The sequence below is a fragment of the Anastrepha ludens genome, chromosome 3 (genome assembly GCF_028408465.1).
Source record: "Anastrepha ludens isolate Willacy chromosome 3, idAnaLude1.1, whole genome shotgun sequence".
Classification (NCBI taxonomy): Eukaryota; Metazoa; Arthropoda; class Insecta; order Diptera; family Tephritidae; genus Anastrepha; species Anastrepha ludens.
In genome coordinates, this window is record NC_071499.1 from 54446399 (window position 1) to 54571483 (window position 125085).

At 38.0% G+C, this 125085-nt stretch overlaps 7 protein-coding genes across 8 annotated transcripts; 5 read left to right on the forward strand and 2 right to left on the reverse strand.

Annotated features, from left to right (window-relative positions):
• Positions 1-4715: 4715 nt before the first annotated feature.
• Positions 4716-89356, reverse strand: LOC128857960 (synaptic vesicle glycoprotein 2A). The gene is made up of 5 exons (XM_054093822.1): positions 88948-89356; positions 10849-11361; positions 10350-10773; positions 5460-5686; positions 4716-5346 (listed from the first exon to the last, which is right to left on the reverse strand). The coding sequence occupies exons 1-5, from the start codon at positions 88988-88990 to the stop codon at positions 4988-4990; spliced, it is 1566 nt and encodes a 521-aa protein (XP_053949797.1). The 5' UTR covers positions 88991-89356; the 3' UTR covers positions 4716-4987.
• LOC128856360 (uncharacterized) lies at positions 12122-12379 on the forward strand. The gene has a single exon (XM_054091659.1). It carries the CDS (start codon positions 12122-12124, stop codon positions 12377-12379), a length of 258 nt encoding a protein of 85 aa, XP_053947634.1.
• On the forward strand, positions 21507-22008 carry LOC128857962 (uncharacterized). The gene has a single exon (XM_054093825.1). It carries the CDS (start codon positions 21653-21655, stop codon positions 21878-21880), a length of 228 nt encoding a protein of 75 aa, XP_053949800.1. The 5' UTR covers positions 21507-21652; the 3' UTR covers positions 21881-22008.
• Positions 62758-85874, forward strand: LOC128857961 (uncharacterized protein DDB_G0286175). Of its 2 annotated transcripts, XM_054093823.1 has the most exons (3): positions 62758-63286; positions 70511-71404; positions 80668-85874. In XM_054093823.1, exons 2-3 carry the CDS (start codon positions 71179-71181, stop codon positions 81471-81473), a joined length of 1032 nt encoding a protein of 343 aa, XP_053949798.1. In that variant the 5' UTR covers positions 62758-63286; positions 70511-71178; the 3' UTR covers positions 81474-85874. The 2 variants fall into 2 exon arrangements, with proteins under 2 accessions (XP_053949798.1, XP_053949799.1); XM_054093824.1 differs by lacking the exon at positions 62758-63286 and having other exon boundaries at positions 70355-71404.
• Positions 89357-108662: 19306 nt separating the features above from the next.
• Positions 108663-113233, reverse strand: LOC128857963 (BTB/POZ domain-containing protein 17). Its single transcript, XM_054093826.1, has 6 exons — positions 112905-113233; positions 112518-112838; positions 111973-112450; positions 111693-111896; positions 109521-109678; positions 108663-109438 (listed from the first exon to the last, which is right to left on the reverse strand). The coding sequence occupies exons 1-6, from the start codon at positions 113025-113027 to the stop codon at positions 109181-109183; spliced, it is 1542 nt and encodes a 513-aa protein (XP_053949801.1). The 5' UTR covers positions 113028-113233; the 3' UTR covers positions 108663-109180.
• Positions 113234-114493: 1260 nt separating this feature from the next.
• Positions 114494-116747, forward strand: LOC128857964 (probable mitochondrial glutathione transporter SLC25A40). The gene is made up of 5 exons (XM_054093827.1): positions 114494-114886; positions 114963-115120; positions 115194-115697; positions 115954-116035; positions 116096-116747. The coding sequence occupies exons 1-5, from the start codon at positions 114766-114768 to the stop codon at positions 116332-116334; spliced, it is 1104 nt and encodes a 367-aa protein (XP_053949802.1). The 5' UTR covers positions 114494-114765; the 3' UTR covers positions 116335-116747.
• Positions 116748-117647: 900 nt separating this feature from the next.
• On the forward strand, positions 117648-118609 carry LOC128857965 (coiled-coil domain-containing protein 86). The gene is made up of 2 exons (XM_054093828.1): positions 117648-118018; positions 118095-118609. Exons 1-2 carry the CDS (start codon positions 117768-117770, stop codon positions 118384-118386), a joined length of 543 nt encoding a protein of 180 aa, XP_053949803.1. The 5' UTR covers positions 117648-117767; the 3' UTR covers positions 118387-118609.
• Positions 118610-125085: the final 6476 nt, after the last annotated feature.

The following is a 125085-nucleotide window of genomic DNA, read 5'->3' on the forward strand; positions in this document are numbered from 1 at the left end:
TAGATGCGGTGTGGTGCTGTGCTGTGCGCGACTAGCAGATGAGACGTATTTAGGATGCCGAAGTTGGCAGTTGCGTGCAATGACCGCTGCTCTACGCTATATTTGGTACGCCGCTGGTAGCTATGCACCTTACTGCTTGGCATGATTTGCAGTATACAAAAGTATATTGGCAGCCTCGGTGACAACTGTACAACTGTCGCTCAGACTTCCATCAAATGGTGATCGTGGTATTCGTCAAACGGTGAATGCTGTTACGTTTGACTTAGGCAGCTTAGGTGTATATATGTATACACATATGTGAGTGGGTGTGTGTGTGTGTTACTGAAGATAGATGGCGCCCTATTGATACTTTGTTATTTTTTCTATTACAGCTTTTACTTATAGTATTTCTTGTGTATTTATGACATCATATTACTGTTGTTATAAGCTCAATTACCAGAAATTATAAAATAATTAGTTGTCAAGCTTCCAAAGGATACGGTGGCTTAAACAAAAATTGTTTATATCACAACTATAAATTGTAATACAGGGTAGCCAGATAAAAATGATAGAAATTAATTAAATTGAAATGACATAACAACGATCTGAAATCGTGCAACTGATTATACCTTCATTTTTAATCCACATTCATGGCATTTCTCATATTTACGGCTTAGAACTTCATTCTACTTAGTAGAAACTTCATTCAACGTAGAATCTCTCTTGCCAACAAGTGCTACTTTGGACTAAGTTGACAACATCCGATGAAGCGACGCTGTGTTTGAGAGAAGGCATCTGCGCAAGATTTTTGTACCTTTGCAAGTTGGAAACGGCGAATATCGCAGGCGATGGAACGATGAGCTTTACGACAACATAGACATAGCGCAGCGAATAAAGATCCAACGACCACGCTGACTGGGTCATGTCGTTCGAATGAATATAAACGCTCCGGCTCTAAAAGTATCCGATGCGGTACCAGCTGGTGGTAGCAGAGGAATAGGAAGGCCTCCTCTGCGTTGGAAAGATCAGGTGAAGAAGGACTTGGCTTCACTTGGTGTGTCCAACTGGCGCCGGTTAGCACGAAAAATAAACGACTGGCACGCATTGTTTAACTCGGCCAAAATCGCTTAAGCGGTTATCGCGCCAATTAAGAAGAAGAAGAAGAACATCATTCAAATGGCCACCTTGGCCTTATTAATAGTGCTTCAAAAGGTCAGTGCAATTTTTAGCGACTCGGTCCAATATGTGCGGGCAATAGTATATCGAATGTGGTGGACTGAGTCAAATTATAATTTTTTTTTCAATCAAATCCGAGTTCTATTTTTATACCCACGCGCACTAATGCGTAAGAAGCTATGAAAATATAAAAAATAACAAAGAAACAAGAAATGTTATGAAAGGAAATTAAGCAACTTAGTTACAGTCTGTCTAATAGAAGTGTGACCGGCAAAATGCAAACTTAGAGTTCCGTTATTAAAGAATTTAAATGCTGCTAAATAGCCGTGTCGTTTTCGCAATACGTGTTGTGTAATTTTTTAGTTTTGTGAGAACTTTAGGAAACGTACGTTGTTTTTGTAAAACGAGTTCCGATGTACACACTCCAAAGTCCCAAAAATGTCACCTGCCGAAAACGTTCTCAAATAATTCGGTTCAATGCATACCCAACTTAAAAAAGTTGACGACTTCCCTGAACGATGTCCAAAACAAAAGTACCTCGCCAAAGCAGGATCAGAGAATCATTGATTTGTTTGTGGCAGAGCCGAACTTCGATCTGAAATTCCGGAACACATTGAAAACGAGCTTGCATGGGTTAAAGCAAATTCTTTTTGGGCGAATAATTGCATATGACGGTCCGGGTGTGCCGACAACTTCAACAAACTTGAATGCCTTTGCTTGGCCCTTTATTTGGCCCTACCATTTTAAAATCAGTTTTGATAAACAAAATGTACCAAAAAGCATTAGTACTGTGAGGTGCCGAGAACCAACAAGATTGGACTTTACAAGAAGACAACCAACCCATGCATCGAAGCCGAAGATGTGTAGAGTGGAAATCCCAAAATAGGATAAAAATTTTGCATTGGCTTTGACACTCGCCTGATCCCAACCAAATTGAAAATGTTTGGGTAATAACTAAGCAAAAACTCAAAGGAAAACAAATTGCCATTATTGGTCATTGGTCATTCAGCGTCAAAGCAAAGTGATATTTATATAAGTGTACTAATTATACGTTTTGACTATTTATTTATTTATTTTCTAATTTTAATTAATTTTACTACAAAAATATAGTTCATAGTACTACAGAAATCATATAATAAAAGTAACTGACTAAGTAATAATTCAATTATAATAATTTTTAGGAATTTCGCAACTTTTTCGTATTCTTCTATTGACGTGATAACGTCTTATAATTCGATGTAGCCGGCTGCACGCACCAAAAAATGTGGCGTTATCTTGCTCATGCGGCGTTACCTTGCTTGAACTGCAAGCGAGAACGACAAAGAGGCACAATCGGCTCCCGCGTTCGACAACGTTCGACATCTGTCTCTCTTCTACTTGAGTGAGCATATATACATATATGTATGAACCATTTCTCTATGAGGATTATTAATTTGATTTACTTGAAGAATTTAAAATAAAATCAGTTGTATCATCATCATCCTTACCGAATTTATAATTAGTGACGACTAGTTGTTAATAATAACTGTTTTTGAATGTTTCTATTATTCATTTATAGGATAGAATAGGACGATGATAGGAAAAATGGGAAATGAAGGGGAATGTTTCGAGTGTAATGTGTCTTGAAAAAGTCAAATCGATGATGGTGCCTCTTAGTGTTGTTGACTTATTAACGTCTGGTGCACAATCGAAATTGAAGATATCTTTCATGAATTTGATAAATGTTTCGTCATTTTTCACGTTTATGTAAATGTAACTTGACCTATTCCATTCCGATTCCATTTATCTCCTTCTCTATATCCATACAAAATATCTATCAAACAAATAAAATTAAAACTTTCTTTTGAAAAATGCAACCATTCCATCGGTATTTTCTGTTGTCACGTTAACTATCGTCAGTAAACCGACTTTACAGACAACCTCTTTTTTATTTTTAGTTCATATAATTTTCTGAAGTCCAAGCTATTTTTAACACACTTTTATTAGGTCGGGTTGTATGTATGTATGTATGTATGTATGTATGTATGTATGTATGTATGTATCTATGTATGTAACGGAATCTTTGAGCTTAATTTTCACTGGCTTCTAAAAATCTGATCGACTTGGAATTTTGCACACCTATCAAGGATCGATGACAATGCAATAATTTGATAAAACTTTTCCATTATCCTTATTAGGATTGCCAGGATTAATATTTTCTTTTTTTACCTGTGGGCAAAAAGTAAGGTGAATTTGGTTGTAAAATGAAAAATCTTTATTTATTCTTGTAAATCAATTTCTAAACAATCCCCTCTCGATGAAATACACTTATGCCAACGATTTTTCCAATCCCCGAAACATGCCAAATAGTCCATTTCCGGTATAGCCATCAGCACCTTCTTCGATTCAGCTTTTATCTCCTCAATCGACTCGAAACGCGTTCCCCGGAGTGGTCTCTTGAGTTTTGGGAATAGCCAGAAGTCACACGGAGCCAAATCAGGCGAATACGGTGGTTGCGGAACGATATACGTGGAATTTTTGGCGAAATGGTCACGAAGAACGAGTGCAGTGTGAGACGGTGCATTATCGTGATGCAAAAACCAAGAGTTGTTGGCCCATAATTCTGGTTTTTTGAGATGAATTGCTTCACGTAAACGACGCATAACGCTCAAATAATATTCCTTATTAACAGTTTGGTCAGGTGGAAGGAATTCATAGAGCACTTCTTTATCATGGCCGATAACTGCATAGCTTTAGACTCACAGTCGATAAGAAAGGAATTAAATATAACACGAATATATCGAATCATTAATTCACTGACTGCAATGATAACAACAATTTTCATTCATAATAAAAAATAGTTTAAAAAAAAAAACTAAAAAACACGCTTTTATTGCCAATCGAACTAAAAAGTAGAAAATAAAAAATAGTTTAAAAAAACTAAAAAACACGCTTTTATTGCCAATCGAACTAAAAAGTATAAAATAAATTTTAATGACAAAGATATCTATAATGAAGTAATAGCAAATCGAACGATCAGTCATAGTCAACTACCTCAGAACAGAATTATAACAAAAATTAAGATACAAATAGAGTAATTCAAATTAGAGTTAAAAGCGTGGGATGCTTGATATAGTAAATATTACGCTGTTATTCAATCAATTCTTGCTGTGAAAATCAAGAAAAATGTTGATCAAGCATTGAATTGTAATATGGAAATTAACTACCATTCGGCAGTGTACAGGAAATCCTGGGCACAAACCACCAATTGATAGAACAAGTTTTTTCAATGGCGGTCGGCGGTCGTCAGACAATGGCAAGCCTCCAAGTGTATTTTTGCCATGAAAAACTCTTCATAAAAAACGCAAAAATGGAAGAAGAGCTCGGCCAAGCACTCAAAAGCGAGTTTTCATATATATATATTTATATATACTTGTACTTAACTGCATAAGCTAACTTCATCTGCATCGCCAAAAGAAAATTTGAAAAACATGGCTCTTATTACCCAGTGAACCTTAAATGACCCCCATCCTTAAAGGACTGTATCAATTCTCTGTGGATAAGCGATTTACACTGAATCATTCACAATTTCCTGTTATTTATTTAGCCTTTGGTTACAGAAATTTTTGTCAAAATACATACATACATACATATACATATCATATTAAATTATCAATATTTCTATAATTCGATAAGTCTTTCGAAGTTTTTTTAAAGCTGAGTCATCTCTGTATTGTAATTATTTTCACAATTGGAAAGCAGATTAAAAAATCCCTACTTAGCACAACCTTTAACAATAGTTTCTTCTTTTTTTTTGTTCTTTTTGTTTATTTGTTAATTCTCCACTGCTCTCTCATTTCGCTGCACTATTATTTACTTTCTTCTCACGCTTTTGTTCTGGCAGTACGGTTGCTAGTGCGATTAGTGTTACAGTAATAGCCACGAAACCCCAAAATAAACCATCACAATGATTGAATATCGTCAAACCAACAATATTTCCACCTGCCACAGAACCTAAGCGACCAATCATCATGACGAAGCACATACCCATCGCATTAATTTGAGTTGGATAGAATTCTGTTGTGAGGGTTCCGATGATACCACCGCAATTTCCTATAGCCAAGAACAGTATCAAGGCAGTCACAGTGGCCGCGAAATTAGAAAGCCAATGCACGACAATAGCGCAGATGCAGCAGATCACGAACCAAATTACTAAAAAAAGAAAATAGTTTGATGAGTATTTTGCTTCAAAGCAATTTCAGAAATAGGGCACAAGAATAATTAGTTGTTAATTATATTTGTTTAATAATTGGTCCATATCTTACTTAACATATTAACTTTGCCAATTATATCGATGGTATAAGCATATATGATGAAAATGACAGTGAAAACGGCGCCCATCATCATCAGCACTTGCAACGTAAAATAATCCAGTTCACAGTTGGAGTTGGCATTGGCTTCCGTCACTGTAAGGTTCATGTTTCCAAGTATTTTACACATCCTGGCATCTTCACCTCTTTTAGCGATGAGTTCGTTAAGAATTGTCGGGAACCTGAATATTATAAGAGATAATTTATCTATAATAAGAGTTTCTTAGATTTGTTAATTCTTCTATCTATTTATATCTAAGTCGGGCAAAAATGGAGTTGATTTTGTGTTGGGATATGGATAGATTCTACAGGGTCCGGCACTCGAAGTGTCACCTACTTCAGTCCGCTCGCGCAGCTGACGCACGAGCATCAGCTGTATGTTAGTTGGCTAAATGACAGTACAGAGTATTTTTTACAAGCGCGCGGAATCAGTAATGTGGTTGCATTATATTTGGCTGGAAAATCACAACCAGCGATTGTTCGTGAGCTCGAGCACCTTACAGTAAATACTGGTAGCATCGCGAAACGTCATGGGGGTGGTTATCAAAGGACTGCAACGTGACGTGAAAAGGCGCATGATCTCACACCAAAGCAGCAACAAGTCAGACTTAAGAGAGCAAAGGAGTTGCTTCGCATGGCCGAAAGCGGTTAATTTCCGAACATTGTGTTATCTGAGGAGAACATTTTTCAAATTCGTAAGCAATTCGTAAACTCCCAAAACGCTAGGGTTTATTTGACCAACCGTTCATACGAAAGTTTGAGTCATCGAATGGCCACCAGGAGACAGCACCCGCCACAGATAATGGTTTGGGCCGATGTAATCGCAGATAGCCGCCCTTCAATCGTTCTCATCGAACCTGGCGTCAAGGTACTCGTAAATGCGAAATATTATCGGGAAAGTATTCTGGAGGTTGCTTTGAAGCCGTAGGCAGACAAACATTTCGGTGGCAGACCATGGACGCTTCAACAGGACTCGGCACCGTCTCCCGAGTCAACCAAGATTGGCTAACAAACTTTCCGAACTTCATGATGTCTATACAATGGCTCTCAAATTCACCAGACACGAATCCATGAATTATTCTCTTCGGGCCCTTTTGGGGGGCAAGATCCAAACTAAAAGATTCACCAGTCTCGAGGCGCTGAAAAAAGTCATTGTCTGCGAATGGGCCAAAATACCTACATTCGGGCAGCTTGCGATTCTTTCTGGACCGTCTCAAGGCCATAGTCAAGGCAAAAGGTGGTTATATCGAGCGAAAGTAAACTGATTTTTAATTTTCTACTATTTTTACACATTCCTTACTTTGAATTGAATTAAAGTAATTTTCCAAACTAAATTTACGGATTTTTAATTGGCTACATTTTGAGTGCCGGACCCTGTATGCTGTATAACAGAATAATTGAGCCAACGAGTAGGGATACTCTACCAAACTCGCCACGTGAGTAGATGCACTCCCCCAGTAGATCTCTTCTTCCCTGCATTATGGGTAATCGCCCCAAAATGGCAAACTGCTGGAATTCAGTAGAAGAGGCCTCGACTCGCATTTTATGCCTAAAAATTTTCAGTTACGAGTAGATGAAAGTAAGTCGTAAAAATTTGCTTGAGTTGATTTATTACGATTTTCAACGTGGGATTATCGAGACAAGAGCTCAATGATCAACTTTCTTTGACTTTTAGCGCCACTATGAAACGCAGGTACAACGGGAAGTCTGTCGTCACGTGACATATTGCGAGATAGAGGGACCATTCTTGGGGATTAGTGGGACCAAGCTAAATTCCCCGCAAAACGAATAGCAAAACGATTTGTTCCCATTGGAAACCGCAAAATTTGACAATTGCCCAAAAAACGATTTGTCTCGATTGATGTAAAAAACTGTTGGAGAGATTTAAACTTAAAGCAGTGGTACAGAAAGTTGCGGAGAATTAAGGAAAACCAACCAACGAAGATGAATCCTCCTTCTCTCAGCTCACACAAGAGAGTTTTTGAGGACTCAAAAAATCGAATTAATGGGTCATCTGTTTTACAGCTCTGATTTGGTACCTAACGGTCTCATTTAGCTCCCGAACATCAAAACTTCTTTTGGAAGTACACGTTTCTCAGTGCCAAAAGTACTTTGCAAATGGGACCAAGCTAATGCAGAAGTGTATTGAAGAATAACATAGAATATTTTCAAAATTCATAAAGTCATTCTCATTACTATTTTTTGTGTTTTCACTATTAGGCGAAAAATGTAAAGGCAATCCTCGTTGAAACCAAAAATCTAAGCACCAGCTTTTGCTTTTGATCGACGAAATAATTCACCCACCTGCAAACGCGAGGTGCTTAGTAGATACGCTGGACACCAAGATATGCTAGAGAATGATTATTGAGAAACTTAAGGTTATGGCTTATATAGCATATTATGGTTGTAACAGTCATAAATTGGGTATTGAAACCAAAATTTTTACTACTCCAACTCGGCTTCCGAGAGAAGCTTTAGTATGGAGCTTAAGTCTCAGAAATTTCATCAAACGAATCTCTATTAGACAATTATCTGGTATTTTTTACGCTTGGGTTCCTCGTAGGGCCCTACTCAAGTATGAGCCATGTCGTTCCGTTCTATACAGAAAAAAATCGACTAATAAATTCTTCTTTGAATAAAGTGGTAGTTAGGCCTACAATTTCCTGTCTAAGTTACTGTGCTAATTCTTAAGTTATTTGAGATAAATTCATACATTTCCGAAAGCGTTTTCGGTTGCAAGATCCCGAAAGTACTCTGAAGTACTCAAAAGCTGATAGATTATCCCAGCGGTCTTTCCAATGAGCTTCTTGCTCTTTTTTATGGTGGTTAGTATTCCTTTGTCTACTCACCGAAGGACTCTGGACTTCAAAACTTATTCGTAAACCCACTATAAATGTGAAGAAATGTAAGGTTTTGTGTTTCTGTGCTCCATTTCTCTCAATGCTAATATGGTCTGTTACCTATAAAATCCAAACTTGATTGATTATGCCAAGGAAATTTATCTTAGTAAGACATTCCTTTAACAGGTTTTAAGTTAGTTGTCCCGCTTACCTCTCCGACATCTTTTGCATTTATTTCTGCCTAAGAAGAGGGTATCTGCACCTTCATGATTTCAGAGTATCGAAGTCAATTCATTTAGCAATAAGTACGTCGGAATCTCTTTATAAAGCTAACTAGAATATTACCGGATATAGCCTCGCCAGGATATCAGTCTTCCTAAAACTCAGACAGCCATCCTCCTCAATATGGTACTAGTGATTGCCAAGATATCCCCCTTTGCTTAGGTCTAAATATCAATATGAATCCACCAATATCAGACCAATATTACCCCCGAAATTTCCGGTAAGTTTCTCATCAAAGAAGCAATAGATAATAGATTTGACTGCCGATAAAAAAGATTTTATGGACTATATATCGCAGCTTATGAAAGCGTAGGTATTTATTATGCAAAATTTGGTGGCGCTCAATTTCCGTACTTTGGAAACCAACTTCGCAACCGAAGATATTTGCAAAGCTCCTAAGTAACGTTTTAAGGAGAGAGGCAAAGCAGCCGGGTGGTATTGCAGTCAGCGCCTCATTCTCTTAAAAACGATGAATTAGCTAATTCAAAAACCTGCCTAGATGAATCTAAAACCTGACCCGCCTCCCCAATCTAATCCAAAGAATAATTCAATTGCACTTTCTTGGGCCGACGAGAAGGAAGAGGTCAGACACCCAAATATGTAAAATTTCAAGATAAATTTCAATTGACTACTGTACGAAAAAGACAACAAATTCGCTAAATAAGCCAAGATAACTATCGGCAAATGGCCGCCATAGCCAAATGGGTTGGTGCGTGACTACTATTCGGAAGTGTCCAGGTTCAAAACTCCGGGCATGAGACACGAAATGATATAAAAAGTTTTCTCTAATAGAGGTCAACCCTCGCATAGGCAAACCTCAAGGTATATTCCTACCATGAAAAAGCGTCTTATAAAAACTCATCTGCCGTTTGGAGTGTACTTAAAACTGTAGATTCCTCCATTTGTGAAACAACATTAAGAAGCACACCGCTAACTGAACAGGATTGGCAAAAATAGTACTATTTCCTCGTTCACCAAGTGGATCACTAGACACACCGGGATGTACTTCGGAGCTGCTTGATTCCGAGTCAGATTATGTTAGAAAATAATTTCCAGAATTACCTGGTAGATTTTGTCGTTTGAATAAGATTGATCCCTAGTACAATATACGGAGGTTTCAGAAAGTCCTATGGACTCCACGCCATTCAATTTCCAAACTCGTAGCTGTGTTTACCGGTCACTGGACGATCGGCACACTCTCGGAAAAGCTAGGTTTATCATTTAGCCCCCATTACGGAAGCTGAGGGAAAACTGAGAGGAACTGTTGAGCACTTCCTCTGTACATGTCCATTAAGGTCACTTGGAGCTCTTTTCTTCGTCAGCCTGTAGCAGTGCGCCAACCTAAATCGCATCAATCTTCTCCATTCCATCAACAGCTCTGACTGACTGCAGATATCTGCCTGTTAGAGGTCTCATAATGATATCAAAACGGCACTTAAGCGATACATGTGGAGTGCCAAAATGGTACTTCAACCATTTTACCGACCTACCTGAGATCGAATACGAAAAATTCTGAATAAGTTTCAAAAACTTGTGTTTTCCAACACTTGCTACATCTACAGCACTTTTTCCATTGCTTTTATCTTTAAAATCTTTTGCGAGTTTATGATTTAAAAACTTTAAGTTTTTGCATGTTTAACGCATCTTTTCTATTCCCTCCTTTGTTTTGCTGATTTAAATCTGCCTCCAATAATATGGAAAAATTACACCAATAGATACTTACCACATGAATAGTCCCTGAGAGAGTGCGTAGATCATAAATAAGCAGAAACTCAAATTTAGTGTTTGCAAAACACGTTCTCTATAAAACAATGGCGTTGTTTGTTTCCAAATCATTTTGAGAGCATCCTTGACGCCATGAATATTTGCCAAAGTTGCACCACCAGTCTGTAAGACAATGCTTTTGACAGGGTAATTCTCAGCCTTGTCACCCGTATTTGTTGAGTAAATGCGACGCAGAATATCTAAAGCTGCATCGTGATCGCCGTGTACCAGCACATATTTCGGTGTTTCAGGCAATGTGGATAACCCCAGCAGTCCCAGGAAGGATAAAAATGCGTTGAAAAGGAGGAAAATACGCCAGGGAGTAAAGGGCAAGCCAATAATTGTAAAATTAAAACGCAGTGGAAGTAAGACAAGAGCGACAGCTGGAAAGAATATTAAAATTGTAAACCTAAAATTGCACAGAATCTTTTTAACTATTTGAATCCTCATGCACTCACCTGACGATAGTATGAATGCTAATGGCAGAGAGATGGCTAGTAGTGTTATGTGGCGTACGCGCGTTCTATTACTGTGAAACTCGCCGATGTAGCTAAATACACACGCCTGCCCGCCACAAATGAAGAAACCATTAAGGAAACGGAATGTGATTAACATCCAGGTATTCACGGAGAAGGTCGATATAATTGTGACAATGGCAGCCAAGATGAGTGAGCAGCGTAATATTCGCAGACGTCCCCATGTGTCCGCCAAGAATCCCACCATGTGCGAACTGAAAACAACGCCGAAGAAACCCGCAGACGCAAGTATGCCCTGCTCAGCTTGTGTCGCTGCCAGATCACATTTTATCAATGGCATTATAATGCCAATGGCTGTCATTTCAGCCATCACTGTCAAAAAGCAGATGCCGCAGGTTAGCATTAGCGTATAATGAAAGCGACCGACCTGCACCAGATCCAAGGCTTCCTCCATGGTATGTGCGTACACCTGAGATTTGTCATGTTTGTGTGCACCTGCAATGACAAAAGTACTTATATTTACGTATATCCGGAAAGGTATTTGTCAATCAAATGTCATTAGTGACGTTTACTTATATAGGGTTATTCAATAGGTGCGCTTCAACTTTTTTCCGAAAGGGAGAGCGAACGACGCAATATTTTTTATTTCTCGCTTGTTATTTGTAAACTTCATTAGTATACATTTCATCATGGAACGCTACACACTTGAGCAACGATTGCAAATCGTGCAAATTTTTTATGAAAATAATCGTTCTGTTGCTGCTACTTTAAGAGCATTACGGCCATTTTACGGTCCATTTAACAAGCCGTCCCGTTTTGGGGTTATGTGAAGTCATTGGTCTACAGTAACAAGCCGGCGACGATTTGTGAGCTCAGAGCCAATATTGAACGAGAAATTGCTGGAATTTCGGCCGATTTATGCAAAAGAGTGGTCGAAAATTGGGTTCAACGATCGGACTTCGTAAAACGTGCACGCTGTGGTCATGCAAAAGAAATCGAATTTCATACTTAAATGTATATGTTCAAACTCGATAATAAAAAAAAAATTAGTTAAAAAAGTCAAACCGTTTGTGTTTTATTCAAAAAAGTTCAAAAGTTGAAGCGCTCTTACTGAAAAACCCTATATTTTATTGATATCTGCTAGGTATAATAATTCAAAAATATATTAACATATCTGTATTATATAGCATTTTTGGTTAAAACGATTTTGCAAAATGTATTCCAGAAGCAGTAATATTTGAAATTAGTCAGCGTAATGGCCAGCGCGCTTACGAATAGTGCCACCGACGACGAGAATGAATCAGAGGCGACTGTGGACGCTCCAAGTTTCTACGATACAAAAGCCTTTCGTTGGCTGTCCCTTCTACTTTATCTCGGTGGTATAAGTGGTCTTGGTTTTATTTTATCGCTGTACTATTTGTTCTTCTTCGACTCAACGATGCCCGATATACATCTGAAGTTCCCGATATCTATAGATGGAAAACCAGTGCAAAAGGTTCAAGCGTATCCTTGAGAGAGAGCATTCTGGCGTTAAATTAGTAATGAGGTAAGGGGTAAAGGACTCTCAGCAAGACGAACAATTACGAGCTCATAAAAGACACAACTCTTTTGTGAGCATTTCCAAGTCAAGTGGGACATTTTCCCAATTCTTCTAAACTCTTTCTTATTTGCAGGTTTGAGTAAAATAAAAAGTAAAGTGGAAAAAAATGTATACATTCTGAGATTTGTTCAATGTTGAAAACTTTTGTATAGATCTTTCTAAATGAAATTCCTTCGGTTTTTTTAATATTTTTATATGTATTTTTTGTTTTTTAAGTAAGGATAAAATGTACAATACTTTAAAAATATTTTTAATTACATTTTTGGAAAACAACTGAGAGGGGTGTTTTACAAAAATTATAAGAAAATGAAATTCTTTCACAATTTTTAGAGAAAATTTTTTTTTAATCAAAATCGTAAAACAGCTCTCTAAATAGTTTTTTTTTTTCTATTAATAGCTTAGACTACGCTTAGTAAACCCTCCTTCACAATTTAATTAGCATAACCTTTTGAGTTATATTCAAATGCGTAAAGCAAACATTTGAAAAATCACCTAAAATACTACTCTGAATACCCACTCGTATATTGAGTCCGTTTCCAAATCGATCGAAGCGTCCCTACGCACATTTGTAAGCAGATATACGGCATTTTGGGGTCATCCCTTGGCGACTGGTCAATGCACAGCCATGAGTAGGCCAAGGAACATTCTCCACTCACATTTCTTCAAGGGAAGAGTGGACGTGATGCAGCAGTGTTGCTGAACCTCTTCACGGATGGCTCAAAGTTGGATGGAGGAATTGGCGGAATAGCATTCTGCAAAGAATTTTCCATCAGACACAAGTTCAGTTTACCGGACCACTGTTGTGTATTCCAAGCAGAGGTAGTGACAATTAAAGAGGCAGCTGATTGGCTGTTCACTTTTGTAATAACTGTCACAGACATTAATACATACTCCAACAGTCAAGCGGCAATTAGGGCGCTGGGCTCGATGATGATGCACTCGAAACTGGTCGGCGAATGCCTGGCTTCACTTTCGATCGCATTCGTTTTCTTGAATATAAAGCTCATCTGGATGCCTGGCCTTACCGATATTGCAGGAAATTGCCAGGTGGATGAGCTAACCAGACAGCGGAACTGTGAGGATTGGGATTCTCTTGACTACTTGCGGCTGCGCCTGGAGAGCTGGGATTTGCGTCAATTCAGCGAGCGCTGGGCTAGTACTCAAACTTGTAAAGTCGCGAAATCTTTCGGCACACGTGTGGATCGGAGAAGCTCAAGGGATCTTCTCAGATTTACAAAGTCTCAGCTCTCGAATTTCGTGGATGCCCATATAGGACATTGACCGCGTGGTATGCTGCTGTGAGAATCGGCATTACTTCGAGTTCTGTTTAAGTCAGAAGTGGAATTATGTCAAGACCTTCTCCTACGCTACCCTGCTATCGCGGGGCTAAGATGTAAGTATCTCATCTCTTTGATACTCCTACGGATATATATTAGAAGAGTTTATATTAAAAACCTGTTGAACTTCATCAGGGTCGTTTTCAACAAATGCACGTCCACTCCCCTTCCCCCTCCTAATTTCTTTTTTTCTAGTCTTCTTATTTCCTCGATTTCCCAAATTTTTGGTTTTCGACCAAGTGCGTCCTCTCTCTGGGCAACCATGTCAACCTAATCTAAGGAATATGGCAAATTCACTGGTACGCTGTGCTGATATGACCGACTGTTTAGGGATCCCACTATAAGACTTTCAGAGATTACTGAGTCTCATCTAATAGTACAAAATATAAGAAAAAATGTGAGGGGTGTTTTTCCAAAATTCCAAAAAAAAATTCTCTATAAGTTTAAAAAATATGTAATTTTCCCCCCAAAACAAAAAATTAAATATACATTTTTGCTAAGAATCAATTATTTTAAAGGCCAAAATTTTATAATTTCAAAATACATTTAATGCTAAAAAGTAGGAAAATTATTAAGTACCTTTTATGCTTAAAAAGTAAATTTTTTTTCAATTTAAAGGTAAATTTTTTACTAAAAAAAATTAAAACAAATTTTTAAAAAACATTTTAGCAAAACACAATTTCAAATTTAAAATTTTTTTTTTTGGAATTTCAAAGTAAATTTTTTTTAATTGTTTTTTTTTTTGGAATTTTAAAGTACATTTTGTGCTAAGACAATCTAAGTTTTTTTAAGTTCATTTTATGCTAAGAACATTAAAAGAACATCTTTTGTAATTTTGAAGTAAAAGAAAACATCTTTTTTTAATTCTAAAGCACATTTTATGCTAAAAGAAATATTTTTTTTTTGTTTCAAAATACATAATATGTTAAAAAAATTAAATTTTTGCTTGTAAGTTGAAAGCACATTTTTTATTGTAATTTTAAAGTACATTTTTTTAGTTTTGTAGTATATATTTTTTTTTAATTTTAGAGTTCATTTACTGTTACAAAAATTAAAAACATATTTTCATTTTTAATGTTAAAGTATATGTTATGCTAAAAAATTCATTTTGTTTTGTTTTTTTTTGTAAAAACGTTTAAATAACCGAAGGTATTAAAATACTAAAATTATTTACTATTTTCAAAATTTGTTCAACCAAATTTTTATATCACTCAGCATAGAATCACCCTTGTTTATATACATATATATTACATATATGTAATATACATATATGTAAATTCGAGAAATGTAAATTTAGGTTTGCCAGTTTTTGTGTGTGTTTGCATTAAATCCAAGAACCAGCTTAAGTGATGAAAATTGTATAATTGCATATGCAAATGTATTTTAAGGAATTTTTTCTGAATTTAAGGCTTTATTTGAAAAAACTGTATTCAAAGTATTTTTCTTCAGAAGCTACAACTTTTCCCATTTATAAGCGAGCGTATAGAACCGGTTTTCTTTTGAGAGCAAGTACAATCGATCCAAATTTTTTTACCTATAGGTGAAGTGAGGCAGATTCTAGACAAGACATTGCATGTTGATGGAAACAGTCAGTTAGTCAAAAGCGGCAATGCATAAGGATTAATATGGCGTGTGGAGTAAGACTTTCCTAATTCCAATACCTCAGAAAATCAATACCTCATTTCCAGCCAACAAAGACGACCGTTTTCGGCTTAAGGGTCGCTTCAATTCGATGAGTTGTTGCCGGCAGCGTTCTCCATTAATAGTTTCACACCAGTCTTCATTCCAGTTCAGCATCTTAAAACACCGTCGCGACATACAGCATGTGTCAACATCACCAAATTTGAGACGACGAATCGAAAATTCACGAATTTCATATGCAATTCGGAGCACAATCTCAGTAAGAAAAACTTAAAGAGTAATTTTTAACGTCGATAAGAGAAATGCTGTGCGCCGATAAGAAATAATTTGTACAGGAGGCTAATATCGTCCACTCTTAAATCCTTGGATATCATTTACAAAATATGCTAAGATTTAACATGCGGAAGTAGTTAACTCCCAGCTGTTTAAATGCTGAGATGATTTCACCTGATTTCACCTTTTCTGACGCCAACTTCTTTGGCCCTGAGCCCGTTCTACCACTGCATTCTGCAGCCATCAAAGCCACGGTTAGCAAAAGGGTTACTTTGACCCACATGACACGTCGGACCATTTTCTGTGCGCCTGCCCAGCCTTCACTCGAAACACGCCTCAGGTCTTTGACACTGCTCTGTTAAGAAGCAACCACCTTGGCGCCTTGGCAGCACAAGATTTCTTCGGAGGTCGAGCAGAATTAAAGAAAATTAAAAATGGAACCCGAGTGGAGTACAATGGATTTAATGGTGTCTGAGTGCTGTACTTGCTAGTCTGTCCCGACACAAAATAGAAAAAAAACTAATTTCGATTCCTAAAGAACAATGCAGTAAAACGCAAGTTTGATGATGCTAAAAACTCTCTTTAATTTTCATAATTTCTTTCCTCGGCGATGTTGAGCATTTTCACCAAAATTTTGCAGAAATTTTATAATTTCTTTATATATAAAATTTTTTATAATATTTATATAACGTTTGAAACTGAAGGTTTTGAGTAGGCACTATATCTTTATAAAAAAAATTAATAATAAACATTAAAAAAAAAGAAATCTAGTCAAAAATGGTGAACATTTTCCTCTGCTATCGTTCATCGAGGTCCGTACATTTAAAAGAAACCGTCTAAGTGTGATTTTGCGAATATGTTTTTTTATGAATCTACTTATGACTTGCGCTTCAATTCGCCTCAATCGATGGTAATATCTAAGACGATATTTAAGTGACAGCTGCCAAACGACAGGGCTCAAACTAAGTGTGTCATATTGTAGCTCCTCACTTGTACTATTACAAGTCCACTTTCTATGTATTAATGTAATGAACATTTAGTTATACAAGTATGTGTATTTAAGCAAGCTTGTGAACCTCTTTGAATACCAAAAATAAAAATAGTATACCCTGCAGGAAAAATCTGAGCAAATTAAGGTAAATTTAAAAATTCGCAACTAGTGTAAATGTATTTATTTATTTATTTAGCTATATAGACACTGGTAAATGTCTACGGCTTATTAACCACCATTTACCACAAAAGTGTTTCTATGAGCAATTTTTTTTTTTTTAAATATCTCCCACTTTACCAATTACCTATGTATACCTTAATTTCCATAACCTGGTCCAAAAACACATTGGTTGAATTTTTTTAAAATTCGTATGAAATTAAAAGTATCTTGAAATATTTAATATTATAGTGTCCAAAATAAACAAGACTGACATCATAAAAATGTTTTTGATGGCACCATATTTTTAATGAGTTAATTGAAAAAAGCTTATGGCGATGATTGTCTATCTCCTCCCAGAGTTCATGAGTGGTTTACACGTTTCAGAGATGATTGTAAGGGCATAAATGACTATGAACATACGGACCGCCCAATATCTGTAATCACCGAAAACTCCATCGAAAATTGTTCGTAAATTTATTAAAACTTAACCGAAATCATCGTTGAAGTTCATGCGATCTGAGTTGAATATCTCCAAAACATCGATTTATCGCATTTGAACTGATCATTTGGACTTACGAAAGGTCTGCGCACGTTTCATTCCGCACAAGTTAACTGAGGACCAAAAATTGCTCAGAATTCAACATTCGAAAGACCTCATTAAAGAGGCGAGAAAAGACGAGAACTTCCTTTACAACATTGTAACTGGTGATGAAACGTGAACCTGAAACTAAGCGTCAAAGTGCCGAATGGAAGGCCCCAAACGAGCCACTATCCCAAAAATCGCGTTTGGAGAAGTCAAAAATCTAGTCGACGCTCATTTGTTTTTACGATTCCAAGGTAATTGCCGCAAAGAGTTTGTGCAAACGGGCCAAACCGTTAATGCAATTTTCTATCTTGGCGTTTTGAAGCATTTGTTGCATCGCATTCGTCGAATTCGCCCTGAACACGGCGACTGAGGAAGCCAGCGCTTATTGCATGATAATGCACCATCTCATCGATCCCCTCTTGTGGCTGATTTTTGGAAGAAATAGCATTTTAACCATCAATCACTCACCGTATTCACCTGATATGACTCTCTGTGACTTCTACCTATTCGGAAAATTATATTTCTCTCACAAATTGGTGGATACGGCCACACACTCAAAAAAGGATGTCGTGATACACGGGTGGGAAAATTCCGTTTCACAACCCCCAGAAGAAATGGGCTAAGAATTTAGCAAGTAGCAGTTTAATAATAAATATTATATAATAATATTGGGTTGGCAACAAGTAATTGCGGACTTCACTCATAGGTGGCTTGAATTTTTAGGTTTACAGACGTAGTACAAATGTAAAACACATTTTGTTATTTTATAGTTGACAATTCAGCTGTCAATCCAAAAAAAAGTTGTTTGATTAGTTGCGTAGTTTTCGTTTGGCGTTCGCTAAAAATGGAAAATCAAAAGGAACATTTTCGTCACATTTTATTTTTTTATATCCGCAAAGGGAAAACCGCATCTCAAGCTCAAATAAAAGTTATGTGCTGTTTATGGTGACGAAGCCTTAAAAGAACGGCAGTGTCAAAATTGGTTTGCGAAATTTTGTTCTAGTGATTTTTCACTCAAAGATGAAAAACGCTCTGGTCGTCCAGTTGAAGTTGTTGACGCCCTAATCAAAGCAGTTATCAATTCGGATCATCACAGTACAACACGTGAGATTGCAGAGAAGCTTCATGTATCACACACATGCATGCAAAATCACTTAAAACAACTTGGCTATGATCAAAAACTCAATACATAGGTTCCTCACGAACTGAAAGAAACGCATAAACAGCTGCGATTTGCTAAAGAAACGTAATGAAGATGATCCATTTTTAAAACGACTGATAACTGGCGATGAATAATGGGTTGTTTATGTACAACAATATCAATCGTAAATGATCGTGGAGCAGGCCAGGTGAACCAACTCAAACAACATCAAAAGCTGATATTCGTCAAAAGAAGGTTTTGTTATCAGTTTGGTGGGATTTCAAATGAATTGTCTACTTTGAACTCTTAACACCCAACCGAAGGATCAATTTTGATGTCTACATTGAACAACTAACGAAATTAAACAATGCAGTTGAACAAAAGCAGCCTGAATTGACAAATCGAAAAAGTAATGTATGGTATTCTGTCATGACAATGCAAGGCCACGCACATCTTCGGCCACTCGGCAAAAATTATTAGAGCTTCGTTGGGATGTTTTGCCACATGCACCATATAGTCCTGACCTTGCACCATCTGATTACTTTTTGTTTCGATCTTTACAACCCGCCTTGAATGGTACACATTTCATGATGATGATGTCAAATCGTACCTGATTCGGTTTTTTGCTAATAGAAACCAGAAGTTTTATGAAAGTGGGACTATGCTGCTGTTCGAAAGATGGCAAAAGGTCATTGATCAAAATGGGCAATACATTACAGAACACAGTTATTTAGTTCCATGAAAAGATTGTCTTTGATTTTCTAAAAAAAATCCGCAATTACTTAGTGGCCAACCCAAAATTAATTGATCGTAAAAAAATCCACGGAACTAAAAATTCCGGATGCATGTACAGAATGTAGGTATATCTGTAATCAACTCAGAAAATATTATTTAACTACCAAAGCGGTCAAAGAGACTGGGGTCTATTACTGTTTTAATATTACCTACATATATATTAACCTGCGCATGTCACAGAGAATGTGAAGATCCCGATACCCCACTCGTCGACGGAATTTTCGTTCCGCTACCCGACGATGAGGAGGTGAGAATAGCGATAACGTGGCTAAAGAACAACAAAGCCGCGGGCGCCGACGGACTGCCGACTGAGCGTGGCGGCGAGGAGCTGGTAAAGTGCATGCACCAGCTTCTATGCAAAATATGGTCAGATGAAAGCATGCCTGCCGATTGGAATTTAAGTGTGCTCTGCCCAATCCATAATAAGGGCGATCCTGCAATTTGTGCCAATTACCGCGGGATTAGTCTTCTAAATATCGCCTAGAAAGTTCTAGCGAGCGTATTGTGTGAAAGGCTGAAGCCCATCGTCAACCAACTGATTGGACCTTATCAGTGTGGCCTTAGACTTGGAAAGTCTACCATCGACCAAATATTCACAATACGCCAAATCTTGGAAAAGACCCATGAAAGGAGAATCGAGCCGTTTATTACCAAACGAGGTTTCAGACAGGGTGACTCGCTGTCGTGTGACTTCTTTAACCTGATGTTGGAGACCATCGTACGAGCCGCAGAACTTAATCGCTCAGGCACAATATTTTATACGAGCGTACAATTTTTGGCGTATGCCAAGCTTTTTGGACCTTTGCATGTTGGCAACGGCGAATATCGCAGGCGATGGAACGATGAGCTCTATGAGCTTTACGACGACATACACATAGCGCAGCACATAAAGATCCAGCAGCTACGTTGGCTGGGTCATGTCGTCCGAATGGATACAAACGCTCCGGCTTTGATATTCGATGCGGTAAGCTGGTGGTAGCAGAGGAAGAGGAAGGCCTCCTCTGCGTTGGAAAGATCAGGTGGAGTAGGACTTGGCTTCACTATGTGTGTCCAATTGACGCCGGTTAGCACGAGAAAGAAACGACTGGCGCGCTTTGTTAAACGCGGCCAAAATCGCGTATGCGGTTATCGCGCTAATTAAGAAGAAGAAGATATATTAACCTGGATAAAAATAAATCCATTATTTTCTCGACAGATGGCTGTAGTGATCGATGTCTCGTAAAGTATCCATCAAATAATTAAAAAAAAAATTTTATGCTCGTCGTCAAGGTGACATTTCACACTAAAAAATACCTTTGTTGTTTTTTGTTTATTCTATTCAATTGTGAGTTACAGGGTGTTAACGATGAAAGCAAACAAAGAAAAAATTCGGTGCATTTTACAGTTTTTCTTTAATAAAGGCGAAAGTGCAAGCCAGGCTGCTGAAATTGTGAATGGTGTTTCTGGTGCTGATACTACAACAGCTAATTACGTGCATTTTCGGTTTCGTCGAATCCGTTCAGATTTTGATGTTAAAGATGTCGATAAAATCATAAAATTAATCGAAGTTGACCGGCTTGTTAGAAGTCGTAGGAAAACTTATGTATTTTCTTTTCCACAAACTAATAATTTATATTTCAAGACCTTCGAGAGGCTTCAATGCAAAGCCCTGCAGGGTACGTATCTTCATGCATGTGTATATACTTATATGTATTTTGTGTGTGTGTTCACATATATGCACGCCTGCAACTAATTAGCGCCTCGAACAAGCCAAGTGTGCAAAAGAATAAGAAGCGAAATAAGAGAAATATGCGAAACCATTGTAGCATACCAAACTACTTGTAGACATACATACCGACATATATATGTATACATAAGTACAGAAATGTATGTATGCATGTATGTACCCCACCCATGAGTATATACGAAATATTTTTGCGCGCATACACCCACCAACTTAAAAAGAACAAAACCGCGGGCAAACACATCGTAAATAACAAGAATAAACAATTAGTAAGCCCAAAACCGCAAAGTTTTGCTGCTTATACGCGCGCCCATTCTTCTCGCCAGCTAGCGAGTTGTCGCAGACATTGAGGCAAAGAAGGAAAGCTTCGTGCATCACAATTTCTTGCGAGTCATTTTAGTTACACTTGAGACATAGTATTGCCGACGTGACTGTGATAAGACGGTGAAAAGAGACATACAAAGTCACGAAAATTTGAAGCAAAGTGTTAATTTTTATTGGTTTTTTGCTTGCTTTATTCCGAGTTAATTAATTACGAATATGTCTGAAACCGCACCTGCCGCCAATGGCGCTAGTAAAGATGAAGAAATCACTGTTCCAAAATCAGACAGTTTCTTTGAATCTAAAACATTCCGTCTGATCTCCTTGGTTATTTACATGGGGGGCATTAGCGGTTTGGGCATGACATTAGCCATGTATTACCTGTTTATATGGGATTCACGTATGCCGCCGTTGCCGGAGTATAAACATGCGCATCATGTGGGTTAGGAGACAGTGACGGAGGTAATGAAAGAGAGAGAGAGAGAGAGGGAGAGAGAAAGAGTGAGACAGAGGAGCAGAAGAAAGGGATTGGCGTGGGGAGCTTTAATTTTTAAGTGATATCCAAATAGAAATTGGTGAGTACGTGTGTGTGTGTGTGTTCTATTCGTACAAATAAATAGTATCAATGTATTTAGCAAATTTATATTTATTAATCAACAAACAGGATGCTTAAATGCTAAAGATACAAAGATACAAACAAAGACCTTATGGCAAGAGTCTTACAAGTAACTTTTTAAACCCAAACTTAGAGTAAGAAAAATCAAAGTCTAAGGGAGAAGAATAAGCATCAAATAGAGCTAGTGCCTTCCAAAAGAGCAGCATTTATTTCATAAATAATTTTATATTAGCAATACCCATAAAAAGCAATTCATTACAACGGAAAATGCGTGCGAGAACATTAAAATTAATTTAATCAGCAGATACGAACACTCAATTGAGCCCGCGCAAATATCAAAGATAAAACCCATCGAGAACAAAACACACCTAGACTCTAAGGACATGAGATTTATTAACAAGTAACGGGAGCGATAGGGCGGAATGGGATTCAAGAACCTCATCGAGCGCAAAGTAAAGCGCACAAAAGTTCTCTAAACAGACTTTAATCTATTAATATATACTGCGTATTCTAACCCGGACCGAACTAAGGATGCGTACAACAATTTGAGAGTATATGGATCAGAAACCGAAGAACTACTTCGGCGAATAAAGGTTAACATAGCGAACGATTTGGAAAGAAACAAATATTCAGCACAGTCATCGTTCATAATCCAGACACTCTAAGCACATTTTCTTAACCATCCCACCCCCTCTCCTCTCCGCCCGCTCCATCCTCTGCTTTCATCCCATCGGTTTACTCCTTCACCTCACTTCCTTCACAATGGTATCACAAAGGACGAATTCATTTTTTCTTCGTCCAAGTGTACCCACTCCTTGGGCACCTATTCTAACCTAACCTAGGAAGAAAAAAGTTTATGTAGATGGTGAAGTTGAGCTTGGAGTCGCTCTCTTTCGAGTATAGCGCGCCATTGCTTGTCTGTATCTATACTTTATCTGTCCAGTTCTCAAGTGTCAAATATAATTATCGTATGATGCCATTTGCGACAACTAGAACATCTTTCGATAGGGTGAAAAGGGGGCGGGAAATATTCGAAAATCATTCCGATATAAACTGAATTAAATATCTAAAGCACAGGAGCTTGTTTCCAACAATTTTTTTTTACTTAACTTTAATAAGTTTTTCATGAGAATATGATTCCTTCTGCATATTAGAAAAAAATTTCCTTTGTGCAAACTAAAAAAAAATTCAACAAATTTTCATCCACATTTCAAACTATGTAATCGGGATTATTAGAAAAATTTCGATTGAACAGTTGAGTATGCAATGGGTTACAAATTGAATTTCGGTCTAATAAAGTGCAAACTTCAAGTGGCTCAAAACTCGCATTGATTTCTAAAATTGTTTTCTTCTGGCGGTCTTATGCATTCTTTTCATTTAACGAATGCTCGACATTTGTTTTTTTGTGTAAGTAATCGGACCAATACGGATTATATGACTCCGAAATGCAATTGAGTGAACAGATTCCGAACAACAACAGAAGAAGAGGGGTAGAAAAGACGTATGAAACCTAGCCTCAATACGCTTAATATATTTACTGACGGCTCGAAAATAAAGAACGGAGTAGGTGCAGAGATTTATTGCGCACAGTCGGACATCAGGCGGCCAATTAAAGTCCCTGACCATTGCAGTAGGTGCTAAACCTATAAAACTGGGCGTGACAATCTGGTCTCCGGCCAGGTCATTCCACAACAAACTACGTGACTAAGCCAACAACAGCGTGACCAAATTAGTGCTGTATTGAGTGTAATTTCAAACAAAACAAAAAAACATTTACTCATTTTGCAGGCATCCAGTGACTATTTTGAGCTCTCAACCTACCACAAAAATGTCAAATCCTCAATCGAAGCTGGTTTAACCACAAAGCACTTAACCCTTACATACCCCACAAATAAAAGTTCAAAGGTGTGATATCTCCCGATCCCGGTGGTTAATCCACTGGTCCGAGACGAAAACGAGATATAAATTCCTCACCGAAACGATGGCACAATAAGTCCATTGCTTCACGGGTTGTATGGCAAGTAGCGCCGTCTATTAGAACCAAAAGTTATGGAGACCACGGGCTTCGATTTCCGTTCATCCGGCTCAAAAAGTCCTTTATCATGACGTGATAACGTTTGTGCTCTTCTGCACAAGTACGGTAATTTTGCTTATTGTCGTAGTCATTAAACCTAAAATGGGCCTCACCGCTGTACACCATCAGTTGGCCTAAGTGCTCGGTGAACACTTTCCATAGAACGAAAATTTTCGTAATAATATACAATTTTACGATTTGTTTGAGGCGTAAGCCTTTCCACGCTGAAATGTCAATTAGTAAGGGAGAAAGGGGAGTTGTGAGACGGGTTTTGTTTTTGGACCCGTATTACTCAAAATCTTAATATTCTGCATATGTCAACGATGGAATCTTTAGTCAATGAATACTGGAAGCTATTGGTATGGCCTATTTAACAAAACTACAATTTTCCTTAAAATTAAAATTGTATATAATAATATAAAATATAATACGAAATACAAAAATGTGGGGAGTTGTGAGACACCATGGTTTAAATCAATAAAAATGCCTTATTTTAGTTGTTAGTTCTTTATTAAGCTGAAAAATAAAAAAGAAAAGTCAATTCTTATAAAAAAGTGTTTAAAAAATGCAATGCCATCAATCTGATGATTCGCAGTGAGAACATGTATAATAACCAATTCGTAAATTGCCACACTTTAGGTGCACAGCTCGATCGCATTCATTGCAATGAATGGAGTTGTTTCTGCTTAATTTTTTCAGCATTGCACCTTTGCAGATGATGCAAAAATGATACATATACAAACAATGCATGAATATTGCGAGGTACTTATGAAAGATGCGTTAAAACGTCGAAAAAAACGGTGTCTCACAACTCCCCACATTTGTTGTCTTACAACTCCCCAAATGGTTTTTTTTTGTAAATGGCCGCGTAGTCATAAGCACATCGAACGTTCATGCCCAAGTGAATGTGTAAATTCAAAGCTAATAGGACAATTAATAACTTGTATATATTAACATTTGCAATTTGCTTCAACAACTGATCGAATGTATCGCAAAACAAATGATGAAAAAAACTTACCGAGAAATTCCAAAACACAGTAACTGGAGAGACGCATCGAAAGCGTGTAAATACGACCAATGCTAGCTGAAAAGTGAGATCGCATCGAGAACACTTGTTGACACTTAAAATCGAATGTAAACAAATGAATAATGCCGAAAGGTAACAATGTCTCACAACTCCCTGTGTCTCACAACTCCCCATTCTCCCCTACTGAAAAAGTTATGTATTTAGTTTGACAGTAGTTACGTGTGATCTGTCAAAAACCCCCTATAGCCTATTGGAAAAAGTACCACCAATGTGATCACCCTTTACTAATATAGATTATGACAAAAATCCATCTAGGATTTAGAGAGGAAAAATATGGGTCTTTTTAGTAAAACTATGACTGAAAATTTGAAACAAGAGCTAAAAAAGAGCTCCATCGAACCTGGGAAGGCAAACGAATTTACTGACCATAAAGTCAAATTTTATTTCTCTTTTTAAATCTCTTTTAAAAACTTTTTTTAAATTTTCTAATGGTCGAGTAAACAGAAGCGAAAATGCATTTTTGTTCGGATGTTTGCTTTTTTTTCCTTGAAATTACCTTCTATTGAATATGTAGCAAAAAACTGCGGCAAAACCATATAACGAAAAGTTTCAAACTTTAAACAAAATGTTCGAAAATTCCATCAACACTTTCAATCTTTTGACTGGGTATGCAGTTTTACAGCCCACTGAGTTCTAGTAGAACAAAGTGCACGCTTCAAGTGACTATAAACCCCTTCTGATTTTTAAAACATTTTTTTCGCTGAGGTGTTAGGATTTGCTAACTTCTGTCAGCATTTTTTATATAAAAGAAAAAGCCCAGCATCATCAGCAAAAAAAAAACGAAATGCAAAGTTTTATAGCTAGCCGAGAATTACATACTTGATTTCCACATATATTGCGTATACGCACTGTCATAGTTCTGCGCACGATCCGTGTTACTCATACGCCTTGTTGGTTTTTTTTATTTCCTTCCTTATTTAGTAAACTTAATTCAAATAAAATAATATATTAGTTTACTCCACTCGTTGCTAGGCTGGAGGGGGATACAGGAGAATCTGTTCCATTCATCTGTAATACCTCATTTTGGTGAGAAGCATAAACACCGCTCTTAACTTTAAAAAGTTTATGTGGTATATATATAGTCCCCACAGAAACAGAAAGAGCAACTCAATCAAATGAGGGCTCATAGTTCAAGAATAACTGCATATTGTGATCCCTTCGTGATTTCTTCAGTGACGACTACAACGGAGTGTTTATCGAGGAACTTCTTCTTCACTTCTTTAGCATATACCACAATTTGAAATATGCTCGTGGAGTATAAAATCCCTAATGAGTTTTTTTGAATTAAGGGGCGGTACACAAATAATCATTTGCAGAGACAGCCCTATTATCCGCGATGAGAACTGTGAGAATCCAAGTTAGTGTCTAAGGCGTAACCATTTTCATTTTGGCTCCTTCTAAAAGTGTAATATTTCACTGTCATTGCGGCATTCCGTAACGACGATTTTAGGTAAAATTTATTTACTCTATCACACACATCCTGTCTAATAGAACGACTACTTTGATCAGCTCAAAGCTGGTACCACCAATTTAGACTTTTGATAGTAATTTTTATTAATTTCAAAATTAATAAAACTTCGTTCAACTTATTCATTTTATAAGTGAAAATTATGGTTGGAATAAAATTTAATTCACCAACATCAACCCAACTGTAAAATTAAAGGGCATTTTCTTGCATATTTAAAGCGTCTTGAATAGCGCTGAAACTAAGCTAAGTTCATAAGGGTACTAAGAATGTATCTAATTCCGTTAGTGGTAGAAAGGTCAACATTAAAAAGAGTTTTGATTGGCACAAACAGACTTTGGGTTTTCAGACAAAGTCATTTGAAAATATATATTTACGGAAATCAATAAGTAATTTATTCCTGTTACTCCAAACAGTTCTTCTTCTTCTTGATTCGCACGATAGCTGCTTACATGACTTTGGCTGTGTTTAACCAAATGCTTCAGTCGATTCTTTTTCGTGCTAATCAGCGCCAGTTTGACACACCAAGTGAAACTAAGTCCTTCTGCACCAGATCTTTCCAACTCAGAGGAGGCCTTCCTCTTCCTCTACCGCACCGAATACTTTCAGAGCCAGATAGTTTGTATTGATTTGGACGACATTACCTGACTAACATGTCTATGTCGTGGTAAAGATCATATAGCCACCGTTCCATCGCTAATGTACAAAGTTCCATGAATCTTCCGCAGAATCTCTCTCTCATACTCTCCAAGGCACACCTCATGGGATGTTGTCATCGTCCCTGCTTCTGCACCATTTCTTCGGACTGGCTGGATGAGAGCCTTATAGAGTGTTAGTTTTGCTCAACGAGAGAGGATTTTACTAATCAATTGCCTACTTAATCCAAGGTAGTACTTGTTGCCACAGAGATTTTACGTTGGTTTTCAAAGCTGCCTTTATTATCGGTGTTAATGCTGGTTCCTTGATAAACGAAGTATCCCACAACCTCGAAATCCTGACGGGAGGTACTTCGTTTTGTCCGCGTTCACCACCAGGCCCAATGCTTTGCTTCTTTATCCAGTTTGTTAAGGACGATGATACCAATAACATCGACATACATCAACAAATTGTACGATCTTATAAGGGACTGTGTCTGATTAAGTTCTGCGGCTGGCACACTCTTTTCCAGCATCATGTTAAAGAAGTCACACGACAGGGAGTCGCCTTGTCTGAAATCTCGTTTGGTATCAAACGACTCGGAGAGGTTCTTCCCAATTCTGACGGTGGTGCTAATATTAAGCAGCGTCATTTTGTATAGCCGTATTAGTTTTGCGAGATGTTAAATTAAGATATTCCGGCATATAGGCAATTCCTTTTCTTACTGTCGAATGCAGCTTTAAATACGACAAAAAGCTGATGTGTGTCGATTCTCCTTTCATGAGTATTTCCCAACATGTGGCTTATTGTGAGTATCGGATCGATTGTAGATTTTTCACATTAGGTTAGGGTTAGGCTGCTGATGTAAAAGCCCATTTGGACAAAAAATTAAATTTGTCCATTATGATACAGAAGAAAAACAGAGAGAGAAGAACCGAACAAGTAGCGGGAAAAAAGAAGAAAGAGCTTTGGATTGGAGAAAGATAATGACCAAACGTTAGCTAATTAAATTCGTATTAACCTCTTCAAGCTACTGATGAATTTCTAGATATGTGATATTTAAACCCGCAATGGCGGGATGATTAGATGACTGAATCTTTGCCCAGAGCGAGAAGCTGAAATGATTCCACCTCATCGACCAGACAGCTTCTGCTGAAATGACTTTTAGGAAACCTACGTCTCGCCGCATGGGTACCTAACGGTAAATGCCCCGTAAGGAAGCCCACAAAACTCGAGCGCTTGCGATTTGATGGGCTTAAAAGTTGCTTCGAGCGCCATCATCTACCTGCGGCCAAAAGGATCTCCCGCCTTTGCATGTTTGCGTCTAACTCATTTCGCGATGAAAGCGTCTCCAGGGTACCCTGTTCAGCTCAGCAATTTCCCGCTATGCCATTGCGGCCGGGAGCCCAAATGACCCTAATATCGAAGTACTTCGATTGGCTTTCGGAGTATTTTGTTTACCTGCCTTTCAATAATTACAAAATTAAGCAACTAGTGCATAATTGATTGCGGCTGCCTCCACTTAGAAAACTCCATAGTGGTCCGGTAGCCTATATTTGAGCTTGTTGAGATTAAATAATAAATAAGATAAATTTGAAATTCCTGCCGAATTGGTTGGTTGGTTGGTTGAAGTGGTGATTCATCCTGAATTCAACTCGCGCTTACGCGCCATTTTGTTGCCACGTCCTCGTACCAACTTGTTTAACGGTTATTTACAACATGGCTATATTCAGTTTGTGCGGTTTAAAAACCTTATTAGGCTATTGATGTCTAAGCCAGACAGTTGTTCGAGACTCTCGAAGAATGGTTTGCTAAGGGTCGACATTCTCTCCTTTCATAAGGCAGGGTATTCACAGAGAAAAAGCAAAATCTTTTCCATTTTCTCTGGTTGTTTACAACTGTGACAGTGCGCGTTGTGAGGGATGTCCATTTTGGCTGCTTGTTCCCCAATAGACCAGAAGCCAGTAATCACCGCTGTGAGTCTTCAGCCATTTCTTCGTTTCATATGTGTCAGTATTGACATTTGCTGGTTGTTGTAGGTAGGCCATAATGTTCTGCTAACTTTGGATGTTATCTGGTCTCTCCATCTGCTTTCCGCGACTTGTAGATATTTTAAGGAAATAGCATTCTTGATTGCACCCAGTGGTGTGAATACCGATTTTGCAAGAATCATATACATGGCAGATCCCCCGCTTGCCAGTTCGTCTGCTTTTTCATTTCCTTCAATATTCCAATGTCTCAGGTCCCAGATTAAGGTAACTTTATGGTTTACCTTCAAGGTGGTAAGGTCATTTCTGCTTTGTTCCAGCAGTTTAGAGGTTGTTGTAACTGAGATCAGTAGCCTACAAGCTTCCCACATTGCCAGCACTTCCGCTTAGAACACACTGCAGGTATTGGGAAGAATACTCTCCCCACAAACTTTCCCTCAGCTTCGGAACATTTGCCTATCTCCCGATGTTGCATCCGACTTACTTCTCCCATGAGGGAATGTGAATGGAAAAAGCGCCCCATTGCTTGACTGCAGCTGTTTAGTTCACAAGTGTCAAATATGATTGATGTACAACGCCATTTGCAAAAATTTCAAATCTTCCGGGAGGGTTAATAATTTTGCAATATCTAATCCTTTTACGATCAGCTGGCCTTCACAACACCCTATAACTGCTCTGTTGTGGACATGAATATTCCAAAGAAGCACCCCCTACCAACCATACGTATGCACCTCTGCATGTCATTTGCCAATTTTATAAAAGAACTCATTCAACTCAATGACTGTCCAACCCACCTTTTATATGTATACTCGTGCCAACTGAGTGGCATCACTTACTCACTTACTCACTCACTACCGATAGTTGGGCAGGGGATTAATTTACGCCATAAAAGCGAAATTCAGCGCCATCAAAACTAAAAACAAAAAGTTGACAAGGCAATACAAACAAAGTTTAATCCTATTTTTCGTTTCACTAAATCCCAAGCAGCCGCACTAACATTCAGCGCTGCACGAGCCGTTTGGGACAAAGTAGCTCGGGTATATTTTTCAGTATTTTCAGCTAAGCAACTGTTATTGCCACTGACTTTTTGATAGCTCTGCTAAAAACGTGTCGCCGCATTTTGCGTCTGTCAATTAATTTACAGCTATGTGAATGGCAATTAAATGCGATTCTGATTTGATTTCTGTTACGACTCACATTTAAATTGCGCCGACAACAGCCAACGCAGCGCAGTTGATATTTCGAGTGGCAAGAACGCAACTACTTAGGTGAAAATGTCGGAAAATTTAGCCAAAATTGTCAATATAATTGAATCGAGTGTGATTAATAATAATGATAATGACGACGAGTCTGCTGCAGCGGCAGCGGCAACGGCGACAGCATCAGATGCAGATGCAAATGCAACGCCGACAGCAACATCACCCACACGCATAAGAGGCTCACGCCCAACAACTGTCAGGATATCCACCGGTCACTTGCCGTCCTATCGTTTGCATGAAAACGAGGAGATAATGGCGCATAAACCTACTTTTTCAGAGCGTTGCATACGCTACCTAATGGTGTTGATCTATTTGTGTGGCCTGTGCAGTTTGGGATTTGCCCTTTCGGTTTATCATATTTTCTTTTGGGACTCGCGCATGCCACCGGTGCATAAGAGCATGATTATGAAGAAGCCACCAGGATATGGTTAAAGTAGTGAGTGATGGGAATGAGTGTGCAAATGAAGGTGCATAGTTTCGAATGAAGAAATTTATAAAGCAAACTAATAATGCGAAAATAATGAAAATTTATAAAAATTAAGTCGAAATAATCTAAAGGAAAATAATTAATTTTAAAAAGCCTAAAAAACCTATTTAAAAAAAAACAAATGTGAGAGAAATCAGTGAGAAAAATCAACGAGAAAAGCAATAACGTAGGTGAGTTGCAAAAATTATAGAAATTCCTAGCCTAAGGTCATTCGGCCGCCGTAGCCGAATGAGTTGGTGTGTGACTACAATTCGGGAATTCGTACGTTCGAGTCTCCGTGTATTAATCACCAAAAAGTTTTTTCTAATAGCGATCGCCCTCCGACGAGTGTATTTCTGACAGGAAAAAGCTGCTCCTAAAAAATCATTTGCCGTTTGGAATCAGCTAAACTTAAGGTTCCTCCATTTGTTGAACAACGTAAAGACGCACGCCACAAATAGCAGGAACAACTCAGGCAAACATCTAACATAAGTGTATGCGCCAACTATTTATTCTTTTAAGTCATACTTATTGAATACTTAAGTCAATTAGCATCGAACACCTTCGAATACTTCGCTAAATCAGTGCTTTATTTCGCCACCTCACAAATCCTCTCCCTTTTCACCACATTAGTTATTGGCAATCGCAGATATTTGGCCATGTCAGCGATAATCGTTCGAAACAAATCACAGCCATGTGACATTATGTCACCTTTCATGCCATATCGCTAAGATGTGAAGCCAAGTTTCGTTCGTACGTTTCATCGGCACAGCTTGCGCGGCGCATTTCCGGCACTTCTACTTGTACTTACTTCTAAGCCACATAGGTGGGTTGGGGCAGCCGAGCTTTGCTTTAGTTAGGTGGCTTGATTTAGTTTGATTTGATTTAATTTGCTGCGCGCATAGCCTGCTAACACACTTTTCCAGCGCACACTTCGTTCATTCACGAGGAAACCTTGCAAAGCCAAATCGATATGGATTAAATACCTGCGCTAGTGTGTGGGCACATAAGTATGTGTGTAAGTGTGTTGGTGTGTTGCTCTCTAGCGCTCTTTTGTTTGTCTTTCTTAAATGCTGGCGATCGATAGCGCCAATGGCAGTGGCTAGTTAGTTAACTCACTGAAAACTTGTATTCTTAAATTTATTAAAAGGAAATTTAATTTAATTAAAAAAATTTGAAGAGCTTTACTGTTTTGTTTTTTGGTTTTTTATATATAATTATAATATTTAATCTACTGTGAAATATGTTCATATACGCATATAATTGACGCTTACACCCTTTATTGCGTGTTTGGCCGAGCGTCTCCTCGTATTAGTGGTGTCCATCTGCTGTTGCGCCACAAATGGAGCGACTCGAAATGGCAGATGGGTTTTTTATGAAGAGCTTATTCATGGCACAAATACACTCGGCGGAGGGCGACCGCTATTAGAAAAATCTCATTTTTATCAATTGATGTTTCGTGCTTGTGGTTTGGAGCCTGTGCACTTCCGAATGGCTGTTCGGCTACGGCGGCTGCCGGCTGTGAAATAGCAGAACAAGAATTCAAGAGCCAAAATTAAAGACCTCGAAATGGGTTTTTAAAGTTAAACGCTATTCTGATGGTGCAGTTGTAATGAGCAGCTCGCTGAAACAGAGCATTGATTATTCGGAAACCTTTTCGCCTGTGCTGAAATACAGTTCATTTTTGTTTGCAATGACTTATCAGTGCATCAATTTTATGGAAGTGTGAGTCACGCGGACCAGATGGCATATATCCTCTCGTGCTGAAGCAAGGCATAGAGTCCGTGAATGCAGCCTTAAAGAAAATCTTTACTGCATGTCTGGCACTGGCCTATATACCACGCTCTTGAGGGATGGGGAGGGTCACCTTCATCACCAATGTTGGAAGAGATGACTACACCAGCCCCAAAAGCTTTAGACCCCTCAGTATGACTTCTTTCATCCTAAAGAGTCTAGAACGGCTAGTGGAACTGCGCATACTTCAGAAGTCGCTGAAGATTCACCCTCTTTCTCCATTTCAGCATGCCTATCAAAGTGGAAAATCTTGCGAGTCGGCTTTGCAAAACCTTGTTGGTAGGGTAGAGCTAGCCACCGACAGGAGGAACTACGCTATGGGCATATTTTTGGACATAGAGCCGGCGTTTTATAATGTCACTTTTGATAGTATATGCAGCTCTGCTAGTAGTCACGGCATAGACCGGGTGCCACTGACTTAGACTCGTTCGATGCTGGCCCAAAGAATCGTCACGGTGCAAGCAGAGGAAAAGCTGCTGGTGTCATCCGAGGTTAATAGAGGTTGCCCCTAAGGCGGTGTGCTGCCTCCATTGCTCTGGTGCATGGTGATCGATCCTCTGCTCACCACCTTAAACGACTCGGGAGTCTACGCACAAGCATATGTGGACGACGTTGCCTGTTTGGTAACAGGCCCTTCGCTTATGAACATCTGTAGGAAGGTCCAGAAACCTCTGGATATGATTGACACTTGGCGCTGTGCGAATGGGCTATCGGCAAATTCCACTAAGACTAGCATTGACCTCTTCACAAGAAAGAGGAAGCTTAATGGACTCGTTACATTTGAAAAATACTAATCGATATTAAGTGCCACTGATTAGGTTCAGTAATACTATATTTACATTTCTTACACCTATTAAATTTATTTATTTAATGTTTATTTTGAGTCTTTATAAACCATATAAACCTAGGCTAGAAGTGGGAATCCTCTTTTTACTATTTTTTGAAATGTGTATGTGCTCTGGTAACTAAGCTCCGGGTACCTATCTCGTTATAATTCCACGACTCACCGCACTAAGCCATTTATAAACACATATTATATTAGAAAGAAATCAATGCATAGGTAAGAGGGAGACTACTGTGATTGGTGGTAAAATTCTTTTGCAACATAAAATCGAGGTCTACAGTGGCAACCACGCTGCTATAAAGGCAGAAACCTTAGTACAGGAATTTACATTGAGGCTGATCTTCGTTACGAGATGGAATGCACTTCAACTTGGACGTATGAACGGGGACACTGTGGTGTTAAAAGCAATAAACTGGCTGATGAATTTGTAAGCTGCGGTTCTTTGTAGCGGCCAAATAGATCACAGCGGATTTTTAAGCCAAGCGTAGCGAAAACTAAGGGTAATTAGTAAAGCTCATTTGAGCCGCTGATGCAGTACTGGCGCTTGCAAAGCAACCAAATGCTTCCTGAAAAGACCAGACTAAGTATTAGCAAAATTCTGCCTCAGACAGTAAATGAGTGTGTAACGAGCTTTGATAGAAGTAATCACGGGGCACAATTTGGGATGTGTATTCCACAGACCATCTACTCAACAACATATTTTTTAATAGCTGTGGCTTTTACAAGTAGGTAAAGGCGATATCACGGGACCGGGCGAACAGGAAATAACATTTATGAAATCTTCCACAGTATTTCTTTTTTTGTGTTTTCGGTATGCATTGTGCCTATGGAACACTTAATCACCAACTGGGGGGCATTAGGCCACAGGAGACACAGAATCCTGGGCTCCTACCTACTAGAGGAGGAATACCTACCTCGGTATACTAAATATAATAGTTTTAATTAAGTAATTAGGGGTGCACAATGGATCAATCTGATCGCAGTGCAAAAAGGTCTTAGCCTAACCCATACAACCATTTACTTAATTGAAGGCAAATTCAGCTTATGGCCCCCGCCTCATTTAAAATGGTGCTGTTTGGGTGTTTCTTTAAAAGCGTGTAAAACGGAAACGAAAAAAGATTTTTGTTTTTAGTACAATATTTTATTTTCTGATCCATTGCTAAAAAATAAAATTATTTTTGGCCATACGAAGTTCGTTCGAAAAGTTCCAAAAAAAGGTATGTCGCTGGCGCACGAACTCCGGGACTCAGAGATGTGTGAAATCAAAAGGTCAAAAATGTTCTTGTTCGGTATAAATGTTGTTATCGTGTGAACTACGGTCTTAAAAAAATTTGACAAAATAGCAGACGTTCAAAGCTGAAAAACCGTTTTCCCCCTTTTTTTGCCTTTAAACGACCGACAAAATACTAAAACATTATTTTCCGAATGACTTCCAGTTAAATTCAGACTGTTAACAGACTCAGACTAAAACTCCATATAACTAGCGAATTTAGTTACGATTTATACGTATTATTATATTAGGTGCGGAACTAAGTTCTAGCTTTTTTTTATGAAAATGCAACTTTATTCTGAAAAAATGGTTAAAAGAGAATCGTTGAAAGTATTGTCCATCGCTAGAAGCATGACCGGGCAGTCCCCATGACTTTCTTTTCTTTGGATTGCTGTGGTGAATCCATTTTTCATCACCCGTCACGATGCGATGAAGAAAACCCTTCATTTTTTGCCGCTTGGAGTTGTTCACAGGTGAAAAAACGACGTTCAACATCCCTTGGTTTTAACTCATAAGGAACCCAAGTCCCCTGTTTCTGAATCATTCATTCCATCAAAGCATGCAATCACTTGGAAATGAATTGGCGGATAACTCCTAATACTGAAGCAAGCTCTTCTTGCGTTTGACACAGATCCTCATTGAGCAATGCCTCCAATTCAGCGTCTTCGAAGGTTTTTGGCCTTCCTTCACGCGAGAAAAGACGAGAACTTCCTTTTCAATATTGTAACTGGTAATGAAACGTGAACCTGAAACTAAGCGTCAAAGTGCCGAATGGAAGGCCCCAGACGAGCTACCACGCTTTTGCAGAAGTTAAGAATCAAGTCGATGCCCACATGTTTTTACGATTCCAAGGGACTTGCCACAAGGAGTTCGCGCCAACGGGCCAAACCGTCAATGCAATTTTCTATCTTCGCGTTTTGAAGCGTTTGTTGCATCGCATTCGTCGGACTCGCCCTGAATACCGCGAAGGAGGAAGCTAGCGCTTATTGCATGATAATGCACCATCTCATCGATCCACTCTTGTGACTGATTTTTTGACCAGAAATCGCATTTTAACCATCAATCAATCACCGTATTTGCCTGATATGGCTCCCTGTGACTTCTACCTATTCGGAAAATTGCATTTGAACATGAAAGGAAAACGTTTTGCGTCCGTAGAGGCCATCTAAAAGGTTTGTACCGACATCTTGAAGAACATTCCGGTCAATGACCTGAAACACCCTTTCGAAAAGCTTTTAGGTCACTCAAAACTGTGTATCGAGGCCCAATGAGACTATTTTGAATAAATAAACTCGAAGTTATCAGAACAAAGCTCCTTTTTAGCTCAGTCTTGTTTAATTTGGACTTCACCTTGTAGACCTTTTAAGGCAATGTTAATGATAAACCTATTTTAACAGGAGATAATTAGATACTTGAGATCAACTTGAGGTTAAGTGAGAAAAACGTCAAAGAAAATTTGTTGTTTACAGAAAATTAGCAGGTTTTTCAAGGTTCTACAGCTCTTCCTCATTCAGAGTTGCTACACCGCATTCTTGCCTATGTTTAGTTAACATTTTTTTGCACTGTATTATTTGCTACATTCTTCATTATCACTTTTCACATACAACAACACATTACATCAACAACAAATGCAATACATTACAACAAATTATTTTCCAATAAGTGTCATAAAATATTCCTCCAACCCAAGCTATAAAATTGTTCTCAGAATATTTCTCTTATAACGATATAATTAATTGAATTGTCTTAGACAATAATTTAATGCATTTATTAGATCATTAACTCAACCTTACCTCAACATCCCCCAACCTCACACTGCCTGAGCGCATACGAACACACAATTCCCCTTTCCTTCTTCGTACAGTTTGCTGTACTTGTAGCTATAAATCAAAAAATTTGTTCCACATTCCTGAACACAGAGAACCAGTGGACACGCCCTAGCGATTGTCAAACGGTTACCAAAAACAAAATCGCCATTGAATACCCGCACACCATTGATATCGAGAATTCGACATCTACAGGCGAGTGCAACAAACTTATCTCTGACAGCTGAACATTTTATTGCTAGAAAAGGGATAAATAAGTGAGAAGCAATGAACATGACAAGAATGCGAGTAAAAGTAGAGAGAGGTAAAAGGGGTAAAAGAAAATCGTGTGTTAACCCATTTACTTACTATTGAAACTTCAAATACAGCGAAAAGTCATTTCTCATTTAAGCGGTGCAGCTCAATAAATCTTAAAGTGCAAGCAAGGCACGACATGGCGAGCGAGCTAGCAAGCGAGCGTACGTGGTGCGGATACACAATCACACATGCGATTGATATAAACTTATATGTATAAGTATGTATATGTGTGAGTATGTACCCAGTAAACAAATGAAGATGCCATCAGAGGGCAACTTTTTAAAAAGAATCTTGAACAAATTTCTGGGTATGCCGTTTTATAGCCCATGGAAATTGTAATATAATACGAATACAGTCTAAATTCCAAGGGGCCCAAAAATGGGACTGATTTTCGAACATTTTATTGCCTACATTTTTTTGAGAATTTGGTTTCATATAAAAAACCTGCATACCCAAAAATAGGTGGTTAAAGTACTATATAGACTGACACTTGTCAAGAAGTATTCTAAAAATTCTGTTTTAAAAGTTTAAAATTTTGATTAACATTTTCTTAAATTTTCTTTTGTTAGTTTCTCATAAATTTTGGCCCATCAGGTTTTTATAAAAAAAAGTGTCTTTTAAAAGACGCGCTAATGGATTTAGAGTCACAGCCACCGAAGTGTACGGCTCTTTGTGAAAGCTGCTGTGTTCTGTAGTTGCATCATCTAGTTCGCAAAAACCGCAGACGATTGTTTCTACTAATTCTAAGCAACTAGAGAGAGTTCGTAGGCACTCCCCTATCCAGGTTTAAGACCCCATCTGATGCTCTTCTGGAGCGAAGGATAAACTCTTTATTCTGCCTCCGTCCAGTATCGTATGAGTTCTGTGTTCCCCCAATCGTTGATGAAGTACTAAGCTGACGTAAGGTTCACCTCCCTTTGCAAATCACGTAGCTAACTAAAAGAACTGCTATCCTCCATATCCTGATCACCAGGATTGTGCCCTGCAGCTATAAAATTTGAGGTCATATCACTTTGAGTTGGTACTCAGAAAAGCCCTTAAGGTCTTAGATTTCAGCGTAAATGTTTATCGGTCACTTTAAAAGGAAGTACTCTATTCAAGAAAGTTAACGAATTAATAGTACGACGTATTTTAATTAGATTTATAGCTTCGAGAATAAAGTTCTTCACATACATAATTGGTACCAGAGTCAATGTCTTCAAAAAGAAACTTATTAAATTGAGACTTTTTTCTCTACAAATTATGGCTTTCAATTTCATTCAACTCATAAGATGTTTACGCATTCTTTATATTCTATTCACCGATTTACTGCAGGCATCCTGAACCCTTCTGATATGTGTGTATGTAAAAAAGTGTGTAAGTACTATATATGAACGAGGTGTGTTAAAAAAATAAGGTGAATTTTAATTTTTCTCAAAAATATTTATTTATTCTTCAATTTCTATTTTATCTCATTCAAAGTAGTCCATCTCAGATACAATACACTTGTGCCATCGTTTTTTCCAATCCTCGAAGCAGTTCTGATACGCCCTTTTCGGTATTTCCTTGAGCTCTCGGTTTTTATCTTCTGAATCGTCGCAAAACGCCGTCCTTTCATGGGTCTCTTCAATCTTGCGAACAAGAAAATTCGCAGGGGGCCAAATCTGGTGAATACGGTGGCTGAGGCATGATAACGGTGTTGTTTTGGCCAAATAATCTCTAACAAGCCAAGATGAGTGAGCATTATCATGATGCAAGCGCCATCCATTTTGTCCCACAATTCAGGTCGTTTTTTTCTGTATTGATTCACACAAACGTCGCATAACTTCAAGGTGATACTCCTTATTTACCATACGCCCTTGCCGTAAGAACTCCTGATGTACTAAGAAAATAGTGAGCAAAACCTTGACATTTGATCGAACTTGCCGTGTTTTTTTTTTTCTTGGTCTTGGCTCTCTTGGACTCTGCCATTGGGACGAACAGGCTTTGGTTTCCATGGTGGTTTCGGTGTCTTAACCATATATCCACGATTCGTCTCCAGTTATAAACCTTTTAAGCAAATCTGGATCATCGTTGCTGTCATTCAACAATTACTGAGCGATGCTCATGCGTCGTTGATTTTGATCTAAATTCAGCAATTTCGGAACGAACTTCGCTGCCACACGCTTCATGCCCAAAATGTCCGAAAAGATTGCAGGGCATGAGCTAACCGATATGCCGACATCCTCAGCAACTTCTCTAATTGAGATTCAACTTTTCTCCATAACAATTTTCTTCACTTTCTCAACATTTTCAACGGTTGTTGATGTGCTGGGGTGTCCAGAGCGAGCGTGGTCAATCACATCTTTTCAACCTTCTGTGAAAAGGTTGTACCACACGTGAGCACAAAAGAATGTACTGCTGAAATTTGCCCACGAATAATGAGAGGACTATGAACGATCAGGCCGCCGTAGCCGAATGGGTTGGTGCGTGATTACCATTCGGAATTCACAGAGAGGTCGTTGGTTCGAATCTCGGTGAAAGCAAAATTAATAAAAACATTTTTTCTAATAGCGGTCGCCCCTCGGCAGGCAATGGCAAACCTCCGAGTGTATTTCCGCCATGAAAAAGCTCCTCATAGAAATATCTGCCGTTCGGAGTCGGCTTGAAGCTGTAGGTCCGTCCATTTGTGGAACAACATCAAGATGCACACCACAAATAGGAGGAGGAGCTCGGCCAAACACCTAACAGAAGTGTACGCGCCAATTATTATTTTTTTTTTTTTTTTTATGAACGATCAGGAATCAGCAGCATTTGTGGGTTCCCGTGTATAAGAGTATAAAAGAATATAATAAATGAAAGGATTCATAAGTTTGCTTAAGAATGAGTTTACAACTAGATGAGGTACCAATCTCCTTGCATGATATCACATGGATGCGCTATTCACATGTGTCGCCAATGAGCTTTCAAGTGAGTTAATAAATTCATACAAATTAGTCATCCAATTGTTTTTGAATAAATTTTTTAATAAATAAATAAAAGATTTTGTGTAATGGAAATCTTTATGTGGACCTGTACGCGCTCCACTACCTATCTGTTTGCATATTGCTACATACTGAAACTAACTTATCTCATAGAGAATATAATTAGGAACCTACAGGACTTTATTTGATGCCTTTATTTGTTTCTTTAAATCTATAAATGGTGCAGAATATACAAATTCCAGGAGGCGATTGTGAAACGCATTGCCTGAAGGTTTTATAAATACATTTTGTTTTTTTGCAGACGGTTTTTTCCATCTAACGAATGCCCGCCATTATTTTTTATATGAACACTCAACACCAACAGTAAAAACCAATTATAAAAATTTAACGCTATTTTTGAGCCACTTAAACTTGCTCTTTCTTGTACCAAAATTCAATGAGCTATAAAACTGCATACCCAGATGTCTCCTGAAAATGCTGGTTACGCAATTTAAAATTTTAGTGAAAATTTGTTAAATTTTGTCATAATTTGCATAAAATTTGAAACTTAGACTTTGTGCAGTAGAATGAACTGCAATTTCATAAAAAACTTATTAGAATTAAGTAAGAAATTAAAATTAAATAAGAGCTAGCCAAACAAGGAACCTGTGAGGTAGTTTTCCTGCGAAAGATGAGTATTGGGATGCCCTTGACAGCCTGCGCTCTGCTCTTGGGCTTCGCGCCAACTCAGCGAGCCATGGGCAAGTACACAAGCTTCTAAGGTCTCGAAATCCTTCTGACCATTCTGGGCGTACGAGGTATCTTCTAAGGGTGACAAAATCTCAGCTCTAGAATTTCGTGGGTGTCCTCACAGGTCGCTATAAGCGAGATTTGTATGCCTTGAGACTTGTAATTACTTTGGCGCCTTTTTGCGTCAACTGTATGGAGGATGAGGTGGAATCATCTCAGTACCTTCACCTTAACGGCCTTGCTCTCGCGTGACTAAGATTTAGGCATCTTGATTCTTACTTCTTTCCTACGTCTGCTGATATAGCAGGCCTTAATATAAAAAATCTGATGAACTTCATCAGTAGCATAAAGAGAAATTAGTGCACAAGTATTTCAATACCTGGCAAATCTATCATCGTTGCAAGGAGGGTTCATAGAAGTTAATTGAGGTGAAGTGAGTTAAGACCAACTTAGGGGATTTCAGGTAAGTTAAGGTGAGGTGTAGCATTTTGAGTTTTTCGTTCTGCAAAAAGCAATAAAACTCAAACACTAATTTTTGTTTCTGAGAATAAAACAACATTCAAGAAATGGATTTTTTAGACGATCAAAAATTTAACTGAAAAATTTATAATTATTTTAGATAAAAAATGTAAAACTTAAAATATGGTGAATATTTGTGATAAAAATATACAACAACTCACAGAGAGTTTCAGAGTTTGTCATAAAAATATACAACAACTCTCATTTCGGAGTAAAAAAATAACACTCTATCAAAAAGAAATTCAATTTATTTTTTGTTTTTGCCATTGTTTAAGCAAATCGGTGAATTTGGTTTACTGGGTATTATGTAACTTGTTAGTCGATGGTATGGCAGCGCACCTCAAAGTATTGAACAACCAGCTACAATGCGCTCACGTATTCAAATGTTCAGAGTTTGTGTGTGTCAGTGTTTCACCGTGCTTGTGTATGCATGCCCGTTGGCATCTCAACCCTTTCTCAAGTTAGCCGAACACATGACAATCCTATATGTGGTATATACTCGCGTACATACATGCCTGCACATACGCATGTGTAGGTGTGTTTTTATTCACCTAAAGGTGCAGCAAAAGTTTCACCAACACAATCCCAAACTCACACACGCCTGCATATTTATGCCATTAATGCTCGCTTATGCCCTCTTTTGGGTCGTCGGCAATTTCGCCCGTTCAAACGCCTGCAAAATATCGCGCTGTTTGTTTGCTTCGCCCGTAAAGCCAATTTACACTGCCTCCGGCTTATGACTCTCGCCTATATACGTGGCTGCATGTTTTTGGAGGCCAAAATGAAGAACTCAAAGGTAATTTGCACAAAACAAATTTCTCAACGTTCAACACCTTTACTTACTCAACTGCTTACCCACCGTACACCTGTGACGCCCCACCTTGCCTCGCGTGCCTTTCTATTCAACAGCGTAGCACACTTTCAGGCGCAGCAGTTGGACTTGATACACATTTCCACAGCCACACTTGCAAAGCGCTGTGATTGAGGCTACAATCGACCGACAAGCCGCCGAGCATTGAGCGAGTCAGTTGGTCAGAGTTAGGCGAGTGAGTAAATGAGTGTGTGTTAATGGTCGAGAAGTCAGGCGGTGTGCATTATAATAGGACTATGAATAAGTTCGTTTCGGTTTTACAACAGATGGCGTAACTTGATTATTATTCCATCGATCCACATTTCCAAACATTCATTGGAGAGCTACTGTCGTAAGGCACAAACGTCAGTATAAGTTTTTTATTTGAAGCGTAAACAACAATATTTTTACCACACTTGAAAATGTCGAATTTCGTGCCAAATAATGTGTTTTTGCGGGGAATTCTTCTTCATTATTTTAATATGAAGAAAAAAGCAGCCGAAAGTCATCGTATCTTGGTGGAAGTTTATGGTGAGCATGCTCTATCTGAGCGAACGTGCCAGAAGTGGTTTGCACGCTTTAAAAGTGGTGATTTTGGCTTGGAAGACGAAGAACGCGAGGGTGCGCCGCCAAAGTTCATGGATACCGAATTGGAGGAATTGCTCGATCAAGATCCGGCTCAAACGCAAGAAGAGGTTGCAAAAACTTTGGGAGTTGATCAATCAACCATTTCCAAACGTTTAAAAGCCATGGGAATGATCCGAAAGGTAGGCCATTGGGTGCCGTATGAATTGAAGCCAAGAGACGTTGAACGCCGTTTTATGGCATGCGAACAACTGCTTCAACGGCACAAAAGAAAGGGTTTTTTGCATCGAATTGTGACTGGCGATGAAAAGTGGGTCCATTACGACAATCCAAAACGTCGGGTATTTCAATGTTTTTTAGTTGCATAGAATGGGTGTATGTATGTACTGTTTCTTGGTATTTAATATAATATATGTATGTATGTATGTAATATAAATATATGTATGCATATGCATGTATATATGTACAATAGTTCAGTATGTATCGCTGCGATGCAACCACCACCAGCACCACCGCAAGTGAACAGGCCAATATGCTAACCACTGGTCGTACCACTAGCACAGCGCCTGCTAAATGTTGGCATAGTCGGCCAAAAACACATAGTAGATACGAGTACGCGAGTACTTATTTGTTGTGCATGTCTGTTCTTGTGTCCCTCCACCTTGACACCCCGCTAGCTTACTCGCGATTGCTTGTGTGCTTTGGCTCAACTACTCCGATGCCCGCGGCCCGAGCATGCAATCGTCTCACTTTGCCGTTGTTGTTATTAAATTTGTTATGTTATTGTTGCTGTTGTTATTGGCGCTGTTAGCTGTTGTTCTTGTGCGAAATTGCATGCCGTCCTACTGACCCAGTTGCAGTTTATTAACCCCTGCCATAAATTCGATTTAAGCGAAAGTCCACACTAACACCAACGTATTGCAACAACACGAACAGATGGCAAATGTTGCGCGGCAATACTAGTTATCCGAACAACAGCAACAGCAACAGTGACAACAATAACAACAACAACTACAACAGCCGCAATTGTAACTACCAACCGCCGACAACTAACTGCACACCAACACCACAGCAGAAATTTTCTCAATAACCCACCATTCCATACAATTTTCACCACCTTCAACGTTTAAGCGTTTCCTCTACCAATTTTAGCCACCTTTATGCAACAACACTTCAACAAGCACACACACCAGTGCCCATTCGCAAATACATATAAACCCGCATATACTTATGCACATTTTAAGCAGTGAGTACTAAGTGGTAGTTGCTTGCAAATGGGTTGTGAGTAAGTGCTGTAATGCATGTGTTAACCCTTGTCGGCCCTAAAGTGGGATTGCTGTGCATGTGAACGCGAATGTGTGTATGTACACTTACACTTTCATACTTATTACTTTGTATATAATAGCGTTACTTTGTATATGGATGTGTAAGTGGCACACAAATGGGTTACAGCACAACAACAGCAACATAAAAATTGCAAAGCAATCGACTGTTTGTCTGTCATTATCTACATGCATGCAAACATACATATATTCGATTGCAGGTAGTCCTAAATGTATATACACTCATTGGTTTGCTTGTATTGGCTATTCAAAAGGAATTTCAGCACCGAAATAACTTGGCTTAAAAATATTTGCCGACAAGCTTGCAAATACACACTTAAGTACAAAGGCGTGTATCTGTGTAGGAGTATGCGCACACACACATACCCATATATGCATGACCAGAGGGATAAAACGAGAAAACAAATAGGGCATATCATGCCTCAATATGTATGTAATTGCAGAGACATATACACATGTAATTAAAATGAACCGTAAATTTGACACAATTTTCACCATCATCCAGTTCCCATCTGATAAATCAAGAGCATGTGCATACATACATACATTTTGATGTAACAAGATTTTTAAATTAAACTATATATAGAAAAATTAAAACTTTTGCTTAAATTCAAAAAATCTAAAGATAGAATATATACTTAAATTGTGTACATATAATGACCGTAGCCGAAAGGGTTGGTTCGTGACTACCACTCAGAATTCACAGAGAGAACGGTGGTTGGGACCTCGGTGAAACACTTAAATTAAGAAAAACATTTTGAGTCGAACTTTTAGTGTATTTTGTGGAGAGGCAAAAAAATCGCCCATTGCTCTGTGAAAATCATATTCTGCGATTTTCACAGAGCAATGAGCGATTTTTAAATCGACCCGCCCTAATCTTATATATAAAATAAAGTCAACTTTTTGTGTGTGTTCGCTAACCGGACGTGTCTTTGCACCGAATTAAACCAAACTTACACACATTGTTAAGTAGGTATTGAAGATGGTTTACGTATAGTTTGGATGCCTATTGGTGGATAGGGCACAAGATATAGGTCAAAACGTGGACCCGGGTAACCTTCGAAAGTGTATGTACAATATGGGTATCAAATGGAAGCTGTTGGTGAATGCTTTAGTCCAGAGTATTTTTCATGCCGCTCCGTGACTAGGGTCTCGAGATAGAGACCAAAACGTGGACCCTAGAATGTGTTTGTACAATATGGATATCAAATTGAAGCTGTTGGTGAATGCTTTAGTACAGAGTATTTTTCATGCCGCTCGGTGACTAGGGTCTCGAGATAGAGACCAAAACGTGGAGCCTAGAATGTGTTTGTACAATATGGATATCAAATTGAAGCTGTTGGCGAATGCTTTAGTGCAGAGTATTTTTCATGCCACTCCGTGACTGGGGTCTCGAGATATAGGTCAAAACGTGGACCCGGGTAACCTTTGGTTGTGTATGTACAATATGGGCATCAAATGAAAGCTGTCGATAAGTGCTTTAATACGGGGTAATTTTCATACCTATTGATGACTAGGGTCTCGAAATATATGCTAAAACGTGGACCCGCCGTGTCTTTGGGCCGAATTAAACCAAACTTACACACATTGTTAACACTTGATGATCATGAAAAAAGAAGATTTGTTTTAAATTTCAAATCAACGCAAATGAATACCTAAGAAACAATCGTCAAAAAAAAAAAAGAAATTTATTATTTTTTCAATTAACAATCGCTCACGTGCTTATATTTTTCTTATACATTTAGGAATTTTCACGTGGTAAATTGGAATTAATTAATGTAAGTTTTCATCAAATTTAGTGGATTTATTTTTTCGGTTCATATGCGATAAACTACGTTTCACCATGAGTGAATCAAATAAAAAAACAAAAAATATAATCCACAAAATTTCAGAATACCATAATTACAATAATGTTTATTACAGTACAAATGCCAAGACAATCGCGTATTCATATTAGTCGCTCGACAAATAATAATAGGCGCATGAGAAATGCTCGGAATAACGCGACATCAGAAAAACGTCAAGAAGAAAATGAAGCAAATCGGCAACGAATGGCACGGTCCAGATCAAATCGACCAAGAGACATCAATTTGAACAAAGCTGCTATGTAACGGAACTAGACTTGTAGTCAAACGATTGATGAATAATGTTATCGAAGCAACTATTTTAATTGGCAAATTCAAGAATGAAGACGTTCTAATACCGAGAATTCCAATGATTCCACCTGAATTGCCATTTGAATTCAAGCGTTTGCAACTGCCCATTCGTTTAGCATTTGCAATAACTATCAATAAATCACAAGGGCAAACTTTAGAAATATGCGGGATGAATTTAGAAGAACCAGTATTCACCCATGGTCAACTATACGGGAAGCCAACAGCATTATATATTTACTCAAAAACAAATAGAAAAAGAAAAAATATTGTTTATGCCAAAGCGCTTGAATAAAGAATAAAGAAATAAATAATATGAAAACCATATATTTTCTGTTCTAAACCATATCTATTCTATTTTAGTGTGCCCAGCGAAGCGGGCGGGGTTTGCTAGTATATATATATATATATATATATATATATATTATATATAAAAGTGTATTTTTGTAAAAGGGAACTATTATGAAAAATAAAAATTTGAAAAAATGTTTTCTTCATTTCTAACACGGGTATTTATAGGGGGGTTCAATAAGTACCCGTGTTAGAAATGAAGACACCATTTCTTCAACAATTTGGTTTTTTTTTATTTTTCAACAGAGTCCCCTTTTAGAAAGATACACTTCTCCCAACCCTTCGGCCATAAATAGGATTGTCGAGCTCTCCAAAATACGCCTCTGTCTCGGCGATGACTTCCACGTTTCAAATAAATTTTTTTCCCGCGAGCAATTTCTTTATGTTAAGGAACAAGGAAAAGCCGCAGGGAGCCAGATCGGTCGAGTACGGGGGGCGCGGCAACAATTCATAAAGCAATTCATGCAGTTTGGCGGCGACAAATCCAGATGAATGTGCTCGTGCATTGTCGTGGTGGAACAGCACCTTCTTTTTTGCCAAATGGGGCCGTGACTCCTTCAATTTTTTGTGAAAGCGGTCCAATAACGCGCTGTGGTATTTCTAGTAATCGTTGAGGATGGCGCCGTTTGCATCCCCAAAAATTGCAACATGACCTTTCCGGCCGATGGGACTATCTCCGCCTTCTTTGGAGCAGATTCACCCGGAGAAATCCATTGTGTTAATTCTTACTTAGTTTCTGGTATGTGACAACTCGATGCAAAATATCCTTCAAATCTCGCTCAAATTGCTCCAAACACTGCTTCGAAGTTAACAGCCGCATTTGCTTGTTTTCCGCCGTGAGCGATCGCGGCACCCAACGGGCCGACAGTTTTTTCATCGCCAACTTATTATGTAAAGTATTAATTACCACATCGGACGACACATCTATAACCTCTGCTACTTCGCGCAATTTCGTTCGTCGATCAGCGATAATTATGTCGTGGACTTTTTGAATGATTTCTTCGGCAACCACGTCTGTCGGGCGTGCTTGTCGCTCCTCATTGATATCGGAGGCTCGCCCACGTTTAAATTCGTTCTCCCAATATCTAACTGTAGTCATAGATGGTGAAGCGCCCCATAGACAGCGTCCAACTTTGCTTTCATCTTCTCGCATTTTTTCCTATCCAAAAGCAACAAGTGAATTACCGAACAATACTGCTTTTTTCAATCTTAACGAAAATCACGAAGCAGGTCGTACTCGAATAGCTGCCAAATCCAAACTAACCTACCAATCAGTCTGAAATTTGTTTTGCCATCGTTTCATAGATGGCAGCACACGATGCTAATACCAACTTTACTCAGGAACGCTCTTTATCATCAAACATGGGTACTTATTGAACCGCCCTCGTATATACCTTCTGCTCAAATATGAACGAGACTGATTTAATAAAACACAAACGGTTAATTATTGTTTAATTTTTATTTAATCTCCTTCAAAGTAATCACCATTGGAGGCGATACACATATGCCAACGTTTTTTCCAATCATCATAGCATTTCTGGAAGGCCGATTTCGGTATGGATTTCAGTTCCTTCTTCGAATTCTCTTTTATGACTTCAATTGTCTCAAAATGTTCTCCACGGAGCGGCAACTTGAGCTTGGGAAACAGGAAAAAGTCACATGGAGCCATATCAGGCGAATACGGTGCTTGCGGAACGATATTAACATTATTTTTGTTCAAATAATCGCGAACAAGACCTGATGTGTGAGCTGGTGCATTATCGTGATGCAAGAACCATGACTTGTTGTCCCACAATTCCTTCCTTTTAAGACGATTGTTCACGTGCAAACACTTTAAAACGTCTAAATAATATTCAGCGTTAACCGATCGGTTTTGTTGGAATAACAAAATTTCAAATAAATTCTTTGTTCAACTTGAATTTCCATCGTTAAATTCGAAAAACACACTCGAGCTTCACTTGTTTACAGTAACACAGAAAACAAACTATGTGACATATCACGCTGAAATTTGCCATGTAAGCTTATAACAGTCCTACCATCCACATCCAACAAGGATTTATTGTTGCCATATGTCATCCGCGGACCGTTTTATTTATAAAGTCCCGTTCATATTTGAGCAGAAGGTATAATATAATTGATATTTCGGTATTATTACATCCCTTAATAGGTGCTTGACCGAGCTCCTCCTCCTATTTGTGGGATGCATCTTGACGTTGTTCCTCAAATGAAGGTACCTACAGTTTTAAGCCGACTTAGAACGGCAGATATTTTTTATGGGGAACTTTTTCATGGCAGAAATACACTCGAAGGCTTGCCACTGCCTGCCGAGGGGCGACCGCTATTAGAAATAGAGGCCCTTTTAATCCCTAATGCAGTATAGAGTCTCAAAATAGTATTAAAGAATGCAAGTCGCGCAGTCTTGTTGGAACCAAATGTATTTATGTTGTGAAGATCACGGGCTTCAATTTCCGTTCATCTGGCATCAAAAAGTCGTTTATCATGGCGCGATAGCGCTTGCCATTCACTGTTATACTGACACCACCTTCGTCTTCGAAGAAATATGGTCGATGATTCCTCCAGCCCATAGTCCACACCAAACCAATGTTTTCAATGGGTGTAAGAGCTGTTCGTGAATTTCTTCGGGTTCCTCTTCAACCCAAATACGGCAATTTCGCTTATTGAAGTAGCCATTAAACCTAAAATGGGCCTCGCCGCTGTACACCGTACACTGAGCGTCGATTTTCGTAAAAAATTTTACGATTTGTAAACATTGCTGAGGCTTAAGTCTTTCCATGCTGATAAGTCAATGACTACTGAAAAAATGTGTGCATTTATCTGATAACCCTTTTTATATTATATGAGAGATGAGACGGTGGGCAAAAAGTAAGAATTTATTTGTCAAACTTCGCGGGATTAAAATTTCGCTCTAGTTATTTTTTTCATGAGTTGGCAGCACTGTTAGTAACATCTGGGCCAACTTTCATGTGAATGTCATTATCAGTAATAAATTTACGCTTGTGTTTACCAAACGACCAAGAGTGCATTTTTCAATTTTTACAATGTCTGATTTGATTGAGCAGAGAAGTGCCATCAAATTTTGTTTGCTGCGGAAACGTTTAGCATGTTGCAGAAGGCATTTGGTGATTCGACCATGTTGCAGAAAAAAGTTTATAAGTGGTACAAAGACTTCAAAGAGGGTCGAGAACGTGTTGATGACATGGAGCGCTCCGGATGACCATCGACGACAACAGACGACCAACACGTCAATAAAGTGAAGGAGTTAGTGCTCAAAAATCGTCGTTTGACTGTTAAAGACCTTACTGATATGATCGGAATATCAGAAGGATCTGTGAAAACCATTTTGAAAGACCATTTGGGCCTACGGAAAGTCAAATCTCGTTTGGTACCGAAAACTCTCAATTTCTTGGAAAAAAGTCGTCGCGTTGATATGTGTGAAACAATGCTTTCAGACTATCAGAGCAAGCTCAAATGCATCATTACGGGAGATGAGACTTGCATTTATGCTTACGACCCTGAAACAACCGACCAATCAAGCGAATATAGTGCTAAAGGCGAGGCCAGACCGAAAAGAGCACGTCAAAGTCGTTCAAAAATAAAGGTCATGATGACAGTTTTTTTCGATTTTCGTGGTGTGGTGCACTATGAATTCCTTCCACCTGGCCAAACTGTTAATAAGGAATATTACTTGAGCGTTATGCGTCGTTTACGTGAAGCAATTCGTCTAAAAAGACCAGAATTATGGGCGAACAACTCTTGGTTTTTGCATCACGATAATGCACCGTCTCACACTGCACTCGTTCTTCGTGACCATTTCGCCAAAAATTCCACGTATATCGTTCCGCAACCACCGTATTCGCCTGATTTGGCTCCGTGTGACTTCTGGCTATTCCCAAAACTCAAGAGACCACTCCGGGGAACGCGTTTCGAGTCGATTGAGGAGATAAAAGCTGAATCGAAGAAGGTGCTGATGGCTATACCGGAAATATACTATTTGGCATTTTTCGGGGATTGGAAAAATCGTTGGCATAAGTGTATTTCATCGAGAGGGGATTATTTTGAAGGGTATGACATTGATTTACAAGAATAAATAAAGATTTTTCATTTTACAACCAAATTCACCTTACTTTTTTTGCCCACAGTAGTATATAATAAAGTATACCCTCGTATATTCATTTAATTGAGGCCACAAGTGATTGCAATCACTTTTTGTTAGTCCTGACTAAGAGTGAAACAAATTTTTTTTTATTTATGGTGTACTTTGTAAATCACTTTTAAACCAAATTATTTTTAGTCACTCGTTTTTAGTCATTGTATTGCATTTTCTCAATTCCCAATGCCCAAAATTCGGTCATCTTACCAATGCTTTCCTCTTCAGTATTTCGGAGTTAAATGTTAGAGTTTCTCATAAATAATTAAGCAAACTCGTAAAAAAAAATAATGTAGAATTTCATTATTCTTTGAGGACTGGTATAATTACTAGTTGGTCAGGAATTACAGGAAAAGCCGTCCACTATTCTGTATGAAACCTTGCATTAAAACTCAACAGCATTCCAAACCTCTATTGTGGAAATTGTTTGGAAGACGATCAGGTGAATTAAGCACAATAGGCACATAAAGTGCTAATGGTGCCCACACCCACCGACATTACCGCAGACCCTGTCTATTGGGCGTGAGATACGCAAACTTGCGCCCGTAAAAAACAGTTGATTTGTGTGGATTTGTATTTGGTTGTGTCGACACAGTGCTGCCGTTCTTATTTTTGCATGCATACATCCGCATTATCAATTGCAATTTTTCATTGTGTAATAAACCAAAGTCAAAAACTAATAGGACTATCAATAAGTTCGTGCGGTTTTACAACAGATGGCGTAACTTGATTATTATTCCATCGATCCACATTTCCAAACATTCATTGGAGAGCTACTGTCGTAAGGCACAAACGTCAGTATAAGTTTTTTATTTGAAGCGTAAACAACAATATTTTTACCACACTTGAAAATGTCGAATTTCGTGCCAAATAATGTGTTTTTGCGGGGAATTCTTCTTCATTATTTTAATATGAAGAAAAAAGCAGCCGAAAGTCATCGTATCTTGGTGGAAGTTTATGGTGAGCATGCTCTATCTGAGCGAACGTGCCAGAAGTGGTTTGCACGCTTTAAAAGTGGTGATTTTGGCTTGGAAGACGAAGAACGCGAGGGTGCGCCGCCAAAGTTCATGGATACCGAATTGGAGGAATTGCTCGATCAAGATCCGGCTCAAACGCAAGAAGAGGTTGCAAAAACTTTGGGAGTTGATCAATCAACCATTTCCAAACGTTTAAAAGCCATGGGAATGATCCGAAAGGTAGGCCATTGGGTGCCGTATGAATTGAAGCCAAGAGACGTTGAACGCCGTTTTATGGCATGCGAACAACTGCTTCAACGGCACAAAAGAAAGGGTTTTTTGCATCGAATTGTGACTGGCGATGAAAAGTGGGTCCATTACGACAATCCAAAACGTCGGGCAACGTATGGATACCCTGGCCATGCTTCAACATCGACGTCGGCGCAGAATATTCATGGCCTGAAGGTTATGCTGTGTATCTGGTGGGACCAGCTGGGTGTTGTGTATTATGAGCTACTGAAACCGAATGAAACGATTACGGGGGATGTCTACCGACGACAATTGATGCGTTTAAGCCGAGCACTGCGAGAAAAACGGCCGCAATACGCCGATAGACACGACAAAGTTATTTCGCAACATGACAATGCTCGGCCACATGTTGCACAAGTGGTCAAAACATACTTAGAAACGCTCAAATGGGATGTCCTACCCCACCCGCCGTATAGTCCAGACCTTGCGCCATCCGATTACTATCTCTTCCGATCGATGCAACATGGCCTGGCTGACCAGCACTTCCGTAATTACGATGAAGTCAAAAAATGGATCGATTCGTGGATTGCGGCAAAACCGACCGAATTTTTCACAAAGGGAATCCGTGAATTGCCAGAAAGATGGGAAAAAGTAGTAGTAAGCGATGGACAATATTTTGAATATTAAATTTGTAACCATTTTACGTCAATAAAGTTTCAAATTTCGAAAAAAAACCGCACGAACTTATTGATAGTCCTATTAACAAATGCAAATAATTCATTTATCTACAACATAATAAACATATTTTCAAATTATTTTCATAAAAATTTAAATTTTGATATTTTCACTTCATTGGTTTATTCATCTTATAGTTTATTTCATCTTGGCTCCAATTTTAGCCAAGAATAACAAATTTGAAAGATTTGGGCATTAACTAGGTGCAAATGAAAATTGTGAGGGAAACTTTCGGCAGCCTAATTCAGCGTAATAGTTTCACTTGTGTTCACACACTCGTCCAATCAGTCGTTCTTCAAACGGCAACTGAAGTGACATTGCGTTGATTTTTTCGACTCTAAAATTTTTTAGCAGCATGTAACTATTATTTAGTTAACCTTTCCAATCACTACCGTTCACTGTTTCCTTACATTTCTTTTCCTTTCACATTTTTTCTGCTTTTTGCAATTTTCTTCTCTAATTATGATGCATCCCCACGCATCTCTACTCCTTAGGTGTGGGGCGCTTTGAGATAGCCACATTTAATCAAACCCAGTTTTTCACAATTTGCAGTTAAGATACTTAGTTCTCAAACTTTCTAAGGCAAATCCAATATAGGCACGCACACAGTTTTTTGTTTTTTATTGGCGGCGAAAGTTTAAGAAAATAGTAAATCGATATTTATGTTTGACTAACAGAAACGTGTGCGCATAAATGTACTTGAAAATATGTACGTACGAATGTATGCATATTTTCCTTTCACTTATAGCTTTAAAAGTTTACGCAAAAGCAATTGACATAGGATGCTGATATGCTGGTGATATCAACCCTAATAAACATTTGACAGCTTAAACATTATCATAAAACAAGCGCTTTTTGAATATTTGCTTTAAGTGGGCAGACAGGCATAGCCGAGTATGCTTAGGCATCGTATTTTTGCTGGTGGTCCGAAGCTACTAAATTCATTGTATACTCTGCGGATATGAAGCATAAAAATTATTATGGTTCTTTTTTTCTTGGATCTTGTTTTTTTGGTGCCTAAGTCGTCGTCTACTGCGTCGTGTGTTGTGCCCACTAAAACAATCTCTGCTCCTCTTCTGGGGAGAGACTCCCTTCCCGGAACTATTGTATTTTCTGCATTACTTCGGGAGGGCCCAGCACAACGTCCATAAAATGGACCAGACCTATTCACCCACGTCTGGGTCCACCATGCTTGTAGCCAGCTTCATGCTATAGGCTCCTCTTCTTATGTCTCTGACCTCGAAGTGCAAGTGGTCTCGTGTCATCGTTATTACCTCGGTTTTATATTTGGCGAACTCCGGGCCATGGTCCTTAAGCCAAAATAGGATCCTTGACAGCTTCCTCCTGGCATATAGGCGGTATATCGTCCGCGTATCCCACGAGATATATATCTTCTGGCATTTCTACACTCAGGTTCTCGTCGTAGCTCAGATTCCAGAGGTCCGCGTCGAGAATAGGTCGTTGGGCTGCGCCAGACGTTACCGCTTTAGTTTTCTGACCATCCGGTGTATCGTATAGAAGTTCACGTTCGCTTAGGTAGCTCTGGAGGATCGATAGCAGGCATGCAAGTATTCAAAACCTTTCTCGCAGTACTTTTACTATGTCTGCCCAGTGTAAGCTATTAAAGGCGTTTCGTATATCAAGCGATGATGCGCCGCGGATAAGAACGTCCGCATTGAGCGCGGTCTACGCTGCTTACCACCTCCTCTATTGCGCCAAGGGGCAATCTTCCACGTCGAAAACCTTATTTCCTTGCTAATAGTCCTTCTGCACTTTCAACAGATTCTGCTAACCTGCCCTGTAAAAGTTTTTCCAGCTATTTTCCAGCGAGCATCACGAGCGGTCGGGTTTCGGCCACAAGCTTGAGCTGGGTCAAGAGCTTTGTTCCTTTTGGGCCTTCTTGCCGCAGTTTTGAGCTATTCTTCAGTGAAGGGCGGAGGCATATCGTAATTTTCAGAATCTCCGTCCCCGCGCAGCAAAAGGTGTGTGGGAAACAGTTTGTCCACAATGTTGATTATGGCATCGCTGTCTAGATGTGGGACTACAGCGCTTGCATGTAGCCACCCCGTATACAAAAATATGTTTTCGTCAAAGCTTTCCATGTGTACAAAAATAGGTTTTCTTCATAACTTCTGCACGAGAAACTTAAAATTGCAATGTGTCAAACTCTCATAAATGGTTGCACAATTTGATACAAAATTTGGCCCTCATGTAATGCTTTGCAGCAACACAACTGATTTTTATTTGTGCATGTACAGGTATTTATATTTTGCTAATAAAAAAAACTAGCTCATGCCGTCAGACTTATCAATGATTTGGGCCCACCGTTGGATGCTTGTATACAAAGGAAGTACTGCGAAAACCATATAAAGTTGTTTGTGGTATTTTCACTGAATTAAGGATTTGGCCCTATGATTCACTACGGAGTAAAAGGAATAAATATATAAGTATATAATGAGTGTTCATTTTCATGGCACAGATACATAGGTTGAGAATAGAGTAGGTTTGTATTATTTAGCGTACGATAATATTTTTAGATGCTAAGGAGCATGGGAAATTTGAAATTTAGTACTTTTCTGCCGACCACCTTGAAATTTGAAATTTGAAAAAAGCGAGCAAGAAGCACCGAGAAAATGGTATCTTCTAAAACACGCAAGCTAAAACAGCCATTGTATCCAAAGCTTTGGAAAAGTGTAGATAGTCAAGGAGGAAAGGAGAGCTGTGACAGAGAGAAAGTGATAGAATAGAATAGAGACAGAGGCAGAGATAGCCAGTCCGGTGAGAATTTTCTAGATTCTTTGGCAAATCTGAAAATATCTCAAATAATACCGAGCATCAAGCAAAGATCTTCTCTACCAAATTTTAGAAGAAAGTTCCACAGGTTTCTGCTCGGGTTGTCACAAAACACTGCCGCGTTCTAGACTAGACCATCGCAGACCATCCATGGAAGCAAGAAATTGCTGATCCATAACCGCTGATCCAACTCATGATTCCTGTAGGACTGATTCCGATTATTGGCTCTGGCCGATCACTTTCATTTCTTAGATTTTTGTTTACCTAATTGGAAAGCGGCCGCCGTAGCCGAATGGGTTGGAATTCACAGAGAGGTCGTTGGTTCGAATCTCAGTGAAACATCAATATGAAGAAAAACATTTTTCTAATTGCGGTCGCCCCTCGGCAGGCAATGGCAAACCTCCGAGTGTATTTTTGCCATGGAAAAAATCCTCATAGAAATATCTGCCGTTCGGAGTCGGCTTGAAACTGTAGGTCCCTCCATTTGTGGAACAACATCAAGACGCATACCACAAATAGGAGGAGGAGCTCGGCCAAACGCCTAACAGAAGTGTACGCGCCAATTATTGTATTTATTTATTTTTTTTAATTAGATAAGCATGATTGCTGGCGGCAGATAGCTGGAACTTAAAAGCATTTACTTTTTCTTTTATTTTACCCACGTAAAGCAAATTATTGTCGGCCACTGCGGAGTTTTGACTTTAAAAAATATCAAATGAAACAAACCGCTCTCGAGAAAAAAACAATATTTGCGTCCCGTATTGTTTAGACATCTCAAGTTTTGTTCGAGTTATCATGCGCACTATTTGAGGCATGTAAAGCCAGGCATGAATGCTATTCCAATACAAACAACCGTTATGCGCAAAAGCACGCTCTAAGTACTTTCAATAGTTTCAATATTAGTTACGTAGTTAAGAAATTTCAATTAAATTCATTTTGATGACTATAGGGTTTTTTAATAAGTGGTGTTATTTTGATATTCAAAGAAAAATGCTATTTTTTAATATAAATGATCGAATATTTATTTCATTATAAAGAGGAAGGTATATCATTAATAGTGGAAAATAACATCAGGCAAATGACTACCACGACAATGCTTACAGGACAATATCCTTTTCATGAAATTTTCCATAACCGAATTGCGAAGTGGCTGCCCTGTGACCTCGATAGCCGCACGAATTCCATCTTTGAGGTCTTGAATCGACCCTGGGCTATCGGCGTAGACCTTATCTTTCACGTGGTTCCAAAGAAAAAAGTCACAAGGTGTTAAATTACAAGATCTCGGTGCCTAATTGTGATCACCTCTTCACGCGATAAAACGATCCGGAAACTTTTCCCGTAAAAGATCAAAGGTTTCGTTGCTTGTATGGCACGTAGCGCCGTCTTGTTGAAAATAAACATTGTCCAGATCAATACCATCCAATTCCGGCCATAAAAAATCGCTAATCATCTCTCGATAGCGCAATCCATTCACCTGTAACACCTGTTATTGGAAAACCCTTTATTATTATCAATTTGTTGCCATGAAAATAAAAAAAAACGACTTTGACCACTGTAGCATAAGTAAGTGAAACAGCTAAGCAAATAACATTCGGAAACTTTTATATACATTTTTTTATTTTAATTTTTGTTTCCTTTTTTCTGTTTGTTTTCTTTTTTTTATATTTACGCTCTCGTCTCCACCAAATGAATTGTGTAAATCAAATTATTAACGAGCCATCGATTTGTTTACGGCGAACTTTTATTTTTAGCACAAATATTGAATTTGACTGCATCGGAAAATTGTTCGTATGCATGACCGATTGAAATGTACAGTACGTACATATGTATGTATGCTTGTCATATCTGAAATGCGCAAACATTGTGTGGATATGTGGATTATGGCAAAAAGTGAGTACAGCCAAAAATGTGTAATGAAAAATTTTGCATGCGCCTGCGGAAGCGTTTCATTACAATGTCCGGTGTGGCCGGTGTGTTCATACAAATTAGTTATCGCTGCACTAATAAATATTTCACTATGATTCATATACAAATTTATTTCATTGTGGTAATTGAAGGAAAATGTTGACACTGCGGCGGAGGACGTCATTGGAGACATTGGCGAATAAAACAAATTGAGAAAAGTAAATGGTTTTTTTTTTGAACATTGCGCAAATTTTTTTTCCTCACTCGCTGACCAAACGAATAAAACTACGTGGGGGAATAAATAAAACACATTTGAGTGTTGGAAATAAACTGGCAAACGCTTTTTAATATATTCTTTAGCACGCCTAAGAGAATAAACATATGCTGCTATCTCCACTAGCTTCCAAAACTAAATGAATTACTTTCCAAACCGTAAACTCTTTTCGTCTACTTTCTGCGTTAGTCGCCTTGAAATTTTTCTACAAATCGATATCCCTGAAGTTTTATGTCAACTTCTCATCGTCATTTGTTCGCCTGTAAATGTTAACAAATTTAAAAGTTCCCCACCGTATTAACAAATTCCTACAATTTCCAATGAATGCATTTTAGACGAGTATTTCAACTCAACCAACCATAATTTGCCAAAATAGATGACAAAATGATTCTGCTACTCGACAATGCTTGAAAACTCGTCGAGGAAACTTAGCTGGCGCTTCAAAGGGATGTCCTACGCCACCCGCTTTATGCAGGAGAAATGTTTTCTTCCAACTAAGACTTGTTCCTCCCGATTATTTTAGACGCGCAACAATTCACTTCTTGAAAGATGCCGAAAATTGGGTAGCTTCTGAGACCTTGAAATTGAATTGAAATTTGAAAAGGTCGGGCCAAGGAGTACCAGGAGATTTGGTGGCTATTTTAAGCTCAGGAAAGAGGGTAGATAGTCAAGAAGGGAAGGAGAAAAGTATCAGAGAAAGAGATAGGAAAGAATAGAAAGAGAGATGGAGATAGTTAGTCCTGTGAGAATTTCCCAGATTCTTTGGCAAATCTGTAAATATCGTCCAGTTTTAGAGAACGAATATTACTCATTCTAACGACATCGGAACCCAAAACTCGTAGCCGTGCTCTAGCAAAGACAGGATACTCACAGATAAAATGCTCAGTGCTATACGCCTCCTCCAAGCACGACAGGACATTGGGTCCTCAATGATTTTCCGAGACCTTAGCTCGGACGTTTGCCATTAACCCCCGAGCGGCCACACCTACCAAAATACTCCACCTTATAAACCAAATCCCCACAATCAGGTACTGAACCTCCGGATTCCAGGGCATATAGCAAGTACCGAAAATGAAATGGCGGATACATTAGCCAATAAAATAGCGGCCGCCCAAGAGCCATTTTATCGCATAGGTAAGGGTAACTTTTCCTATCTTGCCTAGCACTGATACAAGCTAACGCAACACCTCACACAAATCAACCAAAATATAACGGTAACCTAACACTCCACACGCGCAACCAAAAAGTTATTGAGGAAATGCCAGAGCCGCGATTGGCGTTTGCGTGGGAAGCGCCTGCTCAGCAAAGTACAGATCAAGTTGCAAGCGCACGAGCTTAGCTTTTAGTCTTAGAATTAAACTAATTTGTAAGTTCAGTTGTAAAATCTCAAACAACCAATAAAGACCGGTCTCGTCCGGAACCATTTTTGTGTTAGCCACCGTAGCCGGGTAGTTTAACTTGTGTAACGGCACAAACACCTCTAAACCCATGAGCGAGGCACAATAGATTTTTCAGCTCCCAATGCTAAAACCTTTCATTATAAAAATTTATAATAACCAAAATCCTCGATAACCTAAGCCACACAACATTTTTATCGAATCTATCCGTAAATTTGATCCATTTAGTAACCAAATACCTAAAATGCACCAACATATTCGACCAGATATATAGAATTCCAAACGTAACTATCAGGTCAGTCCATAAGTTCGTGCGTTTTTTAAAGGTGGTTTTAATATTAATAAAAAAGATGTTTATAGTATTTATTAATCAATAATATATTTTCCTTTATTACACTGTGTGACAAAAAAAAAATATTAAATATACTTTTATGGAGACACAAACTTATGGCTATAGAAAAACTAAACAAAATGGTATAGGAGAAATTTCCAATACACCCCCAAAATCTCATTTTATGGCCATAAAACCGTTTTTCAGTAGGTTGATGGGAATAATCACTCCTAACTTCGCCAATTTCCATCCGATTTCGAATTTGTTTTTTTAGTTCGAAAGAACAAAAACAAGCCTTTTTGACAGTGCATTGACAATTTTTCTGAAATGACAGCTGACGAGACTGTAGGCGGAAGTATTTGGATTTTTTTTATTTTTTCTCTATTTTTTCAACTTTGACATAATTTTTACGATATTATCCGATATTGAGGATTTTTTTTAGTACACTACTGTTATAGTAAATTTAATTTTGCGTCGAATGAACTATATTTGGCTGTAATTGAATTAAAATTAATAGAGTTGTGTGAGTTTTAAGATTCTATTTTTTTTTTTTACTAATTTGGTGGCCATAGTTTTAAGTACCTCATAGTTACCTTGTCAATTTTTTTTACAAAATAAGCAGTAAAAATAAATAAAATAACCTACCAAAGCGCTAGCATACGTACTCACATAATACCTTGATCAAAAAGTTCCCAAAACAACCTCCAGGTGACGCTCTAAGTGAACTGATTTGAGCTCTGTCTTTTTTTTATTAGGTTGCCAAATGTTCTACAAAAATTTGATTGCCATGGCGTGACATGCTGTTTAAACCGACTAAACCTACCTCTGCACGTGCTTTCGATTTTGAGTTTTATTTTGTATGGTTTTAAAAATGGGTTTGAAGTTGCAACAACGAGTTTTTATTATATTACATTTTGCGTTAATCATGGATTCAATGATGCGAACTCCTCACAAATGTTAGGAAACTGTTTCGGAAATGATATCTAAAGAAAACAGCCATTTACGAGCGGCATGAACGCTTCAGAAGAGATCGTGGGCCCAACGAGGATGACAAACATAGTGACAGGCCGTCGACATGGAAAACTGATGAAAACATCAATAAAGTGAAAGAAAAGCAGATCAGAACCGCAAATTTGGACCATTAGGACATTGTAAGTAGTTAATGATCTGAGTTTGTGCGTGTTGGTTCCAAAGGACCTGAATTTCATGCAAAAAAGGGACCGCGTTGATATCGCTAAAGACATGATTTCCAAGGCTGAATCCGACCCACCATTCATCAAACGCATCATTACTGGAAACAAGACGTGAGATTATGAGTACGACACGCAATCCAGATATCAGGCGGGTGAGGGGAGAGTTTCGAATGAATCAAGCCAAAAAAATACCACATCTCTTTAAATCAAAAAAGAAAGCGATGCTCATAGTTTTTATAGTATCGAATTTTCACTAGAAGGTCAGATCAGTTCACTTAATAAAGAAGTAGTTGTGCGTTATGAGACGTTTACGAAAAGCAATTCGCCACAAAAGAAAGGAGTTAGTTGGAAACAACTCATGGATTTTGCGCCATGATAACGCACCATCGCACAGTGTCATAATTATCCGTGAATTTTTGACCAAGAACGAAACGAATACCAACTAACAGCCATCGAATTCACCTGATATGGCTCCCTGTGATTTTCTTCCGTTTTATAGAGTCCACTACTCGGAACGTATTTTAACAGCCACAAGAAAGTAATGGAAAAATCGAAGACGCCTCTGATGGCTATTCCAAATTTTTTTCTTCCTTGTTCATTCCTCTCAGGGGCATATTGCTTCGACAGGACTTGTGTTGCGTTTGTTCCGTTAATCTATTTGATTTCTAGCAGGGTAGGTGATCAGCCCTAAGTAGTGGGAATGCCCATCTGTCGTTGCTTAGGAACAACACCTTCTTGCTGCTTGGAGCGCCATTTTTCTAGCAGAAGGATCACTCAGATGGTTAAGGACTTCGCTGAAGTGGTGTGTCTGCGCTATTACTGCGGATGCCCGCTTCCTCTTGCTGGCGGTACTGATGCGATGTGTAACTGTAATACAGTTCCAGAAATATTTAGAGAGCTGGATCAAACACTGGCATAAATGCCTTGCAGTTGATGGGAGGTACTTTGAAGACGATCGTATCACTTTTGAGATATAAATTTGTATTTTGAGTTTTTTTAACATATTCCAAAACTTTTTCGTCAAGTTGGTATTACACCAGTTTGCTAGTAAAAGATTGTTAGATATGATCGCCATTTTCACTACCATATAATTTTTTTCAATGTATCGCAAAATTTGTGTGCATTTTGTCACACTGTGCCATGAACACCTACTTAAATGCGCCCCTAGTATTTTCTACTTTGTCAATACTTCATCCAAGTACAAAGTCTTAAATTTTACTTTACAACTTTTCTTTTGTCAATAAGCCGAATATTTTACGCGAATTTTTTACTACCCATTCGAAATTCATGCAATATTGCTTAAGTGTCGTTTAAGCTGCCTGCAACTTTCCCAATTAAAAATTTCCGGAATATTTCCGAAATGATTGTATAACACACTTCACTTGTATGAGTGCTCCAACGCCGATGCACTTCAGCAATAAAATGTTCAATGCATGTAGTCCACGTAGCACACGTTGGGAAAGTAAAGTTTTTTTTAGAACTTTTCACTTTTTTCTGTTTTTCCTTTTTCCTTCACTGTGAATCGAACGATTGCCATGCACTTTCCATTTCCAATCAATTTCTATATGCAAGCAGATACTCCATCATATTTGCTGAATGGAGTTCGTTCATTCGTTCATCGTCTTTTCAGTAAAGTTTTTTTTGTTGCACGTTTGTTTTGGTTCTTTATCCGCCCCAGTCAAGTGGAATCGACCGACTCAAACAGAAAAAGAGAAGATGTAATATATCGGAAGCCACAATGCAATCGAGAAATGGGAACAAGACAGTGCAGAGGAGTTACAGCAACAACAACAATAACAACAACAACAAGTTACATGACGATTGAAGGTGAAATGCAGAGGACCAATGTTGCGACTGTGTTGTATAGACTGTGGAGTTGGTGATGGGCAAAGAAGTTTTGCAGTGCCTCCTGCAACAGCTGGCTTGCTGGCTGACTGGTTTTTGTGCCCTACACCCACCATGTCGCACACAAACATGAAGAAGTGTACAAAAACCAAAAAGCAGACAAAAACAAAGCTATACGATGGCAAAACGCCTTCGGTTGGAGTGCAACGGCGTGGTAAGGCAAGCGCCGCGCATAAGGAAACGAATGGCTGCGAACGCCTCCTTCGGATGGCATAAACAGTATGCCGACGAGCGAGGGATGGTATTTAGATGTTTGTGGTGCTATGCAAGCAATGGAGTGGTGCGGTGAGGACTTGCTGCGTTTGCGAGATTCATCGTGGCGAGCGACGGAGGAATCAGTTCAGTTTGATTCTGTTCGGTTGAGTTGAGTTCAGTTGCAGTTTGTTGTCGCGTCGGAGAGCACATACCAAAAAGTTTCGGCAATCAAAAACGGATGAAAATTTTTGAATTTTTTTTTTTTGGATAAATTTTATTACGCCAAAAAAAGAAGAATTCGACGTGTGAATGAGAAATGAAAAATAAAAATATATATAAATATAACGGAAAATAGTATTACTGATATGCAAATAAGCGGAATATAAACGCACATCGAAACGTAGCACAAACACACACACACATACACACCTATACGTATATACATACAAATATAAACTCAACTAAAATAAACGCATCAAATGGCAGCCATACAAATCTAATTACCGAATATTAAATAAAAATATATAAATAAATATTCGAAAGCACAAAAAAATCAATGACATGCACCAAAATGTTAAACACAACAAAAAACACCGAAAAGCAGCGACAATAAGTAGTAAATTTAACAGAAAAACAGCTTCAAAAATTGTTAAAAAAGGTATATCAAAATTCCATTTGAATATGGAGAGGCAAATTAAAAAACTTTGAAATCAATGTTCGAAAGTAAACAGTTGTGAATTGAAATATTATATTTGTAATGTTCAAAGAAATTTTTAGTTGGCAAAATATACAGAATTAACATTAAATGAAATTTGTTGAAAGAAAATGAAGTGTAAAGCAGCAAATCGAAATAAACTGATTTGAAAAATAGTATAATAATTAAATGCAAAATTAATTAATTTTAAATATGAAAACTAAGTATAATAAGAATATAATACAATATAATATAAAAATCTAATATGAAAAATAACTGTATAAAAATAAATAATAAATATAATAATATAATAAATGTAAAACTGAATACTTAAGAGAAAAATAAATTACAACACCGTGAGGCAGTAAAAATTATTAAGAAAAAATTTCTATTTTTTTTGTTCTTAATTTTCAAGCGTGTAAAACTACAGATTTCAAATATTAATGCTGCATACTCAGGTTTTCATTTTCTTAACAATTGAATTTTTTAAAACTTTTTAAAAATTCAACGGAGACATTTTTGAAAAAATGGTTTCAAATACTTCTCAAACGAAAAATAATATATCCAGCTATTTAAGCAAAATGTTTGTGCACTTCGCCAGAACAATGAAAAATTGAAAAATTGTATACTTAAATAATCATAAAATTTTTTCATGAGTTATTTTGAAAGAAATATATATTGAATCTATATAAATATATGTAATAATACACGCCTCAAGTTTGTTCTTCTGGCTGTTTTATAAAAACGTAAAAAAATAGTTCAGGTTTGCTCTATTACATAGGTGGATGAAATAAAGTATACGCCATGAAGGCCTCTGTTCACATTTTCCCTTTTGGAATTTAAAATTCCTTTGTAAAACTGACTTGATAAAAAAATAAACAAACGGTGTATGCAGCATTACCAAGCAAAATCTATGGTTTCACATGCATACGGAAATATTCCTGAATAACAAAAAAAACGATTTCTGTTGCACAGTGTAATACGTATTGAAGAGTGGAAGAACTTTGTATAACTCGTGCACGCCTTAGCTTTCAAAACGTAATAGTGGTAGACAAATAAAAAAGAAATATTTTGCCCGCTTGAAGCACGTAACGCCCTTTTCCAAAGTTTTTTTTTGTTTTTTTTTTGTTTATTTTATTTTTTTTTTTTTTTTGTAATCGCACAATTTTTTTTCTATAATATCATTACTCGATCTAAGAATACGCATTTTTTTCGTTAGTTGCAGAAATATCGTTATTTCGACTACTTTGAAAATAACGGTTACATGTAAGGTAGGTGTGGTTAATTGATTGATTTCGTCTGTATCAAATGATGCCTTACTGCATTTTGATAGTAACTTGCATACTAGGTTTCATTAATTTATCTCAAATTTTACTTAGTTATCCCTTGCACTGACTGGAAGGCAGCGATTCAAAGTTTTAATTGTTGAGAAAATTGTTTGTCACATTGGCATAATTGGCAGAATTTAATAAAAAATGTTCATAGTTACACATATTTTGCCCGACGTAGACGAATGTGTTGGTGCGTGACTACCATACGGAAGTGCATGTGTTCGAATCTCCAGGCATAAAACATCAAATGATATAAAAATTCAGGCAATGGCAAACCTACAAGCCATGAAAAAGTGTCTCACAAAAAATCATCTGCCGATCGGAGGCGGCTTAAAACTGTAGGCTCAGCCATTTGTGAAACAACATCGAGATACACGCCACAAATTGATGGAGAAACTTGGCCAAAGACCTAATAAAGGATGTACGCGCCAAGTATATAACCATATATATATAAATATTTACTCCAACTAGGCCTGTGCCACGCCCATTTTCTTAAGATTTGAAGCAATCTTATTTCTTTCTCTGCCATCATACTGCGTAACAAATCTGAGCATTTGAGAGGTGTGATGACAGGTCGTTTGCATTTAATTGTGAATATCTTTATGGGAATAAAAAAAAATATATGTAATATTTAAAGGTGATACAAAAATAATATAAAGTTTTTTTCATAATATACAGTGAAAAGCAGGCACGACTTTAATTGATTTAACAAATAAATGAATCAAACAACTAGCCAAATAAAAATAAATGAAAATAGTCAATCAAAATATTAAAAGTGCTAAGAAATAATGCTTATTAATGAAATATAATTCAAAACTTATATTTTCTATTCTCTTCTTCTTCTTGATTGGCGGAGTTTAATAAAGAGCGCCATTTAGTAAGCCTTCACTAATGACATTTTCAGCAATTCAACCCAAGTGAGCGTGGGCGTATGAGTAACATAAATTCCAAGGCGCATTAGCTCTATAAGAATTCGTCGCGCGATATGCGCGAGTAGATCATTTTGAACCCAAGCAGAAGTAAGCAACTTTCATTAACTCTCAAATTCCAGTATCCCTATCTTTATGTCTTTCCGAGCACAAATTTGAAATGCATTGCTAGGTTCAAGTAAATTTGTGCGATAATAAAAACTCAGACTACAGAAACACTATGATAATCTTAGACTTACAAAAGATGTTATGCATTAATACTAATTTTTCATATTGCAAGACCCAGTGGCATTAATTGTAAACTTAAATATACTTGTACAGTAGGCAGTATTGCTTAGAAGTAGACCGAAATATAAATTCAAATAAAATGCAAATAAAAAAAAAATTGGCCACTGATTCTGAATTTTCAAATACCTTAATTTTTTCCTGTTTTTTGAATTTACTTTATTTCTGTTAAATATAAAACTTTAACAATTTTTTTTTTAAACATAAAACTTTAACAATTTTTAAATTAAGCATAATTTTTTTCGAGAAAAAACCGCTAATACATTGAACTTTAAGAACAAAAATTTTTGGATTTTCTTCCACTTCAGCAGAAAGATTTCTTCAATAACTACCAAAACCCAAAAACAATTAAGTAAAATGTTTCTTATGGAAACTAACTGCATAGCGCGCGTGGCACAACTATTATGAGTCTTTGACCACTAGGGAAGCATGCTGCAAAATCATGCAATGCAATAGGACCAGCTCGCTGCTGTGGCTTCACGATATTGATATTGAAGAAACTGTCCAACTCCTTTGATATAGGGTTCTGGTGAAGACTAGACTTGACTAAAAATACGAAACAAAAAGACTGCAAATTGGTGGATTAATCAGGCTATGGTCGAATAAAGATATTAGCTATTCACGGCTCCTGAGCTGCTGCTTGGGGAGCATTGCATGGCAATTATTAAAGAGTGGAAAGTAACTAAAAATCTTAGAAATCTAATTAAAATTAGAGCTTTCAAAGTGTAGAAGTTTCAAACAAAGAATTAGCATCTGAAGACTAAAAAACTAGCAATAATAAGGAATAAGTTTATAATAATTAAAAGTAATTCAAATATAAACCTTTAAAAGAACTCATTTTGTTTTAAAACTTGTTTTTTAATTGATTGAAATGGTTGTAATTGTTTGAATTGAATGTAATGGTTGGTACTTCAAATAAGTACCTTAAAAATTGTCCATTTTGTTCAAAAACTCGTTCCTTAATTAATTGAAATGCTTCTCTAAAAATATTTTTGGAAAAATTTAAAGATTAAACTTAATTAATTTTAAAACTTTAAAATTTATAAATAAATGAATAGTAAGCAATTATAACTTTTATAAGAACAAACTAACCGGAAGAAAAAAATTCTATAAATCTTAATATATACATATATCACGAATATTTGCGAACTATAAGTAAAAATATCAGCGAGCAAAAAAGTATTTTAATTTTTTATTATTTATTTTTATTATTCATTTTTATTTTTTTTAGAAAGTAAAATATGTGAAAATGCGAACTTATTCATTTATTTCAATTTAATTATGCTAGACTGTTTAAAAATGGACTGTATTAAAAAAAATTTTTTCCTAAAAATTCAAAAACGCGACAAAAAAGAAATGTTAATAGTTAAAAATAAAAAAAAAAATTGTAATTCATAACATAACAGACATTTAAAAAGAGTTTTAGGCTACAAAATGAATATTTTTTAACTATAAATTGTTAACTGGAAATAATAAACAATAAAAAAAATAATAAAAACTTGTTACAAAAACAAATTTTAATAATTAAAAAATTTAGAATTGATAAAATTCATAAATAAAAAGAAATGTTTTAGGCAGCAAAACTTTTTTTTTAATTATAAGTAATAAATACTAAATCATAAGTAATAAATAACGAAACATAAATAAAACATAATATGTAATAATTATTAAAAACAAAAAAAAAACTGGTAATAAATAATTAATACTAAATAATTGATAATTAATAATAATAATTAAAAACAAAAATATTATAAAATTTTATCAATAATAAAATACAAAAAAAATTAAAAAAAGGTTTCAGTTAACGAAATTAGTATTTCTGTTGTCAATTATAAATAATAAAAAAAATGATGCCGAAAAATTTGAATAATAATAAAAAAAATAGAATTTGACCAATAGTAAAATAAAAAAAAGGGTTAAAAAAAGATTTTAGGCAACAAAAATAGTATTTTTTAACTTATAAGGAATATATTATAAATAATAAACAGTAAATAATAAAAAATAAATAATAATTAACAAATGGTAAATAATAAACAACAAATAAATCTAATAAAAAATTATTGCCAGAAATATTAAAAATATTTTCAGAATTGATCAGTAATAAAATTCAAAAATTAAAAAAGAGTTTTTAGGCAACAAAATTAGTAGTTTTTAACTTATAAGTAATATATTATATATAATAAATAATGAATAATAAATAAGAAATGAAAATAATGAAAACTTATTGGAAAATTTTTTTAAAGTATTATAATAATTGATCAGTAACAAAATACAAAACTTAAAAAGAGGCATTAAAAAAAATGTTGGGAGGTTGAATTAGTTTTAAAGGTGACACACAGATGGCGCTATTTATCACTTTATCGCGTTGGCAATACTGAATATATATTCATGACAAAGCCTCATCCCTAGGCTTTGTTTATCAGTATCTGTCATTTCGCTGAAGTATAAACAACGTAGTGTTTTCCTGCTCCGAGTATGTCAACTTTCGTGCCGTCGAAACGCAATTTGCGGGAAGCTTTGCTTTTCTGCTTCAATTTGAAAAAAAATACAGCCCAAGCCCGTGAATTGCTGCAGGAGGCCTACCCAGACCATACTCCGTCGATTTCAACATGTGAGTACTGGTTTCGACGATTCAAAAGTGGTGATTTTCACACCGAAGACAAGGAGCGTCTTGGCCAGCCCAAAAAGTTCGAGGACGCGGAATTGGGGGAATTGGTAAACGAGGACTCGTGCCAAACCCAAGAAGACCTTGCTGAATCATTGGGCGTTGATAAATCAACCGTTTGCAAGCGTCTAAAAGCGATGGGAATGATCCAAAAGCAAGGACATTGGGTCCCGTACGAGTTGAAGCTGCGCGACGTCGAACGGCGATTTTTTACGTGCGAATTGCTGATCGAGCGACAAAATCGGAAGGGTTTTTTGCATCGGGTGGTGACTGGCGACGAAAAATGGATCCACTACGATAACCCAAAACGCAAAAAATCATGGGGTTTGCCCGGCCACGCATCAACGTCGACGGCCAAGCAGAATATTCACGGCAAGAAAATCATGCTCTGCATTTGGTGGGATCAGGTCGGCGTCGTATATTTTGAGCTGCTCCAACCGGGCGAAACAATCACGGGGGATCGTTACCGACTGCAATTGATGCGTTTAAGCCGGGCATTGAAAGAAAAACGGCCGGAAACGGTAAAAAGGCACGACAAGGTTATTTTGCAACATGACAACGCTCGGCCGCATGTTGCTCAACCTGTCAAAAAATACCTTGGAACGCTTGGCTGGGAAGTGTTACCCCACCCGCCGTATAGTCCAGACATAGCTCCCTCCGATTATCATTTCTTCCGGCATATGAGTCTCGATTTGGCGGACCAGCGGTTCTCCTCGTACGAGGCTACCAAAATATGGGTTGAGTCATGGATAGCCAAGCAGCGGCCAGAATTTTGGAGAAACGGCATCCGGAAATTGCCCGAAAGATGGGCGAAAGTTGTAGCTAGCGATGACCAATACTTCGAATAAAATATTTTGTACCGTTTTTTCACAATAAAGCCCCAAATCTTCGAAAAAAACCTTTAAAACTAATTCAACCTCCCATATTATAAATAATAAATAATAAATAATAAATAATAAATATTAGATAATAAATAATAAATAATAAATAATAAATAATAAATAACAAATAAAAATAATAAAAAAATTTTGCAAACAAATTTAAAAATAGTTTTTAAAAATATTATAGGTGCGCAACAAAGTTCTCGCTGTTTTTTTGATGAAAATACAACTTTATTCTGAAAAAAATGGTAACAAGTGAACCATTGAAAGTATTGCCCATCGTTGGCTACTACTTTTTCCCACCTTTCTGGTAGAACTCGCATACCGTCGCTAAAATCACCGTCTTTGAAGCGACGGAACCAATCTCTGCACGTTGCTTCACTTAAAGCAGCATCTCCATAAACTTTTTGTAGCTCTCGATGCGCTTCAGGCGCCGTTTTTTCAAATGAAAGAGGAAAATCCACACTTCCCGCAAATGACGATTATTCGGCACAAAATCAGACATTTTCACAAAATCAAAAGTATATGAAACCGAATCACTGATGAGCCGAAACAGTTTGTTTACCATATGTCTAAGCTCAGTTTATGACGTTTAGGTTATGTTAGAATCGACTAGCACACACTGCTAGCGGCATCTATTGACAAACAGCGGGAAGTTAGTTGCGCGCCTGTATAGTAATTGATCAGTAATAGAAAACAAAAATTAAAAAAGGAGTTTTTAGACAACAAAATATATTTTTTTAGTAAATAATAAAAAATTTTGTAGTAATTTATTAATAACAAAATACAAAAAATTTAAAAAAGTTTGTAGATAACATTGATGTGATTTACATAAAGAATTGCAAATTTTTCGCATTAATTAATTAAGAGTGCATTTATTAACATAATAACGTATTTTAATATCAAAATCTAGATTTTATCAAATAAAACAAAAATAAAAAAGTAAATAAATTTGACTTAAACACGAAGAAATCACGAACAATTTAAAGAGACTACTTTGAATACAAAAATCTATTTGCCAAAAAGAGCGAAAAAATATACCAGGTTTCTTATAAATAAAACCTTCATACAAATCTGTAATAAAGTCATTATTTTAGAAAAAATCGGATCGTATACCTTCACTAAATCGGAACAATCCATATAATTGCATTTCAACGAGACTTTCAACATATCAAAAGCAGCAAAAGCGCAAAGCAGATAAGAAGACAAGAAGAGGAGAGAAGAGAGAAGATAGGACAAATAGCAATTAATTGCAGCAATTTAACACATAAGGACACTTTACAACAACTTTAGCAGCGAATACTAATAACAGCGAAAACTAATAACAGCGAAAACTTTTGATGGCAAAAACAACAAAAATGTCAACAACTTAAACAATAAGATGGTACTATAGCAAACAACAATAACAACAATAATCGCAGTAATCATAGTAACAGCAATTTGAAATCAAACAACGACTACTTTTAATCCTTCAAAGCACACACACACACGCACCCATGCACCCATGCACACATACTTTCGCAAAGCAAACAAACGCACTTAACAGCCAACACTAAAACAATTTACGCCACCGACCACACCCGCACGCACGTACGCATATACACAAGCACACACACACAGACACATACAAAGTAAGGAAACAAGCATAACAGCTGGCTGGGTTGGTGTGCGAGTGCATTTTAACAACAAACTTATTCGTTGGTTCGCAAAGTCGCGCTAAGCGCGTCAAACAACCGCAAAACTGGAGGAGACCGGCGGTAGCGCGATGAGTTCAAAAGTCAGTTCGTTGGAGGAGAAAGTGAAACTCCCGCCAACGGAGACGATAAGCCGGTGTTATCAGCCACCAGGCAAGAATCGTAAAGTCATCCGTATACTTACGGTGGCGGTGTATGTGCTATGCGTCTCGTTGGCGGCGATTATGTTGTCGCTGTACTACATCTTCATTTGGGATCCAACCATTAGACCCTTTGTCACTAAGGGCAACCAATGTGGTAAGCCAGTGGAAATTTATAACATGCAAGTACAATTTGTCCGCAACACTTTGTAACTCTACTTTTCTGGGTTGGGTGAGTGAATGCGAATGTGCATGTGAATGTGTCTGTATGTATATTGGTTATAACATGATTTCCGAACAAAGGATTTCATTTACGCGTCTAAAATGTGTAAGTAATGAGAAGTGGGTCGCACAGTGATGCAAAGTGAACTAATTTATTTGATAAGAAAACGAAGAGTTGAACGAACACAAAATAAGATAAGAAAACTATAGGCTATAAAAATTGGATATGAAAGAGCAGAGAGACATTATCGCAGTCGCGAAATATTCCTTCAACTTCCGCTGGTAGCCAAATTTCTAAGGATCAACTGTGGAAGATTCGAAAAGTTTCAATCCATTTTTTGCCATTACTGGATATTCGCATAAAATGTGCTCAGGATACCCAATGTATTCAGAATGAAGCTAGCACTCCATGCGAGTAGACAGACTAACCGGCCCATGTGTAAATGTAGAGGACCGTTAACCTGTAAGTAAACAAAAGTCATCTAACAATTTTCTACCCCATTAAATGGTAACCCATGAAGGGAGAGTTATGGTTGGATGAAAATATTGAAGTATCGTTGTGATAAAAGTAGGTTAGGTTAAGTGAAATGCGTTTGAATCTAAAATACACTCTTCAAAAACAGTTTTAGAATGTTTTAAACTTCTAAATGACGTATCTAAGTGCTACAAAGTGCACCTTATTTGGGTGCCAGGCCACAGGAATATAACAGGGAAGTACAAGGCGGATGCACATGCTCGAACCGGTACAACGCGCGATCTCCAACCGGATAAGGCGCTGATACCCATACCTATAGCCACTTGTAAATTATTTATAAACAGGGAAACCATCAAAAAGGTAAATACAAGCTGGCAATACCTCACAACCTGCGAACTAAGCAGACAGACATGGCCGAATTGGAACAGCGATCGATCGAAAATCTTGTTAAAATTTAACAGAGAAGCTATAAGAAAAATGAGAGGATAATAACTGGTCATTGTTTAATAGGCAGCCATGCTAGAAGGTTAGGACTCCCGTACTTCGATTTCTGTAAACGCTGTCTTAATACAGAAGAAGAGGAAACAGTCAGACACCTTTTATGTGAGTGTGAAAGCTTAGCTATGAGGAGGCTACGTACTCTTGATACAGCATTTTTAACCGATGTAGCGACATAGCGCATCTTAAAGTAATGAAACTGCTCGTTTATTAAAGCTACCGGACGGTTTGAAAAGGAACACGTAGGGTAAGGATAAGCTCCAGTGGTATCACAATGGACCTGCGAAAGGTCTAAGTATGTCGCTACGACAACCACCTAACCTACCTTCCTACCTACCTAGGTGAAATGGCTCTCCTTGGACGATGGTAGGCTAGTTGGCGGCCCCTGTGATATCACCGGAATTAGCTTGTCCTTACTTTACTTGGCCCTATCGAAACTTATACTACCAAGTTTGTGATTCGCAACATCCGCAATGTTGTCCACAAAAGCGAGACCGAGCAATCTCAACCGTCTTCTACGCAGAACTATGCAACCGCATAGGTGTTCGACTACCACTTCCTCTTCTATATCCTGACAGCTTCTACAAAACTCATTGGATGGCGCCCTTAATCTACTAGCATGTCTTCCTATTAGACAGTACCCAGATAAGATACCGACTACGATTCTTCGATCTCTCCTCTATTTAGTTTAAGTCGGCTCTTAGTGTGACTTATGTTCAATTCGGGCCACGTTTGTCTACTAATGCAGGTGTTTAACTGTCTTCAGTTGGAATTAGCAACACTAATGGTGTGTCTGTCTGTTTACATGTTGCCAAAGGCATGAGTATGTCGACCTTGTCCTGACTAATTTGGAGCGATAAGTCCAATCTAGCTAGCTCACCTACCTTACGGGTACTTTTAATGTCCTGGCACCCAAAGTAGATTCATAGAAAAATACCCTGCAAGTATTTCTAATAATTTGTAGCACTCTTTTACTGTCCCAGACGAGTGTTGATAGGGGCGATTTGAGAGCTGCCTGACTATCGGAGTAAATGAAGATTTCTCTAAAGGTTACTACGTTTTTATTTAGCACTAAAGGATTTCTGAGATCGCCAAGATTTCGGCTTCGAGTACGCTGCAATGATCAGGCAAGAGAATTGATATATTGGTGGCTATAGTTTTCGAATATACACCAGCTGCCACTTGAGCATTGAGTTTTTTGAGCCATCAGTATTCAGTTTTCATAATTTACTACACCATTTTCCCAGACCTCTCTGGAAGGAGAATGGGTTGTACCTATAAGGCCTGTAAGATAAAAGTTTGAAAGGAAGAGTTTAAATTGAAATTATTTATCTAAAGGAGTTTCTTCTGTCATTTATATATTACAAACTTGCAATTTTTTATTTCATTATTTTGATGGTAGTTCTTTATTTTGATGGTAGTTCGTCGATACTTCGGGCTAATCTATGATATATAACGACCAAGGGTTATGTCCTGTAAGAAATTTCAAGCAGTATTCCCCTTCATTATTTTTCTATTATATTGGCCTTGAAAAATTACTTCAAAGTCATGGCCATGAAAGAGTAAACATTTGCTTTCGCTTCTTCTAGTTTTCCTTGACCCACTTTCAAGTTTTACCGACAAGAATGTGACTACCCTGGCCATCAATAGTACTAGGCTTCTTGCATAGAAGAAAGCCTAAAACTAAGCAGAACCGGATAGGTTTTGCTCGAACTAATGAGTTCAAGTGTAAGCTTCAATTCGTGTTAGCTTCTTATGCAAAGTTGCAAGGCGATGAGTTATGATGAACTTATAAAATACATTCAAACCAGATTTTATGCATATAATTAGAAGTATCATAACTAGCGCGTATACCCTATGATCAAAAAGTACCGGGAATGTTTAATTGACTGGTTTCATCGATTGCCAAGGCGTAGTGCACCATGAGTATCTTAAATCGGGCCAGACAGTCAATAAAACACAATTCTTGGATTTTGCATGATGATAACGCGTCATCGCACCGAGCTCAAATTGTGCAAGCACCGTATTCACCTGATATGGCCCCGCGCGACTTCTTTTTGTTGAAGTTGACACTTCGTGGAAGGAGACTTCAGTCGATAGAGGAGATCAAAGAGAATGCGACGAAGGAGCTGAAGGCCATCCCTTCGTCGGCCTACCAAGGATGCATGGAGGACTGGGCTAAACGTTGTCTCATGTGTGTTGCTTCAGACGGGTCATATTTTGAAGGAGATGAAATAAATTTGCCTGAAATTTAACTCTGTTTTATTTTATTTAAACATTCCCGGTACTTTCTGATCATAGGGTATATCTGTTAGATGTTCCCCCTATGATGTTTTTTCCATAAGTGGAGTAAACCATCATATTGACCAACTCATATTGGACTTCGAACGCGCATGAAAAAGCAACATTCCAGCCAAAGCATGAACAAAAAAATGTATCGGTATCAGTAGATCGGAAAGTTGCACGGGAGAGTAAAATTCTTCAAAATATGCGAGTTTGATGTTGTATTAATCTTTAGTCAACTCCGTTGCTCTTTCGAGAATTTTACTACGCATACCTTTTCGGCGAACGGTATACGCTTCAAAACCACAATGACCAAATTTTTCGTGTACCGAAAATAGAAATATTAGCTTGGATTGCATGCCATGCCACACAGCCTATCAGAAAATTGAACAACTCTGTGCAAAATATTAAGTATAGCGGCGCCGTTGATATTTCAGGACTTTTCATGGGTAACACAGTAAAATACAACTGCGATCTCAGCACTAACACTCAAATAGGTTTAATAATTATATTCGACGGCTCGTTAAGCTCGGAAATCGGTGCTGCACTTTGAAGCCGTCTAATCTCTTTGTGAGGCTCACTGAGGGATAAGTTGTTATGCCGTTAATTTAAAAATAGTTGCAGCTCGTAAAGCACATATCGGCCGGGAAGCTTAACTTAAGCTTTCTGATAACCTCATATAACAGCTTTGGTGCATAACATACCTCTGTAGAGCCCAATAGGAGATGCTTCGGCACTTCAAGTAAGAGACGCTTCGGGCTCACTTCTTCTTTAGAGTCATCGGATTTTCAATTGAAATAAAAAAATGAAAATTCAAATTGATTATTAATGACAATTTTAAATGACTCGCGACTTGCTGGAGTACTTCGGTCGGTATCTCGAAAATAACTTTAGTAGTAGTGGCTTCCAATGCCTCAATCGATGCTGGTTTATCCACAAAGACCTTATATACCCCACAAATAAGAGTTCAAAGGAGTGATATCACACGATCTTGGTGGTCAATCCAATGGTCCGAGATGAGAGATAAATTGCTCACCGAAACAGCGGCACAGTAAGTACTATACATTGTCTACGTACGCCTGTACATGGCGTATTTATCACGGCGCGATAGCGTTCACCATTCATTGTTACATTGGTGCCAGACTCGTCTTTGAAGAAATATGGGCCGATGATTCCTAAAGCCCATTGGTTGTTTTCAATAGAAGTAATGGCTGTGCTTAAATGGCTTCGGGTTGCTCTTCATACGGCAATTTTCCTTATGCCAAAAATGGGTCTCATCGCTGAACACCATAAGTTGGCTTGAGTGTGCGATGAAAACTTTTCACAGATCGGCGATTTTCGTAATACAATTTTTTTGTTGAGAGATAAGTCTTTCCATGATGAAATCTCAATGAATAATGAGAAAAATTATGTATTTAGTTCAGCAGTAGCCTCATGTGATCTCTCAAAAAATCTCTATTGGAAAAAGTACCTCCAATCTGATCACCCTTTAGTTATAGTATAAAATTCCATCAAACTTCCGCCATTTTCCAAGTAAAACTGGTAAAATTACATTACTAACTACTCCCCGCTTTTTCCAACCTCTCAGCGGTCAATGTGAACAATTTCACTTTCTTAAAATATTGTGCTTTTTGCACAACCAAATGCCACCTTTTGACCCCTGTGCAAATTAGTCGTTACGTACGTGAGTGAGTTAGTTGGGTTGCCTTAGCACTCGTCCCCAAAAAGACACAACAAACAAAACAAAACGTAAAACAAAAAAGTTTGCAAATTAGTACGTGCAGTAAAAAGTGAAAGAGCTGCGAACAAAAGCTCAGTAAAAAACTAGAATGAAAAAACATAGAATAAAAGCGCACAGCCACAGAGAAATGAGAAGGGCGGAAAGACGAAACGAAGAATAAAGTGTGCGATTAATGAAAAAATAGTTACTGCCATTGCTGCTTTTTCTTCTTCTCCTCCTTTTTGTTCGTTCGTTGTATTATGAATTGAAATTCCTCCACTTGTGGCAGCTGTTGAAATTCTAGGCCACAATGCATCCTCCAGCCCAGCAGTCAGCTAGTCAACCATTCATGCGTAACAACATTCGGGCATGGCCGTAGTGAAAAGGATGCCAGATAGGATAGAAAATGAGCGATAGAAACCAGTAGCGGTTGTGGTTATGAAGCGCGGCAACAAAGATAGTTGAGTATGGGAAGTGTAAGGAGTGTAAGGAGTGGAGTAAAAGGTAGAGTAGTGTTGTAATAGCTGGCTACGAGTAGCTAACAAGTGCAACGCCTAGTTTACGCGACTATTGTTGTTGCCGTTGCCGTTTGCTGTTGTTGTACACAAACGCTAGCGATTTGATATTATTGTGTGTGCGCTTTTTTTTGCTTTTTGTTATTGTTATATGTTCGCGTTTTGCGGTTGCAGCGCTGCAAATTTGCTTTGCACCAAAAATTAGGTCAATGGGGTGGCAATATGTTAAAGTGAGATGTTAGACACTGAGGTAGGAAGAGAGATTGTGGGGAGTAGGTAGTTGACAGGCAGGCGTTGCTGCGCTCACACATCATATTTGTATAAGTAGTAGTGTATACTTTGTAAATTCTATGCATGCATGCATATATGCTTGCATTCATGTGTGTTTCTTAGAATATATATATATTGTATATGTGTGTGTATGAAACATATGCGCTTGGAGGTCGGTGGGTGTGTGCTCCACCTTCATCGACACCGCGACTTGCAACTGAGCGCGCAACACCAAACACAAATGCCAAAAAGCGATGTGTTTGCATGTTTGTTGTTTATGAGTTCGCGTTGTCACCTCTGATTGCAAATGTGTGAAAACCTCTTTGACAGGTCAAAATCCGAGTAAACGTTCACTCACACAAATCGACACCCCATAATTCACTTTGTGCTGTCCATTTACTGCCCACTCATTCATTTAACGCTATACTTACACTCACACTCCCCCACATACGTAAGCTGAGAGAAGTTGAGCTTCTCTCACCACCCAAATTCATTCATTGGCTCACGCCTACGCCCACTCTCACACTTTGCATGCTGTACTGCATATATCTGTAGGTAGATTTGTCTGTATTTGCACTTCTGTTTTAATTGCAAATTTGCGTTGCTCTATATTTTTTTTTTCTGTAATATTAAGTTGGCAACAGCAACAACTCTACTACTGTAGGCTTTATAAAGCTAATACATACATACTTTATAAATAAATAAAGTAGAGCAGCAACCAACGATGAACAAACAAAAATGGGGAGCAAAACAAACTTGTTATTTGGCATAATTTCTACTTGGTATTTTCAAGGTGGCAGTCACGACAGTTACAACAACAACGAGAGCAATAGCGTCGTCGTCATAGACGCCACCGACAATTGCCGGCGACAAGGTTATGACCATGTACCGACAAATTCACAAGAACAAAAGCAACTATACGCATACATGCATATGCACACATACACACAGAGCCATGGCGCTGCCATTAAAGGATATCATAAGCAGCAAAACTTGATGGCAGAAATTATGGCAGGTTGTGAGTGTTTGTGTGTGTGTTCTTACAAATGTGCAAGTATTACTTACATTATTTACTATAATAAAATCATTTTAATAATTATTCGATCAGCTTTTATGTGGTTTTCTGGCGTTATTGGAAAAGCAGCGGGATGCAAATAAGATGTGGATATTATTAAACAAACAATTTGTATTGCACTTACATACACAAGGTTGCTAAGTCTCTGTGTTTATTTAAAAATTATATAAGAATTAGTAAAACACTTACAGCCGTGACAGTGTGAATTCACACTTTTACCTAAGTTATTACTTTACGTCTTATGGACCTCATTTGGAGTAGCAGCTGTTTTGTTTTTGCACATTTTTTACAAATAATAATAAGCATAACCAACCTCGCCAGACGTACTTAATTCATACTCCTATGATATCTTCTCATAAATACCCAGTTGCAAAATACAAAAAACAAATACTCTACTATACATACATATTTATACCTACTTTATAAAAATTTATTAAAAAATTTATTTTATAGAAATATGTTTTATAAAAATATATTTTATAAAAATACTAGGTTGTTCAAGAAGCGTTGCGTTTCGATAAGTGAGGGTGTTGCTACCACCCTAAATTTGGGTAAAATTTCATTTGTCAATTCGTTCTTTGTTTACAAGCCAATTAGGATCGAGCTGTCACAGTATTTTCTACAATGGAAAAAATTGAGTATCGTGCAACGGAAATTTATGAACGAAATGTTGAAAGTGTATAAGGACACCATTAGTATAGTAAAAAGGTGGGTTGCTGAATTCAAACCTTGAAGACGATCTACGCCAAGGACGTCCAAAACCAACGATAACACCAGAAAAAATGAATAGAAAAAATACAGAATATCGTATTGGAAAATCGTCGAGTGACTGAAATGGTAGAACTGCAGTAGTAGAAATAGCAGCGCTGGGCACTTTAAACAATATTTTGACTGAAGTATTGGGTTCAGAGCGGCCACCGTAGCTGAATGGTTAGTGCGTGACTACCATTCGAAGTTCGGAGAGAACGTAGGTTCGAATCTCCGCGTGAGTCACCAGCGATCGCCCTCGGCAGGCAATGTATTTCTGCCATGAAAAAGATGATATGAAGTTTTGTAGCCCATCAATTTTTTTATAAAAAATTTTACGTTGCAACTAACTACAAAATACTGTTGAGATTTGGCATATTTTTAAAGACGATACACGGCTTTTTCCTCCCATAAAAAAATCGAGCTTGTACTTTGTGTGGAAGACAAGGCATGATACCTCAGCAAAAAAAATTGAAATGTGCAATAAAACTGCATGCACAGAAAATTTCTAAAAACTCTAAAAATGTCCGGCTAATATTTTGATGCTTTTTTACAAGGTGGTGCAAAATTACTCGTCCAACTTTTTGTTTGCATATTGTTTTTTTTTTTTTTGTTTTTGAGTAATGGAAATCTTTATTTTGACCTTCAAGCGCTTCATTGCTTATGTGTTTGTATACTGCAGTTGTGCACAAATGTAATGTATGATTGACGTAAGACGCCATTTGTCAAAACTATAAATCTACCGATAGGGTGATTAATTTTGCGCCCTATTTTATGCAATCGAAGCTGTTCTACGATATTTGGAGGCCTTTAATTTTTCTCATTAATATAGAAATTAAAAAAATATGTATTACTTTCAGTCCCTGGTATAATTGATTTAACTGAACACCTGTGGAATTGAAAAAAATTGTTATTGTTGTTAACAAAAAGAAAAAATTCGTCAAATATTTATTTTTTTAAGTGTATTTTATCCCAAAAAATTCCAAAAAAAAATTTTTTTTCCCGAATAATCTATTTTTAAAGTACGTTTTATCATAAAAAATAAAAAAAAATTATAAAAATATAAAAATATAAGTTTAGTATTCCTCACCGAAATCTGCCTGATTTTCAGCCGTTCTATGGGGACAGCTGCAAAACTACCATAAATTTACTTAGAATGCTCTCGAACAAAATATCATTGGATTTTGCTTTTTCAATACATGTTTTTAGAACTTAAGTGGATTCCATTTTCTAGCCCTTATCTATTATTAATTAATAATTAAGCCGAATTTTGTAAAGAGTGTTTCAATAGAGCAAATAAATAAATATTTCACTTCGAAAAATTCGCTACCATAAATTTTAACATGGAATAAATCTCAAAATTATTAAATTTGTTTTCAAAGATTTCTCATTTTACTTCTTCCTATTCTTCTCATTAAATCCCACAAATAAACTAATTTTTGAAGAATTAACGGCAATGACCAAAACACCTGAGTCACTTCACACGGAATCGCTCAGTTGCAGAGTTATGAGTTAGGTGGCAGGTGTACGGATACTCAAAATAAGAATTTGCAATTTATCCTTACATTTATCATTTCAATATTAATATAACATCCTTCTTCTCCTTTCTTACCAGACAAAATTGTGATACCAGAGAAAATCGCCATACGCCTACTCAATTCATCGGAAGTAACCGCCGAGCAATTCTACAAACACATACTCGAACAATATCGTCTACTCAATCAGCTACAACAGCAACGACAACAATTTCTACAAAAACAACATCTGCATCTACAACAACTTGCAGCCGGCAATAAATTTCAAGAGATCTTCGCCACAGCGACAATAATACAAGCAAATCCAAATGATCCGATACTTAAACCGGTCACACCCACAAACGGTACCTTCCTACTTGATCCATCGCGTCCCATAGTGAATAACATCGAGCCGCGTATACCCATATTGGATACAGCGCAAGCGCCAATACCTATACTGGCACCCGCTTCAGCGCTTGCCACGGCATCTTCTTCGGCGACGGCGTTGACAGCGGCCAATACGAGTAACGGACACAACAAACGTAAATCGCATCGCAAGCATTACAACAATAACAACCATCATCGGCACACATCACGCAAGAATCATCGAAAGACCGCTACAGCAGTCGCAGTTAACAACAATGCGGATAACAACAATAACAACAATGACTATGAACCCGAGCCATTTGTAGTGGAGACGCCACCAATGAATCCGCCCATATTGTCCGTCGTGCAGGAGCCTTACACACAGCTGCCCATACCGTTAGTTCTAAATTCGCGTGAGGATAAGCGTCCGTTATATTATACACATGGTGAGCGTAGGGGCGGAGCGCGAAAACGGGTAGGTTACGATACGCAGACATATATGAATCCGCTGCTGACCGGAGAACTAATTTTCGAGAAATAAAAAGCTGAGATGCGGAGGTAGCCAGATCGTTAAGACGAAGTAGGGGGTTAGAGGGAAGCAGGAATACAAAACAAAAAAAATTACTTTACTTTAACAGACGCGCAGGGTTGGGATGCAAAGCATATTTACATAGATAAGCAAAGCAATAAATGGTGGTGCGCCGAAAAATCACAAACCGGGTCAAAATTGGATCATAACCGATACAAATAACAACAAATACTGCCATTATTGCCGCCCCAAAACTACAATGACAGCAGCAGAGCTATCATAATAACTGCATTGCTGCGGCGACTACTGCTGCTGCTACGGCTGCAAACACCACAAATACGAGTAACTATGAAAAAAATCAGAAAACAATAAGCAAAACAAAGAGAAAAAACAACAACTAGAGCATATATAGCAAATTTTTGAATGTGTAGCAATTAGTGATGAAATAACAACAAAAAACTGAAAAATTGAATACCTTAAAAACCACAAAAAAATCTTATATATCCGTATACCCAACAAACAATACACTTGTAATCGTCTGTATGTACTGTTTATACTCGTATTGTATGTTTATATACTATAATCGAAGAAAAAAACCTTCCCGCCTATACACCAAAATCACACCACACCACTTTATATCTACGTGCATGGTTCTTAGCCCATTTGAAGCAGCATAACAACGCATAGAAACGCATAAAACCGCATGAAAACGCATTTATTATACACCAACACCACCACCACTCGCTATCACTTTTTCACTCACTTCGCCTTCACCGCCACCACTTGTCACTTTTCACTCACACTCACACCTCACTTGCCCTTTCACCAGTTATACACGCGCGCATTTTCTAGTGAAGAATTTAATCACCAAATCGAATCAAGTACACCACCAATAAAAAAAAACACCCCAACAAGCATTTCTGTAAGTGTTTAAATAAAAATGTAAAGTAAGTTTGCTATGGTAACTGTTAAAAAAGTTCTTTAGTTTAAGTTTGTTTTAAGTGTTTGAACATGAAAATCGTACTTTGTAAGTATTGAGAGCAAATGTTTAAGAATCACTTAACTTTGAAAGTGAAATACAATTGTCCTCTCATGAAGCGGAACATAAAGGGTAATCAATTTAGAGGTATTGGATTTTTAATTGAAATAAAACAACGAAAACACCCATTCATGAGATTTATTTTTTAAATATAATCCCTTTCAAATGTTGGCCGCAACTGTGCCGTAATTCGGTCATCCGTAAACACCAATTTTGAATGACTCGCGACTCGCTGGAGGACTTCGGTCGGTATCTCATGAATAACTTTAGTAATTTTGACTTCCAATGCCTCAATCGAAGCTGATTTATTCACAAATCATTTGCTATCCAAAGGTCCGATATCGCACGATCTTGGTAGCAAATCTACTCGTCCGAGTCGAGAGATGAATTGCTCACCGAAACGACGACGCAGTAAATCCATTGTTTCACGGACTGTATGGCAAGTAGCGCCATCCTGTTGGAACCAAAAGTTGTGGAGATGGCATATTTCGATTTCCGGCATCAAAAAATCGTTGATCATGGCGCAATAGCGTTCGGCATTCACTGTTGCTTTGGCGCCAGCTTCATATTTGACGAAATATGGGCCGATGATTCCTCCAGCCGCACCAAACGGTTGTTTTCAGTGGATATATTGACTGTTCTTGAATCGTTTCGGGTTTCTCTTCAGCCCAAATACGACAATTTTGCTTATTAATGTAGCCATTAAGCTAAAAATGAGCCTCATCGCAGAACACCATAAATTGGCCTGAACGAGCGATGAACACTTTTCATAGAACGTCGATTTCCGTAACACAATTATACGATTTGTAAACATTGCTGAGGCGTAAGTCTTTTCATTATGAAATGTCAATAAATATTGAAAAAAATTATGTATATAGTGAGACAGTGGTCAAGCGCGATCTGTCAAAAAACCCTATTGGAAGAGTACCTCCAATCTGATCACTCTTTATAAAATTTTTCCACATGCAAATGAAGCTTTAAAATAATTATAAAAAGACGAAGTATTTGTAAAACGTTGTGGTACAAAATAAATAGAAATTTCGTACTTAAAAAATGAGAAAAAAGCTATGAGAAAAAAATTTCAATTTACTTGGGAATAGTGAAATCTGGTATGAACCAATAGAACAAATAATAATGTTCAGTATAGTCAAGCGTTTGCTGTGTCAATCGGTGGATCTTTCGATCTTTCAAGTGATGAATTCTCCAAACGTGGTTTGCCTACGATTATTCGTATTCTTTTGTGGACGAGTTGAAAGAACACACACTTTTTTATGTCGACTTACATGCAAAGCAACAACACAGCTTGTAGATATAAATATATTAACCCAGTAGAATCCAACCAGTGATGACAGGCATTCTGGATCAAATTTCTCACAGAAATCGTGCAAAATATCTAAATTACCCAAATCGAACAATTTCAGAAAGAGTGCAAAATACATTTTCCAGTCATAAGAAGTAATATTAAATACATACATATGTATATATTTTTTATTGGAAAAAGTTCAACGCTTTTGGTTTTTATAGGAAAATGAAAGCAACATTTGGATCTGAAAACTGTAAATCTTCGAAAATATCATAAAAAGATAAATAAATAAAATAAAAATAAAATAAAATTATATGAGAAACAAAAATTGGATTTCCAGCGAATTGCCAAAAAATTAACTTTATGAAATACTGAAAATATTGATATTGATTGTAAATAGAGCGCAATGAACGATTAATTATCTAAGAGGAGCGATTATTCCTAGTAGAATTTTGATAAACTGTGCATTGATAATTGTGTTACCAGAAAATCCCTTTAAATGTACCTTTTTCCCTTTAAATAATTTTCGCAAATAGCCACAATCTGGCATCAATATTTAATTATGGCACTATTGTGATTGGAACATTTCCTTTCGAACGTCATTTGAGGCGCTTTCGATTCGCCATTTCTCTGCTCGCTATGTTTGGGCTGTGCTCACTTGACGAAAGCAACAACAAAGTTATCGAGCAAGATTCGCCCACAGCGCCCTTACAAAAGTTATATAAATCACTATATCTAATTGTTCTTTTTGTTTTTTTTTTTTTTGTATATCAGGCAGGTTTCATTAGACCGCATTCATAAGGGCCAACTTTTGTTGTTCGAACTCGTATCTAGTGGAGAGCACCGAGTCGCTCGTGCTCGGTGAACACACTTTGAGTTCTTGGTACTTCTCAATTTTGTTGGTTGTTGGCTGTAGACTAAAAACTAAAAGAACGAAAAGAAAATACGCAAAGTTGAAGCATCAAAAGTTTCCCTGTATGAACACGATCTTACTTATGCTTACCAAGTGCTTCTAAGTAAATAAATAAATATATAAAAGATCATTTTTGACAGCAGTTTTCCAATGTTACCAACATATTGTTATTTATGCCAGTTCCCTCATACATTCCCCACTCGCTCACGCATTCCCCACGCTCGCATTAATGTGAATTGTGAATCACTGACCGTTTATAATAAGGCCGCCAGCAACTCGTATACAAAAGAACCCGGCTAATATTTGTTGAGCAACTGGGAATGAATTGCGTACATTCTTGGGGCATAAGAATAAACATTTACCTTTGGATGTTACCATACGAAAACCAATAGGTTCCACACTTATTGTACGGAAGAAAATATTGCTAAACAATGATTTATAAAAAAATTGTGTTTTAAACATTTATTGTAAGTTTATACTCACACGCTTACAACCGGGGTGCCGTTACGATTATAATACGCGTACTTTCAAGCGTTTTATAAATGAAAAATCAGCGCTTTGTAAACTTAATGTTTATTAGAGTAAACTTAAAAAAATCTCACTTTATGTTTATTTTGCTTGTTGGGGAAAAAAATTAAAAAAAAAACAATATCAAATTACATAGTTCTTATATGTATACCATATGTATGTATTGTTGACTTAGGTATGGCCTTAAACAATGGCTCAAGCGCCAAAGTGGTCAGATGCGATGAATTGCGAGATGAATTGGTAGTTTGGGTAAATGCCGGTCGTCTAAAACGAAGATAGTGGCGAGAATTCTAGATGTCCAGAGCAGGAGGTAGAGCAAAAATGCATAGCGGAAACATAATACATAGACATACTATACATATACTATGTACTTATGTACTTTACAAATAAAGCAATGAATATGAAGAACTGCAAATGAAAGCCTTTAAGTACCAACTACATACAACTGGCAGCTGCAAGCAGCAAAAAACAAAGAACAAAGAAGATAAGAAGTAATCGCATTACGTATGTAGTTGCAGTATCGTAATTATTATCAAAAGTAATTTAAAAGATGAATACCAAACAATAAATTCAAATAAGTTGAAAAAATGTGTAATGAAATGTAATGAAACAAAAGAGGAAGATTTTCAATGAATTTTTTGTTTGGAAAATTTATGTTAAGGAATGGTAAGTAAGTAAATTGAGAAGTGAGTGAGAGAGCGAAGTGAGTAAGAGAATAAAGAGGTGGCCGCTTGAAAAGATTGACGAGCGAAATGGTAAGTGGGCGGATATATGAAACTGATTAAAAACTCGTGCTGGAGTGAGTTAGACAAACAATTTTCTTTATAAAATTAAAAGGATCTTTCGAACTAGCACGTTTTCATAAAAATAAAAGCCTAATGCAAGTACTTAATAGCTCGGGCACAATTTTTTATAAGAGCGTACAATAGTTGGCGTATGTCGATAATAAGGACATCTTGGGCTTAACAACCACGCTGTTAGTTCTGCCTTTTCCAAACTGGATAAAGCAGCAAAGTAAATGGGTCTGGTGGTGAACGAGAACAAACGGAAGTACCTCCTGCGTAAAGGCAGTACTGTTGTACGGAAGCGAAACATCGCTGGTCTCTAACACCATCACACAGAGGCTACAATCCTTCATCCACAAATGCCTCACCATCATCTGCAGAATATTATGGTCAAACACCATCAGTAACGACACACTGTGGAGATTAACGAACGAGGAACCCATCCTTAGGCAAATCAAAAATGTACAAATATTAGTTAGAAAAAACTTGTATTGACTACTGGTGCCAAACTGAGTTTTCGTCATTCTAGGAAAGTAATCAGAAGCATGTATTTGAATCACGTCCGAAACATACGCTGTAAGAGTTCTTTAGAGTTGGGGATGTATAAGAGACGAGTGCTTATAAGCCTCGGGTTAATCGCACTTTAGCGCTATCCAACTGTTTCCTATGTTTGAAACCGATTGAGAATGTATTGCCCATACATTTTCGATTGGGTCCAGATCAAGGCTGCAAGCCATTCTAAAATTAGTATTTTGGTTCGCTGCCAAAAACTCTTTCGTTGCTTTAGAAGCATGAACGGCTGCGTTGTCATGCTGGAAAATCCACTCCTCAACGAAATTATCATCAAAACAAGTATTAAGTACTTCGTGCCACGTATCATGCCAATATATTTGCGAACCATCTGATCCATCCAGATTAATTTTTTTTATCGAAATAATTCCCATTCCCATTAATCTTCCCAAAATTGGTACTTTTCTGCAAATTTCTATCTGGTCTGTTTGTTTCGTGTGGTTAACTTAGGTTTAGGTGCTCGTTTTAAATACTCTAAACTAAAACCCACTTGCAAATTTGTTGCAACTTCCAAATTAAGAGTGTGTTTAATTTCATCAGGGGTATTTAATTTATTTATAAGTATAGCTAAACGTGGCGGACCACTTTCTGTGCGTCTGCCCCGCCTTCGCACGAATCAGTCTTAAGGCCCTTGGCACTAATGTGTTAAGAAGCGACCACTTTGGCTCCACTCCTAAAATATCAAGAATGAATGCGGAATATTTTCCGTTATGAGATACCGTTTTAACCAGGCAGAAGTCCGCCTACCAGGCAGAAGTCCTAGCCATAGAGGAGTTAACTGTGTACCTTAACACACACGCCGTAAAACAAAACTACAATAAATATCTTCTCGGACAGCCAGGCGGCCATCAAATTAATGGAGGTAGTTATGCTTAGATCAAAGGTTGCTCAGGAATGCCGGGCAGCTCTGAATGATATTAGCACCGTCTTCAATGTCAGCCTTGTATGGGTTCCGGCACATAAAGACATTGAAGGAAATTGCAAGGCCAATGAGCTAGCGATAAGGGGTACTACTAATCTTCCTCTGCTAGAAAACACTTGAAATAAAAAAAAACTTGGAATAAAAACAATATCATAATTCATTCATTCATAATCATCTTCATCCTATATATTTTTTCGTGCGTTTTATATAACAGTGCGCACTTCATTGTGTCCTCTGCCGCTGGCTAATCACCTGTGAATTACAAGAGGAATCTTATCGAAAAGTGGCGTCAATCATCACACATTTGCCAAATAATAAATGCTGCTCACGTGGAAGTCTGTACCAATCATAATTATGAAATTTCAAACAATACGGAAAAAGTGTCAAATTAACTGTCGCTGGAATTTCTTATTATTCAACAAGATTTTAGAAAAGGAACTGTAGCATATAAAATATTTTCCAATAAGAGGCATTATTCACGTAAAAGATCAATGGTTTCATTGCTTGTGTCGCACGTAGCGCCATCTTGTTGAAAATAAACGTTGTCCAGATCAATACCATCCAATTCCGGTAATAAAAACTCGTTAATCATCTCTCGATAGCGCAATCCATTCACCGTAATTGTTGCTCCAGCTTAATTTTCCAAAAAGTAAGGTCCAATGACTCCGCCGGACCATAAACCGCACCAAACAGTCACACGTTGAGGATAGAAAGGCTTTTCAACAATAACTTTTGGATTTTCTGAGCCCTAGATAGGACAATTTTGCTTGTTGACGAAGCCACCGAGGTGGAAATGGTCACTCAAGATGATTTTTCGATGGAATTCCGGATAATTTTCATGCATTTCAACGACCCAATCAGCAAAGACATGACGTTGTTGATTATCGGCCGGCTTGAGTTCTTGTGTTAACTGGACTTTATAAGCCTTAAGACCCAAATCTTTATGCAAAACACGGTGTAATGACGTTTGTGGAATGCCTAATTCCAAAGAACGACGAGGAATAAACAAACCTGGGTTTACCTCAGCACTTTCGGCTACAACTGCTATATTTTCGGCAGTTCTTGAGTGACGTGCACGGGTTTTATTCTTCACATCACTAACTTGTCCCAACAGCTCCAATTTTTCACCAAATTCTTTATTGCGATCCGACAAGGTGCCTCACGAGTTTTACGAACCGTCTCTGTCAAATTTTCACCATTTTTATAGTGAATTTTAATAATTGCATTAATTAATTAATTCCATTTTTATTAATGGCGTAGTTTCTACTTGTCAAATATCAAAAAATTACTGCTTCAAAAGTGACATCTACCGAAATAGCGGTAGGTGTTCAAAAGCACCTGTTATTGGAAAACCCTTTATTTGCGCAACTAGTGATTTAACCTTACTTAAGGACCTCTGCGAATGAAGCCCATTCCAGTTACTCACCAGACGCATTCTCCACTTCCGCTATATAGGCTGGATTATCCATTGTTAATCAGTTGTTGGTTTGAACTTTAAATTACAGAGTCTTAATTTTAATTTTCTCTTATTTTTTTATTCTTTCTATTACTCTTCACACATTTAGAGGTATCGGAAAATAGTAATTATTATATTTTCATTAATATTCTAATTGAAATTCGCGGCACGAAAATTTAAAAATTGCGCTTCATTTAATTTCGTGTGAACCACAAACTTGATAGATATCACAGTTCAGCACATTTCTGCTATTTAAACTATTGAACTAAAAATTAATTTCTTTCATTGCATTACACAACTAACGACTAAGTTCTACTAGTACTTGGCTCGACTACCTGGGGCTAACTTCGCAATGAATAAACTGTTTCAAACCGCCACACGTTTCGCACGCCAACTGAAAGCCTATAACTTCTGGCAAAGCATTATAACGCCCGAAATGACAGCAGAGCAATGGATGTGACAACAACACTTTCACACTTTAACTTCTGCCAGCTGTAGTTCGTTAATATGCACATATGCCTATACATGTGTGTGTGTGTTTACGCGTGAGCAAGGGCAAACATAAGTGCGTAGGCCTATTAGGTTGTAAGAAATTTGTATGAAAATCTTCAGACATTACTGATAAAGGCAGCATAAGCCTGCAAAAACAGCATAAGTACATGTGTGTGTATGTGTGTATGTGCGTGGGGATGTATGATGATGATATATTGTTTGTTTGTTTGTAATTCTTTATTATCTTATAAAATATATAATTTTTAGACTTTTAATGATGCGCGAACGCTTACATACTAGAATTCAAATAAGATAATAGTTAATGACACAGAGCCTTCAATAAAGTTACCAGTGGTATTGCCATTTCCTTGGATGCTAAATGCCGCGGTACGCATTATGAAATCAAATAAAGAGATGTGTAAGAAATTCAATGGCAGATTACGTAAATAAACTAATTATACAAGAAACTTTATTAAGCAAATTTAGGAAGGCAAAAATATGGGAATAGTTTTAAATGAAAGATAAGTTATATGACAGGCGCAACATTACTTCAATATCATCATATCACCAAAAGGTCATACTTTTACTTCTGTTAGGAAAGCGGATGAACTTCTGGTGAGTTGTGTATCTTTAGAAAGTTCATTAATAAGTATACGTGATAATATTTAGTCCTGTCATAAGTTCTGTTACAAATTAAGTCCATTATAGATATGAAATTATATTACTTTTTTTAATGAAGTCAATTTTATTTAGTCATGTAAATTCGGCCGCCGTAGCCGAGTCGATTGACGCGTGACTACCATTCGGAGCTCAGAAAGAACGTAGGTTCGAATCTCGGTGAAACACCAAAATCAAGAAAACGTTTTTTTCTAATAGCGGTCGCCCCTCAGCAGGCAATGGCAAACCTCCGAGTGTCTTTCTGCCATGGCAAAGCTCCTCATAAAAAATATCTGCCGTTCGGAGTCAGCTTGAAATTGTAGGTTCCTCCATTTGTGGAACAACATAAAGATGCACGCCTCAAATAGGAGGAGGAGCTCGGCCAAACACCCAAAAACTGTGTAAACGTCGACGCCTAAGAAGTTTCACTTCAAAAATTTTTAAATTTTCATTCGAAGTAGTCACCATTTGCTTTACACCAGCCTTCAAACGATTGCGCAATTCAGCTTTTGCAGCACGCACGGTTTCCGTGGGTATTGACGTCGCTGCTCGAACCAAATATTGTTTGAGACTCTCCAAATATTTGTGCAGTATTCGACAGGTCATGTTCTCTAATACTGACCACAAGCTGTAGTCCAATGGATTCAGATCTGGACTTCAGGCGGCCAATCTTCTGCGGCTATGCACCCACGAATATTGTTTTTTAGCCACTGCTGGGTGGTTTGTGCGTTATGGGATGGAGCGGCATATGAAGAGATGTAACGGCATTTACAAGACACTGCTCCCCAAACCATTGCGGATGCTGAATAGTGGTCACGCTGAACGCTTGGAACAAAATTTTTTGCGTATTTGCGGTTTTGCTTATTAAAAACTTCTTCATTCAACAGTGAAAATTTTACCATCTGCGAAAAGAAATTTTTCATGGCCGTTGACTGCGTTCCACCGAAGAAGCTGTTTGGATCTGTCGAGTGTAATTTCCTTCAAGCCCGTTTTCAAAAGGTGACCAGCTGAGCGGCGGCAGGTTTTCATGTGAAGATCATCTCTAATTAGTCTTGACATGGATCTAGTCGAAACATTCGTTTCCCTGGACCTGATTTTCTGCTCCCTAAGGGGAATTCTTCTGCGAATTCTTTCTCGAATGACTTTTATGCGGGCACTGGTTTGAACCACGCGAGGACGACCACTTCTTTTTCTGACGTTTGGGAAAACCGATTGATCGTGAGGTAAACAAACATTCCCGAAATATTGAGTTTTTCAGCTATTCGTAAATCTCACTTGCACTTTTGCCACACTTTTGTAATGCAATTACTGTAATGTGATTTTTCGTAGCTCCCCACTCCATTGTTGACAAGCGAAATTTGTCACGAATCTGAGTATAACTTGGAGTAGAAAATGCATACGAACAAAAGCAAAAAATTCTGCGAATTTGTTTTCGCCGTATGCATTGTAAAATTTGTCACAGAATTTATGGCAGGGCTAAGTACGTAGGGTTGGTGCGTGACTGCCATTCGGATTTCAGAGTGAAAATGTAGGTTCGAATCTCGGCGAAAGACCAAAATAATGAAAAAGTGTTTTCTATGTAATAGCGATCGCCACTCGGCAGGCAATGGCAATGAAAAAGCTCCTCATAAAAAAAATCTGCCTTTCGGAGTCAGCTTGAAACTGTAGGTCCCTTCATTTGTGGGACGCACGCCACAAATAGGACGAGGAGCTCGGCCAAACACCCAAAAAGGGAATAAGCGCCAATTATATATACTTATATAAGTAAATTCTGGTATAGAAGTTACGAAAAAGTCTGGTGCGATAGCCTGGAACTGCAACGAATGAATGAGACTTACTTTTTAAACTATGTGAGGTGTAAACAGGACTTCGTAAGTATCCGTTCGTTGCAAAAAAATGTTCAAAACTTTGTAGTAGCAGAAGCGTCTCAAGGAAAGAATATTTATTTTAATAGAGGTTGGGTAAAAGTGGTGGTGTACGCTGATGATATGGTGCTAATGGCATCAGGACTGTGTCCTAATACGATCAGTGCTATCATTCAAAGGGCGCTAGGTGAGCTTGGCTCTGGGGCTACAGGCTGTGGCTATTTGCCACCAGATACAAGGTATCAACTTTTACCCTACCAAATATTAATGGACAAATTCTCTCACTTTCACCCAATGCAAAGTACTTAGGGGTAAATTTGGACTCCCAGCTGAGCTGAAAGTAAACATCGAAGAGCGGGAAATAAAGCAGAAATTGCTTCATATGCCTATACATTTATGCAAGGAAGAAGATGGGACTTCAACCTAAGTATACTTTATGGTTGTATATGGCGAGTATACGAGCAGTTTTATCGTATGGATCGGTAGTTTGGTGGAAAGCTTTAAGGAGAGTTTAGAATATCAAATTACTTGGCACAATTCAAAGATCAGCCTGTGCAATAACGGTCGGTGCAGTCAAATCACCTCCTAGGGAGGCTCTTAATGCACAGTGTCAGTTACCTATTATGATCTATTCCGAAGCGGGTCGCTGGAAAGAAAAAACGTATGCTCATGCCAGTCTATTATTGCGACAAACTCAGTAAACCTCAGAGAAGACTGATTACGTCATCCCGACGGTAACATTCAATAGGAATTTTACCACTCTCTCTCCATCTAAGGAGGAATGGAGTAAGGGACTCCCACTAAACATCTTTGACACTACAGTCTATACAAATGGCTCTAAAACGGATTGTGGGCTTGGAGCTGGTATATATTCTTACAGACTCAGCTTGCAGCGTTTTCCAGGCGAAAGTACTGGCAATTGGGAAAGCTTCTGGACTACTAAATTGCTATTCTTTGGAATAGCCAAGCTGCAATCCAGGCACTGGATTCAGCTACCACAAATTCTGAACTGGTGGAACAAAGCAGAAATATGGCTTACCACCTTGAGTGTAAGCCATAAAGCTACCTTAATCTGGGTTCCGGGTCAGTGGAACGTTGCATATTTTTCGAATGAGACACTTCCGCATTTTAGTAGTAAATGCACTACCCCAGCAGCCTTTGCCGTATTGTGATTCAGATTGTATGCATGTAATCAAAAGAAGTGTTTACCACTTTTAAAATCATACGCTTGTATATTTAGTGTGTGTACGCACTTTCTCACCTTAAACCACTCGAAAATGATAAGAGCTCCAGATTTAATAAATTCATTTTTAAGCATGACTGCGAATTGATTAAGCGATTCGCTGGAGTTTTATGCTTACAGATAAGTAAATATGTGCATATGGCGCGTTTCTTTTGAATCCCAGATTCTGTTGCTACTTGGACATTTTGTTGTATTTGTTGTGTATTATAAGTGTGCAAACGGTTTTACAAAATTCAATTTTTTTCTTATTTACAAACTTTGAATTATCTTTTTTCCAAGTACTTTTATCTAGAAATGTAGTGATTCTAGAAAAAAAATTCTTTAACAAAAATTACGCGATATGAATTAAAGTTTAATAATATATTTCTTTGAAAATGGCTAAACTTAATTTAAAAAAACAAAGTGCGTGAAACTTTCAAGGCAGACAAAGAAAAAGGGAGAGACTCGAAAGAGAATGAGAGAGAGAGAGAGAGAAAGAATATATATCTAAATAAATTCACAACATTTGCAGAGAATACAAATAGACAAAATTTACAAAAAACGGAGAAGGGCCGACCAGTGTAACCGAGGCAACAACGCGCACTACTCCGAGCGTTTATCACCCGCACAAACGCAGCGATTCCAGGACCGCAGCAACGGCACAAATTACCGCAAGGCAATACCAATAAATCTGACGCCGGAATGGATAGCACTTTATAGTAGGCACAAGCACTAGCCAGGAAACGGAAATAAGCGCCAAAAAGTAGGCACCAAAAAAAACGCTAAAAAATTGGGACCAAAAAACGCCCAAACAGTAGGCCCCAAGGAAATATAATGCCAAAAAGTAAGCACCAAAAATATATTTCTTACAAATTTGCTCCGACAAACAAGCGCCAAAAAGTAGGCAGTGTTATTTCTCAGCAGAAATTAGCAACCACAAGGAAAAGCTCAGGAAAAATAGCCTAAAGTGTATCTAAGATATATATAAGGTATAGCTCCCTCTCTCCTTATCCTCTACGTTACATCTTTTTTCTCTCCCGCGGAACGAAAATGCCCAAAACGTTGCATGGCCTTGAAATTTTACTCTCCATTCCCGCTCGTCCATCGACGCCTAAGAAGTTTCACTTCAAAAAATCAATTTCAAGTCATAGTTTTTATTGTTGTTTGCGAATAATCAAGAACTGTGAAGAAATATTTTTAATAAAGCTGGAAGTGTCTTTAAGAAATGCTATGAATATAAAAAATATGTTCTTTGATTTTGTTGATAAATTAATGTTTGAATTTTTGGCTTTCGGATCAGTCAACATGGCTTGCGTGGCAAGCTCTTGAAACTTACTCATATGGAAGTATTTTTTCAATCGTAAGGAAAATATTGGGTATGGGAATAAGTTTCCATCCTTTCTTAGCCAAAGTTACGAATTATTTAAACAATTAAATATTACATGATATTATGTGAATCATGTGCCATTGGAAGCTACAAATTTACTCCATCTTTCAGACAGCATACGGATTCCTCTGACGAAAAATTCGAGTTCTTTTTACTTGATCACTTCATTGAGCCAGTTTACGATGCTCTCGTAAGAAGTGAACCACAGTCCCTCAAAATAATTCTGGACCGATTTAGCAACGTGTGGGCTGGCGTTGTCATGCAGCAAAATCAATTTGTCATGTCTATCTTCCCATTCCGGCCTTTTTCGCTTTTCTTTGAGGGCTCGATTTAAACGCATTAGTTGCAGTCGGTGACGATCGCCAGTTAGGCTTTCAGATGGATTAAGGTGTTCATAATAGAAGACACCCTTCTGATCTCACCAGATGCGCAATATAACCTTTGAAGCATGAATGTTTTTTTTCGCTGTCGATGGACCTGGGTTCACCTGGCAGGCTCCAACATTTTCGACGCTTAGAGTTATCATAAAGATCCATTTTTCATCACCAGTGACGATGCGATGCAGAAAACCTTTTCTTTTCCGCCGATCAAGAAGCATCTCAAACGTCACCAAACGGTTCGCGATATCTCTCTCCTTCAATTGATGTGGCACCCAATTACTTGCTTTCTGAACCATTCCCATCGGATGCAAACATTTACCGACGGTTGATCTGTCAACATCCAACTCTTTAGACATATTCTCCAGGGCTCGACATGCGTCTTCATCCAATAATTGTTGCAGTTGAGTATCTTCAAATTTTTTCGGCGCCCCTTCGCGATCTTTATCACTCACGTCGAAATTGCTACTTTGGAAGCGTCGAAACCTCTCTTTACAAATTGTGTTTTATGGAGCGTGATTACGGAAATATTGATCAATATACGACACGTTTCAGCTGCACTTCTCCTAGAAAAGTAATAATGAAGCATGACTTTCCGCAAATGCTGTTGGGACGAACGTAAACATTTTTGACGTCAGATAAAAAAGGTTCTATACGCTTCAAACGAATGTCAGCTACCGCGATCGAGACCTCACATATACAACTTCAAATCAGCAGTATTACTAAAGCGAACACAAAAATAGTAACAGCAGCGACACCGGTTTTTCGAGGGCGGAAACTTATTCCCATACCCAATATTTGTTTACAAGCCACAGCAGGCAAATAACAAGCAAATAATGTTCGATTTGCATGAAAATACCATGCAAATTATCAATAATTTAGAAAGAACCTGTTTTTTTTTTTGGTAACAATGAGCCTTAACGAATTGCTTTACAAATATAGCAAACGAAAAGAGGCGTTGAGCTCACAAAATAAAAATACGCTCAAAAATGCAAACAGATTTTACTGCGAACTATTACAAAATCTGAAATATGGCGGATAAGCTGTCGTCAAAAGGAGAAACGTATTAAGTAATAAAATAATGAAAGCTACGTGTAACATAAAAATAGTTTTACTAATTTTACTTTCATTTTATTATATCCAACAAAGCAACAAAAGTCAAACGTTGTGGTATTAAATTTGTTTAATTGTTTTGTAGTTTTGAACGTGACATATTTTTTTCAGTTTGGGGCACATGGAATGGGCTATTGGATACACCACGTCAAAAAATAAAACCCATCAAATGTATTGAAAAATCTTTGTTTTATTTTAGTTTATAAATCAAACTAGCAATCCCGGCGAACTCCGTTTCGCCACCAGATGGCTTCGTTTTTTGTAACATTTCGTTTGGGGATGATGAAGAAAAATTATTTTTTTGTTTTATATTTCAAAAAAGGAAAAATTTTATTTTATTTCACATTTCATGAATTCATTTCGATTACAAAAATGATGTACAATTTAGTTGAACTTCTCTAAGTAAAAAATGAAAGAGAATCCAAAGTAAATACTAAATCGAAGCGCTATACGTGTCCGCAAATTATCCGTTTCATTGAAATGCTATTTGGTAAACCAGATTTTTTGTTCTTTGGCCTGACGTTAACACAAACGAAGCGGATGGTTTCCCAACTCGCGAACACGCAACGTATAGCTGCCCATGTGAAAAACAATGATTTTCTAAATTTTTTTTTGGCATTCGTTCCAATGCTGTTTTGAAAAAGGTTGCAACTGTTAAATAATTCCTCTCTTTAACTGTTATGTCCCCTGTATATTGCACCGCACATTCAGCCGATCCACCATCGACGAAATGAAATATATTTGCAGAAATTGATGCGGTTCATCTAGTGTTGGCACCATTGAACCATGCAAGTGATATATTTGTCTTTGTATCTGTGATGGCAAACAATTAAGGTCCAATAATTTATTTATTTATTTTTGAAGAATACGGTGTGACTTTTGATCGTGTGATGGTGTAGAGTGTGGTGTATGTGTAGTTGTTATGTGTTGCAATTGATTGTGTTGGTGTGATTGATTGGTGTGAGTGATTGGTTGTGTGTATTGTATCTTTTACCTTGCAAGTTGGCATGAAGCCGCCTTCTCGAATGATATTAGCTCCTATGGAAGTCATGCGAAAGCAGTTATTGTATTCAAGGATGCGTTGAAGAAAATGGTTGGAATCGGGATCAGTTCCGTCGAACAATGGTTTCAGTGGCTGTGGTGGTGTAAATAATGGATCCAGTTTGAATTTTCCACTTGCGCAGCACAATCCAGCCGTTTCTCTTTTGAACTTTAACGCATTGCAATATCGACATACAGTCGTTATTGGTCCAATATCTAAATTGTCATCATCACTGTAGTTCGCAGTGGGATCATATTGGAATGCCAAGCGAGTGTATGATGCCAATGATCTTCGTGTGCTCACGCGTTGTCTCAATCGGGAATTTTCTCTTATTATATTTTGTCTTTCTTCGCTTAAGTTCTGTGAATACACTTGTATCTGGCTTGTGTGTCTTGTGCGGCGGCCGATGTTCGCACGTCGTCCTCTCGGCATTTTGGACTACTGGTGAATTTAACCTCAAATGCACGATCCACATAATTTACACAGTTCAACTTACCACCTTAAAGACAAATGTCTGCTGTTGAAGTTGAATAAAAATTTGCACAATACGCGTGATTGATTTGATGGTTTCCAATTGAACTGTTAGGAAACGAATAACTTTAACCCCAATTTCACAGTCAACACAATACCGGTTTTAAGTTAGCGTTTGAAAACGTGTACATAATAAATGTCACATGAAATTAACTGAGCAGAGTACATGCTATAAACCTCACGGAGCCCGAGACCTTTCCAACGAATGCAAAACCTTGGAAATCGGTTCGTGCGTTCTGGAGTTATAGCGTCAGGAAGTAGAACCGACTTATTTTCATATTATAGATTAAAATAAGTGAAAATTAGCCTATCAGAAATTCAGAAAAGAGCCTAGAATTACCACTCAAGCCATGTTTGGCTCAGTCAATAAAAATTTCAAAAATTATTTTTTCGAGAAAATCAAAGAACACATTTTTTTTATATATGTAGAGCATTACTTAAAGATACTTTTAATTTTTTAAAAATATGTTTTCATACATTTTGATTATTCGCTTGGTGTGAAAAAAAAAAATTATTTTAGTTGTTGTAAAAAAAGTATTATTTGAATTTTTATAAATTAAGTTTATATTTGTATGTATATATATAATTGGCGCGTACACTCTTTTTGGGTATTTGGAGGAGCTCCTCCTCGTATTTGTGGTGTGCGTCTTGATGTTGTTCCACAAATGGAGGGACCTAAAGTTTCAAGCTGACTCCGAACGGCAGATATTTTGGAAGAAAGAAGCTTTTTCATGGCAGAAATATACTCGGAGGTTTGCCATTGCCTGCCGAGGGGCGACCGCTATTAGAAAAATGATTTTCTTAATTTTGGTCTTTCACCGAGATTCGAACCTACGTTCTCTCTGTGAATTCCGAATGGTAGTCACGCACCAACCCATTCGGCTGCGGCGGCTAAATTAAGTTTAACTATTTTAAAAAATATGTATGTATATTATTCAACTTTAATTCTTAAGTTTAATTTACAATAGCTTGGAAAAAATTTGAAATTTTTCAAAACCGTTCGGCACACTTCAAACACACCGCATATACAACAAAATGAGGAAGTAGCAACAAAATCTAAAATTCCAAAGTTCCCGGATATATGGAGCGTCCCATGTGAAAAGATTCAATTTTGAATAAATATCGTGTTCGTCATAAATTTGAGAATATATATTTTAGAAAATAAAATGTGGACGCAATAAAACTGTACACATAACGCATGAACGAATTATAAGAGATCACGACACTTTGCAATCGCCGCACAGTGCTCCGACTCCATACAAACAATGTACAAAAATAGAAGAAAGAAGAAGTGCTCGGAATTTAATGAAACTTTACTCCTCGAAGGATTGTATTACGCCAATTTAAAAAATTAAATCGGTTTTCCCGTTCCGGTTATCAATTTTGAAAAAAACAACCGAAACTTTTTGATATAGAGATAAAATTGGGCATAATTATTGTTGACATGTAAAATTATATTAAAAATTATAAAACCGTCTATTGGAAACAGCAAAATTTTCCTAAAATTATCTGACGATAATAGCACATGAATCATTAAATCTCTATTGGTATGTACGCTTCCAGTTTTTCGAGTATGAGAAAGCCGGTATTTTCTAAAACTTGTGTGGACTTTCTAAGACTTTTTCAGATAATAAACCTGCCAAAATAGGCTAAAACAATAATTAGAAAAATAAAGAAATAGCGCAGAAAATATTAATATAAAATAATGATAAATTAAATAATGATTGGCGGCCTCGGAAATCCAGCGTAAGTGAACTAGCCTGCCATCCCAGAGGTTGTGGATTCGAGTCCCACTTAAAGCACGGTCTTCGCACTTTTCCAAATTTACCTGCTTTCCCTGTTTCTAAAAAAAACAAAAAATAAATAAAAATCTCATTCCTCAAACCCAAAACTTATCCTTCCAATCCTTACTCCCGCACAAAAGTCAGCGCATTATTTGCATTGTGGCTGCTAAAACAAACAACAAACAAAGAAACACAGACAGTTGCACAGTGCATCAGTAGCGCCAGCAAGAGGAAGCGGGCAACTGCGGTAATAGCGCAGGCACACGAAATTTAGCGAAGTCCTCAACCATCTATGTGATCCTTCTGCCAGAAAAATATGAAACACATATGGCGCTGCAAGCAGTAAGAAGGCGTCGCTCCTAAGCAACGACAGATGGGCATTCCCACTATTTAGCACTGGTAGCGTCAGGCTAATCACCTACCCTGTCAGAAATCAAAATAGATTAACGAAACCAACGCAAAACTGAGTCTTGTCGAGGCCCTATGCTCCCGAGAGGAGTGAACAAGGAAAACCCAAAAAAAAATAAAAATGATAAATCAAAGAAGTGAATTACATCACATCCGTGTATTACAACTTTTTGCTCAGAACTTGGCTTGCCGCAGCAACATTAATTGCTGAGATACAAGTCTACTGTATCGGTTACTAAATTACTGAAATCATAGATTTTTATTTATTTTTACCAAGAGAGACCTTTAGTCAAGGAGAAAATTATAAATTGAAGATTTATCCATACGAGTAATTTCTCAAGCTGTCTTAAAACTCTTTCTTTCCGCACCAGTTTTAAAATATTTCAATAATTTGGTATAATTTTTTCAAATTTGGCTTTCAAATGAGGTGACAACCTTCTTCAAAAATGTATTTAAGCGAAAATCTTTTTAAACCTCTTCCGTTTGACACCCATATTGAGATACGTGTGTATGTATTTCGATTAACTGATGCATTAAATTAAATTTCACCTATGTAACCTAAAATATATTCCAAATGTTAGTCAGAGGTATAAGCGATACGTGTGCCAAATTGCATCTAAATCCGTATAACCGTTAAGGATACAAGAGAAATCTCTCATGTTGTCGGTTTCTCATTTCATCAAATTTCGAACCACCCTGTACCGCTAGATCGAGTTCTAATAATACGTTCACATATAAGTAGATTATCTACTTTTTCGTGCTTAACTCCCAATCCGTAATTAAAAAGCGAGATTACCCATACAAAATATCTCTCCCGAAATCTAAGATTATAAAATAATCCTAGGTTATTACTATATTTTTTTACATACAACCCTGTGTTATCGGTAATTATTTTAAAGAATTTAAAGAGAAACGTCAAAGGAAAAACTAAATAAAATGGACGCCGGCAAAGAAAGCAGGTCTGTAAATATAGTTCTAATACAATTTTTGTTAAATATTATTAATTAAGGATTCATTTTACAGAAAAAAGCGTGTGTCCATAAACGTTTTGTCCTTTTATTACTTATTATAAAATGTAATTTCGAATTTCGCATGCGTGTTGCTGCCTTAATTTTTTGAAACCTCAGTAAACGTCGTTTACGGATTTCCTCCAACTGTTTATTAGTGCCGATTTACAAACGGAGACATCTGGAAGGGAGACACTGGAAATTCTCTTTTCGTGCTTCATTCGCGGTCACACGGCCTAAATTGTTTTAGGCAACTTTTTGACGTTTACTACTTTAGCATCTTCTGTTTCGGATATATTCTACAACCCGCTAACTTGTAAAGCGGAGAACGTTCGTCAACAGTTTCTTAAATATTTCAATGAAGAATGCGAACTGATTTTTAATCATTTGTTGGTTTTTTTTATTTACATATATATAAAAATTTGTGTACTTGAATAAAAAAAATTTAATTAAAAATACTTATATAAATAATTAATTTAAAATTAACTTGAGTATCTAGAATTGGGGGGAAAAATTAGAATTCAACATAAACATGTTCCATAACTTTTTTAAATTATACCTACATACTTTACTGGCAAAAATAATCCTCAATTTCCCAAGCAGCGCTCTGATGTTTGTTATCGTTGATTTCTTCCGTTTGATTGAAACCAACACAGAACTCAGAACTTTCTCCCACAAAAAACAGAAAAGGAATGAAGCAACTGTCAAAAATTCCAATACGGGAGACAAATTCCTTCTCTCTTTCGCGACTGTACTTCTCTCCCGAGCAAAATGTTTTCCTTCCAAATGTTTCCCTGTGTAAATGGGCACGTACTAACAGCCCATTGTGCAATTAAATTTGCTATTCCTTCTCCTTGTATTTTCTTCATACCGTAAATAATAATTAAACAAATCAAAACTCCAAAACAGTCCACCAAATCAATTTCTTTGAAGAAAAACCTTCCAAAACACTATTGACAGCTGATTATCAATTTTGCAAGTAACCTGCCATATGTGAACGGGTAGATTAATTTTGTGGATTTATTGGTAATTGCTGCATATGTGAACGTACTTTAACTGATGACATTCACAAAAAATTATTGTCATAAATATTATATTATATAAGGCCTCTTCTATTAGCCACTTCATTGCTCTCTATCTCCCTGCACGGCTCACTTGACGAAAAATTTGCATGTGAAAGCAACAACAAAGTTATCGAACAAGAGGGTATGGTTATACCTGATAAAACTGGTACAACTCACTATTGTAAAAACAAATGGAGTTTTACGCAACTCTATTCCAGCGCTGCCAATATACATTTATTTATTTACCATCCAGACACCTCATCTGTTCGCCACTTGATAACACTTGGCGAGAAGAATAGGCCTATAGATAAGCTAAAACAAATACGAATAAAAGGCATATAGGCGCTATTTCAAAATGAAAAATGTTTGCGAGGCGGAAAAAGGCGGAGAAAATATTACTTTCCCCTAGCAATAAAGGGTTCAAATATCCATAAACCATAAACAAATTTTAGGAAGTTGTAGGAGTTTTTTTTTGTATCTCTAAATTTTTCCAATTTTGGAGTTTTAGCATATTATTTAATATTTCTTTATTTTATTTTTCGGATTTATTTGATATTAAAAAAAAAGTGATCTTAATTTTTTTCATGAAACATATATTTTTGGATTCATTATAATTATCTTTATAAAGGTTCAGCGGTCCATCTCGTTAAGGTTAAAAATATATTTTTAACAAAATTTTACCACAATTATTATTATACGCCATGGCTCAAAGTGGAATGGTGTGTACAAATTACTTGTGATTTGAGAAGATGTGTAAGGGTTAAGGTCTATTTTATCACAAATTATCTTATATGAAATTTTAGCTTTCAAATGATACCAAAAATTCCACGCTCAGAGCACTGTGCGCCGTTTGTAAACAAAAACCAGCTGACGGCTATGACGAAATACTCTCAATTAATGTTTGCGTTTGTTTGTGTTTTGTTGAAGGTCAAGTAAATATTGCAAAAACTACTCAAATAAGTGCTTTAAATAAGAAATAAATAAATAACTTGCACGTACACTTTTATTAGATGTTTGGTCGAGGTCCTCCTCCTATTTGTGACGTGCGTCTTGATGTTGTTCCACAAATGGAGGGACCTACAGTTTTAAGCTGACTCCGAAGAGCAAATGGCCTTTATGAGGAGCTTTTTCATGGCAGAAGTACTTACACTCGGATATTTTCCATTGCCTGCCAAGGGGCGACCGCTATTAGAAAAACCTTTTTTCTATCTTAGCTTTTTTTAAATGTATAAAATATTTTCATTATACGTGCATTCAGTGCTCTACGAGTATAATTTAAATCTGGACACAGTCGCTCGGCTGCAGTGCTAAGAATGATGGACAAAATTCGCTCTGCATTCGATTACACATTAATAACCATTTTAGTGCTCTTAGATTTCTCTAGAGATTTTGATGCTGTCAATCGTAATATCTTACTTTTAAACGTTCATTAAACTAATGAAGCGCTGCCTTTCGAATAGACTGCAACAAGTCCACTGTGGGAATGTTTTCTCTAATCACATGACAACACAGCATTGGCATACCTCAATAATTTATATTGGGACCCTTGTTGTTGTTGTTGCAGCAGCATAAACATTCCCTATACTTACATACGGGGAATGCTGCTGGAGTGACAGTCCTTGGCCGGATATAAATCCGGATCATTTCCGTAACGTAAAACCGACTGTCGTGGAAACATTATTGGGGCCCTATTCTCTACTGCTGTCATTAATGCCATATGTAGCTCACTGCTGCCACAGTACCGCTATGCACATTAATACTGATGATACGCCAAAACCTGTGGGCTTTGGTGCGGACTTTGATATTTCCAGATTGAACGATGATCTTAAAAGAATATCAATTTGGGCCAAAACGAACTTCCTTTATTTAAACCCAGCCAAAACGCAGGTATTACCTGTATTTCTTGATGCCATCTATCTTAATGATTTGTCACTAATTATTCTGGAAGGCACGGAAAAAAATTTCTGTCAGCAGTAACTAAAATGAAATTAGTTTTTCAGCCTTCTTCCCACATTAGCGTCACATTCGGCATTCCCATGGCAGCCGGTTCTACGTTACCGGAATGGGCTGCCGCCCCAGTACACTAGCCCTGTCTAGTGTATCGTATATCACCCTACCTCTTACGTCACAGGAGCAAACTCTCGCAGCAATCCTGCTCCAAATACTTCTCCTCAGGGCTGGAGTCGAATCCAACCCTGGGCCAGAAGTATTCTGCTGCGTCTGCCATAAACGGCTTCACCCGAACTCCACCTCGGTTAGGTGCAATAAGTGCAACGGGTGGAGCCACCTTAAGACCTGTTCAGGCCTTAAGTCGCACAGGGAGTGGTCCACACGGTATGTGGCCACGTGTTGCTCCCGCCAGCAGGCGTCTGATGCCTCCGCCAACCGCCACCACAACCCACACCTCCACGGTGAGGAGCCTATCGGAGCAACAAAACTCCCCTTCAACCCCTCCCATCCCTTCCTGCTCCAACCCCAGTGCGGGGACAAACCAGCAGCTCCTGGTCCCCCGTACAGTCTGTTCCGTGTGTCAGACCGTAATATCTCGGAATCTGGTATCAGTCCAATGCAATTCCTGCAATGGCTAGTGCCATTTTCGGAGATGTTCCGGCCTGCGCACCACCCGTGAGTGGACAACTACCTACGTTGCCCCCTGCTGCAGAGCTCTGCATCCACTACTGCCCCCGGAGGCGCGGCCGCCCACCACCATCAGGCCGCAACAACCACAGTGGATTGTGCAGCAGGTCCAACGTAGACAACCCCACGCGTCCCTCACCCCCCGGATTACACAGACCTCACCGAGAAGCTTCAAGCTTCTCCAGTTTAACTGCAACGGACTTACGAGTAAGGTCGACGAGATAGTTGACTTTATGAGCCGGCACAGTATTAAAATAGCTGCGGTCCAAGAAACAAAGTTGCGCGCTAGGTCATCTCTGATCACCAGGAATGGCTATAACGTGCACAGACACGATCGCGAGCGAGACAATGGTGGTGGCCTAGCGTTTATAGTCCACCACACAGTGCAGTATCGTCTCATCGATGAAGGAACCGACCGCAGGGACAGCACCTTAGAATGTCAAGGCATAGCTGTCCGGTCAGGCGATTCCGAGCTCGAAATATTTAACGTATATATACCCCCTGTCATTTGCTGCCCGGCAGGATATCACCCTGATATAGGTGCGCTCATCAGAGGTGAAAACCGATTGGTTGTAGGTGACTTTAATGCGCATCACGATCTTTGGCATTCAAGCCTGCCAAATGATCGTAGGGGACAGCAATTGGCATAGCAGATAGAAGACTCGACATTCAGCACTGTGAACGACGACGCCCCCACCAGGGTAGTGGGCAATTGTAGCAGCTCGCCTGACCTAACAATAGCTAGCGCGGGTCTGATAAATAGCATAACGTGGCGACCTATGCTATCGCTTGCATCAGACCACTTGCCCATTATCGTTTCGATTGAGAGACCTGCCGACTTCGTTTCCGCGAATCACCGGTCCTATTTTAACTTTAAAAAAGCTAATTGGGCCAGCTTCACGGAATTCACCGAGGACACCTTCGCCGCTCTTCCCATCCCCACTGATGTGCGCGTGGGCGAACGCGCATTCCGCAAGGTGCTCACATCTGCTGCGGCTCGCTTCATTCCAGCTGGAAGTTATAAGGACATCCCAGCCGAAGCAGCCAGTTTAGCAAATGAGCGTGACCACCTACGCCAGGCCGATCCCGGGGATCCCCGCATAAGGGATCTCAATTTGGAGATCCGGCAACTGGTAAATCAACATAAGCGGACTAAATGGGCTGAGCACCTGAAGACCTGTAACCTCACATCCGGGGTGAGTAAGCTCTGGTCCACCGTTAGGTCCCTGTCAAACCCGACGAAGCACAACGACAAGGTGGCTATCACCTTCAACGGTTATACTTCGTCGGACCCGAAGAGATGCGCGAGCCATTTTAGCCGGCAGTTCATACTGCATCCTCCAGGCGACAGAACCAAACGTCGTGTTACCAGAAGGCTGCACAAACTGACGAACGACAGTGCGCCACTTACTTTCTCCGGTGATGAGGTTCAGGGGGCCATCAACAAGTCGAAATCATCGAAAGCCATTGGCCCTGACGGATTAAACGCGCCGATGCTGAAGCATCTGGGACCCCTGGGAGTAGGATTCCTCACAAGGGTCTTCAATTTGTCCCTGGCCACTCTCATCATCCCTGACAAGTGGAAAGCAGGGAGAGTGGTCCCACTACTGAAACCTGGGAAACCCGCCAACCAAGGGGAGTCTTATCGGCCGATAACTCTCCTTTCCCCAGTAGTGAAGACACTTGAAGCCCTCCTACTCCCACTCTACACGACACACCTGGCCCCAGCGCCACATCAGCACGGATTCCGACGAGTGCACAGCACCACCACTGCACTCACCGCCATAAACGCCCAGATAAATCGCGGGCTTAACCAAAACCGCCCCTGCAAGGGGACTGTCCTAGTAGCGTTGGACCTAAAGAAAGCTTTCGATACAGTCAGCCATTCCACGCTACTAGATGATATTTATCAGTCGACACTCCCGCCAGGGCTGAAGAGGTGGTCCGCGAACTACCTGAGCGGTCGGCACTCGTCAGTGATTTTTCGAGATCAAGTATCAAAGCAGAGGAAGATTAAGCAAGGTGTACCGCAGGGTGGTGTCCTTTCACCCTTGCTTTTTAACTTCTACATCTCGAAGCTCCCCCAACCACCAGCGGGAGTTTCCCTGATCTCATACGCTGACGACTGCACGATAATGGCGTCGGGCAATGACATCGATGGCCTGTGTTTCAAAGTGAACAACTACCTCACCAACCTTTCTCGCTTTTTCACTGCGAGGAATCTCCAACTTTCCCCCACCAAGTCCACGGCAACCCTTTTCACCACCTGGACAAAGGAGGGCAAGCTGTCCCTTAAGGTAAAAGTCGACGACACACCAATTCCGACTGTAAATAACCCCAAGTTTTTGGGTGTAGCCTTTGACAACTTGCTCTCCTTCTCTGCGCATACCACCGCAATTGCCACAAAAGTCCAAAATCGCAACAAGGTCCTCAAATCGCTGGCCGGCAGCACTTGGGGCAAAGACAAAGAACTGTTGCTTTCGACATTTAAGGCAATAGGCCGGCCGGTTCTAAACTATGCTGCGCCTGTGGACAAAGCTACAGACATGTCAAAATACCGCCATTCGGACAGCGACCGGGTGCCTCCTGATGTCACCCATCCAACATCTTCACAACGAGGCACAAATGCTCCCTGTAGCGGAGCACAACAAACTGCTCAGCAAGCAGTTCCTGCTGGGATGTTACCGCAGGTTTCACCCCTGCAGACACCTGCTTGAGCCTGAGCCGCCTCCCAGGCACGTCAGGAAACACCTCCTAGACTACGCTGACGAACTCCAGGACAAAACTGACCGAAACCTACTGGACCGGACAGTATTTAGACAGTCAATAAACGACATTCACCGGGAGACCGTTACCACCTTCACGAACTCCCGTACTGTGCATGCCGTAATCGGAGTCCAACCACCACCTATCGCAGATGAAGAGCTCCAGCTTCCCCGTGAGACTCGTGTAACATTGGCACAATTACGTTCTAGATATTGTAGCAGGTTAAACTCCTACATATCCAGAATCGACCCCGACATACCAAACACATGTCCGGCATGTGAAGGTACCCCGCACGACACTAACCACCTCTTCACATGCCCCCTCAAACCGACTCATCTAACCCCCCTCTCCCTCTGGACCCAACCTGTCGAAACAGCATGTTTCCTGGGCCTACCCTTAGATGAGCTAGACGAAGACGACCGATGATATACTTACACTGACAGGACTACCTATGCTGTTAAAACAACAACAATAAGAATGTGTGCTGGAATCTCTGCGCACTGGACGCAGAAATGACAGGACTCAATCCCGTGCAGATGACTACGAAATCTGCAGTGGCTTGTGATAATGTCCGTGAGCATTATCAGTTTGTCCTGCATCTCTTTTGATTATATCTCCTCCGTAAGGGCTTCGCCTGGCGCAACCTCTGGTTTGGTGCTCAGCTCTTCTCTCCCAAGCTTCTCCTTGATGATGTTACTTCATTCCCAGTTATACCCTCTGTGATGGGGCCCATATGAGCCGGATGCGATTGTGAATGCCTAGCGAATTCAATTACTCGATGCAATCAAGGGCTAATGAGGAATTAACCACAAAGGATGGCAGCGCATTGAATGCCGCCTGACTGTCGTTCGGAATGGCAATTCGTTCATTCTGGAGGTCTCTGCCAAGTCTTTACTCTGCTCTTTTAGTATTTACAGAAATATCGCATTTTTCGATTTCTTTAACTTTATCACTACAGGAAATGTAAGCAGATATCGCTCCCTCTCTTCAATCCGTTGGGTTGTTATAGCACTAGTGCTCACGAATACAATGAGTGATCAGTTGGAGCTAAGATTTGTAACTCCACTAATAAATGTTTAGATCATCCCTACAACCCACTTTTAATAGATGGATATTCTTACTTACAAACATATACATACATATAAACACTCTTCACCACATAGTCCACGGAGGAGGAAAGAAGTGTAAACCGTTATCTCTATGTACAACAGTCATTTAGAAAGTTTACAGCTCATAATCGCGACTGCAAACGATACTTACTATTTTGTGTGCCCAGACTATTTTTGTTTGTGTAATTAAGTAAAGTTGACGAAAAGCCTGTTGTAAATATCTTTTAACAGATTATAATACTATTGTACAATTTTTTTTTTTCTAAATTTACACAAATGTTTTAACCTTTATTGCTGTTGAAATCATCGAATGCCAATTTGTGAGTACAAACACAAGTGTTGAGGCAGAATAATAAATAATACTTTCAAAATAAAGAAAAAAAACTAACCACTACAGCATTCAATAAACTTAATTAATTTTTAAGCATACATATTTTACATAAAACGGGTGTGCCATCTGTTATGTCGGTATGCAAGCATTGAATAACTTTGGCATTTATCCAAAACCTAGTCTAAATAAATTGTAAAGGACCAAATTAAATAAAAAAGGTACCGCATATATAGAAATCGGTTTGTTTTTAAATTTATAAATTAAATTCACATACCGACATGAAAGAAAGCATACCCTGTATATTTTTCAATTCAATTACGATGCACTTAACTAAAATGCATCGCCTATATTCAGATGGCCACAACGTGTGCACTTTTTGCACCTGCTTACACATTAGAACTGCTTTGCATTTTACTTGAAATCGAATGGTGGCGCATCACGACATGTATATGGCCCCATCGGAGCTATTATTACTTGTATCGACAAGTTATTGCGCTCAGGCCCTATCAGATGCGGGCTCAGTTTAATGGAAGATAAAGCCAGCTCATCGTAGGGTATAAGGTTGTCCACATTTAAAACGCGCACTTTATTCGAAAAATATTCGGTACGCTCGTGAACGGTAAGAATATGATCGATTTTATTCTGCACGCCAGTGATCAGTACAGCTACCTATGAGCCGAACGAGATGGAGTGAAATGAGAAATTAGAAGTAGATTAGTTTTGGTTAAAAATTGCATCATTTGGTAATTACCTTGAAACGTTCTTCATAGAGCTGCGGATACTTGCAAGTCGCACGTAGACGTACAGTTTTCAGCGAGAACTCGGGCACGTCCTCACCCCAAATGATTTTCGCCTTGTTGTATTTGACGCCGCGTGGAAAAAATTCAATCTCCCAAGTAATAGTATGGTCTGAAGAATGAAATCAAAGAGTTGAATAAGTGGCATCGGAACAAATTAAGAGATGCATGTGAGATGCATTTATTTCTTCTATGAATACAAAAACAAAAATTAAAAACCTTTTTTTTACGAATAAAATCTGGTGTCGCCTAAACACAACCTCTTCAGCAAAGCTCCAATAAAAATCGCTAGCATAAATAATACGACTGCGCGTGCGCTAAAAGACTCGGTACATTGATAAACAGAAACCACCTATTGCCTACCTAGAGTCAACTTGCCAGGGCAAACCCGTAATACTGATGCATTTAAAATTGTGATGTTATAGCAGGTTACACTCATATGCACACTAATTAGATCTTTCTAACGATATTCGGATAGACAGATAGGACCCGGATTTATATACGGACAAGCACTGCCGCTTCAATTGTGTACAAATAAAGAACTGGAAAACCACTTAAAACCGCAATTCGGATAGTTAGTTATTAAAATTTTGATTTAAAAATGTTATATGGTGCAGCACGTCTATTGTTGCTGTGTAACGGCCCTGCAGTATTATAAACCAAGTCTAAGCAGATTCGTTGTTGTTGTTGCCGTTGTTGTAGCGCTTACTGAACCGTGTCAGTGCTGTAGTTACCGATCGTCTTCGCCCAACTCATCTAACGGTAGACCCAGGAAACGTGCTGTTTCGACAGATTGGGTCCAAAGGGACAGGGGGGTTAGGTGAGTAAGGGCTCGTTTGAACTTCAATCACAACCGCAGTGTTGCATGATTTGCGAAAGCATCACGTTCGAAGTGTCAACAATTCGGCAAATGTTGCGCGCGAATACAAATAAATCGGCATCAAAAAATTTTTTTTTGCCGAACATCAGAAAAGTATTAGTTGAGCAATTGCAACAGTGTTGCAAATTGTCATCAGTGCAGCGGTATTGCTGCTTTTATTACGTGCCTCGAAACAAGGTCTGGACATATGTTGGGTATATCGCAGTCGATTCTGGATAGGTAGGAATTTAGTCTGATATAGTATTCAGAACGCAATTGGGCCAAAGTTGCGCGGGTCTCTCGGAATAGCTGATGCTCTTTGTCTGCCGATGACGGCATTCAGAGGTCTATAGTTTAGGAAGGTGGTAAGTGTATCCCTTATGAATGTCGTTTAGTGTCAGTTTGTACACTGTCCGGCCCAGTAATTATAAGTGCGTATTGTCTTGGATCTCTGTAGAATAGTTGAAGAGATTCCCCGAGTCGTGCCTGTGAGGCTGCTCAGGTTCTAGCATGTGTCTGAAGGGATGATAACGCGGTAGCACTGAAGCAAAAACTACTTGCTGAGAGTTTTATTGTGCTCCTCGTTGTGTAGATGTTGCAGATGGAACATCAAAAGACTGTCCTGATTGCAGTATTTTGACATGTCTGAAGCTTTGTCCACTGCGAATCACTAACGCTAGACGAAAAGACAGCCACTACATAATGCACAACCGGCCCGCCAATTGCTTTAAATGTCGCCAGCAATATTCCTTTGTCCTTGTCCCAAGTACTGCCGGCAAGCGATTTGAGGGCCTTGTTGCGGTTTTTGACCTTAGTAGGAATTGCGTTTGAGTGCACAGAAAAGGAGAACAAACTAGCGAATGCGACGCCCAAAATGTTTAGGGTTGTTTACTGTCGGTATCGGTGTGTCACCGACTTTGACCTTTAGCTGTAGTTTGACCTCCTTCGTCCAGGTGGTAAAGCGAGTCGCGGTGGATTGAGAATCGTCTTATCTTGCGTCTTTAACTAAGAAATTTAACAGTTGATCCAAGAAATTTATTAATTTGATTCGCATCAAAAATACCAAAAACATCAGTTTATAACATTTTCGTGGTGAGATGGAAACCTTTGGCGGTTTTACTACAGAGAAATGTTTCTTACATTCAAAACGTTATTTTTATTTTGAAACGCACCGTGGAGTTGGCATTTTTTAAATTGAAAATCAGATTAACTGATAATCTGAGATCACAAAAATACCTTCTCACAAGTCTGGGTGTAAAGCACTTACCATCTTCGGTTTCAGCAATATTCCGTTGCGAAAAGAAGCACGTCACATAATTTGTATATTTTTCGATTTGATCAAACTCTTTCACATATATGCTGACACTCCACGTGTCATTGGAGTAAAGACGCGGTGTAAATTGTAGCATGCCCTCTGGTGAGTATCGCACCTCACGTACACGTTCTTCCTGACCTGACTGATAGCTCATGCCTGTGGAAGTAATAAAATATTATATTTATTTCAATGAAATATGTACGTATATGTATTTCTATATTACTCCACTTGCCTATTGCCATACGCAGCACGATATACTCTTTGTGGTATTCCAACAGTGGAAAGAGCAACAAGTGCGCCAACTCACGCGGCGTCATCATTGCGAATCGTATGTGCACAACAGTTTGCTCGACCAATTGCAAAAATGCTGAATTTTTTTCTTCTAATGTCAGTATGTCGTCATTGTCAAATACTTCTTTCCGGTGCAAAAGCCAACGTTGCAATATGCCAAACAATTGATACTCACTGGTCACCACAATATCATTTTGTTGCAGTAATAGCACCATAATTGCGGTATCCAATTCGACAAAGTCTTTCGATTCGCTCACCATTTCTAAATTCCACTTTAAAAAACGTTTTAATGTTTCGGTGAGCTCTTTATGATAAGGGCTAAAAGCAATTGTATACTGTAACCATGATACAAGGTAGCCTTGGGTTGCGGCCTTAGCAATATGTTTCATCATGTAGTCAACACATAACTCTACGAGATCCTGCAAGTGTATGAACGTTTTTAAAGGATTATTGAAAGAAATAGTTACTTCTCATTTTCGTCCTCACCTTGACATTGTATTTGTCTGCTAACGCCAACATTGGCATGACCGTCTGTAGCGAGATTTTTATTTGGCCCACATACAAATATTTTAGAAATTGCGGAAATACTGCAGTACAACACGGTTCTTCGACCAGTTCGATAACATGCTTGCGGCACTCATTCCACTGTGGATTCATAAGCATCACTTGGAACACCTCGCTACTTGCGCAAAGTATTACACGGTGTGCTGGATACTGTTCATTACCCACTACCAAAATGATGTCTGACATTAGCTGCTCTGCATACAGATTGGCAATCTTTTCCAATACACTTTGCGAGTTATTCATCTGTTGTAAATGGAACCAGAAAATTCGATTACAAAGTTGCTTGATTTGGTTTCTTCTTGTACATACCACACTCGAGTCCTGACTAAGCTCCTCGCTTTCTTCCATTTGTATTGTTGTGATGTCCCGTTTACTTTCTTTGCTATTTTTGTCTCCTTCGCCACCAAGTTCCACGGAATCGTCTTCCATCATGAGGCAGTTCTGCAAGGCGCCGAATTCTCTGCAACACTGTTTTGTAAGCACACGTAGACGAGCACTTTCCAATTATATTTAATTTTCTGAATATGTATGATGTTTTATATAAATAAATTTTATTGCATTCAACTAATTTTGTAACAAAACTTATCGTTCGTCGTTCAATACATAAAAGAAAACGCGAATAATGAACCGAACAGGGAGTAAAAACAAAACAAAAAGTTAACATGCAGTGTTACCATTTCCTACATATTCTCGACTTTTAATCGTAGTATAAGCACATTGACAACGGCAACGACAGACGACAGACCACATGAAGAAAATGCAGAAGGTTTAGCAAACATTATACCGTTAAGTAGATCTCAGGGATTTTTACAGAAACAGCTGATTTACTTACGTAACAGGTGAAGTGAGAGCAATTTGTTTAGTTAGAACACGGCAAAAACTTATATCGATGATATACGAAAAATTGAAGGCACCCAATACTCATGTGATTGGAAGGCTAAATGTGGTCAATTAACCTCAAATGTTTGAAAATATTTAAAAAGCTGACTTTATCTATAGATTTACACTATGCTCTGGAGACAATTAAAAGTACGTATTAGCTGTCAAAAAAAAGCCACATTTTCATGTTTAGGCGTCCAAATAGTTATAAAGGCAATTCACTTTTATGTAGGCGCCATTAATATCATTTCATACAAATTACTTGTTCTGACGAGAATATTGAAAGAATTTTAAATATATATATGTATATGTATATATTGTATATAATTGGCGCGTACACCCTTTTTGGGTGTTTGGCCGAGCTCCTCCTCCTATTTGTGGGTGTGAGTCTTGATGTTATTCCTCAAATGGAGGGGCCTACAGTTTCAAGCCGACTCCGAACGGCAGATACTTTTATGAGGAGGTTTTTCATGGCAGAAATACACTCGGAGGTTTGCCATTGCCTGTCGAGGGGCGACCGCTATTAGAAAAATGTTTTTCTTAATTTTGGTGTTTCACCGAGATTCGAACCTACGATCTCTCTGTGAATTCCGAATGGTAGACACACACCAACCCATTCGGCTGCGGCGGCCGGCAAAGAATTTTGAATAGATTAGTAAAAAATCGTGAATGTATTGATATTGTATTTGCAAAATTGTGGCGCGTAAGCATTATCTATGGTGTAAACGTCAAGTAAGACAAGAAATTTTTTCTGTCGTTGCGTCTTCAAAGTGCTTATACTTCATGCTTTTCATATTACTTGCTGTCTTAACATGCTTGAAAATTTCGCTTGCATTCTATTTTAACTTCTCGCAAGTTTTGTTGACTGGGTTCTGAAGCATATACACAAATGCATTGAATTGCTGTCATAAATAACAAAAATACCTATATTGGCGATTTAGAAAATATACTTAAAAAATGGAGATGTATGCAACTAAGTTGCTCGTACTCACTAATCCGAAAAAATACAGCCCTGATGCTTTCAAAGTTTCTTATCAAGCGAATTCCAATTTGAATGTCACTGTGAAATAAAATATTTCCATAAAAATTTTTAGTTGCGGGACATGTTTTCCCAAATCTTTCAAAATAACAAATGGCTTACAAATGAAACGGAATTAAATCAATGAAGTGTGACGCATATTAATACATGAAAGTTATAGAGCTTATTTTTAATATTTGTATATCGTCATACACCAAAGTTTCGCGCCGGTGTATCTATGCACTCTAGCACAACGTGCACAAAAATTTTAAAATGAGCTCGGAATTAGCGCCGAAAAAGCCGCGGCTGTTACTAGAAGATCCCAGATTTCGCATACGCCCTTTGCAGCAGGTAGTGTCTGCCTGCACCGGAGCACTTATAACAGCATGTTTCAGTAAGTTAAAAAAAAATTCTTGTCGGAAATAGCATATTTTAGAATTTCATTGTTGTTGCTCACCCCCTTTTTGCAGTGACACCGTTGGACGTTGTGAAGACACGTTTACAAGCACAACAAACCACCACAAACAAGTGTTTCCTATATTGTAATGGACTTATGGATCATATTTGCCCCTGCGACCCGAACATGCCCAATCAACTGAAGCCTGAAAAGCGTTTGAATGGCACAGTTGTATGTATTTACATAAATAGTTTGTTCTAAATATGTATGTAACTTCAATTAACACGTAATTTTTTGCATGTAGGATGCCTTTGTGAAAATCTCACGCCAAGAGGGTGTCGGTTCGCTGTGGTCTGGACTTAGCCCCACACTTGTGTCTGCGCTCCCATCCACCATCGTTTATTTCGTTGCATATGAACAGTTCAAAATGCATGCGCTTGAGTTTCACTACAAGTATATGGCGGAGGTGAAAGGCTCGCCACGCGGCCGTGAGATACCCTTCCACATACCACTGCTCAGTGGCGTGTCTGCCCGTATTTGTGCAGTGACTTTCGTTAGTCCCATTGAGTTAATTCGCACAAAAATGCAGTCACAGAAAATGAGCTATAGCGAAATGCTATCCACTGTGCGTGTGGTTATGAAAACGCAGGGTTTCTTCGGTTTGTTTCGTGGTCTACCACCAACAATACTGCGAGACGTGCCCTTCTCCGGCATATACTGGACTTGTTATGAGAATATCAAAAGTATGTTCGGTGTACAGGAGCCGACGTTTGGATTTAGCTTTATGGCCGGTGCAATTTCTGGTTCGGTAAGTACAATGAGTTTTTAATGACATGGAATATCTTGCGCTATTCGAAATATAATGCAATGGATATGGACGCATAACAAAAATGTCATTTTACTATTGCATGAATACCAATAATTTACTTTCAATGGAAATAGTTTCTGTTTGTTGTTGTTGTTTTGTTAAACATCGCTGTTTATCTCGTTACTATTGTTGTATAAAAATCTACCTATCTTATCTCTTCGTATGTTTGCAAAAATTCTGTCATGTAATCTTACAGTTGGCCGCCACAATTACTACACCATTCGATGTTGTTAAAACGCACGAACAAATTGAATTTGGAGAAAAGGTGCTTTTTGCAGGTGAGATTTTTATTTGTCAATAATTACAATACCCGATCATTGCTTTCAAACATATTTTAGACAAACCAGCCCCTGAAGTAGGTAATCTAAATATACGACAACGGCTCTTGTCCATTTATCGCATGAATGGAATACGAGGCTTATATGCCGGTCTGGGACCACGATTATTAAAAGTGGCGCCAGCGTGTGCCATTATGATTTCTACTTTTGAATACAGCAAAGCATTCTTTTATCACTATAATGTAGAAAAACACAACGAGATCATGTTATTAAGAAGCCAAAAAGGGAATGGTGCCTAAAAAACAGCGTGATATTACCCATAAGTTCCAGCAAATATAGATTCCAAAGAAGATAATAATAGTTGTTGAAATGCTTCTTTTATTTAATTTTATTACCGAAGGCAAGCGAACATCGGAGATGGTGCATCTGGGATAAAGAGTTTACGATGGTTTACGGTTTGATAGTTCTTTTACCTTCTAATCCTTCTAATATTTGTAAATTTTAACTTTTTTGTTGTTGACCCAAAATGTTTTATTGATAGTTGACATAAGTGACCTAATTATAGTGTACATATGTATGTAAATCATAAATATGAAGAATAGTAGTTAAAATAATTTATGTTTTTGTAACCGACATATCAAAATGCGATGTGAATAAAAAGTTTCACTGGCATTAACTGACAGTAACTGTATACAAAGCCAGTATAAAACAAGCAGCTGCTTTTGATTTCTTTCTTGCTTTGTCAAACTGCCGAAACAGCCTGGATTTATATCCGGCCAAGGTATTCCTCAAAAATGAATTGTATACTTTAGACTTCTAGGGCGGCCGCCGTAGTTGAATGGTATTTTTTTGTAAAACAAGATCAATACACACAACAAATTTGATATTGATATACATTACGCTCAGTCTGGTTTGATTATCAAAAACTTAGTTATGGGTGGCGCTCTAATTTCGGATTCGATAGCCTAAAATTTGCTAAGAAGATCGTATTAAAAGACCGAAATTTTACTTAGAATAGAAGAGAACTAAAAAGAGGCTTTCACTTCGACAGTAATGTCTTTTGCACCCCCTGCTCATCATAATATCTTATATAAACCTAGTTCCCTCAGCAAACTCCCATCCAGGTCTGGTCAGACTTTTCTGTTACATTTATATTATAGGTAACGACTTGAGCTTCCAGGTAGCTTCCTAAAATTTAATTTTCCATCGATTTGTGGATATAACCTTTTAAAAAGAATCCTCGAACAGGACGAAAAAAGGCCAGACCCGGGTATCCAAGGAGGGTTAAGATGGAGCTGTTGTTGTTGATGTTGCTGTTGTTGTAACAGCATAAACATTCTCCACACATACACTGGGAATGCTGCTGAAGTGACAGTCCTTGCTCGGATATAAATCCGGGTCGTTCCGGTTACGTAGAACCGACTGTCGTGGGAACTGGAATGAGCTCAACGTATGTATGTGCTTTTCTTTCACTCAAATTATCTATTTCATGTCTATTTTGCGAAACCGCTCCATTTGAAATTTTTTTAATGCGAAAAATGCAGCCCTGCATGTACATATGTGGAAGCTATTATCCAATGGTAGAACCCAAGGCGAATTCATGAATTCGGTTTATTTGTGGAATTAGAAAGTGTCAAAATTGTTCAAAATAATAACACGTGTAGTTGGAGCTGCATTCCAGACAATTACTAAATATTACAGATAATTTTATAAAATCAATCGATTTTGTAAAATGTCTGAGGAGCAACAGAAAGTCACGTCAGAAGAGGCACCGGAAACAGCACCGGCCTCAGTTGAAGGTAATGAATCAACCGGTGCCACAACAACAAAAACAAAAAATAATACCGCTGCCACAGATATAAAAACATCAAGTGGGTCTAAAAAACCCTTGGCAAAGAAGCAAACAAAAAAGAAAGCAACTGGGGCCCAACAAATACGCGGCTTACCCAAGTCGGGACGTCCATGGAAAACACCAAAGGAAAAGTAAGTTCACCGAAATTTTTACACATTACATTATCTATTACCAAGAAATGTTAAAAGCACGTCCACTGCCTTTCAGGTTCTCTACAATAAAAAAGACCACACATCGCTTATCATTCGAAAAGAAGACGGAGCTGCGTAATCAACTGAGGCACATAAAGGAAATGTCACGCAACATTAAAGAACAACGTAAAGAAGCTGCAGTACAAAAGAATCAGAGACGTATCGAAAATGCAGAACGTCGATTGGCCAATGAACGACGAGCTGAAGTGGTGCAGGTCATCAAGAATACATCGAAATTGAAGCGCATGAAAAAGAAGCAAATGCGTATGATTGAGAAGCGAGATATTAGTCAAGTGAAGGTGGTGTAATTTATTATGAGTGTTGACTGCTGGTAGTGCGTCTGCTTTACAGCTCAAAGCGGGGGGTAGCTTAAGTTTTATAGTAACTAATTTTTTAACAAAAATGTGTTCTAAAATCTGACTTCACAGATTGAAATGCCTTCAAGATATAAAGTAAATTGCATACTTTTAGGCGCCACCCGCCTAGTTCTTGAAATGTTGATTACAATTAAAATAAATACATAGTTGCATATGACTTAAAAAGTTGTATTGATTTCGGTTGCATTTGATGTAAAGAAAATGGATACCGGCTGAAGGTGAATCAAAGACTTTTGATTCGAAAATATAATATTGTATTCCACTTGCAAGAGAGCCATGAGGAGAACAAATTTGAGTAATATTTTCAGAACTGAGGTGATGACAAGTGCATACCAAAAGGCAGAGAATTAGCGTTCACCATTTTCAGCCGTTATAAAAGAAGAATAAAAGTCATTTTAGTATGATGCCAGAAACATTTATACGGAATTTATGATTTTCAGATCTTATCCCTACCTATGAAGCGCGAAGCTTATTGGCTAACTTTAAAATATTTTACATAACAGGAGAACACTTTTATCTTTGTCTTTCACTTTGCATTTAATCCGTGGTGCTGTTGGCTGTCCGGTGCTCCTAGAGAAGATTTACTTTAATATTCGTGTCAGAGCTCTTCGTAGTTCGGAGTTTTTCTAAGTTGGTATCTCTTTAGGCTCGGAATGCTCCTATTAGATGTTAGATGCATGAATGAGGTTTGTACTTGGACCTCATGGCCTTTTGTGCCATCTACTCATCACAGTACTTCATACAAGCCCAGTTCCCTTATTAAGCTCAGGATAGAGCTGGATTGAAATGAGCGTATGTGCCTTTCCTCTGATGTCTCAACCTTCTTCGCGCTATAGCGCTGCATTCCTGGGGAAGGTGCATTGGAGTCTCCTGGGATTGGTCGCAGAAACGGCAAGAGCGCATGTGCAGATGACTTCGCAGTCTGCAGTGGCCTGTGAGGATGCCCGTGAGCATTCTCAGATTATCCTTGGGGAGGGTTATGAGTTTTTTAAACCTCTTTTGGTTGTACCCGCCCATAAGAATTTCGCCTGGCGTAGCCCCATAGTTTGGTGCCAGCAGACCTCCCTTAGCCCTAGACATTCACTTCTGAACTTCTCCTTGATGGGGTGTTGTCCCATGGCAAGGAAGGGCTCGGGTTCTATTAAAGGCGAGGCCGCAGCCTCTCTCGCCAATGCGTCCGCTACTTCGTTCCTAGTTATACCCCTGTATCCTGTCACCCAAATTAGCCAGAGGCAATTGTGCATTCCTAGTAAATTAAGTTTCTCGATACACTCAAGTACCAGTGAGGATTTGATCTCACAAGACAATAGGGCCATGAGTGCCGCCTCACTGTCACATGGCAATTCACTCATTCCGCACATTCCAGTCTAAGTTTATCTCTGCACATAGACAGATGGCATACATCGTCGATTGGAAGATGCTTGGAAAACTACCCACAGACACAGACCGTTTGGTTCTGGGGCCGTAAATTCCAGCGCCTATGCCTTCTGGGGTCTTAAGCCATTTGTGTACCAGTGCAAGGTACATTCCTGGAGTTTCTTTTCAAATGCAGGTCTACTCCTCCAGCTCGACTTATTATTCAGTTCAATTGTGAACTTCTTTTCGAATTTGATCACCTTAGTGATATCATCTCTGACGGGCTGGGTGAGTGGAAGCTGTAGCTTTAACACTTCCATGTTTTTAGAAGACATCACTTTTCCTCTCCCGAAACCTTCCCTGGAATATTCAGCTGAATGATTATATAGGAGCGGTGTCAGCTCGAGCATCACCTCCATCGCAGCTGTAGGGCAGGTCCGCTTCGCTCCCTTGATGCACACGCATGCTAAGCGCTGAAGCTTAGCGCTGCTCGCAGTGTCGAGAGAGTGACTCACGATGCCCAAGTGACCGCTCCATATGTCACCATTGGTCTTATTATCATGATGTACATCTATCTCAGGATTCTTAGGTTACAGCCCCAAGGCTTTCCTACTAGACGTCAGCAGGTCATGAGAGCCTTTGTTGCCTTGGACAGGGTTGCGCCAGCATGCCTTTTCCAGTTAAGCTTGACATCCAGGACAAGGCCAAGATACTTAACTCGCTAACCAAATCAATAGCAACCCTGTCTATGCTGATCTCTTTCAGCTTAGAAATATAGAAGTTAATAGATTAGAGAAGATCCCACACTGACATCGACACATAAAACCATAAATAATGGTAATGTATGTACGGGTTAGGCTAAGGACTTTTTGCACTGCCACCAGATTGATCTATTGTGCATCCCTAATTACTTAATTATAATTATTTAGAATCGAACCAACCCCTTAGGAGGGCGCAATTGTTTGGTCTTCCTCCTCTAGTAGGTACGAGCCCGGGATTCTGTGTCTCCTGTGGCCTAATGCTTCACAGTGGGTGATTAAGTGTTCCATAGACTCCAATTTATCACAGCAGAACCTGCATGATCTTGTACTAGATAACCCTTTTAAGTTCAAGTGCTTATTACAGGCAAAGTGACCTGAAGGTGCTCCAAAGAGTAATCTGAGGCCCTTTTTATCTAGGGTTAGAGCAGATTTTGCTGTGTTGGCATTGAAGTTCAAACACTTTTTGAAGTGATTAAGGCCGCTTGTGCCGTTCCAGTGTTCCGCTATTTTTGTTTGGATTTTTGGTTTCCTATTTTATATAATTTTTGTTAAAGCCGAAAAATGGGGTTGGCCCAATAAATAGCGCTTCTGCCCTTTTTTTGGCATGAAAGTCTGTCATCTCGTTTCCTTCGTGTCCCTCAAGTCATGGTACCCAAATCAGTGAGACCTGTGTATGAGTGGCCAATTTGTTGAGTGTATTGTTAGACTCTATTAGGACTTTTTACTTGAATGTGAAGCTATTCAAGGCTTTGAGAACCGATTGGGTGTCCGAAAGTATTTTAATTTTTACTTTCTCGAACCGTCTTTTGGATATGATTTCCACTGTTTCCATTATGGCTTAGAGCTCCACATTAAAAATCGTGGCATCTGTACTTAGTGTTAGGGGTTTGTGTGCTCTAGGCCCCACTATTTCTGCTCCTACTCTTTGGAGCGTTTTGGAACCATCTGTGTACCATTTTTGTGAGTCATCATTTATCCAGGTTGGGTTAGTGTTCCACTCTTCCCTAGACGGGAAGATAACCTTGTATCTCTTTATAAAATTGAATACGGGTTCCGTGTGGTCATTCGCCTGGGTTATGCGTACTGCATGTTGAACCCTGTTCAAGATATTCAGTAAGATCTTCTGGTTTCAAGTTTTTCTTTCATATGAAAAGAGAGTGTTTGCATAGTAGCTTCCTCTTGTCTTGCTAAATGTAACGATGGTAAATTTAAAAGCGCTTCCATGCCAGCAGGTGGGGTAGTTCTCATGGCCCCTGTTATGCTTAGGCACGTCAGCCTTTGTAGATAGTTTACACAGTTTTGATGTAGCAGTAGTTTGATTTGTTTTAACCCACCATACCAAAACCGCAAACTCCAATAGGTCTTCCATTTGGGTGTAGATGCAGGTCATTTTAGGGTTCAGACCCCAGGATTTACCCAAGAGTAGTTTTGTTGTCCAAAGGGTTTTCGTTGTCTTTTTAACTACCGAGTAGAGGTGGGCCTCCCAAGTGAGTTTTTTTATCCAAGATAATTTCTAGATATTTAACCTCATCTTTTAGAGGTACCTCTATTCCATTTATTCCCAGGGTGGGTATATTTAGAAATCTTTTCCTGGTAAATGGGATAATAATTTTTTTGGAAGGGTTGATTGATAATCCCTCTTTTCTACCCCACTCCCAGGTTATATTTAAGGCATCCTGCATTAAGTCCTTTATGGTCCTTTCGTGGTTGCCTTTAATTATTACAGAAACGTCATCTGCATATCCTTATTTTATACCCTTTATTGTTAATTGTTAAGGGTTTGTACCAAATCATCAGCCAGGATAGACCAGAGCAATGGCGATAGTACCCCCCTTGTAGACATCCTTTCGCGGCTGTAACACTAAAGGTAACTCGCCCCAGAGAGGCTCTGCTTATCCTTTGGTTTAGCATTTTGTTTACCCATTTAATAATTGCTGGATCGGCTCCCCTATTGGAGAGTGCCAGTTCTATTGCTTTTCACAGAGAGCTATTTCATTTAGGTCAAGGGCCTTTTCTATATGGCGAGCAATAGTGTGTAGTGCTGCAACTGTGGATTTCCCTTTTTGATATGCAAATTGCAGTTTATGGAGTGGGATTATCGAGATAATCTCCGCTCTTTTCAACATTAAAGACGTCAGACTGATTGGCCTAGAGGATTTGGGAAGCTTATTATTATTCCATACTCCTTTAGGAGCTTAAGGATTCAACAAAAGTATTCCAAACATTTCTATTTCTAGACATAAATCTCAGTTCATTAAACGATTTTCCAGTTTCATTGCGGATAGTCCTTTGCCAAGTCATCACTGGTCTGCCTCTTCTTCTCGTTCCTTGCGGGTTCCAAGTCAAAGCGGCATGCGGTATTTCCTCAAGGCTTTCGCAGAGTATGCCCTATCCATCCATATTTTCTTTTCTTTATTTCACTGTTGATGCTATTTTGGTGCGTACTTCTCCAGAGCTCCTCGTTTGTTATAACTCTTGGCCACCATATCTTAAGTATATTACGCAGACACCTGTTTATAAACGCTTGCAGGTTTGCGTTCGTTGCCGATGTCACAAGCCAAGTTTCCGATCCGTACAACAGCACAGACTTAACATAACCATAAATAATTTCCCCTTCTTTTATTTGTCTACAATATCGATATTCTATCGGTGGTATTGTAAAAAACTATCATTTCGTACCTATGGTGTCCTCTACCTCGCAAAAGTTTTAAATGCTTATATTTACTGTTCAAAAGATATCCCGAAAATACTATGCAACAAAATAGCACCCGTTACGCGCTTTAAAATTCCTGGCCATTATGCGCTCACCAAATCTAGTTTTGCAAAAAAGCGAACATCAAAGTTTTTATTTTTTATTTTATTTTCTCATTATAAACTCTTCCGCACCATTGCAAGCGCTTTTCTTAGAGTTGAGTAATATATTTTTTTGTTTTTAGCGAACACACATTGTTTGAGGGTTTATTTTATTATTGTTTCTGCATAATTGTTCAATACTTAACTATTTATAGTGTTTATTTATTTTAAATATTTCTAAAAGTGCTGTAAATACTTGTTTTGGTTTTAATTTTCAGTTAGTTATTTTAGGACTCTTTTATTTATGTAGACTTTTACACAAAGCTGTGAGTTAAATAATGCACATTTATTTGGTGTAGACAGTTTTTAGGCGATATTTCGGTTATTTGGAACGTCAATTACATGCTTTGGATGCGGCGTTAAAGTCATAGTATAAAAATTTCAAAAAAAGAAAAGCGCAAGTAAATATACAAAAATTGCGTAAATTAAAATAAAAAAAATTCAATGTGTAATTTAATATCAAATCTGTTTTCCTCCTTTTAGCTTATTCTCTTCTGGTTTACAACAACAAAATTTGAAAAAACGGTAAAAAATACCAACTTACCTAAATATTAACTCAAGTAAAGTTAAAGAAATTTAACTGAACGCCATTAAAAAAAATATATTGTATAATATAAATTACGAAAATCAAAATAAAGATTAAAAAAAAGCGAATAGAAAATAATTCAAACCACTAAAATTAGATAACATAAATTAAGTAAATACAAATAAACCACAAAACGTCTTTTTCTTTGTGTAATTTAATATCCATTTAATCCAACAAAAACAAATTTATTTTCTTACTACTTTTTTTCTTTTTCACTTATTATCTTCTGGTTTACAACAACAAAATTATACAAAATTTGATAAAAGTTAAAAAATAAAATTTAAATGTACCAAAATATTTCCTCAAGTAAAGTTAAAAAAATCAACTAAACGCCATTAAAGAAGTATATAATATAAATTCAGAAAATCAAAATAAAAATTTCAAAAAAAAAGCGAATAGAAAATAATTCAAATTAATTTTTTTCATACATTTTTTTTTCTTTTTCACTTATTCTTCTGTTTAACAACAAAAAAATTCTGTAAAATTTAATAAAAGTTAAAAAATATTGTAAAAATAAAATCGAAATACACCAAAATATTTACTCAAGCAAAGTTAAAAAACTCAACTAAATGCCACTAAAAAAAAATATTATATAAATTAAGAAAATCGAAATAAAAATTTCAAAAAAAAGCGAATAGAAAATAATTCAAATTTACGCAAATATTAACCCAAGTGAAACTACAGTAAGCGCAAATAAATATAAATTGCAAAAGTAAAAAAAAAACAAAATTTCAAAACAACCAAAATAATATTAAATAAATTAAGAAAATAAAAATAAAAATTGAATAAAAGGAAAATTTTTTTACCACTTTTTTCACTTATTATCTTCTGTTTTACAACAACAAAATTTTAAAAAATGTAAAGATTAAAAAAAACACAAGACAAAAAAACACACACTAAATGCCATTTTTAATGAAATAAATTAAGAAAATCCAAATAAACCAAAAAACATTTTTTTAATATCCTTTAACCCAACAAAAAAAATTTATCTCACAAATTTTATATTTTTCACTCATTATCTTCTGGTTTACAACAACAAAGATTAATAAAAGTTAAAAAATTAAATAAAATCAA

Bases quoted from the DNA above. Each gene is read 5' to 3' on its own strand.
- LOC128856360 (XM_054091659.1), top strand. From the start codon at position 12,122: ATGGCCAGCGCGCTTACGAATAGTGCCACCGACGACGAGAATGAATCA.
- LOC128857960 (XM_054093822.1), bottom strand. From the start codon at position 88,990: ATGGATAATCCAGCCTATATAGCGGAAGTGGAGAATGCGTCTG. The intron at 11,362-88,947 runs GTGAGTAACTGG...TTGTCATTGCAG, and splicing joins GGAAGTGGAGAATGCGTCTG to GTGCACACAAACATGACAAA. The intron at 5,687-10,349 runs GTAAGTATCTAT...TATAATATTCAG, and splicing joins TCTCAGGGACTATTCATGTG to GTTCCCGACAATTCTTAACG.
- LOC128857963 (XM_054093826.1), bottom strand. From the start codon at position 113,027: ATGATGGAAGACGATTCCGTGGAACTTGGTGGCGAAGGAGACAAAAAT. The intron at 109,679-111,692 runs GTAAGTGCTTTA...TTCATTCTTCAG, and splicing joins TATTGCTGAAACCGAAGATG to ACCATACTATTACTTGGGAG. The intron at 109,439-109,520 runs GTAATTACCAAA...TTCGGCTCATAG, and splicing joins TCTATGAAGAACGTTTCAAG to GTAGCTGTACTGATCACTGG.
- LOC128857964 (XM_054093827.1), top strand. From the start codon at position 114,766: ATGAGCTCGGAATTAGCGCCGAAAAAGCCGCGGCTGTTACTAGAAGAT. The intron at 114,887-114,962 runs GTAAGTTAAAAA...CCCTTTTTGCAG, and splicing joins ACTTATAACAGCATGTTTCA to TGACACCGTTGGACGTTGTG. The intron at 115,121-115,193 runs GTATGTATTTAC...TTTTGCATGTAG, and splicing joins AGCGTTTGAATGGCACAGTT to GATGCCTTTGTGAAAATCTC.
- LOC128857961 (XM_054093823.1), top strand. From the start codon at position 71,179: ATGAGTTCAAAAGTCAGTTCGTTGGAGGAGAAAGTGAAACTCCCGCCA. The intron at 71,405-80,667 runs GTAAGCCAGTGG...CTTTCTTACCAG, and splicing joins CACTAAGGGCAACCAATGTG to ACAAAATTGTGATACCAGAG.
- LOC128857965 (XM_054093828.1), top strand. From the start codon at position 117,768: ATGTCTGAGGAGCAACAGAAAGTCACGTCAGAAGAGGCACCGGAAACA. The intron at 118,019-118,094 runs GTAAGTTCACCG...ACTGCCTTTCAG, and splicing joins TGGAAAACACCAAAGGAAAA to GTTCTCTACAATAAAAAAGA.
- LOC128857962 (XM_054093825.1), top strand. From the start codon at position 21,653: ATGTCTGAAACCGCACCTGCCGCCAATGGCGCTAGTAAAGATGAAGAA.